This window comes from Podarcis filfolensis, assembly GCF_964270895.1.
Source record: "Podarcis filfolensis genome assembly, chromosome: Z".
Classification (NCBI taxonomy): domain Eukaryota; kingdom Metazoa; phylum Chordata; class Lepidosauria; order Squamata; family Lacertidae; genus Podarcis; species Podarcis filfolensis.
In genome coordinates, this window is record NC_139617.1 from 11,819,736 (window position 1) to 11,963,914 (window position 144,179).

Genomic DNA, 144,179 nt, shown 5'->3' on the forward strand with positions numbered 1-144,179 from the left:
AGCAGCTTTCTGCTGGCTGAAAGACTGGCTGCTTCTTGAGAATACAGACATTTTGGATTTAGAAGGTTTCAACAATGTTTTTGGGTGGCATGCATATCTTTGGTACGACAAGGTTAAAGCTCATAAGGCATTTAAAAACCATATTGTCAGAAAATCTTTGTTTAACGTCTGGATAAGATATAAAGACCTGCTGGAAAGCAAAACCCCAAGGTGGTTGTCACCTATGGAAGCTAAGGCTCAGAAAAAACTCAATATGGAGGCTAAATGGCCAAAATATTGGGAAATTTTGGAACAAGAAGGTGACAGATTGAAACTGCAGAGTTTTGAAAAATTAAAAGACAAAGTGCGAGATTGGCTTCATTATTATCAAATAAGAGAGGCCTATAATTTGGATAGGAAAATTGGCTTCCAGGTGGATAAATCAAAATTGGAAACAGAACTGTTAGAACCAAAAACTAAGATTTTGTCAAAGATGTATAACTTGCTGTTGAAATGGAACACGCAGGATGAAACGGTCAAATCAGCAATGATTAAATGGGCGCAGGATTTAGGTCATAATATTATGTTTGCTGACTGGGAGCAGTTGTGGACCACCGGTATGAAATTCACGGCATGTATTGCCTTAAAGGAGAATATTATGAAAATGATTTATAGGTGGTACATGACCCCAGTCAAGCTTGCAAAAATTTATCACCTGCCTGACAATAAATGTTGGAAATGTAAAGAAGCGGAGGGAACATTCTTTCACCTTTGGTGGACATGCCCAAGAGTTAAGGCTTACTGGGAAATGATATATAATGAACTCAAGAAAGTATTTAAAAGTACCTTTCCTAAGAAACCAGAGGCCTTTCTCTTGGGCATAGTTGGCCAATGGGTGCCAAAGAAAGATAGAACATTCTTTATGTATGCAACAACAGCAGCAAGAATACTCTTAGCCAAATACTGGAAGACACAAGATCTACCCACCGTGGAGGAATGGCAGACGCAAGTGATAGACTACATGGAGATGGCTGAAATGACTGGCAGAATCCGTGACCAGGGAGAAGACCTGATGGAACAGGACTGGAAAAAGTTTAAGGACTATTTACAAAAATACTGTAAAATCTTTGAGTGTTAATAGGATGTGGGAAGTGAAGGTAACAGGGTTTGTGTGACTTTGGTTAATTGTGTATGAAAAGAAGAACGTAAAAAAAAAGGATAGGGGCCTATGAACAGAACATTATTATGTCATATTATATAAGATGAGGTATGGACTAAAATAAATGGAAAATGGGGACATAATAATTAGAATATAAAATTAGGTATGGTTTAAACAAGGTTTTGAACTTGCTGAATTTGATTGGAATAAAGTGGAACACAAAAAAGGGGGATGTGAGGAGGTCAAGACAGAGGGGCATGGAACTTTATAAATCTAAGAAAGTGGGTATTTTTTTTTCTTCTTTTCTATTTTCTTTTTTTTGTCATATATTGTTGTTGGGTTTTTTTGAGCTTTATGTATGGAAATGATATATTTTGAAATGATGAATTCTTTGTTTTGTAAAACCTTAATAAATATTTATATATAAAAAAAGAAATAGGCGCGATGGGATCTCCCGACTTTCTTTCTTTTTAAAAAACTTTGAAGCAGCCACAGGGGAAGCATAGAATCATAGAAGTCCGACTTTGATCATAGAATTGTAGAGTTAAAAGGGATCCCAAGGGTCATCTAGTCCAACCCACCGCAGTGCTAGGGGATTTTATTAGCAGCATTTATGGGGGGGGTTAAGCGCGTGAGTGTGGATTAAATTCTGCTCCCCACATGGTCTATTTCCTTCCTCTTTGCAGCCCCAAATCCTGGCTGCTGTTACCCCACCTGCACTGGGGACTGTTATGTACTGAAGTTCTCACCCTGGGCCAGCAGGGGGATACTGTAGATAGTTATGCAAATGAAGGATCGAAAAGTGACGTTCAGTGATTGGATAGTTTGTATGCAAATGAAGGATCGAAAAGTGACGTTCAGTGATTGGATAGTTTGTATGCAAATGAAGGATCGAAAAGTGACGTTCAGTGATTGGATAGTTTTAGAAAGTTGCAACAGTTACACTGTTCTGGAGCTCTATATAAGCAGGGTGACTGAGCTCCTCAGCCTAGTTCTGTTCTGGCATCTGAATAAAGAAGAGCTATTAAAGAATCGCTGTGTTGTCTGACACGTTCGCCCACAACTTAACACTGGCGACGAAGGTGGGATCAATGGACATCAGAGCACAGCCAGATGCAGCCACCCTCTGAGCAGAGCTGAATCACTGAGCTGAATCACTGAGCGAAATCACTGAACAGAACCAATTCAGAGCTGACTGTTCTGGCTAGAGCACAGTGTTCTATCCATCGCCCTCTATGCCGGCATCGGAATCATGGCTTCACTTGTGCCTCTACCGCCGTTTGTGTAAGCCTCTGAATCATGGGACTCCTACCTCGCTCGGTTCGACTGCTACCTCCAAGCCAACGAGCTGACGCAAGTATCACAGGAGCGGAAGCGGGGCCTATTCCTCAGCCTCTGTGGGCCTGAGGTGTTCGAGACGGCCCGAGCATTGGTTGCGCCTGTAGCAGTCCAGGAAACACCGTGGGACACGATCCAAGAGAAGCTCCGCAACCACTATGCACTAAAGCCGTCCAAGATTGCTGCCCACCATGCGTTCTACCACCGGAACCAGGCAGAGGGGGAGTCAATCAACAACTACACCACCGCCCTCTGACAAGCTGCAATGCACTGCGAGTTCTGAGACTTAGACAATGCCCTGATGGATTGAATCGTCTGTGGGGTCCGGGACATCCATCTGCAACGGCGTCTCCTCGCCAGGCCAGACCTCACGCTGCAGAAAGCCATTGAGGAGGCCGTGGCCTCGGAAGCTGCCGAACGCTCCACCCAGGAGATCCACAAGGCCAGCAGCCCGCGTCTTGCTAGGAAGCCAGCTCCAGTGCAACACAAAGAGGCCAGCAGTGATGAGGCATCCTCCAGTGAAGACGATGACGTGCACCAGACAAAGCGGGAGCGCAGGAAGTTCCAAAAGAAGTCCAAGGGCCAATCGGAATGTGCCGGCTGCGGAGGCAACCATTCCCGTGCCAAGTGTCGATTCAGAGATGCCATCCGTCGGAAGTGTTCCAGAAGGGGCCACATCGCTAAGGTCTGCCGATCGGCTCCGTCTGACACCCCCCCTTCACTGGCTTGCAAGTCCAAGTCTTCATTCCAGTCCGCCAAGGAAAGCTGTTTCGCTCTCACCAACTGCCGCTGCCCGTCTGGAACCACGATTGGCCAAACCGACTCGCCTACGCGATGCAAGCTGAATGTCACAGTGCTCATTGAAGGAGCTCCATGTGTCATGGAGATCGACACCGGGTCTGCCCTGTCCATCGAGTCTTGGAGCACCATCAAAAGTTGTCCAAAAGGCAACTCGACTCTCACCGCGTACCCCTGAGAGACTACCAGGGAAACGACATTCCCGTGGTAGGTGTTGGCCAGTTCCGGATCGCCTTCAAGGATTTTTCGGGCCTGCTCCGACTGGTGGTGGTCGAAGGTCAGCGGCCAAGCCTCCTAGGGCTAGACTGGTTTGATGCCCTCGGCCTGGAAGTCACTGGCATCAACTGCATCTCTAACACAGAGACTGAGGGTCTGGTCAAAGACTTTGCTGAGGTTTTTGACGGCACTTTGGGCCAATATACAGGTACGCCCATCTCCTTTAGCCTTGATCTACAAGTTGCCCCCATCAAGCTAAAGCCACGCCGGGTTCCTTTTGCTCTCAAGGCTAAGGTGGACAAACAACTGGACAAGCTGATCGCTCAAGGAGTTTTGGAGCCGGTTGACCATGCCAAGTGGGAAACCCCCATTGTCACACCTGTCAAGCCGGACGGGTCAGTGAGAATCTGCGCCGACTACAAGTGCACGATCAACAAGGCACTTCAGCAGCACGCTTACCCGGTTCCTGTTGTTCAACACCTGCTGCATTCCTTGGGTGAGGGTAAGGTCTTTGCTAAGCTGGACCTTGCCCAAGCCTATCAACAACTGCCCATCGATGATGCCACTGCTGAAGCCCAGATGATCGTCACCTACCAAGGGGCATTCCGTTGCCACCGTTTGCAGTTCAGGGTGAGTATGGCTCCTGGCATCTTCCAAAGCCTTATGGAGCGTCTCCTGCAAGGGCTTCCAGGCGTGGTACCATATTTTGATGACGTCTTGGTGTCCGCAGACTCACACCAGCAGCTGTTCGAGCGCCTCCGCGCCGTGCTGACCAGGTTCCAGGAGGCCGGGCTCAAGGTAAAGAGGGAGAAGTGCCAGATAGCCGTTCCACAGGTGGGGTTCCTGGGCTATCTTATCGACACCTCCGGCCTTCACTCGACCACATCCAAGATCCGCGCTATCCAGCAGGCCCCCATCCCAAAGAACAAGACGGAGTTGCAGGCGTTCCTGGGACTGCTGAACTTTTATAACATGTTCCTGCCCCACAAAGCCACGGTGGCTGAGCCTCTTCACCGACTCCGCAGCACAAAGACACCTTGGCCCTGGGGTCATCGGGAGACGGCGGCCTTCAACGCGGTCAAGGCTCTCCTTTCATCGGACAGTGTGCTGGTACAGTACAGTGAAGCCAGGCCGCTGGTCCTTGCCTGCGACGCCTCACCTTTTGGCATAGGCGCTGTCCTTAGTAACCGTTTTCCAGACGGAAGAGAAGCACCACTCGCCTACTTTTCCAGGACGCTATCTCCAACGGAACGGGATTACAGCCAGCTCGACAAGGAGGCACTGGCACTTCTGGCTGGAGTGAAGAGGTTCCATGAATACCTCTACGGCAGGACTTTCGACCTCATCACCGACTACAAGCCGCTCCTGGGCCTCCTCGCCGGTGATCAACCAACTCCACCAGTCCTCTCGCCGCGCATGCTGCGATGGACTGTTTTCCTGGCTGCCTACCACTACCAGCTTGTCCATCACCCGGGGAAATCGATGGGCCATGCCGGCGCCCTCAGCCGTTGCCCTCTTCCAGCGTTTGTGGAAGACCCGGCTCCTGCTACATCGCTCCTCCTGATTGAGGATCTTCCGACAGCACCTGTATCGGCTGCCACCGTGGCCTCCGCATCTGCCCAGGATCGCACCATCAGCCGTGTGCTCAACTGGGTGTGGAGGGGGTGGCCACAAGGGCCTTTTGCATCAGAGTTCCAGCCCTTCGCAACCAGACAACATGAACTCTCGGCTCATCGCGGCTGTCTGCTGTGGGGAGACCACGTCATGATTCCCCAAAGACTCCGTCAACACATCCTTGAGGCTCTGCATGTTGGACACCCGGGAATCATCAAAATGAAGGCGTTGGCTCGGTGTTACGTCTGGTGGCCTAACATGGACGATGCCATCACTGCCTGGGTTTCCGCCTGTGAAGCGTGCCAAGAATCGAGGCCTGCGCCACTGGCAGCTAAGGGACACACCTGGGAGACGCCCAAGACACCCTGGTCGAGGGTGCACATCGATCTGGCTGGCCCCTTTCGCGGCCGGACCTTTATGGTAGTGATGGACGCCTATTCCAAATGGCTGGAGGTGGCCCTGATGCCCTCCACCACTACCAAGGCCATCATCCGGGTGCTGCGAGGCCTCTTTGCGACGCATGGGTGTCCTGATGTCCTTGTCTCCAACAACGGACCACAGTTCACGTCAGGCATGTTTGAGCAGTATCTTTTGGGACTGGGCATCCGCCATGCCCTAACGGCACCATTTCATCCATCCAGCAATGGGCAAGCGGAGAGAATGGTGCGCTCGGCAAAAGAGGCACTGGCCCTCCTGGACTGGGGAGACTGGCACGAACGGGTCGCCGAATACTTGTTCGTGCAACACATCACCCCTCATGCGGCCACAGGGCGGAGTCCTGCTGAACTGCTTATGGGCCGCCACCTCAGGTCCCCACTCGACCGGCTGCACCTGGACTTTGCCGTGGCTGAACCCCCAGGCTGTGCCAACGCGCCACGGTCATTTGTTCCAGGAAACCAGGTCTTTGCCTGGAACTTTGTGGGGGACATTCCTTGGGTGCCAGCCACAGTAGTGGGAGTCACTGGACCTCGCTCATACCAGGTGGCACTCGAAGACGGACGCTTGTGGCACCAGCACATAGACCAGCTTAGGCGCAGGGTTGGGGACTTGGACACTACCGTGGTGCCCCCAACTGTGCTCATGGCTCCGGAAGAGACACTTACAGATGATGAGGTTCCACCTACACCTCTCGCAAACTGCCAGCGTGGAGCCGAACCAAGCCACTTCAGAGGGTCTGCCAGACCTACCACAGACTCAGACCACTGCCGTGCCTGACATTCCGCCAACTCCACTTGCAGAGGTTCCATCCACAGCAGCGATCCAGGGGACTTGGTTTCAACGCCACAGGGTCGCACCACAGCCTCAGTAAGAATTGGGTGGCCCCCCCGGACTTGGCTACCAGTCCCCGGCGGTCTGGCAGAGCTTCCAAGCGCCCAACTTATTTAAAGGACTATGTTGTTGGACATGTATCACTGTTGGTCTAAGTATGTGAAATGTAACCGATATGCTTTTGTGCCTAATTGAACCATTACGTGTAGTACTGTATATAAGGGAACCATTACGATTGTAACTAACGCCTTATCTCGGTGGGGAGGGGTGTTATGTACTGAAGTTCTCACCCTGGGCCAGCAGGGGGATACTGTAGATAGTTATGCAAATGAAGGATCGAAAAGTGACGTTCAGTGATTGGATAGTTTGTATGCAAATGAAGGATCAAAAAGTGACGTTCAGTGATTGGATAGTTTTAGAAAGTTGCAACAGTTACACTGTTCTGGAGCTCTATATAAGCAGGCTGACTGAGCTCCTCAGTTCAGTTCAGTTCTGGCCTCAGAATAAAGAAGAGCTGTTTGAAGAATCACTGTGTCATCTGATATGTTCGCCCACAACTTAACAGGGACGGTTTTCACACACAAACACGACTTAAGACGGCAAAAAGATCAGTGCAGACATACATAGTGTCGCTTGCAAAGCAGCGCTTGGTTTTGTCAACCCGATTTGGAAGGAAGATGTTTTTGGGATGGTTGGTCTGGGGCTCCGTCGCTTCAGCCCCCCTAACCCTAGCTTTGTGCTGCAAAATGGATCTCCACATCAATTTTCTTGGTCCCCCCCCCTTAAAACTAGGTGCGCCCTATGGTCCGGTGCACCCTATGGTGCGAAAAATATGGTAATTATACTAAATAATTGCACTGGGCGAGAGCTAGCAGATACAATGGAGGCCGAGAAGTAAGACTTCTTAGCGGCCTTCACTGCCATCTCGTAGGTTTTCATAAAAAACTATAGTTCTCAAAATTGTTTGTGGAAAGTAATGTGCTTAAAATGTGTGACCAGGAGAGACTCAGAAACAAGTTGGTGGTTCTACCTCAGCAGCCTCCGTCAGTTTGGTGACCTATAGATGTTTTGACTGGAGCTCCTGGAACATTCCTGGACACCAGCCATGCTGTCTACGGCTGATGGTACTTGGAGTCCTACAATATCTAGAAGTTGGGGAAGGCTGGCGTTGTAATGTAATGTCACTTTCAGAGTTTGACAGCCCTATAAGAAATTCATTTACAGATCAATCTAGATGAATTGGATTCCTTTCTTTTTAGGTTGGCTTGGAAGAAATCCCACCCCCAAGCTGCTTTAGAAGCCAGAGGTGTTTGTCGTTGGCTTGTGGGAGATCAAGCCAAGGCTTTTTGAATGATTTGCGGGTTCCTTTGCCAATATTGGCTTTGAATTCCAGAGAAGGGCAGCACATGCAAGTTGCCAGGAATCAACAATTGGAAATGAAAGAGCTGCATTTTGATTTCTAGCCAATAAATGAAAAGCGTTTACTGAACGTTCAGAGGCTGTGTTGAATAGCACCACTTGCCACAACCAGTTAAATGATTTCCAAAGTGCCCAGAAGGTAACAGGATCCAAATATAGGCTGAGCAAATTAAGAGATTTTGTCTGATGGGGTCAATCAGTGCCAGAGTAATCCAAGGATGCCAGCAAACTATTTGCCTTGGCTTTTCATCCCCGTCAATTTAAACCAGGCATGGGGACCCTTCAGCTCTTGGGCCAAATGCAGTCTGCCAGGGGTCCTAATTCACCGTGTGGTTGTTTTTCTCAAGCCACAGCCACCTGCCTCACACTCGACATTATATGACATCAGGTGTCAGGCAGGGAAAGCCACTGGTGGAAAGAAACAAGCAGGAGCCTTGAAGTGTAGCTTCCATTTCTCCACCCATGTGTTAGGCTTGTGTCTGCTGCTTTTAAATCTGGCGCCCAACGCAAGTCATGCCAAAGTTGGCTGCGCGCTAGGGAAGCACCCACCCATTTTAAACCATAGTTATGGTTTGCAGACGGACATGCAGCATGCTGGTGCACAGGGTGAAAACTGAGGGTGCTTCACTCCCCAGACAACCATGAGTGGCAAAATAAGAACATTGTTTACAACTTGTGGTTTCTTTGGAGAAAAATAACTCATAAGCCTGAGTTCAGATGCAACACAGGCAGGTGCAGAGGAGAAAAGCACTGTCCACTGGCAGGCTGCGTGTTCAACTTCAAAACTTAAATTTAACTTTGGTTTCAATTAGTGTGTGAACCAGGCCTGTATCTAAGCACATGAGAAATATGCTGATTTATGACCAATCTGCATATTACAAACAAATGTAAGACAATCAGGCTGCAGTCACATGGGTCATCATGCGATGTGAAATCTGGAATACTTTCTGTCCCAAATGAAGTCTATTTAGGCTATGCCAGAGTAAAGTTTGCCCCTGGTCATCTAAAATTTAAAGGTTTCTTTTACTGGCAGTGAATTATTCAGCGTAGCTGTAAATCCCATGAAAAAATTCATTCAGCTGCTTACCAGGCATTACTTTAGAGAAACATATTTTACAGACACTTATTTTTAATGAAATAAGTACCTCCAAAATACAGATTACTATGTTGGTCAGCATGCCCCAATCCAAATAATTTTTTTGAGGACCACATTCTTTGGGCTTTAACGTATCTTCCACATCACTTCAGTTCCTAAATGAAGTGGAACTTGAGGGTAAATACAGTTCAATATGCTTGACTTGCGTGGGATGACGACGATTTCCTTACTACCCTTTCTTTTTGCACCATGTCAGGAAAGTAGGGGAAATGCCTGTTCTGCATTCCCCACCCCCCAGCTTTAAGACAAGGCTATAGACTTCTAGAAATGCAGACTACACAGCCTTTTTATTTCAAGCACCATAAAAGGGAATAGTTTTTCAGATTATTTTTTTAAAAAAACCCACAAGAACAAGCCAACAGAAAGCTTCATGTATGATTTGCTCACACACACCCCAACAAAAAATAGGCCTGGGGCGCTGTGTGCAAAGAGCAAAGGCTGCACACAATTTAGCTATTCAAAGCTCTAAATGGGGGTATCTCTGCTTCCCGGATTTATTAAAACCCCCTACAAAGACAGAAAATTAAACATTTAACCTATTACGTCCCCTCTCTGCTAGAGAAATCATTACAAATTAGCTGGAGAGGAGTCTGATTTCCAGACACTTGTTTTTTTGTAGGCAGTCCATAATTTTATTTTCCAGACTGGGTCAATAAAGAACAATCTCTGTGCGCACAGCTGAATTGATTTTACTGAGTCTCAACGGCCCTTGGTTTAAGGGTGTGTGTTTCTTAAAAACACATCCAATGCACAAGTTATGGGTTGCTCTTTTTAAAAAGCACAGTATGGGCCTCAAACACTCAGGATAACCCAGCCAGAACAATTCAACACCTGTTGTTTCTCTTGATACATCCATGGCAGTCATACACAAAGCGAAACAAGCCGGTTGTATTTTTCCTAACTTCAATTACAAATCCGCTATCTTCATCACTACCCCCTTTTTAGGAGTTCTTGTGAGTGTGCTAGTCATAAAAATGGTGGGATACACTTCTGTGGAAGCTCTTTTGTTGTATGAGAACATCATTTAGATGCAAAACCTACATAAAACTTAACCTTGCAGCCCTTTTATGCTGCTGCAGACGTGACAATTTTCTCTTGGTGCTCTTGACTCTGCTCCCAACCCACTTCTTTCATTATAGACATAGATATTAAAAGTCATGCTAACGAACTGGTGTTTCTATCTGCTCCTCTCCATCTTGTATTGGTCGTAAAGACAAAACTGTTTGGTTTAAATAGGGGATGGATGACACATCAGGTAAAAAGCATCAGGTAAAAAGCTGGTTTCTTTTATCAAAAGGAGAGGCAGAATTTATGTAAACCATGAGCATAACAGAACCCCAGCAAGGGACTCAGCTATACAGCTGCAAATGTGATGTTTTAAGTGCATTATACAAATGTGACACTAGATGGTGAGCTTGTGGCAAATTTGATATATGTCCCAAAACCTTTAAAAAGCAAGCAAACATTTGCACAGCGTTTTTTGTGGCCCTGTTTTTCATTGCTTTAGGTGTAGTCCTAGCTGCACCACTGCTTGGGCTGCAATATTCCCTAAAGCTTATGAAATAAAATTATGAAATAAAACAAAATTAAAAATATATATATTAGGTGTCAAAGTGGACTGAAGAGGACAAAAGCATACGACAGTTAGAATTACAGTACAGAACCACCTGAATAAGCAACACACACAATGATTTACGACCCATTGAGAAAACTATTGTTTATTTAGAAAAAAAGGTTACACTGGTAGAATTTCAGATAAAAAAATTGTTTTACTTTTCTTAGAAATGTCATTGTGAAACGTTTTTTTTTTCCTGACTAAAGTCCAGCGATACAAAGCTCCTGTAGCTGTAATATGAAAACCTAATTCTTAAATTTCTGTTTGGAATGAAGTATTTCCCAATTTCTAGAAACATTATGACAAACATATAAGGTGTAGTGGGGAACAATAAGTGAGGGTTCCTTTTTTTTTCTTTTTCAACTGGTGAAATGCTGTGCACATAATATACAAATAATTCTTAAGCACCGCACAAAAACAATGCTCCCACTTGGTTTTAGTTATTGATATTAGAAACAATAAATAAAAACTGGATTTTAAATGAGGTAAATTCCAAAGGTTCAACAACTGTTTATTTGTTGGGTTTTCAAACACAGCAAATGTTTCAATTCCATCTGAAAAGGATTACTGAAATCAGGCAGTATTTGGGTAACCTAATGTGAAACTCTGTACACGTATAAACCTCATTTGCACGATGGCAACAATTTGCAGCACATTGTGCTAAAATATGGAACATGTAACACTTTCAGCCAGGTACTGAAAATAAATGTTTAAGAAGCTAACCAACAAAAATACAGTAATGTACAACTCAACAATCAAATCTTCAGCAATGGGAGGGAAATAAAGCAGAGAACTGAATAATTTAAGGAGATGCAGATGGGTCCTCTTCATTCGCAATCTTCTGTGCAATGTATATTCCGGAAAATACATATATGGTCACACCTCAGAATCTTCTCATTTTCAAACCTGCCTAAAAAAGAGAGAACATCAGGACAATTAAATCTATTTCACAAAGGATCAGGAGCTGAAACTAACAGAACTAAGATTGTAAACAAGCAGAATGGCGTGAAGTTGCTCTCACTCAGATAAACAAAGCACATGAAAAAGATGCCCAGTTTTTACAGTGGCGTGAAGCCCAAAATGGATTAGCATGACTCATGACATGATGCTCTACTTCCCATAGATGAACAGGAGAGAATTCTTACTAAACCCTCTTTGAAGAGATGAAACACTGCACAAAACTAAGCACCACGTGTCCCCATTGTGCAATTACAGCCCTAGTATCAGCCCAAGAGCAAAAGTAGAAAAAGGAGTCTGTGGTAACTTGGGGGGGGGGATTACTTGATACAAACGGAATTTAATTTAATCTGAGAGCAACGCCATCTGTAACAAAAACCTTATTTTATATATAGTAAGAGTGCAACTTTTATGTTAGAAGTGAAACGTGACAAGTGGTAAGATTGCCAGTGCCCCCCGGAATTCCTAAATTAGATAAATGGATCAAGAATAAAAAAAGTGAGATAGCTCCCCTTCACCTCGTGAATGCCCAAAGTAAGCATTGTTTTGACACTTACAGAATACCTGGGCAGCCACTGATAGCTGAAGCAGCATGTTAAAGCTTGACATCTGAACATGTTGACTTTTAATCAGAAATGGACAAACTTTTACCATTACTATTTCAAGTGTTAGCATTCTATCTTTTGACTGAAATGGAATTCATGATATACAGTTATCTCAGCATTTATCTCAATGACATTTCTTTAAATAAGTCCTATCCCCACAAATACGTATGTGGCAATACAAGGCCATCCCATATATGAGGTAAGGTGAGACAATAACCTCAGGCAGCAGGATCCACAGGGGCAGCAGATCTCTGCTGCTGCTGCTGCAGCCAGAGTGGCAGCTACAGATGTGGAGTGCTCCTGGAAACCAGATCTGTTGCCTCCTCAGCATCCTCTTGGCAAACAGGAGGCACTGCTGGTGTCCTCCCACCCCTAGCAAGACCCCTCTGGGGTCACCTGTCCAGCATGTTTCTTAGTAGGCCCTTTCTTCCAAACAACAGCCTTTGATTCACACTTCAACCATCAGATAAGGTTGCTTTGGGGGGGGGGGGTTACCATTTTGTGGTTCACCTCAGGTGACAAAATATATTGGGCTGGCCCTGCCACAGTATGGTCATCATCATCATCACCATCATCATCATAATTTATTTATACCCCGCCCATCTGGCTGAGTTTCCCCAGCCACTCTGGGTGGCTTCCAATCAAGTGTTAAAAACAATACAGCATTACATATTAAAAACTTCCCTAAACAGGGCTGCCTTCAGATGTCTTTTAAAAATAGGATAGCTGCTTATTTCCTTGACATCTGATGGGAGGGTGTTCCACAGGGTGAGTGCCACTACCAAGAAGGCCCTCCGCCTGGTTCCCTGTAACCTCACTTCTCGCAATGAGGGAACTGCCAGAAGGCCCTTGGTGCTGGATCTCAGTGTCCAGGCTGAACGATGGGGGTGGAGACGCTCCTTCAGGTATACAGGACCAAGGCTGTTTAGGGCTTTAAAGGTCAGTACCAACACTTTGCATTGTGCTCAGAAATGTACTGGGTGCCAATGCAGATCACTCAGGATCGGTATTATGTGGCCCAGGCAGCCACTCCCAGTCATCAGTCTAGCTACCGCATTCTGGATTAATTGCAGTTTCCAGGTCACCTTCAAAGGTAGCCCCACGTACAGCACGTTGCAGTAGTCCAAGCGGGAGATAACTAGAGCATGCACCACTCTGGCGAGACAGTCCACGGGCAGGTAGGGTCTCAGCCTGCTTACCAGGTGGAGCTGGTAGACAGCTGCCCTGGACGCAGAATTGACCTGCGCCTCCATGGACAACTGTGAGTCCAAAATGACTCCCAGGCTGCGCATCTGGTTCTTCAGGGGCACAGTTACCCCATTCAGGACCAGGAAGTCCCCCACATCCACCTGCCTCCTGTCCCCCCAAAACAGTACTTCTGTCTTGTCAGGATTCAACCTCAATCCGTTAGCCACCATCCATCCTCCAACCACCTCCAGGCACGCACACAAGACCTTCACCACTTTCACTGGTTCTGATTTGAAAGAGGTAGAGCTGGGTATCATCCGCATATTGATGAACACCCAGTCCAAACCTCCTCATGATCTCTCCCAGCGGCTTCATGTGGATGTTAAAAAGCATGGGGGAGAGGACGGAACCCTGAGGCACCCCACAAGTGAGAGCCCAGACTCATCCCCCAACACTACTTTCTGGACACGGCCAAGGAGGAAGGAGCGGAACCACTGTATAACAGTGCCCCCAGCTCCCAACCCCTCTAGACGGTCCAGAAGGATGTTATGGTCGATTGTCTCAAAGGTCGCTGAGAGATCCAGCAGAACTAGGAAAAAGCTTTCACCTTTGTGCCTAGCCCGCCGGAGATCATAGACTAGCGCGACCAAGGCAGTTGAAGGGATTACAGGTTAACCTGGCTACCTTGGTAGAATTTTTCTATTAACTGAACAACTTGAGAGTTCTTTTTGAAAAATGACTTATGTTAATGTACCTAAAGCTAGAGTGACAAAAACTTAGTCTGCACAGCAGTTTTTGATGGTATAGAAAGCTTTCCTTTAAAACAAGTGACAGAACAAATCCATGGGTTACTGTATGATTTTAGTCTTGGCTATAGAGCAACCTCTGAGACTACTATTTGGGATTCGGCACTATTTTTTTACACATATAATGTGGTTTGACATTATATTTGTATGCTTTTTTGCAGTCATTCTCTATGAAGGAAGAGAGAGAGAGAGAGAGAGAGAAGGTTTACCTTTTTTAACATCAATATGATGTTAAAAGAGCTGGATTTAGGACTGCTGAGTTTTTTCAGTTGGCATTAACTTGGCTATCAGCAACTACGTCTGCCACAGATCTACAACCCCATACAGTGGTACCTCGGGTTACAGATGCTTCAGGTTACAGACTCCACTAACCCAGAAATATTACCTCAGGTTAAGAACTTTGCTTCAGGATGAGAACAGAAATCGTGCGGCAGCAGCGGGAGGCCCCATTAGCTAAAGTGGTACTTCAGATTAAGAACAGTTTCAGGTTAAGAACAGACCTCCAGAATGAATTAAGTTCTTAACCCGAGGTACCACTGTATTTAACAACTCGCCTAGAAGCTATAAGCAGTCAGGAATTTCATGCAGGTGGGTAAGCAGGCCAGAAGAGGAGGAGCCGATTGCTCCATCCCTCCTCTGCCAGTCCACCTTATTTTTGTGCTAGCTGCAGAGAAAGGAAAGTATCTTCCTCCACAAGAAGCCCAGAAATGTAGCAGACTGGCAAAGGAGGGAACAGATCACTCTGTACCTCTTCCATCAATCCACTTGGCAAGGAAGATTCTTTCCCATCTCCAGGGAAGAGAGAAGATCAAGAAGTTATTCTCACCTTGGTCAGAACATTGTTCATTATCTGTGTTTGTCTGAAGACTTATGAGTAAATCAAAAGATTAAGGGAAATTTGGTTGTTTTAAATTTTTGGGAAACCAACAGACACAAAGACTAATGGCACAGTGAAAGGATATTGTTTCTTTTCTTCTTTTCCTCCAGTACTATCCCGTTTCTCTTTTTTCTCTGTTTTCTCCTTATCATGTCTGGACTCCTACACAAAACAAGTTTAAAACATGAGGAGAAATAATAACTTATACATAACGCATTTGATTCTTCTTTCACAGGAGTGGGAAAGGCCAGGTTAGTGAAAGGAAAAAAAAGAACAAGGTATTTACTCTTCCTAAACAAAATTTCTGTTTGTTGTACTCTACTTCATACATTAAAATGAAAGCTTGCATTCACACATACACACACTCATTAAAAAGCTACTGATCTCAACTCTATATTCAATGCAATTATTATTATTATGAAGGACAAGCTTCATATGCTACCTAAAATCCACTGAACAAGACAATGATTTTACTAACGGGGGGGGGGGGGGGGAGGAGTCTGACTTGCCTTTTTGCTACCAGAGCTTTTCTCCATCTTTTCAACTTTTATTGAGTCTCCTTTCTCTTTGCCGGAAGATTTTGATTTGCTTTTGTCCTTTTCCTTCTCATTGGAGTGGGGAGAATCTGAAGGACTTTCACTCTTACTATGTTTGGAAGAACCAGCTGGAAAGACAAAAGCTACATAAATAGAGCCACTCGTATCAGCACCTAGGCATTGTCAAAGAAAGAAAAAGCAGGAGAGAACGTACTTGTTCCATTTTCCTCTTTGCGACGTTTGGTTGAATCCTGAGGCACTTCCCGATCACTATTTGAATGATCCTAGTCAGATACAACATTAATAAATTTAATACATATAGATCTCCAAAACAATAGTTTAAATATTATGCTTAAAGAGAGCTGATTTGTTAAAAGCTGCTTTTTCCTTTGAAGTGCCTCCTTGCACCACAAATTGTAGTAATTTGCTCCCTGTTTTGTCTTAGTGAAATCAAGAAGCAGTCATTAAAAACTTTGCAGAACCCTATCGTCATATTTTAAGAACCACAGTTTAAAATTGTTATGTATAAGTCACAAACCCTTTTTCGATCTTTCCTTTCCTTTTCCTCTTTCTTCTCTCTCTCTCTGGATCTTTCCCTTGACTTGTCCAAATCTTTCTTGTCCACTTCTCTCTCTTTACTCTTGGACAGTGTTGGAGTTGAGTGGTTAATGTAGTGCTGTTAAATTAAGGCAACATTACCAAGGATTAAAGCTTATCTGTCAAGACGGTGCACTAAAATAATTCTCTTTTGCAGAAATCCAGAAATATTTATTTTTCATCTCTGGCAGTCTCTCTGCTTTTCCTTATGTACCACTCTGAAAAATTCCTTGAATATCTCGAATTCAAGGTAAAGCTGGAGAAAATATTTTCACAATTTTATTTTTTTACTCAGCATTGTAACTTACTACATACTGGAATCCTGAAATTTCAGTAACAGAAGGACAACAGACAAAAGTGGTGTTCAAGCATGCTTGCATTGTAGAACTCCAAACTTAATTGTGAATCCGGTCTATTTAAATAATGAGAAACATTAATGATGTAGACTACACTTGCTTCCTAAAAGATTTGTTATCAAGCTCATTTATAAAAGGTACATAAATGTGTATGCTACCGTTTGCCTTTATTGTTGGTGATTATATGAAATAACTAAGCTTTGGTGGCAAGAAAGAAGACACCGCATGGAAATGTTGCATGATATAATTTTTCATTCAAGTTCGGGGATGGGTTAGCACAGAACTCATAAAATTACTTACAATAATATTGCATAGTAGCTAGTTCCCTATTTTGAAAATAACTGCACAAAGTACTTAGTAGAAAAATAGAGCAAGCCTTGTTCCAAACTTAGTACGATATAGAAGATCTGTAGTTAGGATATATCAAAATTTTCAAAAATAAAATAAAAGCAGCCACACAACAGGGGCAGGTCAATCTGATCACATATTTAAACACATATTTACCGTAAATTTCGCTCCAAAACACGCACTTTTTTGCTCCTAGAAAGTAAGGGAAAATGCCTGTGCGTGTTATGGAGCGAATGCACGGATCGGAGCCATGGCTGCCATCAGTCAAGCAAAGCGGGAGCCGCTTACACACTCTACGAGGCTCTCGCTTTGCTTGCTTTAAAGCGACCTGGAGCCGGGGAGGAGGGAGGGAAGGAGAGTCATGGCAGCAAAGCCGGCAGCAGCCGCTTACACGGGAGGAGGGACGGAGCTAGCAAAAGTCCGTGCGCTCTCTAAACAGAGCAGTGAGGCTGCAGAGGGATGGCAGGAAAGATAAAATTTAAGCAACCAGCAGCAAAATAAAACCAACCTCGAGCTCTGAGCCAGCGCAGTGAAAACCAGGAAGTAAAAAAAAAGGCTGGGGAGGGCATGAGGGAGAGGGGGAAACTTCGCAAATCCCCCCCCCCCCGCGTCTCAGCTGATCCGCGGGACGGAGCAGCTTATTTTCAGGCAGGATAGATTTGAGCATTGTCTGGGTCCTAGTGCCCCTACCACTTTTTTGTGCTCCATTCTATTGCTGCTGGTGGCTGCTTATCATTCAGGCTGCAAGGAGGAGCGCTTTTACACAGCTAATGGCGAATCCCCTGCAATCCAAGTCCTCCTCACTTGCTCAAATCTATTCTGCCTCAAAACAAGGAGCGGAAGGAAAAGGCTGCAAACTGTTAAATGGAAAAAAAAACCCAGGCACAGGGCAAATACCTTAAGTATACCTTTAAAGCAACAGTGCTCTTCCCCCCCCCCCCGCTCAGCTCGCAGAAAAGCTCCTTCTCCACACACCCCACGCGTGCTCCTTGTCCCTTGAGTTCTTTTCCTTCCCTCCCCACTTAAAACGTGGTTACAAAGCATGGATCCACATGGATCCTCAGGATTTTTGCACTGGGTCACCCCAAATTCACCATCAGATCACATAGCATTTCCATGGCTATAGCCTGCACCAAAAAACACACACGCACCCACTGTTTCATGGGGCCGCAATGGCGCAAAAACGTTACAAAGCATGGATCCACATGGATCCTCAGGATTTTTGCATTGGGCTACCCCAAACTCACTGTCAGATCACATGTCTGTGGCCACAGCATGAACCATAAAAATCATACATCCACTGTTTCGTTTAGAATATTTTTTCCTTGTTTTCCTCCTCTAAAAACTACATGCGTGTTATGGTCAGATGCGTGTTATAGAGCGAAAAATACGGTAAATATGCTCAGTTTTTCTCTGTTTAAACTGACTGGCCTGGCATTTTCCCAGTTTATATTCTCCACATACTTATATGGTTTTTTCCCCTGCAGGGCAAATAGCTTCAGGGAATGAGGGAATTTAAATCGTAAAAAATACATGAAGAGAGTTATCAGATTTTCCATACCTGGCACCAGTCTCACTTGCTCACTCACTCTCTCGGTCTCTGTCTCTGTCTCTCTCTCACACACACACACGCACACACACACCCTTCATGGCTGCTTTTAAACAAAAAAAAAATTGTGTGATCTTGTTCAAGGATCTTCCATATCCACCTAGTTTAGTCTTCACATTCTGCATTTCCCCAACTTTTGGGTTTTTCTTGAAATAGCATTCCCCACGGGAGCCATTCAAGAACAGAAATCTTTACCCGGGCCCGCTATTTCTAACCATATGCAATTATTCCCCAGGAGAACCTATTATTTCTGGCTTTTCTGAAGTACAAAAAAACAAAAACCCAAATAAAATATACTGGGAGCAGAGGGTTGCAAGTTTAATCTCGGATATATCCATAAGCAGACCTGTAAGTCTCCTCCCTCACCTGTCAAAGCAACTTTGCCCCTTCCTAATGAAACCATAAATGTTGCATCCATTATCATCTCATACTGACTGCCACACCTAAATCAGCGTACTCCCCATTCTTTCAAGAACCTATGAGCAGCCCTGCTAGATCAGGTTGATGTATCCTGGTTTCCCTAGAGGCCAGTCAGATGCTGCTCAGAAACCTGCAACCAGGACCAAGAGCAACAGACTTCTGCTATTGTTCCCTAGCAACTGGTATTAATTAATACAGCTATCCCCCAAGAACCTGTCTAATGCCTTTTTAAAGGCAACAGCCATCGCATCTTGCAGCAGGGAACTCCATAAATTGTTCTAACATGTTTCTGAAGTGTTGTGTACTATTACTGTTGGGTGTTGGGAAGAGAGAATGGCTTACTGGATAGACTATTTAGATTAAGAGGGAAGGTACAATGTGGGAGGGAGGTCCAAATGAGATTTGTCAGTTAAAAACCAGTTGATGGGACTATCAGGAGGAGATGGAATTGCTGGGTTCAGCATTCAGATTTACAGCTTCTAGGTGATTCTGGGTCAGACAAATCTACCTGCATTTTTAATTTTTTAGGTTACAGCACTGGCCAGGTCTGCTTTTCACCCAACCCCAAAGCAATCCTAGATTTCTGATTCAGGAGATTGCTTCCGAAGCCACTAGCTGCAGTAAACTTGCCCTTTGAAGGGCAATCCTTGAAGACAACACAGAAGTTTCAGCTTGTGCACGTAGATGGAACTGCCGCTTGCACAAAGAATAAATGCTTTTTCCAACTAAAACCCAGTGAAAAATAGAATAATTAAAAAAAAAACCCATTTCATTCAGCATAGCTGGCAGCTGAGGAAAAGCATAGGGGGAAACGCATGTAACTGCAACAATTTGGGACAGAAATGCTAGATGCTGCTTTCCTAACAAGCAAAAACTCTTTAGAAAAATATGGCACAAATACATTATAAAAGCTTAAGTGCAATCAGGGGGATTTAATGAAGTGACAGGAGGGAATAATCGCATCAAAAGTGTTGAATCATTCCAAGCACCTTGGTAAAAGACAAGGCGCCCCCCCCCCGTTGCTCATATGCCACAGTGGTTATCAAACTTTTTTGCCTTCAATATACTTTCGATATTGATCAGACTATTGAAGAATGTCTACCACAGAATAGTTGTAGAGGATTCTAGCGCATGTTCTAGGAGGACTGACCATGTGGGGGCCTGAAGTGCCCCAGGGATGCCCTGCTTTAACTGAAAGTGTGACCTTGAACTAAACAATATGGAAGAAGCCCCAAAAAGCTTTGTAGGGCTTCCTAGAACACAGTCCGAAAACCAGTGGGCATATTGCACTAAAGCAGTGCAGCATGTTGCAGTAGCCAGGTTTGCACAATTCATACAGGGCTTGCAATGCATCTTGCGGTGCTAATGAAGGCAGGATCTACACAGATATTTAAAAATGCTATAAAAAACTCCTATATACCTATATATCCAGTGCTTTTTTCCTAAAAAATAATGTTTAGGGATACTCTCATTTTCCTACTCATATTGAAATACTGCTCCACAATGGGGCCAAACTTAGATTCACAAAATGTTTAGGGGTATGTGTACCCCTGCATACCCCCCTCCCAGAAAAAAGCACTGTCTATATCTAGAGAAAGAGAGAGAGATCCCAATGCAATTTACCATTGACTTTGAATTGCAGCGCTACAGCACCACCTGGTGTCATATTTTTATAATGTACTCCATGTTATAAAATTGTCACAGCTGAACCTGCAAAAACCATTATTTTTTATTTATTTTCTGTGAGTGATTGAAAGATTCAAACCTTTGCTGAAGAGTCCTTGAGTTCGCTGAGGTTGTCCTGTAGAAAATGAATGGATATGACACGTAAGGTCGCACATTTCTCAGAAACTCAGGAACTTGGGGAAGCAGGGCCATACCCTTGAAACAAAAAACAGCTACTCCTTCTGGGAATAAATGAAGTATTAATACTTCTCATATGCACTTAAATAATAAGAACAACCTAGCTACAAAATATTGTGTTTGCCAATTAGTTTTTTTTAAAACACCCAAACCCGCATTATATCTTAATCTTTTTTTATTGAAGTGCTATATTTATAATAGCTATACAACTGGGTTGAGGTGGGGAGAGAAATTCTCTACCTTCCTGACTTAACATCAAACATGTGAATAGCATTCCCCTAAATAGCTATAAATGCAGCTATTTAAATAGACGCATAGAAAACAATACTATTATAAATGAAAACTGCAATCTTTGCCACACGTTTGCCTGGGACCAAATTCCACGGTTACCAATGGGACTTGCTCCCAAGTAAACATCCCGAGGATCAACATCCCAACTATCTTATTATTACTCAAAAACTTTAATGAAATTGTACTACTCCATCCAGCTGCTCTACACCTCATGCCAACGTCTTAAGAAAAAGCTTTTTTTAAATGTTGGCAAGATGGCGACACACCCACATAATCCATCCCAGTTTCTCTGATGACGCATCGGTAACTTACAGTTTTAAAGCTTCAACGTACTGCAAATTCAAAGATTCCATGAGCTTAGTTGGTTTAGAAATAAAATTATAAACATGGAGCAAGGAATTGCTACCCTGAGTCTTCAAGAAGGCTACAGCCATGGTTTTGTGCTGCACTCGACTGCTGGGGGTTTTCTCTTTGCTGGGTGGAAGGTTTTGGCTGCCGCATCTGGCTTAAGCGTAACGCAGAGCTCAACAGGGTGGGAACCCACTGGAATATAAAAAACCTCGCAGGAAAGGTGCAACAGAAGCTGCCTGCTCACTGAATATACACAACTACAGGAGAACTGATCACCAAGGAGACTTTAAAACGGGGCTCCTTTTCAAGGCTCCTCCTTGGAAGGCACACCGTGGTATGAAGCTCATCAAGAAGCCTGGTGAATTCAGAGGTATCGCATATCCCACAATCCTCCAGGAACTCTTCAGTGCTACAGATTCTTCAACATTAGTGCAGGAAAAATAGGCTCCTCTCTCTGCGTGCTGCAAGACACTCGTTTGCTTGTAGCTACCACTGCACTCCAAAAATATATCTGACTGTTTAAAAACAGTGAGGCACTTTTTGGTTTTAAAAAAAAAATTCTTGACACTTCCAAATTCTATTTACAACATTTTTGTGCTAGGTCCTTGAAGCTTTTAATTTCTTTTTCTAATTTTTTTTAAAAAATATTTTAAAAAAATTTTAATATGAAAAAAGAGTCCACCAAACCAAGAAAAATAACGCATTTCGTAATGCAATATAAAACCTCCAATGGCTCCAGTTGGCACAAAACTTGAAGGAAGTCGAACACTGGCATTCCAAACACCGAGAGCCTAAAATGGGCGCTGCCTTCCTCAGGCTATACTAACCTTTACTGTTGAGGAATGTGATGGAGAAGAATGGGTATCAACTTTGCGACGTTTTTGTTCTAGAAAAGAGAGAGAGGAATGAACTAATTTATTAAATCGTTAAAATCAATGTGAGGCAGGTCATCAGTGCTTGGAAATTCACAAGTCTCAGATATTCAAGATGGTTTATCAATTTTATGGAGCTTTCCCACGAAAAACAAGTAATGGCTTAATCTGTTAACTGGCATGCAGCTTCCATTAAAAAAAATCAAAATCAAAACCTTCTACCCTATTATGCGTTACAGTTAAGGAAACGGAAGACTAGAAGAAAGGAGGTGAGCTTACCCCTTTCACACTCTGATGCTTCTGATCGGGGAACAGGTGACTTCAAGGACCCAGCTACTGGAGCCTTCTCTCCTCCTCCTCCTCTAATGTTTTCCTTGGATTTCACATCCTTGGTTACTTCTCTCTCTCTGGACGGCTCCTTCTCTTTCTCCTTTTCTGCAGCTGACTTTGACTCTGCATTGGTCACAATGATCTTGGATTTTTCATCCTTTGACGACTTCTCTTCTCTCTTGTTCTTTTCCTTCTCTTTATCAGACTTAGGTGTCTTTTCCTTGCTATCTCTTGCTTTGTCTTCTTTGTTCACTCTTTCTTCCTTTGGTTTATCTTTCCCATCCTTCCCAGGTGTTTTGGCCTCAGGAGTGGCAGCTGGAGTTTTCTCTTTTTTCTCCTTATCTTTTTCCTTCCCGCATTTCTCTTTCTCTTCTTTTTCTTTTATAACTTTGCTATATGAAATAAAAAGGAAATCAGTACTAATACAAAATGAGATGTTTTAATTTAAAACATCCCTCTCTATAGATTGAAAAAACCCTTTTAAGCTCTGCTTTTCCTAAACATGTTAACAAGAGATACTCTCACTTTTTAAATTTAAGTGGTGAGTGGCATTGAATTTTTTTTCTGGAGCAGTGGTTGCTTCAGTTAGTTAAGTGGGGTACCTCTCTTCCTTGCTAATCCCAAAGGGACTGGTGGTCTTCACTGCGCCAGGGATCAGCATAATTGAATTCTGTCACATCCCTACATTAGAGGCCCATAAAATTGCATTACCCCATCCCTACATGGCCTCACGGTCATGTGCACCAATGGGAAGTCTCCATTTCATCCCAAGCAAAATGGAAACATTTTAACCCCAGAATTCTGTCGTCCTTTGAAGATACAGTCAAGCAGTTCCCAAATGGCTTCGTTTTGGAATGTTCTGGCTCCCAAACACCAAAAACCCAGAAGTAAATGCTCCAGTTCGGAATCTGAACATCCAATGTGGCTTTCTGCTTGAGTGCAGGAAGCTCTTGCATTCAATCAGAAGCCGCGCCTCGGTTGTCGAACATTTTGGAAGCCAAACGGGTTTCCGGAACAGATTACATTTGACAAGCGAGGTTTGACTGTACGGATCTTTTCCCAATATAAATTGAATTCTAAATAGAAAATGGCGGCAGTTACTCACCTGTTGGAAGCATTGCCCCCATTGCTCGTGGTCAGCTTTGGTGTTGCACTGGCAGCTTTATTAATCACTTTAACAGCACCCTGAGATTTCTCCTTTAATAATTTATCTGTTGAAAGGAAAAAACGATACTGACAATGAATAAACCAATAGACTCACTGAAGTATAAAGTCTTCAAAACAAATTATACTGTGCTTAACACCCAAGTAAAATCGTATTTGTTTTACAGAGAAACAGTACGCATCAATAAGTATTTGTCAGTAACAAAAAAGTTACATTGCGGATAATAATAATAATACCACTCAGATTAACCTCAGCAATTCTTATTCATACAGTAGTTATATGCATAAAGAACTATTATGAACATTGACAGTACAATCCTATAAATGTCAAAAGTTAAATCTCAATGAGCTCAACAGGGCTCGCTCTTGGGTAAGTTGGTGCTTAACTTTTTCACCACAAAGGCGGTTTTTTTTAAAAAAAAATCAATTCAGCATTTTTTAATGTATAGCACACATGCATCTTTCCCTTCCTGATAATACTGAGCTAAACAATTAGTGGGGCAGGTTCACACATGTATGTGCATAAAGGACCAGAATTCTATCTATGAAAGAGCTCAGTCATAAAGTGTTTCAATGGAGTAATTTCTCACTCTTGCAGATCACCAGCAGTTTAGCTGATGATACAGGTATGCATGTGTGAACTGGCCCTTATCTGTACTTGTTTTTAAACTAAGAAAACATCAGTGTGAATTCCCACCACCTATACTGCTACTTTTATGGTAACTGACATACCAGTCTCCTCAGCTGTGCTTTCTTCCAGTTTAGCTGCATTTACTGTGAGTGAAGAAGTAAGCCCAGCTCCTCCGGGCCCATTTTGGACTGTTGTAGGTACTGCATTCTTGGTGGGTGGATCCTTGTGGTGGAAATCATTTTCAGGGATCATGCAATGTTTTCTACTTTTCAACTGTCCAGAATAGCTGTAAGTCGCATAAAGTGTTAAATATGCACAACACACACAAAAAAACAAACACAAGAGGTGGATAGCCGCTTGAAAAGATAAAGCAAATGATATAACTGTAGGTTGTTTAACTAAGCCAAGTTAAATACAAACATTTAATTTTGTAGAATCGCACAGCTCTCTTCAAATCAACTGTAACACCTTAATCCTTATTGTGATCCTCAAAACCTCTGCCACCAAAATATTTTCCCCTCGTTCTGAAAAGAATAACCAATCACTGACACTATGAATGAAATGCATTAAAAGTTTTTTCTGGAACATAGAAAGGAGGTTAGCATGTATAAGAATGTGGTACAAAATGCAAAATACATGAGGATTTCATCAAAAAAGTCTGAAAGTTCAATATGTACAGAATAACACTTTCTACCCTATCTTGATATTATACTTTTAATCAACTTGCTCTTATCTGCCAACTTTGTTAAACCCTAGATGTACTATCTAAGTTTATGCAAACGTTTTAAGGACAGAACTTTTGAGTTTAGTGTGCCCAAGAAGGTTCCTGACAAATAAGCCATCTACAACAAAAACCCAAAGTTACTCTGAAACCAACAGATACACAATCTTTCAAGATAAGGCAAAGTCAACCTAAAGTAAAAAGCTGATCTAGAAAAAAACCTCAGGAATGCTTTCCTTGTATTATTTAGTCATGTTTTTAAATGAAGGATTTGTTACCCCATCGCTAATGCATATAGATCAGGTCTCTTCTCTTTCTCCTCTTGGCAGATCTTATGGACTCTTCTCTCCAAAGCCTGGCCCAAGTTCAAAACTTTGGGGTACCATGGAAGGATTTTGATCAGCACTATCAGGATATTTCTGATGTGTGTATATTCGCCGGTTTCCAGGCAGTGTACAGATGCCTAGGAAAGGCAGATAAAGATGTTGCCAAGAGGCTCTCAGCAAAACTACAAAACCAACAAGCTTCACAGTGCCGTCAGGTTACCTTGGTTAACTTATAATGCCACTTGTGTACCACATGCCGAAAATTTTCATAATCTAACTGGTCAGCTTTGTTCCCACCATCAAAACCAGTTGCCCGTAATATGGTGAGGAAGCCAGGATAGTTGCCACACTCCTGCATGTACACAAAGAAGATATTTAAGCTTATTCAAGAAGCATGTTAAGATGAAAGTGGTTTATACAAAGCTATTGAAATATGAGCCTACTTGGGGGAGCAGATATTGGTATGGCTAAGGCTAGACAGGGGAAGTCAAGATCTCATGGATATATTGCTACTTAAAAAACAACGATAAGTTTTCCCCAGGCTAGGATTTAAATGCAGGCCTTCTAGAGAAGCCACTAAACATAGTTTAACACTTTACAAACAGGTATCAGTTTTTAGTTATGATACAGTCCTTCTGAATGACACCAAGCTCCTATTATCTGGGCCGGCAAAAGTTTCTACTTCCTTTAGGGGGAAAAACACCTGCAACACTGATACTTCTCTAAGTATGACAGGTTTTCAAGTGAGCATTTTGAACATTTTACATACCTTTTCATATATGGCTCTATCACTATGCCACCGAGTTACAGTATCAAGCATGCAACAGAGAAACCTCCCATATCGACTAGCTTCATTTTCAGTACAGCTGGCTACAGTATAGATTATATCAGAGAATACCTGCAAGAAATTTTTTTATTGACACATTACAATGCTATGAAACCAAGTTTTTATACTTGAAACACTGGATTTTATTCCAATAATTTGTTGAAGGAAATGAAAATGAAATCCCGAATTATCCTCCCCCCTCCAGTCAGGTTTTGATTCTTGTGTTAGTGTAACCTGATGTCAAAAAGCCTTACTATTACAAAAGTTAGAGAACAATAATTTTTTTAACACTGAAAAATTAACTTTCCTGATTTCATTAGTATCCTATGAAGGCAACAACTTTCTCAGTCTTTTAAAGCTACCAAATCATCGAATAGCTTTCTGATCCAGAAAGATTAGGATTCTTTTTTTCTTGCAACCACTCATTTCAAGTTTCCATAATATGTTTCATCTCTATTAGCGAAGGAATTGACATTATTACCTATACTCTATGAGTTACAATTCAGAGAAATACGTCTTTCAGCTAGTGCATCTTTCCTTCCTTGATGGAAAGGGTTCATCACTACTTCTCAAAGAATCATAATAATAAACAAGAGCTACTTACTCTGTCATAACAAAGAAGTGTTGAAAAGTTTGGTGTTTTCTGTTGATGCACCAGTTCCACAAAGCGAGCGCAGTAAACAGCATCAATAGCAGAAAAGATACACCGAGGAAATATACACAACTGCAGAAATTTTGTTATAGTCTCATTTTTGGTGGACTCTAATAAACAAATAAGAGGTCATCATTACGTCAGTAAAATTAATTTGCCACATGCACCATGCACAAAAAGGCATTTACATTTACTGATAAAGGGAAGAAATAAAGTGGGAGTACTTGGGTGCACAGCATGTCCTTGCCTGATGAAGCCATCAGATTGAGATCGATAGCCCTCAACCAGGTATCTCTATCTTCTCTCCAGAGGAAATCCCCCCTCCCCAATCTTGAAAAACTACTAAGAGATAAATGGGTACCAGTGATAAGACAGTTAAGCCTAAACCAGTAACCTACTTACTAAAGACAGGTTGAAGTTGGGCTGTAAAGGGGGATCCTATACCCAGTTAACACAGGATGAGAGAATATGCTATAGGAAGGGCAAAAGTTGCAAGGCTGGTACTCAATCTCTTGGGCATAATTACAATTGCATCGGCATTAGATCTGCAATTGCCCTAAGATCTGTTTACAAGTAAGGGAAACTGCCACCCAAAGTGCCAAAATTCTGCCAACTTTTGGGTCTGCATTCAAGTAATGAATTTTATATACATTACAAAAAAGTAAGAATGAACAGTCACTCATTTACAAATATTTAACAAATCATTTTACACAGATGCTGCCAAAGTCAGAATGCTGCAATTCTGTGTAAGTGGCTGGTGATGAAAAGGTCTATCCTACTTACTTGCAAGAAGCCAATTATCCTTTTCCAGCTTCAGTCTCTGCAGCACTCTTTGCACGTGCTCTAACTGCTTCTTTTCTTCTTCAAGAAGCTTGTCCTGAAGAGCTGTACAGCGTTCTTTTTCTTTTTTCTTTTTGTTCAGGGGCTACGAAAAAGAAAACACGTGTTCAGATTTGATAGTTGCGTACCATCCTGCGGGTGGAGCTGTGGACGCGGGTGGCGCTGTGGTCTAAACCACTGAGCCTAGGGCTTGCCGATCAGAAGGTTGGCAGTTCAAATCCCTGCGACGGGGTGAGCTCCCATTGCTCGGTCCCTGCTCCTGCCAACCTAGCAGTTCGAAAGCACGTCAAAGTGCAAGTAGATAAATAGGTACCACTCCAGCGAGAAGGTAAACGATGTTTCCGTGCGCTGCTCTGGTTTGCCAGAAGCGGCTTAGTCATGCTGGCCACATGACCCAGAAAAACTGTCTGCGGACAAAACACCAGCTCCCTCAGCCTGTAAAGCAAGATGAGCACCGCAACCTCAGAGTTGTTTGCGACTAGACTTAACTGTCAGGGGTCCTTTACCTTTTAAATCCTGCTAAACTGGTATTTGGGGGGAAAGTGAGCAAGCACTGTATCCTGCGCCCCACTCCTTTTCCTTACAGGTGATCTGCAGAATTTTAACCTTCCTAGATGGGCTCCTTGTGCTCAGTTCTGATTGTTGGATCATCTAAAGGAAGGTGTGTATGGTTGTTGCTTCTGTCTATGATTCCCCATTCAGTTAGGTAAATGGTTATGGAAGCCTACTTCTACCATAGTGCCCCTAGCCCCTAGCTGTCAGGGGTACTTCTCTTTTACCTTATACCATCTGACCACATGGATAGATTCAAAACTGTTCTTTCACAAAGAGCTGGCTTATTCCTTATATTTCTATTCCACAAACCATATCAACACAGATCACGAGGGTTTGATAGTCTCCTATGCAAGGTCCATTTAAATGGCTGGGAGCTGGACAGGACCAACATCTGCTGGGTTATGCCCAACACTGGCACTCCTTGTAAACCTACATACCAAATTCCTCTGCCATTATTCTGCTGCTAACAGAGCCTTGTAAAGCAATTCAATGCCAGTGGAAAGCTAATACAGTCGTGCCTTGGTTGTCGAACGCCTTGGCTTCCAAACGCTACAAACCCGGAAGTGAATGCTCCAGTTTGCAAATGTTTTTTGGAAGCCGAATGTCTAAAGCGGCTTTTGATTGAGTGCAGGAAGCTCCTGCAGCCAATCAGAAGCCGTACCTTGGTTTTTGGATTCCATTTGAGAACCAAGGTATGACAAGTGAAAGTCACTACAACTGAAAATAGTGCTATTCTCTTGTGTCTAGTCACTGTATAGCTCAATGGTGGAGAGGTCTAGAATGGCCCCAGAATTGCAGGAATGCAGTGCTCAGGCAGAATTGTACGGAATATTTTTTTTATTTAGAGAGAAGAGCAAGGTAACTAAAAACCTCAGAGCAGAAAATGTAATTGCTTTAAAAAAAACCCTATTATCTAATGCTGTCAACTGTTCTTGATCAATGGTTTTCATGAATTCATAAGATACTTAAAAACGGCAAGCGAACATACATTTAAAACGATACATACCATTTCCGGATTGTCATCAATAGCTTTCATCTGGACTTTGAGTTTGTTGACCTCCCGTTCGTAGCTACTATGTGGCACAGCAAGGTCATACATTGTCAGTGACCAGAACGTAGCATAGAACTGTGGACTGATATCATCCCAGACCTTTGGGATGTGCAAGGAGATCACCGAGTCATGAACAGGGGCCATCACAAGCTCACACGCTGTAATGTATTTGTGAACTTTCTGCTGCTGTTTGTTCCCTTTCTCAGCCTTTTTCAATTCATCATATTTTGACTAATAAAAAGAAGACACAAGTACTCAATTATCCACTTCTCAAACAGAAAACAAAATCCCTTTTTTTATTAACTCTATTAGATTTAAATACAAAACTTAGTCCAAGAAATTAAGTCAGCTAGATTTTAAACCCAGTCACTGAATGAGGCGTGCTTTCAATCTCAGCGAGGCCCCTTTAAAAGAATAAGTGGAATGACAGGTTTAATTTTCAATACAACTGTGTGTTCCGGATATACAGACTGCAAGCTAACTGAACATCTGTACTTACTGAAATGTGATGTGCATACATAGGCCGTGAAAGGAAAAATGCAGCATCGTGAGGGGTGTGGAAGTCATTACAGAGAACATCAATGGAAGGCACTCGCTTAATATAATCATCTGTGCTTAAATTGGAAGCCAAAAATCCACCAAATTGTACCAGAGTATCATGGCACTGAATAGAAAAATAGAGAAGTATTAGATCAGACTTTTCAATGAGATTTAAATATAATGTTAACCTTCTAAAAATCAAGAAAATAGCTGGAAAATCACTGCCTTTTGTAATAAACATGCAGTAATACTAATGAGAAAATGTTCCTCAGTAACAAACTTTATGTATTTCTTATGAATACTCAAGGCAACTTCAGATATGACAACACCATATAGTCAACTAAATCTGCAGTCACTTCTGAATCTGGTTAGCAGTACAGTACAAGATCACACCTGAAACAGAACTTACAGAAACTATGCAGGCCAGTGGAATCCTGTCAAACAATGTGACAGCATTATGGATGGTAACGGATTGCCATGACTGAAGCTACTTAGTTTTCCTTTTTGTAAATTTCATGAAGAACCCAAAACACAAGTAAAACAAACATCTATACCACAAAATATAAATTCAGTTTTCTGAATGCAGTATACATGGCATTTCCATGGAGGTTTGTTTAAAACAAACACAAATGTGATCATTTTACTTGCCTGATCATAGAGTTTTCCCACCAGCTTCAAATGTTTCTCTCCTCCTTCTTGAAATATCACTCCATTTCTCTGTTGAGCCATGAGAAGGCACAATGGAAGAGCAAGATCGTGGTCCAAAAGTGCATCTTTTAATCTCTGGGAAGATTTCTTAGTGTTTCTGATCTGCCCAAAATATCCACCCTGCCCAAAGAAGTAAGAAATGTAGTTAAGATACCTAAACTGAGAAAAACAGCAGAAGATGTAAATTAAGGTGTACAGTGCCAAACCCTGTCAGTAAATAGCCTTCAGGAAACCTTGAGTTAGAATGTTTCTTCCTCTCCAATTCCCTAGCATGCTTAGAGAAATTTGACATTTCTTGGCTTACAGTAGGATCTGGGGTTGAGAAGCTTTTTCAGGCTGAGGGTGACGAACTTTCTCCAGTATATGCAGGCCCTGCTTTCCAAACACAATGCATTCCAAGCATTTGCATAATGAGCTGATGATTTCAATTATTTCTAATCTGTGATCTCTCTCCCCACTCCCACCATGGTTTCTTCCTAAAACGGCTGCAGCCAACCAGCAAAAGTGAGACAAAGGAAAAACTGCTTTGTTTCATCTCTCTTCACACCTCCCTCTCTTCCATGGTTTCTGACCGAAAATGCACAAACAAGTCAAGTAGTGGGCAAAGTCTGGCTGCTTGGGTATCTCAATCAGCCATGCACTTGAGGCTTGGGCATAATTCTTTATGTTTGGATAACTGAATCTGCAGATGAGCATTCTGATAGCAGCACTTGCGTGTTCTGAAACTGGAAGGCCATGTTAAACATGCACTTTTCCTCCTTTCCTATGCTATGCAATGGTCCAAATACCAATCTTAACCACCACTGAGGCAAACAGGAAAGTTCACTGCTAGCCAGGATTTCACAACACATTTGAAGGCAGGTTTGAAATCCCTGGTTAGCAGCAACCCACTTGTTTATTGCTTTGGTAAGAAGCAAATGTTTAAAAGGTAACTGAACAATGCATTGTTTATTTGTGATTTTGGATAGTTTTCTCTCTCTATGCCATATTTAAACTAGTCCATCGTTATACTGGTGACAGGCTGCGCTTGCTCCAGGGTGGGTGAAGCATTAGACAAGTAGTTGGTGGGGAGAGCAAGGAAGCGGCCAAGCAAGCTAGGATCACAGTTTTGGTTTAAAGTAGGTGAGTGAGCTGGGTTTGTGAACTAAATGACAGGAGCTGTGTGGGCAAGTGGAGCGGGTGAGTGAGCTGGGCTTGCAGCAGTAGCAAGCTGTGGAGGTTTGGTGAGGAGTAAGGGGAAGGGGAGTTTTGTGGAGGTGGGGTGAGCCAAGTGAGCAGGTACTTGAGCCCCAGTAAAATAATAATTTAATTTAAAACAAAGAGTTAACCATATTTAAAGATGGTACCAGTTAAGAATGCTTAAGGCCAGCAGTGAGAAACTTGTGTGTGACAGAAGAGGAATAATCCTGCTAAACATTCCTGTTTAACTGCTGCTAAGAATCTGAAGTGTTACACGTAGATCAGGCACGTGAACACGCTGCTCTAGATTGCTACTAAAATTATTTCCATAGTTGTTATTGTATTAATATACCTTTCAGAGGTGTATCAATTATTCATCTACCTTAAAAAATAAATACAGTCGTACCTTGGTTTTCGAACATCTTAGTTCTTGAACGTTTTGGCTCCCAAGTGCTGCAAACCGGAAGTGACTGTTCCGGTTTGCGAACTATTTTTGGAAGCCGAACGTCAGACGGGGCTTCTGATTGGTGAAGCCGCGCTTTGGTTTCCAAACATTCTGGAAGTTGAACGGGCTTCCAGAATGGATTCCATTCGACTTCCAAGGTACGACTGTACAGCAGGTGAAACATCCTAAGCTACTATGTATGTATTTTTTGGGGATATCTATTTTTCTTTTCTCTCTAGCTTCAAACACACCTCTGCTTTCAGCTGCTCTCCACCAGTCATGGCCTCTAGCTGGTCCATTGTCATCTCTTCAGTGATTTCTATTCCAGCCATTTTTTGTACCACCTCTTTCAAAATAAGCAGGTCAAAGCTATGGAAAAGAATGAGAACAAAAATGGGCGAGGGGGCGGGGGGAAGAGAGAAAGAGTGAAACATAGGCAGGTAAAACCACTGCTCTTGAACTCTATTGAAAGTATTGTGAAAGGTCTAAGAGCCCATTACAATATCTTTCTGAAATTACTTGCACATGAAGCACAAACCACTTTGTCTCCAATCCAAGTGCATCAAGGTCAAGGTGTTGTAACAGCAACATGAACAGCAGACCGTATACATGAGCACTTCAATGCAGCTTCACAATGTAGTAGGCACTCTGTGCAATTTCCCTGGGAGATGTGAATGTAACCTAGCTGCTCGGTGCAAATTACCCAACTGTTTATGTCTTGGTGTATTTTGAATCCTAGGATCTTCATAAATCTTAAAGTTTGCAAAGTTATATTAAACACAACTTATCAAAATATATTAAAACACTCCAATGAGGGCAACAAGAACTACCAAACTGGCATAGTTTTTGAGATCTAAAGTAACCATGCTCTACTTACCTTTTCCCAGCCTTTAGCTGGTTTGCCACATACTGAAGTAGACCAGCTAGTTCTATAGGGTATTTTCGAAAAACAGCACCACAGAAGCTAGCTAAACCTAAAATAAATGGGAGGAAAACGAACTTGAATTGCTGTCATTGAAATATAAGCTTTCCTATGTCATGCACATTCAGTAACGTCATATCAATAGACTATTTCTCATGTGTCAAAAGCAAGTTATCCTTAGAACCTGTTTTTCACGCTTCTTAGTGTGCAAATGACATTCTACCTGGTCCCGCCCTCTCTTCCTGTACTTAAGGAATTGTGTCTGCAACCATACATTTCCTGGCTCCAATTTTTATTCAAGTGCTGTGAATTTACAGGCAAGTGGCTGCCAAGCTGTTGCCAACAACAGAGGTTCTTGGAGGCCCTCTCTTCTACATTCCTGCTCTTTCTGAATTGTACTAGGGGCTACTCAGGCCTATGGAACTCCCATCCTAGAGCCTTGTTGATTTTCAGACAGGTGGCTAAAGCACTCTCCCCCCCACCCCCGTAGCTATTTCAGAATTGTATTCCAGATGGCTCTGGAATACATTTGCTCTGTGTGTGTTTTGAAATGCTTGATTTGTGTGTGCGCGTACACACACACTAACAACCATTAGCCACAACATGGATTTTTTAAAATAGAAAGGCAAGATACAAATGTTTTAATTAATGAAGTAAACACGTTAGCAGGTGCTAAGTAACGAGGGGACTGCATTTCTAATTAAAAATAAATAAAACCCAAGTACTAACTTTGAAGCCAACTGGAGATTGTGGTGTCATCGTGTTTCATCCTCTCCTTCTCAGGATTAGCCAGTGCTTCAATTATGCAATCTTTGCTGAGGCTAAGGAGGAATTCTTCCCCAAACATAATTACATGCAATATTAAACATTTAATTATTTTGCTTTGTAAATTTAACAATATTTTGAGACACCTGGCATACACTACTACCTGTGATATTATAGCAGAAACCTAAAACACTGAACACTTCAGGAATATATCTCTGTGGTTCCGAAGTGTTTTGAGTTCTTGTTCAAATTTCTTTTTCTCACACACCTTTAACCACAACTCTAACAGGATAAAGTAAAGAACAAGGAACACCCTTAGGAGTATTTATTCCTCTTCTGTCAAAAGCTACAACTCCCTAAATCTATGACACATGGCCAAATGAGCAGTCAAATACGGCTTGGCTCTTAATAATTACACTAACAGCAGTTCATGAGTCTGAATATTTAGAAATTTACAATATATGATAAAGGGATTACTACTACTGTGCTACAATGGCAGGACAATTTTTTTTAAAAAAAATGCTTTCAATTATTCAATTTGTGCAAGGAGTAGGCCTGGGCAATATGGTGATAGATCGTTGAAAACCAGCTTTAAATCCACACGTGATAACCCGTTCAAAATATTTGCCCAGATGGTAAACCACTTAAAGCCAGAGGATGCTTTTGTCTCAGCACTCCCCTGCCTCCCGCAGAGGGCAGCAAATCACAGAGCAGGCGCAGGCCAGGAACTTTCATCTGGCTAGAAAGCAGCTTGCTCAGCTGAGCTGTTTAAGAAGCAACCCTGTACAACAAAGGCGCTTGCTCAGCTGAGGTAATGATTCTCATTGCAGCAGTAAAAAAAAAACTTGTGTAAGATATAACCATTGGGTAACTAGCAGTTCTAGGAAGTTAGCAAAAGGATACATGCCAAGACATCATAGTTCAAGGAAGTGAGGTATTTCAATGAGTCGACAACGGGGGTGATTAAATTATCATACTTCTGTATCTGAGACAAAATCTGAAAAAGAGCGAAAATGAGTTTCCCAAGTATAAGAAGAAGAAGCCAGAAGTCCTTAAAAACTCTTAAAAGAAACTACTGTTATGGTTTTCAATCTGAAGAAAAAACAAATAATGAAACTTCATGCACACATCTGTATTACATAGTTAATGTGTGCACTTTTCCTAATGTAATATATGAGAAGAGCCCTGCCGGATTAAGCCAATGGCCCATCTAGTCCAGCTTCCTTTTCTCAAAGTGGGCAACTGGACGCCTATGGGAATCTCACAAGCAGAACCTGAGCACAACAGCAGTCTCCTCACTTGTAATTCCCTGCAGCTGGTATTCAGGGGCATACAGCCTCCAAAAGTGGAAGCAGAGCTAAGCCATCGCGGCTAGTAGGCATTTACAGCCTCATCTGCCATGAATTTATCTCACTCCCTTTTAAATCCATCCAGGGTGACAGCCATTGCTACATATTGTGGGAGTGAATATAGGGTCTTTGAAGAAGCACCTTTTTCCCCCGTCCTGACAACACAGCTTTACTGGATTGCCTCAATATCTAGCATTTTAGAGGAAACTTATCCATTTTCTCCACACCATGCATAATACAATAATACCTCTACCATGTCCCATCACCCCCACCCCCATATAAAACACATTTTAAAATAGTCAACTTGTTTTTCAGAATAAGGTAACTTAAATGGGGCTACTAGTAAAGCAAAGGTAGTCAATACTTATCTTGCCACATACATAATCAAATAAAATGGTTGGGTTGCTGTGGCTCAGTTTTCCTATTTGTCTTCCAGATGGCTTTACGTTTTCCTTGGTTAGACGCCTACAAGAGTACATTCACATTTTAGTTCCTCTCTTTGCAGTCTTATATTCACATTTTCTAGTCACGGCTTTAGATTAATCTATTTTCCTGTAAATGTAGATAGACCTTCCCAATTCCCCCAGGAAAAACTCATGTTACAGGCAACTTTCACATACGATTTCTGTATTCAGCTTGGAACAGAGGATATAAAATACAAATAGGCAAACTGTAATGAATTAACGCTCTGGGGCAGAAAAGATTCAACAAGGTTGTAAAGCTAGTGTATAATCATTTTATTTAAGCTGGCATTATTTAAAATAGCACAGTCCCAACAGCTAAATTTTCTGACACACCCACTACTCCTATGGTAACCACCTGTACCCAGGGCCCTGGCCATCACATTTCCTTATGGGGTGGGATAATTACTCTCTTCATGGAGCAAGCTTCCATTCATGAAAAGGGAGCTGTGTTTGTGAAAGGACCCATTCCATGAATCAAATTCTCCTTCTGTAAATGGAAACTTCTTCGTGTACAGTAATTTATCTAACCATCTAATGAAACTGATTTAATATTAAATTGTAGAAGTCTTGCAGGCTGCCCAGCTTTCTAAGTTAAGGCAGTATTTTTTGTTAAATATAAATTACATTTTAGGAAGTTTCATTTAAACACGGTATTACTTGGTAATAGCAGGTAGCATTTCAATCCAATACTTAGGCTGCAATCCCAAGGATACTAATTGTGGGAGCCAGCTTCATGGAACCCGATGGGACTCACTGCCCTGCTACAATTTGTTCTACAGTCTCATCAACATTCCCCAGGAGAAAACAAGTTTCAACATAACTTACTTCATAATGTATTTGGCTCGGTCAATTGTCTGAGCTTTAACTCTCACCAGTAGTGGGTGACTATTGTATGTTTCATTCTTCCACTGCCCATAGAGGCGATACCTATAGGAGGTTCCAAGAAATCAAAATATGTATTTTATGCATCTCTTAGATAATTTGATGAAGAAATTCTGATGCCATATAGTTTTTACAGGTGATTACTCACCGATACTGGTATGGAAATGTTTTAAACATCCCCCAGAGTTCCTCAGACATGCACGCATTACAATCCATCAAAGAAAGAGAAGGAAGCAAAACCTGGTCGGTAATACTCAGCAAACAGCTGAATAGTAACTCCTGAAGGAAAGGAAAGGAATTATCTTATTTGAAGGCAAAATCAAAGGGCAGACATTCTACAACTTTATGAAGCAAAGTCTATGGCTACTAGTTTTACATTTAAAAAAGGATTACCATATTTTTCGCCCTATAGGATGCACTTTTTCCCCTCCAAAAATGAAGGGGAAATGTGTGTACGTCCCATGGGGCGAATGGAGGCTTTCGCTGAAGCATGGAGAGCGAGAGGGGTCGGTGCGCACCGACCCCTCTCGCTCTCCAGGCTTCAGGAAGCTCTGCGCAACCCTTGGGAGACCGGCGCGACTTCGCGCCGGTCTCCCAAGGGTTGCGCAGAGCTGCCTGCATTCCGAAGCCTGGGGCGCGCTGCAGAGCACGCCCGGGCTTCGCGCAGCTCTCTGCAACCCTAGGGAGACCAGCGCGAAGTCGTGCCAGTCTCCCAAGGGTTGTGCAGAGCTGCCTGCATTCCCGGGCTTCGCGCAGCTCTGCGCAACCCTAGGGAGCCCGGCGCGAAGCTGTGCCGGTCTCCCAAGGGTTGCGCAGAGCTGCCTGCATTCCGAAGCCTGGGGCGCGCTGAAGAGCACGCCCGGGCTTCGCGCAGCTCTCTGCAACCCTAGGGAGACCGGCGCGAAGTCGTGCCAGTCTCCCAAGGGTTGCGCAGAGCTGCCTGCATTCCCGGGCTTCGCGCAGCTCTGCGCAACCCTAGGGAGCCCGGCGCGAAGCTGTGCCGGTCTCCCAAGGGTTGCGCAGAGCTGCCTGCATTCCGAAGCCTGGGGCGCGCTGAAGAGCGCGCCCAAGCTTCGCACAGCTCTCCACAAGCCTGGGGAGACCGGCGTAACTTCCCGCTGGGCTCCCTAGGCTTGCGGATAGCAGGCTGTTCTCGGGCTTCCTCCGCGCCAGCCCCGCGCCTGGGGGGGGGGATAATTTTTTTTCTTTATTTCCCCCCCAAAAAACCTAGGAGCGCCCTATGGGGCGGTGCGCCCTATGGGGCGAAAAATACGGTAAATTCTGTCAGTTTTCTGTTATATATTTTTGAATTTAAAAGACAACATGGCTTTAAAATATGACAATATACAGAAGCTGCTGTTGCAGTACATTTCTATGCCACCTTCCCAATAGACTTGTGAAGAAAACAAAACAGCAAAAATTAATGAAGTCACTGTGGCAACAGTGGGGTCCATCTGGTTTTATTTTTTAAAGACAGGTGTTAAGTGTCTACAGTCCCATTATTCCAAGGGAGAAGGTTCACCACAGTCTTACTAGGCACTACTAAATCAGGACACATTTGTCCTAGTTGACCAATCACCTGTTTTTTCTATTCAGGCAACCGAGGTAGAAAAGCTGTATTTGGCAGCTATGACATGTGATGTACAATAGGAATAGACATTGGGGAAGGTGGGGGGGAGGCAAGAAAGGTTGGTGCATATATAACATCCTCTCACATCCCCTCACCCTGTTGGTGAACTGCTCTAATAGCACAAGCTCTGAAAACTTTCTGCACTGAAATGAATGGACATTGTATGTGAATATCTCAGTGCACATTTGAGGCCAGACAAGTGATTGGGTCTTCAACAGTACACTTGAGCCCTGGAAGCTAGAGAGGCTTTAGAAGAATTGTGCTTCTTGCATACTTTGAAATAGTAGTATGCCACACTTCAGGGTGAAGCCCATCTAAAGTATCTTACAACATTAAAAATGTTAATGCAACAATTAAATTATTATTATTATTATTATTATTATTATTATAGAAACAAAGAAGTAAAACATATTCAAAGCTTTTGAAACCTTCCTTGGCCTTCCAAGACAGCTAGAGGGCAGGCTACAGGATCAACACTAAGTTGCAGCTTTTATTATAGTTGTTCCACCTTTAAGCCACATTACATAGACTATCCAGATATATGGTGGTCATTTCTGCCACACTTATAATCAAGATTGGAAGGGGAGGGAATCAAGAATACATTTTAAAACAGCTCACCATTTTCTCTTTTTCCTCTTGCTTGCCTGCATCTGCTTGGTGCTAAAAACAACAACGAACAATCAAATACTACTAAAATGCAATAGTTTCATATCAAAGACAATCTTGAGCAAGTCAGGTTATTCCCCCTCCCCAAGTGCAGGGATCAGCTGAGCTAGAGCAAGGTCTGCAAAATTGGATTCCTTGGTCCTCTGCTGCTGAAGAGAAAGTGGGGTACTGAATAAGGTGAATACAAAGCTGAGTAGTAAGGAGCAGCTCTCTTTACTGCTGAACACAGGAGGGGAATGGTGTTGCTCCAGCCACAACTGTCTGTAGCAGCTCTCCGGAGTATGAACAACCACAAATGTCTGGGCACTCTTGTAAGTATGCTTCCCTTCCTTTAGAAGCCAATAGCCAAGTTGGGGTTAATACTAAACCAGTTTAGAGTTACATGAATGGGCCTTGGGTTTGTGAATTCCCTCCTTCCCTCTGACAAGACAGCAAGAAAATTAGAAGAATCTCCTTTCTGTTTTCAACTAATCATTATAAATTAACCTATGGTTAATTACTTTAAGTAACGTCTGTTGACACACACTAGGATCAAACTGTAATTTAAGACATGACTTCTTCTTGTTAAAAAAAATATATACCGTTTAAAATAACCAGAGCCTGCAGTTTTTACATAACAAGAAAACTCTGATTAGTTTAATCCAGGAACAGATGCTTCCAATCTCCTTTTTGTGGAAGCGCACCAAAGGAGAGGTTCATCTACTCTTAAATAATGGTTGGGCCAATGTGTGAACTGCAACCTTGTCACTGGGAGCTGTGCTTAACTTGTTTGTTATTGAACACTTCAGACATTTTACCACCACTGGGGGGTGGAATCAAGTCTCAACAGTATGCTTGATGCTTTCTGCAAAAGATATTGTGCCATGCAAGTGATATTTACAGAGACATTTGTCAAAAACTGCCAAGGATTTAGATTTGCAAGTGCTTATCCAAGTAGTTAACAAATGCTTAAAAACTTGCAAGTGTTAGAAGACATATTTTACTGTACTTTCCATGGAAACTATTGTGAATATTAACAAGGAACTACTGTTTAACAAGAAAATTACACAGGGCACTTTTCTGTAAGAAAAGGGTTAACATTTTCTCTCAATGGATTGGCAACAGTACATTATTTGTACAAACAACTTCTTATAACATAATCCCAAAGAAACACTCCAAAATACAAATGGCATAAAAGCTTCATTTTGGTACCTGTTTACGTGTTTTTTGTTTGTTTGTTTTTTTAGTCAGTCGGAAATAGCATTTTAAAACCATGGAAGTGTGCATTACTCACAATTTACAATTGAAAAGAGGAAAATTTATTGTAAATTGTTAATGTGGCACGAATGTATGGAAAATTAATAAAATATATTTATTTTGAAAAAAAAGAAAATAAAAAAAAGAAAAGATGAAAATTAAAAAATGGGGTGGCAGGTTAGGGAAAGAATAAGTGTTACAAGACTTACAGACACCTTGTTAGCAAACTTCCTATATCCCAAACATCTACTAAAGTTCAATTTTTTTTAGAGCAGAGTTGCCAGCATTATACATTAGCATTACTAGAGAAGAGCAGGTGTGGGCCTCTGGTTTGTAAACTCCCTTCTCCAAGCCCTTCTTTGCACACGGCAATTAAAAACTTCCAGTCATTTTCTTTGTAGCAAATCATAATTTGCTATCCAAATCTGGAAGACCTGAACATGTACACATAGCTGCGCTTCAATTACCCAAGCCCTGGTATCCTCTCATTTGGATTACCAGATTTTTCGCCCTATAGGATGCACCTATAGGAGGGGGGAAATAAAGGGGAAAAAATTATTCCCCCCCCCCGAGCCCCAAAGAGCAAGGAAGCCATAACAGCGAGCGGGATGGATCCCGCTCGCTGTCCTGGCTTCGTTTTTAGCCTCGGGGCTGGAGGTCCAGGAGTGAAGGCCAGGTTGTGCAACCTCACCATCACTCCCGGAGCTTGCGGGGCTGGGGGCGGGGGAAGCCCGAGCTTCCCCCATCCCCAGCCCCCAGAACGGGTCCGGGAACGATGGCGAGGTTTTGCAACCTCACCATCGCTCCCGGAGCTTGCTTGTGTCGCTGGGAGCGGGGGAAGCCCGAGCTTCCCCCGTCCCCAGAACAGGCTGTTGCCCGCAAGCCTTGCGAGCCCGGGGGGAACTCCCCCCGGGCGCGCAAGGCTTGCGGACACCTGCGCAAAGCACGGGGCATCCTCCGGAGGGCGCCCCGTGCTTCGGGCTACAGGCGGCCGCCCGCAAGCCTTGCAAGCCCACTGGAACTCCCGCCGGGCTCGCAAGGCTTGTGGATAGCTTCCTGAAGCCTGGAGAGGGAGAGGGGTCGGTTCTCACTGATGCCAACTCGCTCTCCAGGCTTCAGCAAAAGCCTGCATTCGCCCCATAGGACGCACACACATTTCCCGTTCATTTTGAAGGGAAAAAAGTGCGTCCTATAGGGCAAAAAATACGGTACTTCAATATGTTGTATATGAGGCGGTCTTTAAAACAGTATGGAAACTTTAGCTCACAATCCTGCTGCCATACTCTGAACTAACTAGGACTGGGCATTAAAAAATACATTATGCTGAAGTTTAGTCATTTCCAGCAGCTTCCATTCCATATCTGGGCCCAATCTGAAGTGCTTGCCTTTATCTTTCAGGATCTTTGGGGTTTGATGCTACAGTAACCAAGCAATGAAGGGCTCTAAAGGACTTCAGGGCAGTTCAAAATCACCTCTTACCGCATGTGCCAACTCAGATCCTGACATCTTCTCCAGAGAACTTTTTAAAATCCTGTTTTAAGTATTACTGTTTTACTCTACACATCTTGTTTTTTAGGCTGCATCTTCTATGCTACTATCACGTAATCTTTAGCTAGTTGTATTTTATCTTGTAAGTTTGCCAAGGAATCTTTCGTTATAAAATAGCTTATAAAGGCTGTAAGTAATTGTTTCTTATTTGTGTTTAATAAGAAATATATTCTCCTATCGTTATTCAACTTTCAGAACGCTAACACCTTTCACTTTAAATAGGGACAAGATTAGGCCATCAACATTTTCCTTTTAACATCTTTTCAGGAACTCTTTGATCTCCCACATATGCATGCTAATATGTACAAAGCTACAAAATATACTTCTGTAGAAACAGTTTTTGGGGAATTTTGTTCATTAACTATAAGGTTACCAACCTCTTTCATAAATGCTTTTCCAAGACGCACTACTTTTGCAAACAAGATGGGGTCATGAGAGAGATGAGGGCCAAGGTAACAAAGCATGTTGATCACTTCTTTTCTTAAATCTTCAAAACTTTCTACTTGCTTGGGTGCTCTCTTGTTTTGCAAAGGAAGAATTGGTGTCCCTTTGGCACCTTTGGGTACTCCAACCCTGTAAATGAGAGGCAAGTTTTACAGTTAGGAGCAGTGGAAGTTGCTGTTTACCGAGCCAGACCATTGGTCCATCTAGCTCAGTATTGCTTACACTGACTGGTAGCAGCTCTCCAGGGTGTCAGGGAGGGGATATTCAGAGATTCCAGTGGTTGCACCTGGGTCCTTCTGCATGCAAAGTAGCTTCCACAGTTTATACAATGCACTTTAAACATATCAAAGCACTTTCTTCTACAGTTTCTGTGCATTACTTGTAACTGCCACATCCGTGCACTTGTCAGATTTCCTCCATATAATGCACAACCAACCCCCAAATAGAGGACCTGGTGAATATTAGGCAAAGGGATATGCATTCAGTTAACAATTTCTGCAAACGATTTCCATGTAGCACAAGAGGTGCAGGTATAGAACGAATTTTTTAAAAAATACACCAGACCAAGCAAAAATATTACAACAACAAAAAATCATACTGTGAAAAAGCTTTTCTGCCAAGACCTTTTCATCAACACTGCTATTGTTGCCTACTAAGGGACAGTGTGACTGAGCAGGATTTTTCTCTTTCTTTTGGATCTCTTTCCATCCACCTGCCCCTTTTATGGCTTTACACATTAGGAAAATAGAAAGTTTGAAACTAGGCCCTAACACAGACAATGCCTTCCTAGGTATTAGTACATTTGTTTTCATTTTAAGACTTGGCATCCCTAAACAACAAGCAGCCTCATTGGCCTCATAGCTTTGAGCACCATGTGTGAGCTTTTAGAAAGTTCATAAACATTTCCTAACATCTCCGCAGATGAATCAAAGGTTAAGAAGAGCTCATTTCAATCAATCACAGCCAGACGTATGCATGGTTAGCTTGTACAAATATTCTCAGTGCACATATAATTTATTCAATTTCTTTACCTTCGGTAGAGAGGTTCAATCATCACATGAAGAAGCTGACAAAGAGCAACAGCAATAGGCTTGTGTGAAGTTGCATAAAATGGAGGCATCTGATCCATAATGTTTTGTGCATGTTGCCAGTCACCAATTTTTAACATTGCTTCTAATAAGCCCAGTTTCTGGTTATCAGGTGGCTGAAAAGATAAGCAGGCATGCAAGGTTGTTTAGTGCAGAAAAACTTTTTATCCTCCCAAGGTAAGAGGAAGAACTACCATACCCATGCTTTCTACGTACATTTGCATCTCTTACATACATGATAACTGGGAGGAAATATTAGGGCTGTCACTTGTTTAAAGGAAATCATAGTTCATTAATAGCATATGAAAGAGTAATGAGTTTTAATCAATTAAAGCTGCAACCGGACTTCCAGCAAGACAAGATGGCAAGCATCACGGCCACAAGGAACTCCTAAGGACCGCCAGCACCAACTGCGCTGCCTAGCTGGTCCCCACACTGCCCACACCCACTGCAGCCAGCTACACCCTGCCCCCCAATACCTCTCACTACCAAGAAAATGTAATAAACGAATAGAAAGAACCTACCCAGTTGACACTGACACAAAACCCCACAGGCACACTATACAAAAGAATATAAGCCTCCCCACCCCACCCCTCCTTTCCCCTCTCTTCTTCCCCAACCTTCTACTGTACTCAACACCAAGGTCTCATAAGAAATGTAACTGATCTGTAAGAAAGACTGTAGAACCTGAAAAAAGAGGCAAGGCATGTTCTTTTGTAAACCGAGATAATCTTTAATAAAAATGTATTTAAAAAAAAAGCTGCAGCCCTATGGTCACTGGGAGGATGTTTCAGACCTCCCACTCCGAGTGTAGAGAGAAATTTGCCATCAGTGAAATCTGACCTTGTGAAGCTGCTCCCTGCTGCTATGGAAACCTTCACATCCCTTGCTTTACCAACATCAGAGCTTTAACCTCAACAGAAATATAAAGAAGGCTTGGCTGAGGGCAGACTGGAAAAATGACCCCTGATATGGCCACAAAATGGAGGAAACATACCAGCCCTGGAGCTGGCATATTTATTCTTCCCTCCCACTGTTTCCAATGGGAGCAATACTGCTAAAGGAAAAATCAAAACCTTGGAAAGAGGATCAATGCTGCCACTTTGTTCCTGCTTTTGCTCTGCTGCCACAAACCCCGTAGTGTGTTTGGGAAAACTGGATTGTCCACCTTTGGTTCTCCCTGCCCTGTTTGTTGAATTGTTCTGTAATGCTGCGAACACCCGCACACTGGTTTTGAAGACCATACAAAACTCTTTCCCCACCCGCCCATCTACTCAGTATTGTCAACTATGTCTCACTGACAGCAGCTCTGTCTCAAGTCATTCCTTCCTCATTATCTGCTACCTGATCCTTTCAACTAGAAATTTGACTTTTGTCATTCTGCACGCAAAATATATGCCACGCCACACAGTCTCTTTAGAAAGCATCTTTTTTTTAAAAAAAAGATGAATATAGAAAACAGATAAACAGATATAAATACTGAATTTGAACTGTTCATTCTAATCACAGTTTGGGTTTAATGGGAACACAGCTTAACAGATTTGTCCAAGAGCTCTGAATTAGTTACAAGTGCTTTTGTTTTTCAACAGCTGCATATCCTCCCCATCTCTCAGCAAAATAGATTTCTGTAACTGCAAAAAAATGTGCTATTTAACTAAAGTTCTGCTCAACTGAGATGTCTGGATATCTGTGCTAGATTTACAACTCTAAATATCCTTAGAACTTACTTTTTCTGTTTTCTCCTCTTCCTTTTCCTTTTCCTTCTCTTTCTCTTCAGTCTTTTCGGAAGACAATACAACCACTGTGAGCTTCCTCACAATTAGTTTGGCTTCTCCAATTTCTCGTTTATGTTCTTCAATAATAGTGTTGTCTGCTGGAAGGAGCTAAAGAGACAATTTGGAGATTCTTATAAATAAAGGTGTTTTACTTTATTGTGAATAAAGATGCCTACTGTAATCCCCAGTAAAACTCCACAAAACAGATACTTGAAATACCGGAGCTGAAGATTACGAGATTGAGAACAAGTACTGTGTCTCTGGCCTACATCCTTACCCCTCCCCCCACACGTGCCCACTTTCAAGTACATATATGGTTTCTTAGTGTCAGTTCCTCATTATGTCCGAGCCAGAAACCAGTTTAAGCCAGGGTGGATAAAAATCAATGGTGCTTTTTTTTAAAAAAAAAAAATTAATCAGATTTTTTATTTAAATGGAAGTTTTTTTTATTTAGGGTGAGGCGGGGCAGACTGATGCAGAAAAATTCAATCTCATATTTTATGTAACAAAAATGAGTCAAGTAATTTTTTTTTTGTTTTATGCATGGCATAACGAATCAATATTATAATAGCAATCAAAAGAACCATTAAAGTTAGAAGATAATGAGAATATAATAACTTGAGTAAAAAAGGGGGGGGTTGTCTCATTCTGCCCCACCTACGGGGCACTTTGATACACTGGATGGGGCACTTTGATACAAAGCATAAATTATATTAGAATCATAATTTACCAAAAAAAATAATAATAATAATTTTTAGTGTGAGAAATCATAATCAGCTTTACCATTTGTTACTTAAAATCTAAACTATGTAGCAAAACAAAGTGTTTCACACATATCATAGACTTTATGGCAGGTTTTCTTAACAAAACTTCAAAACCTCTCTTAATCTTTCCCCAAGACCTATCCATTAAAAAAAAAAACTTTGGAAAAACTTAAGTATAAGAACTCACATAAGGTAGTAAAAAAATTAGTAATTTAAACAAATTGCTTAGAAAAAATAAGATAATAACATTTAGCTTCTATTGCACATTATATCCACTGAAGTCAATAGAAAAAGTATAGAGAGATGATGTTTGAGATGTGCCCTTAGAGAAATTTGTTTTTGGCAACTACAAAACAACATCCCTGAAATCAATGCTTGCCTTATCTTCTACAATGGGGAAGACAAACATACAAGATCCTAGTTTTCTCCTGAGATTGACACTGAGATAAACTTACCATAACCAACTATATGAACAGTCCAGAATGCAAATGTCCACAGAAATTAGCAATGAGATACTGTTGTTGTTGTTTTTGTAAGCCACAAGTAACAATCTCAATAAAAATAATTCATACGAGTTTTCATTTCAAGAAAAATAACTTACATGGACATAAAGGTCTTCCAAATCTATCAGATTGCTTTGCAAAAGTACTGCAGCAACTCTATACAAAGAAACAGGTGTCTCTCCATTTGGCTCCTAAAAAGAAAAGGCTAGCTTTAGAAAGGCAGTTCAGAGTGTTACAGAACATTAGAGGGTCCTCCATTTTAATACAAAGGTAAAGAGGGTGGAGGTTTAACAGAGAAGGCATCTCCATGCAAGAACTTGCACAGGCGTGCAATAAATCAGTTGTTATATTACCACTGCTTTTAAAAAAAGTCTAAGTGCTTAATCTTCTGGCAGTTCAATTTTCCTTAATTTTCTGTAATAACTTCTATAATATGAAGTTTCTCTCAAATTAGCCTACTGTGACTGCAAAAAAATAGATCCATTGGAGGGGGGATCACAAGAGGGGAAGAACAGAACAAAGAAGATTACGTTCAGCTCTCCGTATACCCACGTTTTTCATCTCCTCCGTAGAGCCAGTTATGGTGACAGCTGCCCCTCTGCTTGAGCCAGAAACTGGCTTCAGAGGCAAAATGGTATTGTGATGGAGATAAGGATCAGCTATCACAGGGACTTGTCAGGCTCAGAAGATAAACAACCTTCACCACGGGAGAAAGATGAGGTCATCTCCCAAGTACAAAGCACTCAAATCCTAGCAATGCCAACACTGGGGAGGGAGGAGTTTGCTTCATCTCCCTTTTGGCACTTCCAAACATATTGTGGGTTGGGGTGGGAATGAGATAAGAGAATGCACGGTATGATGTCCTCTGTGCCAATTTCACATGGTTTGATGCTTAAAACTATTCAGCACTGATTTGCAATCTTAATGCAAAAACACTCCATTAAATACGTATTAAATTTATCTCATTGTACAAATTTTCAAAACATTTTATCCTAAAATAAGCATTTTTAAATGTATTTTTGTACTGTTTAAAGACAAGAACAGTATAAAACAATTTGAAGGAGTGGAAAACACAAAGGGTATTTATAAACTGATCTTCATAGTAGCTCAATAAGAAGCATGAACATTTAAGGCTATGAGGCTCATTAAAACCTTAGGTCCAAGTAAACAAAATGTTAGCCATGTTTACCTTTTCACAGTCAACTCAATGAGGCTTAAGTACAACTAACTGGATCCAACACAAAATTATTTCGACTAATGTTTCATATTAAGAAAATAAGCATCAGGTAACTGAAAAACACACTAATACCAATGAATTTTAGACTACTAACACCTGCATTACCTGATAAAACTTGAATTTGAATCCAAGGATATGGCAGAGTGTTTGAGGTTCACACATGTACATGTAAGATTCTATCAAAGGTACAAAGAATTCATCATACTCTGGCCTGCATTCATAGACTTCTAAAATAATATCCAACACTCTATTGGGATCAAGGTTGAAGCACCCTACAAAAAAAAGGAGATTTAAAAAGTTATCACTGCCTAAGGCAACTAAAACAACCCTTTTAGCTGTATCAGAAAATGTTTTCTATCAATTCTAAACAGAAATCTATTAACTGTATTTCATAATTAGGCACACTAACATCAGTACATTTACAGGAATATGGAATTTGCCCTATGTCTTTACAGGACTAGATATAAGAATTAAGGGTTGTTTCTGACTAACTGAAGTTACAGCGGGTCTATTCGGAGTGTGACTTAGGTCAGATACTACACTTAGAAACTATAGAGACACGGCCAAAATTTCAGTTGGGCTGAAGTTCAAAACCAGGCAACATTCTTTTTTGGGGGGAGCAAGTGTTTATAAATTAAAATTAGCATTGGGTTAAATCCAAAACATATCATAGCTATCCAGGAAAAATGTCAAACATGCCAGTGTATTTGCCTTACCTATTAAAGATTTGATATTTTCTAAGATCAGTTCACTAGTGATATTGCCAGATAAATCTTGGCCCAGTTCAGCAATCAGTTTCGCATAACCTTCATTCTCTTCTCTTAATAAATTGAATTTCTGTTGTTTATAACTACAGAAAGAATAAAGAACAAAAATAACATGTTGACATTTTTAAATTAAAGCCGTCCTTACAGTAATACTGAACTGATCATATCTGCATTTATTTCTCTAGGTTTTCATATTACGGTTCCATAGATGTGAAATTGAATTCAATTTAAGAACTCGTTTATATGGTCTATTTAACCCAGGTATGGAGAACCTTTGGCCCTTCAGATGTTTGCTGAACTACAACTCTCATCATATCTGGCCCTTGGCTATGCTTGCTAGGGCTGATGGGAGTTGTAGTTCAGCAACATCTGGAGGGCATAAGGTTCCCACTCTTGATTTAACTCTACTGCGTACAAGCTACATGCTGATACAAGCTGCTTACAGTGAGGGGGAGGGGAGTATTTGATCCCCTGCTAAATTTGCCCATTTGCTCTCTGACGAAGAAATGACCAGTCCATAACTTTAATGGTAGGTTTACTGTAGATGTGAGAGACAGAACAACAACAGGAAAACCCCCAGAAGACACAAGTCAGAAATTGATGTGCATTAGAATGAGTGAGATAAGAATTTGATCCCCTATCAACCAGCCAGATGTCAGGCTACCTGGTATCTTCACTGTATGTAACGAGCTGAGATTAGAAGCACCTGTTGTAAGGGAGAGGTCTTACCTGTAATCCCAGCTCATTTCAGTATCTGTACAAAAGACACCTGTCGACAGAAGCAATCAATCCAGCAGATTCCAAAGTAGCCACCATGACCAAGACCAAAGAGCTGTCCAAGGGTGTCAGGAACTAGATTGTAGACCTGCACAAGGCTGGACTGGGCTACAAGACTACAGTGGTACCTCGGGTTATATACGCTTCAGGTTATATACGCTTCCGCTAACCCAGAAATAGTACCTCAGGTTAAGAACTTTGCTTCAGGATAAGAACAGAAATCGTGCAGCAGCGGCACAGCAGCAGCGGGAGGCCCCATTAGCTAAAGTGGTGCTTCAGGTTAAGAACAGTTGCAGGTTAAGAACGGACCTCCAGAACGAGTTAAGTTCTTAACCTGGGGTACCACTGTATTGCCAAGCAGCTTGGTGAGAAGGTGACAACAGTTGGTGCAATAATTCGCTAATGGAAGAAACACAAAATAACTGTCAACCTCCCTCGGTCTGGGGCTCCGTGCAAGATCTCATCTCGTGGAGTTGCAATGATCAGGAGAACGGTGATAAAGCAGCCCAGAACTACACGAGGGGAACTTGTCAATGATCTCAGGGCAGCTGGGACCATAGTCACCATGAAAACAGTTGGTAACACACTACGCCGTGAAGGAATGAGATCTTGCAGAGCCTACAAGGTCCCCTTGCTCAAGATAGCACATGTACATGCCCGTCTGCAGTTTGCCAATGCACATTTGAATGACCCAGAGGAGAACATTGGTCAGATGAGACCAAAATCGAGCTCTTTGGCATCAACTCAACTCGCCGTGTTTGGAGGAGGAGGAATGCTGCCTACGGCCCCAAGAACACCATCCCCACCATCAGACATGGAGGGGGACATATTATGCTTTGGGGGTGTTTTTCTGCTAAGGGGACAGGACACCTTCACTGCATCAAAGGAACAATGGACGGGAATGTATCATCAAATCTTGGGTGAGCACCTCCTTCCCTCAGTCAGGGCACTGAAAATGGGTCGAGGATGGGTATTCCAGCATGACAATGACCCAAAACACAGGGCCAAGGCAACAAAGGAGTGGCTCAAGAAGCACATTAAGGTCCTGGAGTGGCCTAGCCAGTCTCCAGACCTTAATCCCATCGAAAATCTGTGGAGGGAGCTGAAGGTTCGAGTAGCTACACATCAGCCTCGAAATCCTACTGACTTGGAGAGGATCTGCAAAGAGGAGTGGGACAAAATACCTCCTGAGATGTGTGCAAACCTGGTGGCCACCTACAAGAAACGTCTGGCCTCTGAAATTGCCAACAGGGTTTTGCCACCAAGTACTAAGTCATCTTTTGCAAAGGGATCAAATACTTATTTCACTCATTATACTGCACATCAATCTCTAACTTTTGTCTTCTGGCTTTCGGGGGGTTTTCTTGTTGTTAATTCTGTCTCTCACAGCTACAATAAACCTACCATTAAAATTATGGACTGGTCATTTCTTCGTCAGAGGGCAAACGGACAAATTTAGCAGGGGATCAAATACTTTCCCCCCTCACTGTACATACCTGGAGCTCATTGAAAATACTGTATGCAGATAGAAGTTGCAAACTGCTTCTTCCAGCTGCATTATTTTGCATCTATTAAATGCTTATACTGTATAGAGAGGTTCACCAGTCTTCAAGTAGTGGCTTTCTGTGTGGTGTCTGTGGGAGAGTGCAAAGCATTAGGGTGTGGGTGTGCGCGTGGGTGTGTAACATCATACACAAAACTTTGGATCAAAATCTTTTGTCATCTTTGACATGGATGTATCTCATGACTGTAGGAATACCTTGCCCTGTTTCAAAAATAAGTTTCACTTTTTATTTTGTAATTAATGTTAAATGGTTCTCTGTTTGTAATATTGTACATGGGCACCAGGGTTTTGCACTGCGAGATCAGGAAATTAAGTTCTTCAAATATCTGAAAATTTCAGATATTTCATCTTGAGCATGATATACTACTGTATGTGTCTCTCTGGCTGCATTTTAGCCAAATACTTGAAGCATTTAGGCTAATAGCCTTTCTCAGCAGCCACATTCAGCATGCTGGGCTAAAGCTACAAGTTGATGCATGCAGCTTAACATTGTATTTCATTGTTGTTGTTATATTATTGTTACATTATTATTATATGCAGTGAAACAAAACATGGAGGAGCAGCAGACTTCATGTCTGAACCAGGGTTTGTTTCTCTCCAACAAACTACATTCAGGAACAAACCACAAATACAATTTTGGATTGCTGCTGAGACATACACTCCACTGGAACTTAGTTTTGTACTTACAAAAGTTTTGTCTTGATTTTCACAGATTTCTGATTAAACTGCTGAGACTGCTTGATGAGCCCTAATGATTCTAATGTTTCTGGGTCCAGACGTTCTTTTAGTATAGTATCTGAAACCAAGTACTGAGTGGAAAAAGAGCACAATAGACATTATCTACTGCAGCATCTGACCTTTGGTTATCATACAATGAAAACAAAAATAATTCAAATTAAAGACATGAATATTCAGGCCTGGTGAAAAACCTGTACATGCAGCTGTACTGCTTCAGGCTGTGCTCATGCGACTGAACGTTTCTTGGTACAAAAAAGCCTTCCTAGCAAGAAAATGGGAGGTGTTTTCTAATCTAGATTTCTCTCTATAACATGGTACTTCTGAGAGAGAGAGACGACAGAGAGAAACATTCAGTCACTTGGAACCCCACTTACAACCTAAAGAGGCACAGCTCAGACACAGGTTTAGCAGTGAACTGAGAACTAAGCCTAATCTCAAGGGGGGAAATTCTATATTTCACGTGTGCAGAACTGTATATATCCCACAAGAGGGCAGCAAAATAAACTGGAGACTAACTCATCTTTTCACAAATGGCCTGTCTCATATAAATGCATCAAATCTGGATAACGAAAATGTAGCTAAAATGTAGGGGTCAGCAATCTAATTATACCTTGCATAGAAATTTTAACATCGCCACCTAAAACTCAACATTTTCCTTTTTTTAAAGCAAAAAATATACAGAAGCATAACTTACCAAACATGCTGACACCAACTGCATGAACTGATCCCTCTTGCTTTTTTCTTCTAAGCAACTAGTTTCAATGTCTTAAAAAACAACACAGGAGAGGAATTGGCATAGCGTATCAACAGTATTTGCCTGATTTCTGAGTCTTCTGTTCTGTGATTTTTCATTTCAGAAAATATCCTGAAAATACACCTATCAAACAACTACCCCAGAATTCAGTGTTTCCGGAGTAGTTGTTTGATAGGTATAGTTGGCTCATAGGAATAGTTGACTATTCCAGTAATAAGGATTGATATTAGAGGTTTATTATTAAATATAAAATTATCTCATTCCCCAAACTTAAATTAGAATGCTATTTCCTGTAGTTTTATTTTAAATAAAGCCCAGAATTACTTAATACAGTCATACCTCGGGTTGCGAATGCAATCCGTGAGGGAGGCATGTTCGCAACCCGCAGCACCTCGCCTGCGCACACAACGCAATTTGGCGCTTATGCGCAAAGCATGATTTAGTGCTTTTGTGCATGCGCGAGAGCCGAAACCCAGAAGTAACCTGTTTCGGTACTTCCAGGTTCGGCGCAGCCCGTAACCCAAAAATGCGCAACCCACAGCGTTCACAACCCGAGGTATGACTGTAGTGCAATCTTGTGCATGCTTCTTGAGAAGAAAACATCACTGCATTCAATAAGGCTGTCCTATGTAAGTGTGCACAGGTTTGCCAACTGCAGTCTAATGATACTAACACTCTTGTCTATTCACAGATCTAATCACAATTGTGACCAAATCACAAATCTAATCATTATTTAGCTCAGGCCTTGATAAGAGAGAAATAATTTCAGACATGATTTACAATCCGCCTACATCTAGATTTGTATCATATTTTCTCTCTCCTGCAATGTTTTAACACAACTAGCAAACATCTATGCCTATAAAGAGAATCTATCAGCAGTTAAAAACTGCCAAGGTTGCAAAAGTCTAGGACTATTTTCTCATACACATGCCTTCCTTTTAATAATTTTTTTAGTTTTTTCTCCTTTTTCATATTTCTAATCGGAATCATTTTTCGTAAGCAACAGTTAATACATTAATTAGATTAAATTTGAAAATAGGAATAGGAAACTATTTCCCATGAACTTGCTTTGAAAACCTTTAAGGCATCAAAACTGTAAATAATAATGGCACCAAACTTAGAATATAACTAATTTCATTTATTTAAAGCATGATTACTCAGATATAGAATACAATGTGCTCATTGCTGAATAATAACCAAGCTTTAGAAATCACTAAGATAGAATGGTCCAAGATAGTCACATTAAACCTCAACAATTGTTTGGTCAGTGGATCATCATCCTCTAATTTTATAGTAGGTAGGAATTTATGCTTTTGGATAGGCAATTTATTCTATTAGCATAAGTATATACAGTACTCAGATGTTGCTACAGAAACTTGCTTTACATGTACAATGGTACCTCTGGTTACAAATGCTTCAGGTTACAAACTCTGCTAACCCAGAAGTAGCTGCTCCTGGTTGCAAACTTTGCCCCAGGACATGAATGGAAATAACACGCCGGAGGCGCGCACACAGCGGGAGGCCCCATTAGAAAAACCGCGCCTCGGGATAAGAATGGTTTCAGCTTAAGAACGGACCTCCGGAACGAAGTAAGTTGGTAACCAGAGGTACCACTGTACAAGCAACAATGTAACATATATGATTTTTGGACTGCTTTTCTGTGCAAAATACTTATCTAAGCATAATGCATGGGTAGCAAATTTCTTTTCAATATCTGCTAAACCAAATTAAAGTAGCGTGTTTTAAGAAACTGGTTAAAAAACAGTTTGAACAACAAAAAACTTGCCACAAACACAACAGTGTAAAGTTGTCCTGTTCAAATTTCCAGCCAGACCTGTTCTTTTTTAGGACACTTTGATTTTGCATCTCTCCCCTACTGCCCTCTCACTCATCAATAGATATGCAGCGTTCCATAATCACTGATCATACTCGGTCCTTATTGGACTTGTGTGGGTGAGTTCTCCCCACCCCACCCCGTTTACTATACTCCCGCAAACCTTGAGGTTTCTCCAAGCATAATGATAGTCCCTCTTGCATCTGAATACTCCTGTTTTGGCTACACAGTCATCAGCACTAAGCACCTGAGCTTGCTATTAGAAGAAGTGATTATTTCAAGAGAAGTTAACCTCATCCCTTCATGGTGACCTGGGTGCTACATACTAAATGTGACAGTGCTTCTGAAGGTAAAGGAGGGGTGGACTTACCTAAAATACAAAATACATCTGCCAGAATGGAAGGCATGTCATCACGAAATTCCTATTAAGAGAAAAGAGTTTGATGAGTACAGTAAATATGTTTTAACTGTATACATCACAGTGTCTCCCCAACAGCTAAAGAAAACAGATACAACTGTTAAGTCTCACATGTTTTTGGTTTTTATCCAAAAAGCAATGGCAAACTGCCTCTGCAGTATAATCCAGAGGTCATCAGCTATAAGCTATTATAAAACACAGACTATTTAAGAACAGTGACTACAGCAGTCCCAAGAAACACCATTTAAAGCACAAGGTGAAATCCCCTTCACCCTCAAACTCAAATGTAGGGCATGAAACTGGTTAAATTATATTTTCTGAAATCCCACTGATTTCAGTGGAGAAGTTAGGTATGAACAACTGTTCACCCGTAGACATCAATAGCATTTAAACATGGGCTGAATTAGCTTGGCTTAACTGTGCCCTTAGTCGTTTTAGACCAGGGTCAGCAAACTTTGTTCTGGTTCACCATCCCCCAGACCTTGTGGCGGACCGGACCATGCACATGCGGCAGAGGGGGCCTCTCTCTCTTCCCCTCTCTCGCCCAGCCCCTCCCCTCCCCCTGCCTACCTATGCTACTGCCGTCGGCACTACGCTATCCCAACTGCAACTCCTGTGCCTGCACTTGCGAGAGGTGGGCGGCAGCGGGACCAGCAGCAAGAAAGGGCTCCTTTCGGGCGACTCGTCCCTCCGCTGCCCGCCTCACTCGAGTATAAGCCGAGGGGGGCTTTTTCAGCATAAAAATATACTTATACTCGAGTGTATACGGTAAATAGTATAATTACATCAAAATGAATCAGAAACAGATTTTGTTATTAGTAGACAGCCTGACATTCAAACCTCCTACTTAGAACATTCTGGCACAAGAAAAAGAATTGTGGCAGAAAACCATTCTCCAACTTGTTCAGTTTCATTTGGAAATTTAAAACAGCGTTGAACTAAGAAGGCTAAGCAAGAAGTTTTGGTAACAGGTACCACAAAAATATACTTACTATTACATCATTAAAAACACTGGAAGCTTGATCGTGCTTTAGGTTTCCCTTGACAACATGGTATGCAAGCTCATATAAAGCCTGCTGGATACCTGCAAGACATTGGGGGGGGGAGTTGCACTGAATTATGTAATTTTAATCTCTGATGAGGGTATTTCATAGCATTCCTATACAATAATTTCACATAATTCATTTTGTTATTTCCAATTATGTTCTAATTATGGCTGAACATTACCAAGATAGATTTCAATCCAATTCTTTTTTTGCCAAAACCTGTTTTTGCCAAAAATGATTTCAAGACAGGTTTTTGATAAAAGGTGAAAAAAGTCTAATATATAGATATCAGAGCAGTGTGCTGTTGCACAGTTCCTATTAGTTTCAAGAAGGCTTGCAAAAGGGAATGTTCCAAATGACTGTGCAAGAGCTCTGATCCAAAAGTAAACAAATTTTATCTATTACACACTCAATTATCTCTTTTCAAGTTTATCACAGTTACTATTGCAACAAGAAAACATTGCTTAAACCAAAAAGTGCAAAGAACTGTGATCTGCTCACAGTACTAATGGATAAGTTTAATTTAACTCATTTTGAACCTTTTGCACCGTTACTTTATCCTCAAGACACTTCTGGAGGAGTGAAGGAAGCTCCTCACACTTATTAGCTGTATCCTACTTCCTTCTACCATAGGAAGAAGCAAATTAAGTAGGCATACCTCAGGTTTATTTGAATATAAAGTCTCTTCTCCAGGATAGAACCCACAGCACTACTGAGTACCTCCTGAGTAAAGTATAGGGACAAAGTATTGCCCCAACATCCCCTCTTTTATTCATGATAAAGTTTGTCCTTTTAACAGTAGTCTGGGATGAGTGATTACTATCTCAGACAGTCCAAGGGCTGGCATGCAACTATTTGGACTGTATATACCGTATTTTTCGCCCTATAGGACGCACCGTCCCATAAGGCGCACCTAGTTTTTTGGGGGGAAATAAAGGGGGGGGATTATTTTTCCCCCAGGCGCGGGGCTGGGGCGGGGGAGGCCCGAGCTTCCCCTGACCCCAGCCCCCAAACAGGCAGCTCTCTGCAAACCGTGGGAGCCCAGCGCTGGCTCCCGCTGCTTGCTGAGAGGTCCGCGAAGCCTGGGCGCGCTGAGCTCAGCGCGTGCAGGCTTCGGCATGCTGGCAACTCTCCGCAAGCAGCGGGAGCGCTCCCGCTGCATGCGGAGAGGTCCGTGAAGCCTGGAGAGCGAGAGGGGTCGGTGCCCACCGACCCCTCTTGCTCTCCAGGCTTCAGCGAAAGCCTGCATTCGCCCCATAGGACGCACACACATTTCCCCTTCATTTTTGGAGGGGAAAAAGTGCGTCCTATAGGGCGAAAAATACGGTACTTTCTTCTTTGAATAAACTTTCCCATGCATATGTTAAAATGTTTTTAAGATGTTCATTTGAAAAGTTGTTAGCTATGTGGTGTGGAATGGCTGCTATAAAAAAATCATGTTTAAAACTAGTTTGAAGGCACACAACTGGTTTTGAAAGTTTCTAGATCCTGACCTCTATAAATAGGTATCCTAGTTAATGTGTAAGATTAATTTCATTATTTTTTAATAAAAAAAGCCTTAAATGTATTTACTTACCTCTGAAAGTTACATTTTCAGACAGATTACGGCAAAGCTGCAGACTAAAACAAATGAAATGGATTTTTTAAGCATCTTAGTTCCCAGAAAGTTCACCTGATTTTGTGGTAGAATATTCAAAATTTTGTAACTCAGTAATACATTATACTGAAAATTGATGCTAAAGACAGGATAACGGATAAACAAATACAGTAATACCTTGGTCCTATAACTCACCCACCGAGGCAGGAACTCCAATCAGTGGTGGAGGGGAGTTTTCAACCTGGCCCTCCTCCACACCCGCTTGAATTCTTGCTCTTGAGGAAGCCAGCCTTTTCCCACTTTTGGCTGGCAGAGATAGAAGTTGCCCTGCTTCTCCCACTGCTGACTTATTGACAGCCCACCTGGGCTCAACCTACCAGGGGAGTGGGGACTATATAAAGCCCAGGGCTGATGCGGGAATTGGCACCCCAGAAGGGGCTGAAACCAAATGGGAGTCATCCCCTTGGGGAGAGCAACTTCATGGGGAGAGCAAGGGCTACCTGCTTAACATCATCCTAATTGTTTTTACTGTTTCTTAATGTGTTTTGCCTTTGGAGAGAAGAAATGATGTGTGTGGGAGGAGAGGAGCTGGGGAGAGTAGGAGGGGAAGCTTGGTGTGTGTGGTGGGGCAGACACGGCACAGGCAGTTAGTGGCTGTGCTATGTGCCAGCACCCACACCCTACAACCTGGGGAACTGTGCTTGCCCTATCAGCCAGCCCTTAAGTCTGAAGCTGCTACTGTTGAATGCCAGGTAGACTCTAAATAACATCTCCCTCAACCATGATGTGATTGTGGACAATGAGACTGATCAGGTCTGTATTACGGAGACCTAGGTGGGTGAGAAAAGTGGAGTTGGTTTCACCCAGATATGCCCACTTAGGTACTCAGGGCAGCATCAGTGCAGACTTGAGGGTCAGGGAGTGTGAATTGTGGTGGTTCGAGTCCTACTTGGATTGGATGCTTGGGGAGTGTTGTTCAGGATCATGGAGCCTTCAAGGCAGGGGTGGTGGGCCTTAAGGTTCAATTTTATATTCTATGCTATTTAACATCTACATGAAACTAGTCAGTAGGGTCATCCCAGGTTTGGGACTACAGTGGTGCCTCGCAAGACGAAATTAATCCGTTCTGCGAGTCTCTTCGTCTTGCGAAGCGCGGCTATTAGCGGCTATTAACGGCTTAGCGGCTTTAAGAAAAAGGAAACAAATTCGCAAGAAATCGCAAGACGTTTCGTCTTGCGAAGCAAGCCCATAGGGAAATTCGTCTTGCGGAACGACTCAAAAAACGGAAAACTCTTTCGTCTTGCGTGTTTTTCATCTTGCGAGGCATTCGTCTTGCGAGGTACCACTGTACATGGTAACACAGCTATGCTTCTCCTTTACATTTGCAGGTGTGACAGTGGATATGCAGGGCCCCTGTCTTGCCTCAGTAATGGACTGGATGAGAGCCAATAAGCTGAAACTCAATCCAGCACAGTTAGGGGGTGGTTCCCTAGACCAGAAGGTGGCCTGCTCTAGATGGGGTTAAACTGCCTCTGAAGGAGCAGTTATGTAGCTTAGGGCATTTCTGGATCTTTTTCCTGTCACTTGAGGCTCAGGTAGCCTCAGTGGCATGGAGTGCATTCCATCAACCTTGGTTGCTGACTCAGCTGTGCCCCTACCTGGAAAGTGAAAGCCTAACTTCTATGCTCTGCTTCAGTTCAGGAACTTAAGCTGGTACAGAATGTGGTGGCCATATAACACCAATCCTGGTTTGACTACACCAGGCGCAATTCAAAGTGCTGGTTTTGACTTATAAAGTCTTAAATGGCTCAGGACTGCAATAACTACAAGTACCACCCTCTCCCCATATGAACTGACCCAGACCCTACAATCATCTGAGCCCTTATTTGTGTCCCCCCTCCCCCGAGCACTTCAGAGGGTAGCAACACAAGAACAGGCCTCTTTTTTTTTGTCCCCGTTTGTGGAATGCTCTTTCCAGGAATGTTTGCCTGGTGTCTTCATTGCACAGTTGGTTGCCAGGTGAAAACATCTTCAATGAGGACTTTGACTGCTAAAGAATCTATGGCCTTTTAAATGTGTCAGGGGTATTTATTATTATGTTTTGTGTTTTTATGTTGTAAACCATTCTGTGATCTTAGGATGGTGGTATATATATTTAGTGAACAATAATGCTTATAGGACAGAAATAAAGGTTTCTCTATGTTCACAGGGTTTTGTTTTTTAAAAAGATATTATTCTCCAGCCTCTTGAATAAATGCCTGTTTATGAAGCATCCAGTACTTTCTACATTACTTTGACCACAGGGAGGTTGTCACTGGGCACAAAGGTCTACCAAGAAAATCACAACAAATATGCCTTCAAGAAGTAGCTCAAAACACAGCCACCAAATTTTTATGAGTCAGAAAAAGGGTTCTGGAGCAGGCTTTGTACACTGATTTTGCTCAAGCAGCAAACTGAGTGAAAAATAAAATCAGTATCTGTTTACACTCATATCTACTGCTGTGATAAACACTACAGTTTAATTCTACAGAGAAATACTAAAACTGATTGATGGTAAATCTTCCATAACAATTTCACATAACAATCATCCAGCCACGTCTACACAGCTGCCATTCAGCTGTTTCACCAACTGACGATAACTTAGCAAAGAGAATCGTTCAAAACATTCTAGAATATGAACCTTCAAATACAAATGTAACCGATTCTATCAATAGGAAGACCAATGGACCTTGACCAGTTTTTGTTTTTTAAAGAGCCTGTAATTTCTTTTTTACTGCTAACCATCTAAACAGTAAATGAGTACATGCAATTACAAAGAAAAGAAACAGCAAATGGGATCTGTAAATCATGGTCTCTCACATCTCACTTCAATAATGTATTTTCTTCTTTACATTCTTAAATATGGTAATATGTTCCCTCTCTCTTTTGTTCTCTCTCTTTCAATATGTATTTTAAAATCTGTTATTTCGGCTGTTACGAGCGGAATGTATATGAAAGTATAATTTTTAAACAGCGTTCATTTATGTCTATTAATTAAGTGTATATGTAATGTAATAGCCCTTACTTATGCAATTCAGAAAAACCTTCAGCATCTAGGTCATGACATAGTAGTGACATAAATGAGCTTAGGTCATGCACTCCCCTCACCTTCCACGCAGTTGGGGGAACGGTTTGGAAGTTTTGGCTTCTGCTTAACTGTTTTATCATTCTGTTTGAACTGATAAACCAAGATAAATATTAACATGACCTAAAACCTTGTTTCAGATAAGAGTAACCAGTTTATCAATGCACATGAAGTAACAAATCATGTTTAAGCAAAAAGAGAAACAAACGCTTCCAACTTCCTACTTCTGTACACTTCGGAGAAAATGTGAGCTTGAAGATCTCTGAGCTTAACTATGGCTTAGTGTAACAGCCAGATGCAGCCTTATCCAAAGGCAATGTTAGCAAGGAAAACATTTTCATGAGTCAACAGTCCTAGTTTTTCTCAGATCTTGAAGAAGTGAAGTTTCAACCAAAACAGGTTTTTCAATACTGCAAGAACGACTACAAAACATGTATTTAGCGTTCTAAGGGGGAAATGGCACTGTAACTGATAATATTATTACTGTTAAAAAGCAACTGACTCACAAATATATTTCAGTCGTAAGCCTCAAGTGGTAATTCTACTTACATAAATGTGGCTTATTCTCAAATCACTGTACTTATGACTGGGGAGTAAACAACCACTGTCTGGCATTCTCAATAAAAAGAAATTAAGAGTGAGGAAAATAAAAGGAATCCAAAAGTCACCACCAGAAAAACCAAAAGAAAACTACAAGGTATGAAGAGTAAACAAAATAATGTCTTAAAGTTCATTTAATAGTCATTCATTTATTTTACTGTTTCCAGTGTACATAGGATGCAACAAAGGATACAGACCTCCAGTTAAAGCAGGAAAGAGGTCTGTTAGTTTAAAACAATTGCTGAAGCAAAGTAAATATGATTTACATTACCAGTCTGCAGGCAGGCATTTGTCTAGGCATTTAAGATTAGAAGCATCTAGTCTCCGAGAGACGCCTGATAGATATGAAATAATTACTGGCAATGAGAGTGATTTTATTTTGCTCTTTGTTCCTTTTGAAAATTCTGTGCTTGATCTTTTCAACTCTTCATTCAAAGAGGAAATACTTGTGGTATCAGAATCAAAGGATTCACCCAATAAATTCTGGCAACAATCCTTTAACAGTAATTATTGAAAAATCCAACTAACAAGTTAAAGGCAACTCCCTCATACGAATCTTCATTGGCAATATCACCATCACCAGGAGATGATGCCAAATAAAATACCATTGGGCAACTCAGAATTTGAATACCACCACAAAACAACATAAGCAACCAAACCAGCCTAATGCTATTATCTGCCCATTTTCACTCCTGGAGTTTAGATTAAAAAGGTAAAAGTAAAGGTAAAGGATCCCTGGACAGTTAGGTCTAGTCGTGAATGACTCTGGGGTTGCGGCGCTCATCTCGCTTTATAGGCCGAGGGAGCTGGCGTTTGTCTGCAGACAGTTTTTCTGGGTCATGTGGCCAGCATGACTAAACCGCTTCTGGTGAAACCAGAGCAGCACACTGAAACACTGTTTACCTTCCCGCTGGAGCGGTACCTATTTATCTACTTGCACTTTTTGGCGTGCTTTCGAACTGCTAGGTGGGCAGGAGCTGGGACAGAGCAACGGGAGCTCACTCCGTCGCGGGGATTCGAACTGCCGACCTTCTGATCAGCAAGCCCAAGAGGCTCAGTGGTTTAGACCATGGCACCATCCGCATCTGAGTTTAGATTAAGAAAACACAATTTTGTATAAACCTGCTCTGTTATTATATTTTTGTCAATGTTAACTAATCTGTTATGTTAAATATGCATTTTATGAAACAACATTTCCTATTGTATGCACTAAATCTACTGCCAATCAATTTCATTGGTTGACCAAAAGTTTTAGTGCTATGAAAACTAATTCTGTCTCACCATGGGCATGCCCCATGGCTTACTGTACAAGTCTGATCCCGTCCTTTTTTGTGCTTGGGAAATAAAACATGATCTGTTGCCAAAGTATGTTGTTAACATACTAATCATGGTTTATTGGAAACTAAACAAACCATGATCTTTGGATTAACATAACATGAAGCCAGGAATTGTGGTTTGCTTCGTCAAAGCATGAACCAAGAGCAGCAAAACAAACTTGCTCATACACACTAAGTCCCAGTTCAAGTAAGCCATAAACCACCATGGCTTAAGTCACATTCAAATGTGGTCCCTGGCTATTTTATAAACTTCAAAACATTTTCCCCATGTCATCTTTTTTTTAAAGGACACATAGACAGGCTTCGTTACATGGTTGTTGTTTTTTCGGCGATTCAATTATATGTTTACCAAATTACTTGCATCTATACCAGACTTTCCCAACTAATGCCTTCTGCATATTTCGCACTACAACTCTCATCAGCCCCGAACAGCATGCAGATGTTTGTTGAGACTAATGAGAGATGTAATTCAAACATCTGTAGGATACCAATGAAGGTAGCACTGCACTTTGGGGCTACCTTCAGAAAATACTTTAAAAATGGTGAGAAAAGCCTTTTCTTTGCAGAGACTATTATTCTTCCTCTTCAACCTTATTATTCTGTATATTTGATAATTGCAGCTCATAGCTCAGGGAAGAACCAAAGCTCAGTGATGGAGTACTTGCCTTGTGTACAGAAGGTCCCAGATTCAATCCAGGTGGTGCTGGAAATAACCCCTATCTGAAATTCTGGAGAGCTGCTGCTGGTCAGAGCAGATCATACTGAGCTAGATGGATCAATGTTCTGACTTCATATAAGGCAACTTCCTAGGTTCCTATGTAATGCTTTTCACTCATTTACCTGGGAGAGACTTTAGGCTAATGAGCCTGTAATTTCTTGTCTTCTCTGACCCCTTGCACGTTTTAGAAATTGTTATAATATTAACACATGACTGACTGAACTTTAAGCTGGTCCTAACAACTAGTTTAGAATGTGATTTTTTTTTCTAGAAGATATTTAAAGGCACAATAATACAGCAAGCAGCAGAGCAGATAATGAGGGACCTTTGGGGAATAGCAGCAGTCATGTTTATGAACAGAGACAGTACAAAAACAAAGTATTTTTTAAACCAATTTAAAATTACTTAGGAACTTCTATCATACACGAAACACACATCTAAACAGGTTTTGAACTCTATGAAGACAAGGGTTTCAGCTAATATTCATGCCTGACAGCAGGTATTTCTGGGAAGAGGTGAACATAGTCTAACCCAGAGGTTAGCAATCTTTTTCAGCTGTGGGCCAGTCCACCTTCCCTCAGACCATGTGGTGGGCAGGACAATATTTTGAAAAAAACACGAACGAATTCCTATGCCCCACAAATAACCCAGAGATGCATTTTAAATAAAAGGACACATTCTACTCATGTAAAAACACGCTGATTTCCAGACCATCCGTGGGCCGGATTGAGAAGGCGATTGGCTGCATCCAGCCCCCGGACCTTAGGTTGCCTACCCCTGGTCTAACCTATGCTGGTACACTTTGAAAATGGAAATCTTCTGTGACCCAAAAAAATTAAGATGTTTTGCTCACAGGTATATACTTGTATCAAACCCACATAGTGGGCTACTGAAGCCTAAAACTATGTGGATAATTGAACCAGCACATAAAGATGTTGTGGCTAAGATCTTATGGACCTGGAAATTTCAGGAAGAAGGAGAAGAATTTATTTATACCCAGCTCATCTGGCTGGGTTTCCCCAGTCACTCTGGGTGGCTCCCAATCGAATGAGAACAGCTCTTGCCCCTGGATCTCATTTCTTTGTTAGAAAGTGTATCTCAACTAGATTGTTTGCAGTTTGAGGTGCCCAATAGTTTCAGCAAATAAATTGGACTGACTGTACCTAACTGGATCTAAAAATTATTTTGTAGTAATATCCTAACTACACTGTCAAAAGAAATCAGAACTGGGATGGCCACTGTCATACTTAGGTACATTAACACAGAAGGATTACTTAGAATTTGTTCATTCCAAAAACAAGACTTGTACTATGTGGCATTTGCAAACCCATCTGCACATGAAGAACACTTGCAGGATTGATAATATGATGGGACCACATCATGCATATTCCAAGAAATAGCCTTTCTGAGTCTCAGTTTGGTATGTTTAGTAAGATGTCCCACCAAGATCAACGAGACTTTGTTCCAAGCAATCATATACAAAGAGTGGGATCCTTACAGTCTTCATCCCTCAACAGTAAATTACCTGTATTGAATGCAAGTTACCTTCAAGAGAGTACTGCTCACACTAGGGTGGTCCAACATGTGGCCCTTAAGCCTTTTTTGGCGGCCCTTCCTACGACCCCCTCCCTGTTAATGACCACCAGCAGTAGCAGCAGCAGCAACTAAGTGTGGCACTCCATTGTCATCAGAAAGTCTTGCCTCCTACATTCCCAGCTGCAGGCACACCAGGTGGTTGGATGGAACTGCTCGGGAAGACAAGAACCTGTGGTTGCACTGCTGGCTCCCTTGATCCTCCCCTGCCCCAACCCTCCTCCTCTATTAATGCACTACAATGCTAATAATTATTGGCACATTGATCAAAGCTTAAATAGCATTCAGGTGAGGGTTGCTCTGCTTGCACCTGAGCTTGTCTGCAGCCCCATCATAGACAACTGATTCTCATTAGAGAATGGGCAAATAATCAGCTGTGGCATTCTAAGGGGCACTTCACGTATCACATGATATGTGTGTGGTTTTATTGCTGTGTTGTAGAGTGGGGGAGGCGGTGCAAGAAGGGGGTGCCAAGAGGGAAAATACTTATATAAGAGGAGTGACAGGAAAACAGCCAAATTCGCATTCAGCTTCCCTATTTTAGTTTGCTGCTTCCTGTGTCCTCCTGGATAGGTTTTGATCCTGGCTGCACATAGCGCAATGAAGGTGCAGTTATTTTCCAGGCTAGTTGGCCACCCCCTCCCCACCTCCTTTCTTTCCTTCTTAAGCAAAAAGTTGGTAATAGCACAATCCTATGCATGTCTACATGCTCAACTGCACTAAATCATCCTAGAATTGTAAACGTCCCTGCAAAGAGGAAGCTCGTTCTCATTTTGCTGCTTAAAAAAATACAAATAAATCCAGATTCCTTCATTGCACTAAAAAAAAAAAGTGATGCAGCAATTACTGTATTTTCTGGTCCTCTCCATTCCTTTGGCCAATTTAAAACTACACTCCAGGATTTTTGGGGAAGGGTTGGGGAGAGGAAATAAGAGTTCCACCCTCCCACAATATTACATTTAAGTTCAGGGATTTATTCTTCAAGCTTTTCAAGCTTCTTCACAGGCTGCATTTATTTCCTGGCTTCACAAGAGCTTTGAATTGTTTTTTATTAGAAGCCTTCTAAAATGATTTTATTTTTATACCCTGCCTGCTTATGCTGACAGGAATTCAATGTCTTCATTGTTAAAGAAAGAGACAACTGTTTGTGTATTAAATTTTATTAAATAAATGTATTATTTTTATTTAATTGTGTATTCATTTATATATCCATTTGAATATATTGTGTATATTAAATATAATTAACTATATTGCAAGCACTTTAATTTACAATTTGGAAATTAAATTCAGTGTGTGGCCGCATGTTCTGCATTGAAGTACTCTTGTGTCCCACTAAGTCTGAGAGGTTGGACCACACTAGCTCAGGCTATAGGCTGCAATCCTAAGTAAATCTGGAATTAAATTTAATTGATGTCAGTATGATTTAGATATGAATAAACATACTTGGGACTGGGCTATAAATCGTGGTCTGAGATACTGCAAAGCTGCTTGATTTCATTTCATTTCAATTCAGTTCATTTAAGGAATTTATATTCTGCTTAGTTGTTAGCATTTCTAAGTTGATAACTGAAGTACAGTGGTACCTCGGTTTACATACGCTTCAGGTTACAGACTCCGCTAACCCAGAAATAGTACCTCAGGTTAAGAACTTTGCTTCAGGATAAGAACAGAAATCGTGCTCTGGCGGCACGGTGGCAGCAGGAGGCCCAATTAGCTAAAGTGGTCTTCAGGTTAAGAACAGTTTCAGGTTAAGAACGGACCTCCGGAACAAATTAAGTACTTAACCCGAGGTACCACTGTATCTGCTTTCTGCATAATGACAGCTCTCGATCCACAAAGTCTTCAAATCCCACTGCAGCTAGACTACAAAAGGCAACTTTTATAGTATGATCCTACTAAGCACGTTTATTCAGAAGCAAGCCTGACTGACTTCAATGGAACCCACTCTCTAGTGAGAGGGATTAGGGTTGCTGTCCAACCCCATTACACCTTCAGCAAGCGGTCCGATTTTATTAGCAGAAACCCCACACTAAGATGTACAAAACTGGAGCCAGAAAGACCATAAACCTCACTGGGGAAGGTACCAAAAGGCAGCCCCTAAGCAAACTAAGATGGTGGGGGAAAGGCTTACACTTACAGCATCCAAGCTTCACGCTTCTCTAAAGATAGCTTTCTATTCAGATGGTTGGAAGAATAAATTGTTGAACAAACGAACAACAATGCAACTGCAGGAAGGTCGGTCCAGCTATGGTGGGGAGTGGGGAACGTTACCAAAAGGCGAGGGCTGGTTAACGTAACAATAATGACAATAATAACGGGGGAGAGAAAGAAAGGAAAGAAAGGGCCCAAGACACCTAATACAGCACAGCTTTTGACGAACGTCTGCCTCGCGATGGAAACGGGAAAGGCGGCGATCGCAGGGGAGTGGGATGGTGGGGGGGGGTCCCACCGAGAGACAACCGCCCCCCCCCGGCGAGCGCGCCTGTCCCGTTTCCATCGCGAGGCAGGGAAAGGATCTCAAAGGGATCTGATCTCCAAGCAGAGCGAGAGGAAGAAGAACCGAGATCTAAAGGTCTGGGCCGGGGGGAGGATTAGCGCAAGAAGAGATGGGGGCGGGCGCGGCGCTGAAAGGAGTGAGGGAAGCCTGGAGTCACCTCAGGGCCTAGCGCTGGGAAGGGGCGGCGGAGATCGGGGGAGGGGGATCGGGGGATCGCGCGCGGGAAAGAAGGGGGGTTCTCGCCCCACAGCAGGAGCCGCCGATCTGAGGGCTTGGGGGAGTGGGATCAGGCCCTCCATTGCCCACCCTCGCCGATCTTCTACCCAGCGCACCTTGCCTGCTCCCCCTCCCTCCATGTCTTTTCTCCCCTTAGCACCCCCCACACCGCTGCGCCTCCCCCCAGACCCCCACGCCCCCCCGGACTCACAATTCGATCTTGCCCGATTTGTCCCAGTTCTTGATCCACTCGGCAGGGAGCGCCGCCGCCGTGGATGCCCCTGATGTCGATGCCACCGCTGAGGCCGCCGCTCCCGCCGCCATCTTCCTGGTGTAGTGCCGAAAGCCCGGATGCGAGAACGGCGGGCCCGAGGTCAGAGGGGACGGTGGGGGCGGCCATGACGAGCATGACGGGAAAGTGGGCGGCGATGGAGGAGGAGGACGAGGACGACGACGGGGAGGAGGAGGGAGAGGAGGCTTTTGAGGGCGGGAGAACCTGGGCTTCCTTGGAGGCATGGCGCGGACTAGGCGCAGGGGCAGCGCGGGGCTCCGCCGGGAGGAACGGAGAGGGCCGGCAGGCGCAGAGCACTAGACCATGCCTTCCCTTCAGTACAACTGCAGACTTCTTGGGCCGAGGCCTGCTGTTTAAATAGTTCCCGTGCGCCGGGTCATGTGATGGACTTTGCGCGGGGGAGGGGGCCTTACGTGGACGGCGCCCCGCCCCGCTTTTAATTCAGTTTTGCACACCTGCACTGCTGCTCTGGGGTTAAAGTGACCCACAACAAGTTTCCGCACGCTAAGCACAAAGTCTATCTCCCCTCACCCTTTGCCCCACTCATTCCAGGCAAAGGATTGCGCTTTAACATTCCATGCCCTAGTTACAGACAGGTAGCCGTGTTGGTCTGCCATAGTCAAAACAAAAAAAAATTTTTTTCCTTCCAGTAGCACCTTAAAGACCAACTAAGTTAGTTCTTGGTATGAGCTTTCGTGTGCACACTGTGTATCTGAAGAAGTGTGCATGCACACGAAAGCTCATACCAAGAACTAACTTAGTTGGTCTTTAAGGTGCTACTGGAAGGAAAAAAAATTTTTTTTATTCCATGCCCTAGTATTTTTTATTATTATTATTATTATTATTATTATTATTATTATTGTTATTATTATTATCCCAAACTTTCCCACGAAGACCTGCTCTTTAAAACTGAATTGGAGCAAAGGTCAATTCAGATTTTCCACGGCTTTCTTTCCATTTGCTCTGATTTAGTGTTAAAAAGAGGGTTTTCACATGGAAAGCTTTGGAGCAAAAAACAACACAGGGCTCTGACACAGAGCTTTAAGAGCACAGGAGAAGTAAGTACTGTATGGATAAGCCCCCAGCAGTAAACAGCCTGTTTTCCCCAGGGAAACAATGGGTTAAACAAGAAACCTCTCAGACTTGTGCTTAGGAAACATGGGTCAAGCAGAAGTGTGACCCCTACACCCTACTAGTCAGTCATGACCAGTTACCAAAGATTATGGGAGTTGTAGTCACAAGAATTTCATATGTGACTAGATTCCACCCATGTTGGCTATCCCAAGGCTCAGGAAATGTGTTTTAGGCACATAGCCTTAATTTTATCTTATAACAACAGAGCCATGTGGCACCTTGACTTGACTCACTTAGTACACTTAACACCAGATACAAACAGACTATAGATGTGCAATTGTTTGCTTGAAAGAGTGTAAACTAGTTGATTTGTGAAGCTGAATGGTTGCGTACACAGGTATAAAGACTGCTCACTCATAGAATGTAACATGTGAATGCCCCTTTTTCTTTATAGCATTTAACAACTTTGATGCGCCTCTGCCAGCAGGGAAAGGCTACAATATTAATTCTACTGAATTTAATTCAACTTCTGGGTATGTAGATTGCATGTAACCCACCCACCATGGCATCCCAAGGTAAAATGTGATCTAAGAATACTGTTACAGAACTGGGGGACTCCCCTTAAACACTAACATTACCGTATTTTTCCATGTATAAGACTAGGTTCTTTCCCCTAAAAAAATATGTCCAAAATTTGGAGGCATCTTATACATGGGGGCCATCTCCCCCCGTTTTCTTAAATCAGAGTCTTAAATGGGGGTGTCTTATAGAAAAAAAATACGGAAATCAACGCTAGGATTTGGTGTTATTTGTGATAGGAAGGGATAATATAAGCCACAAAGGAATTCCTGGGTAGCTTAATAAAGCAATAGAACTTCTTTCACCAGGTGTGACCAGTGACTTGGAAGGTTGCCAGTGAACTGCTCTGGGGAAGGGGAAGGGGCTTCTGGGAAGAAGAAAGAGGAAGAAAGGCTGAGATCCATCTTGGTGAGGGAGAAGGAACAGCTGCCTGCAATGCTTTGGGTCATGCTATAAAATTTGAACCCTGTTCATGCAGACTGAGAGTGTAAATAGACAAATAAACCTTATTTCTTAAAACACTAGAGTCCCCCAATGTCTTCTATTCTCCACACAGACCCTGGGATGTTTGTGACCCCATGCGCTCTGGCCACTGCTTGGCAGAGAGAGGGAGCAGACACCTGGCTTTTGTAACAATATAAACAAACATACTCCAGAATGTAATCATTTGTTGATTACAAACCAGTTTATCATTTGGAACATTAATGAGCCTTTGAAGATGTTTGCCAGAAGCAGAGAACAACCCAACTGTCTTAAGCATGGTAGCCAGTACAGACACAGGTCACATCCACATCATACATTTAAAGCACATTTTCTCTGGCTAAATGTGATCTGGCAGGTGGTTGTTACAGGGCCTTTTCAGTCAATTATGGCAGAGGTTTTCAACCCTTCTGGGTCCAAGGCTCCCTTGACCAACTACATTTGCTTCGCAGCACTCCTGTGGGGAGCCCAGCTATGTCACCCCTTGCCTGCAGAGCTGGCATCCTCTCACCCCTTTTTGAACACCCTCCCTTGAAGTGTTCCCTCAGCTTCCTCTCTCCTTGGGAGTCCTCTGGGCAGCTGCTGCTGCTGCTGCCCCTAGTCTCTGAGCAGCCCCCCCCCCTTCCAAAGGAGAGGTGTCTCTTCACACTGCCCCACAGCAGTGTTGCATAGCTGTCAACTTTTCCCTTTTCTTGCGAGGAATCCTATTCAGAATAAGAGAATTTCCCTTAAAGGGGGGAAAACGTTGGAAGGTTTTTTGGCAAATATATGAATGTTGAAAGTAAAAAAATGTACATTCATTCATTTACCACTTAACATGGGCAAAGCCAGGGAGGCTGGGGGCAGGTGTGTCCTCTAAATCAAGTAAATAATAAAAATACTTAACTAACCAAGGGCATAACACTGCGGGGGCTCAAGGTCCCTCCACACAAATCCACTAAGTGACCTTGAGTGATGGAAAACACGATACGTGGGAGGGAAGAGTTCTGCCTGAGCATACATTTACTAATGTAGGGTTGTCATATTTCAGAAACCAGGACACCCCGAAAGTTGTTGAGATTTTCGTAGGTAATATATATTTTTAGATCGCAGCCATAATTCTTTTATTGCCGTTTCTTATGGCGACGTGCCTCCTTCATTTCCCCTTTTTCTCCTTTTTCATGGAAGTGCAGTCCGCAAACACACCAATAAACCAACATAGGCAAGCTGATCCTATATGACATCCTGCTCGATTTTGAGTCGCTGTCTGTTACAAAAGAGCGCAGCGCACCGCCAACCGAGGCAGGGGATAGGGACCTGACTACAATTCCCATCACCGCTGATCACTGGCGACGCAGCGCTTGGGGACTGGCGGGAATTGTAGTCCGCCCGTGGCCTCCACCGCATTTCCCCGCGGCTAACGTTTCCCGCCCTGGCAACTGAGTCCCGCCAGGTGCCGCTCTTCCGCGAGGCGCTTCGCCCGGCATCGCGGCTCCTCGCCGAGGCCGCTGGGTGGCGCATCCGCCCGTGCCCGGCCGCTCTTTTGAGGAGACGAAGGGGAGCAGCCGCCATTTTCCCCGCCCCTCTCTGAGGCAGCTGACGGTTTCTCGAGTCACAGGAGCCGCTTGGCCTCGCGAGTCCAAAGGTAAGGCCTGCGTTGCGGGGCCAGGCATGGCCTTCCTCGGCGAAACGGGCGGGGTGAAGCGCCCGAGGCTAGGGTCAGTGGCTAAGCGAGGAAAGGTGGCGAACCCCTAATTTCTGGAGCGGGGCCGCCAAAGCCGCACCTCTTGCTATAATAAGCAAATGCAGAGGAGGTGGCCTTGGGAAGACTCAAGAGAGAGTAATTTGGCCCACCCTCTCACGATTTCAGCCCCCTTTCAATAGGATTGGCGTGGGTAGGGCCGGCCCACCCCATGAAGCAAGGTGAGTCGGTTGCCTCAGGCAGCGGGATGCACAGGGGCGGCAGATGCCTATGTGGATCTTTCTTCCCACCTTCCCACCCCCCACCCCCCATGCAGATCACTGCTTGCCTGGCAGGAAGGAGGGACATTTTGTGGTTCGCCTCATGTGCCAAAATGCCATGTACTGGCCCTGCGCACGGGTGTCCCACACACAACCCCCAATTTGGACAGTTCCCTCCTTGCTTCTCCACCTTACCCCACAGATCTGTGGGACTGTGAGTGTGTAACTTCACTTTTGCACTCCTGCAGCCTTTATCCTGTGAGACTTGAGTGTGTGCATATGTGGAGGGAGGAGAGTGTGCTATCTCGAGTACATCCCTCTCCCCCATCCTGCTACTTTCCTGGAAAAGGCTGTTATGAGAGCAGAGTAGCTGCAGTAATCTTGGGGTTTTTTATTATTATTATTATTCCACAATTGCTTCCCTTATGCTGAAGAAGACAGGTAGCTGGGTGGTGGCACTGCCACATGCATGTCGTGTTTTCTTTGGCTTCTGCTTCTTAGGTTGCTTGCTCAGTTTTGACACGTGGAATAAAAGCTGTGCAGGATAAAAGCAAGATGCTTCCTTGTAGTATGCAAAGAAATGGTGCCCCCTGGGAACCAAGATGGTTGGGTGTGGCTGCTGGACACACCTGTACACATGACAAACTCCTGAAGCTGAATTCTCATTTGATAATGCAACCCAAATCCTTTTCTTCCTATAGTACAACAGGAATGTCGATTACTTGGAATGTAATTGCTCAGGTTTTTAAATAAGTTGTTTGGAAAATGCAGCTTAGCTATTTTTTCTTCACCACTCAAATCTGTCAAAGCATGGGAAAAAATAACTTCCTTTCCTTTGAAGAGGGGTGGGGAACCTGTGACCAGCCATATGTTTTGTCGTCCCCAATCAGCATGGCCAGTGATCAGGAATGATAATGCTGGAGCATGACATGCTCCCACCGCTCATCAGCTGATAGCTAGTGGGAGCATGCCTAGCTTCAGGTAGGAACAGGTTTACAACATTTGGGGCTTTTTAGCTTAGGAGAAAAGGCAACTAAGAGGGCACACAATGGAAGTTATAGAATTATGCATGGTGCAAAAAAAGATTTTTCTCCTTGTCTCATAATACGAGGACCTGGGTCATCTGATGAAGCTTAATCATAGAAGATTCAGGACAGACAGAAACACAGAATTGTAGAGGGACCAAAAGGGTCATCTAGTCCAACTCCCTGCAATGCTGGAATCTTTTGCCCAACATGAACCTGTCATTAAGAGTCTCATGCTCTAGTGACTGAGGTACAGTGGTACCTCGCAAGACGAATGCCTCATAAGACGAAAAACTCGCAAGACGAAAGAGTTTTTCGTTTTTAGCGTTGCTTCGCAAGACGAATTTCCCTATGGGTTTGCTTCGCAAGACGAAAACGTCTTGAGAGTTTGTTTCCTTTTTCTTAAAACTGTTAATACCCAGGGTGCATTGCTTGAAGAGGTGCAGTTCCGTGCTTCGCAAGACGAAAAATTCGCAAGACGAAAAAACTCGCAGAACGAATTAATTTCATCTTGCGAGGCACCACTGTATCTCTGTACTTCTTCACACAGCTCTTAACCAGGAGTGGGGAACTCCTGACCTATGGGCCAGACTGGGCCTACAATACTGTTTTCTCCAAGGCACACCCATCTATGATGTCTGGTCTGCTGTGGGGTGGATAAATATAATATTTAAAAGGAACAATCCAGTGCTTAAAGTGAGCTGATAATTGTTTCTTTGCTTGGAGCAAGATGCAGTTCCATGGTGAGAGTGCACCTTGCTCCAGCAGCATTTTGTTAAGAGGAACTCCTACATGATGCTTCTCTACCCGCACCCCCATGGGTGAGAGAAAGAAGCACTTTGCCAGCCCTATGCCATGTGCTTCCGAAAAGTGGCTGTCAGGTCAAGTGTTGGAAACTCCTCACAAGGGATTTTGACAGATGAGCTAGACAACCCACCTGTCAATAAGGTGATGCCACATTGATGTCATGTGATTGAGAGGTGGGTTGCGATTTTGAATCGAGGCCTAAGATACTAGACTCTTGTGGCAACCAGCAACTGATGGGCATCTTGTCAACCATGTGAAAGAGTGAATAAAGCAGCTGAAGTAATTGAGGTTGCTGTTGGTACATGCGATGTTAAATTTGATATATTGAGTGAAGGAAATAACTGGATGTCTCTGGTAATGCCCATCAACAACTTCTTTAATATTTGAATACTGTTTAAAATCTCTCTGTTTAGAATACTGTTTAAAATCTCTCCACCATGACCAAAGCTTTTAATTTGCCGAGAAATTATGCACACACAGGTGCAGAAAAGTAAAATGCATCAGTAAACAATTTTTGAACATTTTTTCCTGTGGATGGCACATTACTGCAATATTTGAAAGATGCAAATGAAAAAGTATGTGTGGTATGCTTTTTAAAAAAAATTAAAACAGAGGTCAGGTGTGTATTTGTCTTTGCTCCTCTTTCTTCCAGAAATTTTGTGGACATAATGATTTCAGAAAAATCTTGTGCCATATTTGTGTTACTTGTGTAAACCAAATTATTTATTTATGTGTAAAGTTTATCATTTGCTTTTCAGCTGCAAGTTGCCCAAGGCAGTGTCCAACTTATAAAACTAGAAGAGCTGGAACAATAAAGCCATTAAGCTGGCACCATTGACAGGGCTATCCTATGCATGTATACCCTGAAGGAAGTCCAATTGTGTTTAATAGGACTTACTCACTGGTTAACCCAGTGTTTCCGAAACTTGGGTCTCCAGGTACTTTTGGAATACAGTTCCCATCATCCCTGACCACTGGTCTTGCTAACTAGGGATGATGGGAGTGATAGTCCAAAAAACAGCTGGAGACCCAGATTTAGGAAACACTGGGTTAAACTATTTAGGATCCCACATGTTTAATTAGCTAATTAATGTTTTAATTAGAAAAGTGCCCACAGATTAAGTCAGCACCTGTACTATCTAATTTCAATGCATATGCTAGCAAAAGCTACAGCTGCCGATGGCATTTTAGAAGAATTAGAAATATTTTTATTAGAAATTTGCAGGCTAGACCTATTTATGTTGATAACAAATATTGAGGTAAGCTACCTGAAGGCTAGAAGGAGCAATTATTAAGTCCTCTCAAAAATTAGTCCCATTAAAGTTGTTGGGATTCATTCCCACTAAGGGTGCAGGCTGAATATTTGGAAAGTATTTGGAAACCATCTTGGCTTTTTCCACCTGGCCTGAGAGTGAAGGGCCCTGATTAACTCCAGCTACAAAAGCTGAGACTGCTGAAGAGGCCAAAGGCCATCTTGGTAGTCTCTTAAGTGCAGAACCAGGCCATCAAGCCTGAGCTTCCACAGCCACCAGTCGCCATGAGCCACCATTGGCAGCATTAGCAGCAACAGCTGCAAATATGTTCTATACATATGACAATACTTTGTTATCTTGTTAATTATGCTGTTTTAAATACACATTTCATATTTGACTTCCTGTAGTAATGCTTTCTTTTGAAAAGTTTAAGGTAATCCCCTCTCATTAGGTTTGCAGGTAAAGAAGCTGTGATAGACTCAGTGTTTATATTCAAATTTCATTATGCTGGTCCAGATTTAACATTCAAATAAATCATTTTAACAAATGTATTTAACAGCTGTTTAAAGATAATACAGTGAATGGTGTGTCAGAGCCTACATTGAATTTATAGTATCTGAATTAAGGCTTAACCAGAAGTGTCACATAAACCTAAGAAACTGTTAAGTTCTTGAAGAAGATCAGCCCTACACTGTAACAGCAAGTGATTACTTGCTGGTGTTTTCTATTTCTTCAAGAGTGGGACAACATATATTTCTACTTCTGAGAAAGGCTTTTAGCAGTCAAGGAATCTCATCAGTTACTTGAGTACAGGTAACCCCCAATTTACGTGGGGGTTACATTTCAGTGAAATCACATATACAGTGGTACCTCGGTTTACGAACTTAATCCGTTACGGAAGTCCATTCTTAAACCAAAGCCGTTCTTAAACTGAGGCGCGCTTTCCCTAATGAGGCCTCCCACCGCCGGTGCCCTTCCACCATTCGGCTTCCGTTCATAGACCGAGGTAAAGCTAACCAGAACACCTACTTCCGGTTCTGTGGGGTTCGTAAAACGAATAGTTCATTAACAGGGCTGCTCATAGACCACTGTATTTGAAACACTATTGAAAAAGCCTGCATAGACCCAATTCTGCCCCTTTTTGTGACATTTTCAGTTCAGTTCTGGCATGATGCACGCAGTCACACACATACCAGACACACCTAAAACAGTCACTGCCTGTAGTCTCAACTACTCACTGAACGTTAAGGGTTCATTCACCACCTTACATTATGTTGGTATATGCCAGGCTTCCTCAGCTTTGGCCCTCCAGATGTTTTGAGACTACAGTTCCCATCATCCCTGACCACTGGTCCTGCTAGCTAGGGATCATGGGAGTTGTAGGCCAAAAACATGTGGAGGGCCAAGGTTGAGGGAGCCTGGTATATGCTGTTATCTACAAGACATACCTTTCTACATTCTGCATAAAACAAACAGGTTAGTCCTTAGGGAAGTGAATCAACTCACACAAATCGGGCACATAGCTGTCAACTTTCAGATTTGAAAATAAGGGATCAGCAGCCTCAAAAATAAGGGATCAGCTGCCTCACCTGTCCCAGGGACAGTCTATGGGATATCTAACAATCCGGGATAGCAGCGGGAAATGACCCTGGAATAAGGGAATTTCCCACCAAAAAAGGGAAGGTTGACAGCTATGATCGGGCATCAGGAGTGATACTTAGCTGCAAGCCCACCCCTTTACAATCTCTAAAATAGAAGGTAATACTGGAGATGTTTATAGGTTTGTTTTAAGGACTACAGCTGGATCTGAGGTAGCCAGTGTGATACCCTCCAGAAGTTATTGAACTACAACTCTCATGATCCCTGGCTATTGACCATGATGGTGGCTGGTGTCAATGGGAGTTTGAGTCCAACATCTGGAGGTCATCATGTCTACTCTGAATATGAAGCACTTTGAACTCTCAAAAACCCATATAAAAGTTAAGTATTAAATTTCATACCTTTAGAATTCTAAACTTAAATGTGTTCTTATTTAGGAAAACGCTTGAAAACCCTTTTCTTGAAGGAGGGATGACATGTAATGGACCAGATAACTGTGAAGCTCGTGCCACTCCAGAGGATGATCCTGACCAAGATCTTGCTAAAGAATGCTCCAGACTACAAACATTTACCAATTTTCCAAGTCACTGTCCTATCTCCTCCTCAACTCTAGCCCAAGCTGGTTTCTTCTACACTGGAGAGGGAGACAAAGTAAAGTGTTTTAGTTGTCATGCAACCATTGAAGGATGGCAAAATGGGGACTCGGCAGTTGGAAGACATAGAACTGTTTCTCCAAACTGCAAGTTTATTAATGCCATTAAGATTCTGAAGAATGATACGCATTCTGTTTTCCCAAACTGTTCACACAGAGCTGAAATCAGCCTTGCAGCTGACTCTCCCCAGACCCCTCTTGATCCATCCTCTGATCTCTATGCAGATTATCTTTTGAGAAGTGGGCAAGTGGTAGATCTCTCTGGTTCTCTGTACCCCAGAAATCCTGCCATGTGTAGTGAAGAAGCCAGGCTGAGATCTTTTCACAACTGGCCCTCCCATACTCTTATCACTCCGAAAGAGCTGGCCCATGCTGGACTCTATTACACTGGCACCGGTGATGAAGTTGAATGTTTCTGCTGTGGAGGAAAACTGAAAAACTGGGAACCTTCTGATCGTGCTTGGTCAGAGCACAGACGCCACTTCCCTAGGTGTTTTTTTGTCCTCGGCCACGATGTGGGAAATGTTGGAAGTGTTTCAAATCAATCTGGTGATACCAGCCTGGATAGAAGTGACATACATAATGCTGACCTTCCCCAAACTCCATCTATGGCAGATTACGAGAACCGAATCAAGACATTTGCAACATGGAGGTATTTGGTTAGCAAGGAGCAACTTGCCCAAGCAGGCTTTTATAGCCTAGGTAAGCTGAATACAGAGCTTCAAAGTTTGTATTGCTATCCCTCAAGGGGGAAAACGACATTATATGATTAGTAGTGCCTAACATGGTTTCAATGAGCTCTTAATAAAATTAGCAAAATGATGGAATTAAAAGCAGTGGCCTTTTTCAGTTCTCTTACTGTTTTTTAGAGCACCAAGTTTGACTAACTCTTGTTAACATGTTAACACTAGTGTGTAATTCTAAATTTGGTGCTTTTTAAATAATTCAAACAACTGAGTCACTGTTTTTGTTTTTTGTGCTAAATAATCTTCAAATGAAATATTTGTTCAAATGCATAATTATTATTATGTCCTTTGCATTGGAGAGGATATACTTTTCATGTACTGTATTTGATTTAGTGCAGATTCTTTTTCTTCCAACTTACTTAAAATTCACCCCATCCCAAGAACTTGGGATAGTTAAAAATATGTTAATGACAGAAATTTACAGTTGGCCTGTTCTTAGAAACCAAAAGTCAATTTGAATGTAAAAGTCTTACGCTGCATAGGAGAGTTTAATAGGCTACCTTAAATGATGTGGTAGGACATAAATATGGACATGCTGGTTTTCGATGATGCACAGTTCATTTGTGCTGAACTTTGGTTCCACCCCAGAAAAATGTGAATATCTGTATGTTAATTTGTATAAATTCAGCCTTGTGTAGAGGAGAAAAGTGTTTCCTAGCCACTTGAAAATAAAATAGGGGGTTCTAAGAGAAAAGATAAAGAATGATAGATAAGTTTCATTTTAAAATACAGCTTGTCTACCTCAACTTACCTGCTGCAATGGGTGCATATGTGTCTTGGGACACACACTTGTTCATCTGAGGCAGTTGAGAGGCATGATCAGCAGCACCCCATGTAAACTGAATGTGCACCCCAGACACTCCAGAGTCTGCAGCGCAAGCATGCTAGACAGATTAATGTGGAAGGTGAAGGTGAAAAGGCCTCAAAACAGTTGATTTAATTAGGGCAAAACTTGCCCCCATTTTGGATCATTTTCTCCAGGACTGCTCACCTGGCACATGGCATAATAAGTTTTCATTCCATTCAAAGAAATATTTGCAGAGGCAGATTTTATTAAGAGCTTATACATGAATATATTCCTACTTCTCCACAGGTAATGGTGATAACGTTGCATGCTTTCACTGTGGTGGTGGATTACAGGAGTGGAAGACAGATGAAGATCCTTGGGAGCAGCATGCAAAATGGTTTCCTGGGTGAGGCACTTCATTTCTCCCTATGTGTATTATCTGTTATCTGTGCTAGTGTCTATATATACATACTGTACATTGTATACTTATGTTAATAAGTACTCTTCACGTGGTTCCATTCCATTTTCAGGAGACTGCAAATGTAGATTACCTATTTGTAAAGTGGTCTGTGATGTTGGAATTTAAACCAGCTGCTCTGTGACCTCCTTTGCAAGCTTCTCACTAATCTATTCTTTAATATTTCCCTTAACATTTTATTTTTGGGAGGGGTGTGGAGACATTCCAGACAGCAGCCTGGTAGGAAAGCGCGGCCATCTCAGAAAGAGTTGTTCTGTCTGTCAGCTCGGAGGCAAAGTTATGTGGGAGATGCAGTTGGAAGAAATTGGATCTCTAGGGCTTCTGAATCCTGGGCAAGTTTTGGTGATAGCTCTCTGCACTGTCCCTCTCCCTATGATGGAATGGAAACAGACCAACAGAGACCTCACTGCTTATGTTGGTAAATAGGATCTGTGATTGATTCGCCCAAAGCCTCTTCTTTCTGAGGAAAGGGTGAGAAGAGAGCTGTACTGTTAGCAAGCAAATTAATAGATGGACTATAACATGGCAGGGCGGGAGCTTGTTTGTTTGTTGTTTCCAAATCAGTCACTCACTGCACCTGTCAATGATTTAAAGCAGTAATTTGGTTTTTAACTTCCAGGTAATCTGATCAGTGTACATTTTAAGGAATTATGTCAACTTCCACTTCCATAACATATTAAGAACCTTTTTTCATAGGCTACTGTGTTCTTCCAGATTCACTATAAGTGCATTCTTCCATGTGACTGTTTTAGGTGATATCAATTTTATTTAGTTCAAATATTTTCCATCTAGGTGCAAATACCTGATAGAAGAAAAGGGGCAAGACTTTGTGAATAACATTCATTTAACACCACAACAGGATTCTACAGTAAGTGTGTGTCTTCTCCACTCTCCCCACCCTCCTGCCCCCAGGAACCATGCTTTCTGGATACCTCCATTGAAAATCTGTTTTAAGATAAATGTAATTTTGAACTATAAATTCACTGAACCAGTCAAATGAATAAAAGGGCTTTGGTTACTATCTTGCCATCTTTCTCCAGCTGCCTATGTTTGAACAGATGGTGCTTCCATATGTTGTTGTAAAGGTTAATTACTATATGCTGAGTTCAAGTTACTTAATTTATTATTAGTATTGTTAGTATTATTAGTATTATTTATTTGTTGGTTTCCTTTGCCAAAAACAACTGAAAGTGATTTGCCACCAGAAAAACAAATAAACAAAAATCCACATAGATAAATGAAATGAAAAGAAAAAACCATCCCTATAAAAATGTAAAAATTAAAAATACTGTTTCAGTGTGAGATTCCAGGGGTTCCAGGTGCTTACCCAGGGTTTGTGCTTCATTTGGGAATGAGGCAAAGTGGAGACTGGAGTCTTTAGGAACTGACAACACCTCCAACTTCCACCTCCATGTCCTTAGTCTTGCTCAGCTGCTGCTTCTGTTGCTGCTGTTGTTGCTGCTTCTGGTGGTGGTTCCTGTCAGGCAGTGGCAGTGGAAGCAAGATGATGATGATGGGGAAAACATGGATATTAAATGAGCATAAGACTCCATTTAGAACTATTGGTCCAGAATACATGCTGTTCTCAGCAGAGTAATTTACTTGCTCAAATAAAAAAAAGGGGCTTGTATAAATTGCAATACTACTTTAAAATTATTGTTTTTAGGGCTTCAATGTAATATTGCTAGACTATGATTATCCATGAATGTACAAAATTATTAAAAATAGCACTGGTCATTCCTTCAGCCTGAAGATTACAATTTACAGATTGACAAATGGGGCTGTATCCAATATAGTCAGACTTTGAGTAGACCCACTGAAATTAATGGACATGACTAGCATAGGTCCATTAATTTCAGTAGGTATTCCCTGAGTAGAACACAACCAATAATCTATTTCATGTACCTCTACCCCCTTGGGTTGAATACAAGTGCGCCCTTCTACATGCAGAAATTATCTCCTGATCACACCTTGCTTTGGATCACATCCACGCCATACATTTAAAGTACATCACTTCTCCCAAAGGTGTCCTGGGAACTGCAATTTCCAGCACTCTTAACAAACTACACTTTCCAGCATTCTTTGGGGGAAGCCATCCCAATTAAGTGTGCTTTAAATGTATTGTGTTGATGTGAGCTTAGAATGTTCCACAGGCAAAATATATTTTGCCTGTGCAACCAGTGGCAGACTTGGGTACTATGGTGCCCTGTGGAAGTCCAATATTTGGTGTCCTTCCCAACCCTCACACTGCCTTACCAAAGGTAAGAAAGAGAAACCCCCAGGTTTCTCTGTCCTCCATCAATCGCGGACTGTGGGTCGGGGGGAGGAGTAGCGTTGTTAATCCGGGAGTATTGCTCTTTCAGAGCTCTGCCAGCACCGGCGATCTCCGGCATTGAATGTGTTGGTCTCGTATGGGGCACCAAGGACAGCTTGGCTGTCTGGCTGGTGTACCGACCACCCAGCACACTGGCAGTCACCCTGTCACACCTGCTGGAGGTGGTGGCAGGTTGGGCCTTGGAGTTCCCAAGCTTACTGGTTTTGGGAGACTTCAACGTTCCATGCCGATGCCGCCCCATCCTCACAGGCTCTGGACCTAGTGACTTCCTTGGCAACACTAGGGCTCTCCCAGTTAGTTTTAGGCCCCACTCACCAAGCAGGCCACACGTTGGATCTGATCTTTGGTCCTGGCATAGATGTGATCATGCTCCCCCTGTGGAAGTGCCATGGTCTGATCACTACGCTCTGAAAGCCAAGATTGACTTCCTGCTCCTCCTCTGCTCGGGTGGTGAGCCTATTTGGGCTCACCCGCGAAGGCTGATGGATCCTGATAGATTCCATCAGGCCTTGCGGGACCCTGCTCCTCCTGGCAACTCATTAGATGACCTTGTCGAGGACTGGAATAACTGGCTCTTGGCGGCCATTGATGAGATCGCGCCTAAGCACCCTCTGCGATCCCGCCGAAACCGGGCCCCTTGGTTTACTAAGGAGCTTTGGAAAATGAAGCAGGATCTCAGACAGCTAGAGCGAGTATGGCGACGGACTCGTGACGGAGCTTCAAGAACATCTTATAGGATGCTTAGGAAAGCCTATGAGATGGCTATGAAAGCTGCTAAGAAATCTTACTTCGCAGCTTCCATTGCATCCGCTAGCTCTCGCCCGGGACAACTTTTTAGAATAATTAGGTCGATAATGTCCTTAGGAGGACAGCCAAATTTAAGCACAAATTCGACCCACAGCTGTGAGGCATTCACGAGCTTTTTTGCGGAGAAAGTCCTGCTGTTCCTCCGTGACCTCCCTGCCAATTTAGATACAGTGACAGAACTGGAGGTCCCTCGATTGTCTTCGGGTCCAGTGTTGGACCATTTCGATCGGATACTCCCTGCAGATGTGGATAGATTCCTCCAAGTTGGTAGGCCCACCACCTGCCTCCTTGATCCGTGCCCGTCTTGGCTGATTAGGGCATGCCCAGATGTCGCGTGGACCCCCCTGGTTGAAATTATCAATTTGTTCCTTGGCACGGGGACATTCCCAGGGGAGCTGAAGGAAGCAGTGGTGTGTCCACTCTTATGGAAACTTCACTAGATCCTTTAGACCTATCCAATTACCGCCCAGTTTCAAATCTTCCATATCTGGGTAAGGTAATAGAGAGAGCGGTTGCTGAACAGCTTGGTAGGTTTCTGGAGGAAACATCGGCTTTAGATCCATTTCAGTCCGGGTTCCGTCCTGGTTTCGGGACCAAGACGGCTCTGGTTGCCCTAACAGATTATCTCCGTAGACAACTGGATCGAGGCGGGTTGGGACTGCTGATCCTTTTAGATTTATCAGCAGCCTTTGACATGGTCGATCATGATCTTCTGGACCACCACCTCGCAGACGTGGGGATACAGGGCATAGCCCGTAAATGGCTGTGCTCTTTTATTTCTGGACAGGGACAGAGGGTGGCGCTAGGGAGGGAGATGTCGTCGCACCACTCCTTGGTGTGTGGAGTGCCACAGGGCGCAATCCTCTCCCCAATGCTTTTTAACATCTTTATGCGCCCCCTTGCCCAGATTTGGGCTGGGTTGTCACCAATATACTGATGACACTCAGCTTTATCTGCTGATGGATGGCCACACTGACTCAGCCCCGAACACACTGACCAGATGCTTGGAAGCTGTGGCTGGATGGTTTCGTGGGAGCCGATTGAAACTAAATCCTTTGAAGGCAGAGGTCCTCTGGTTGGGTCAGGATGGTATGGGGATGAGGGACCAACTCCCTTCTCTTGTGGGAAGTGCCATTGCCTTCCGTTAAGAGTTTGGGTGTAATCCTTGACACCACCCTTTCCATGGAGGCGCAGGTTACAGCAACAGCCAAGGCGACATTTTTCCACCTTCGCCGCATCAAGCAGTTGGTCCCTTACCTTTCCCGCCCCGACCTGGCCATTGTGATCCATGCAACGGTCACCTCCAGACTTGACTACTGTAATTTCCTCTATGCGGGGCTGCCCTTGAAGCTGTCCCAGAAACTACAGCGGGTGCAGAATGCTGCAGCGAGGCTCCTCACGGGGTCTCTGCCATGGGAGCATATTCACCCAGTGCTTTTCCAGCTGCACTGGCTCCTGGTGGAGTACAGAGTCAGATTTAAGGTGCTGGTTTTGACCTTTAAAGCCCTTCACGGCCTAGGACCCTCGTACCTACGGGACCGCCTCTCCCGACATGCCCCACGGAGGACCTTAAGGTCCATAAATAGCAACACTCTAGAGGTCCCGGGCCCTAAGGAAGTTAGATTAGCCTCATCCAGAGCCAGGGCTTTTTCAACTCTGGCCTGGTGGAACGCTCTGCCTCATGAGACCAGGGCCCTGCAGGATCTGATTTCTTTCCACAGGGCCTGTAAGACAGAGTTGTTCCACCTTTGCTTGGAGTCAATTTGATTCCCCCCCCCCTCTTTCTTTTTCCTTTTTCCTCCTGTGATGAGGCTGCATTTTAATTGTTTTAATGTTTTAATGTTGTATTTTAATTTTGTTTTTAAGTTGTATTCATTCAACTCGTTTTTATTATTGATTGTTAGCCGCCCTGAGCCCGGTCTTGGCTGGGGAGGGCAGGGTATAAATAAATATTATTATTATTATTATTATTATTATTATTATTATTATTATTATTATTATTTAAATCCACCAATGGTGCAATCTACCCTTCTCCACTGTGTTTTTTTTATAAAAAAAACTAACTACCATTTGGCCCCTCCCTGAACCATTCCCAAACACAGTAACTTCTCAGAGGGAAGAGGTGATTTCACTCTCAGTACTGAGTCCTGTAATAGCCATTCCTCCTGATCACTGTGTGACTTCCTTGCCTAACAATAGATGTAGTTGGTACTTGAATTTGCGTATTTCTCTTTCTTTCGTACCACATCTCTTAGATTGTAAGCCATTATTTTAAAATGTTGAGTGCTTTGGCGGTAAGGTTGATTTAAATGTAGCAAGTAAATGTGGGGGGGCGGTATTGTGTTTGTAACTGTGGTTTGTATTTTTGTGTTTTTGAATTGTAAACCAACATGTGATCTTTGGATGAAGGGTGGTACAGAAATTTAATAAATAATAATAATAGTAATAAACTGCTCTAGCACAAGATTTTACAGAACAACACCAGCAGTTGTTTTCTATTCTGCTCACAGTTCATTACATCCATTCTAATATCAGTGTTTCTGTTTAGATAGAGGAAGCAGAGAAGTTTTCACATTTTACAGGTATGGATACAATTGTTTGTAACTGTCCTGCTCAGTTTGCAACTCAGTAAGCCTAACAACGGTCACCAGGTCTTCAGTAAACTAAACTTCCTGTATTTGTTTGTTCTCTTCCTCTCCTTGGATTTGTAAGGGAGATGGCAAAACCACAATCAACATTACCATAAAAATCTGGTTGGAGCATAGAAAGATTCTCCTCCTCAAAGAGAGACTTTACATTCCTGCAGTGGAGTCTTTTCTAGTCCCAAAGGAAATCTGAAATACAGTTTGCAGCAAGGAGCACTTGGGGAAGAGGGAGGGCAGGTAAAGGCAATGAATGAGTCTTGCTAAAGTTTAAGCAGAAGATAATAGAGAGGAGCCAGCTCCTGTGTGAGTTCCTGGGAATAATGCATCTGGGAAAAATGGCATAGAGCAGCCTCAGAATTTGAGTCTGAAAAGATGAACGAAATTGGGATGTGATGTGCACCTAGCAGAAGGAAAATTTAGCAGATAGCCTCACCTGAACTTGAAAAGTCTTTCCAACAAATGATTTGGACCTGAGTGTCCTCACATAACAAAAAGCATAGATCGTGTAGTTCTTGGGCCAGCCTGACTCATGTCAACTAAGTGTCATGCCACAGGACTAGAGCTCAGCCATTAGGGCACTCTAGGAGCTCTACCTGCACTTCAGGAAACTTTATCATTCCGGTTTTAATCTTACATGTATCTGAACAATGATAAGTTGTATTGTAAACTATGTTTTCCATTAAGTATTTTAAAAGTAATTCAGTATATCAGGACACCTGCTGTATTTTTATCTCAGTTAATTTCCTTGCTTTGATTATATTTTCATCTCCTGGTTTTGCAGATGAGGAACTTTTACAGAACCAGCTGGTACAGAATGCAATGCACATGGGTTTCAGCCTGGATGAAATTAGGAGCACTGTGGAAAGGAAATGCCATCTGTCTGCAGAGGGCTACAGATCTATTGAGACATTGGTCACTGACTTAATCAGTGCCCAAAGAGATAATAACCCTAGTGCATCCTGGGAAAGCACCTTGCAAAAAGGTGAGCTCAGTATATGTCCAAAGCATATATGGGAGTTGAGAACAAGAAAAGTTGCTCTGGATGGGATATATTTTTGCTTGAGGGCAGAGTGTTTGCTCATGGATACATGTAGTGGGGTTTCGGTGACCAGAATTTTGGGCAGCAGCACCCTTCCAACATTTTATTACACATTACTCCATTGACTGACTGCTTTGACAGCTGTTTCCTATCTCTTTTTTGGTATGCTCTTGGTGTTCACTGATTTATCATTTTTAAAATACTTGTCCTGCTATTCCATTTAACATTCCTTCTGATGTTGGTCTAGGAAGACCCAGATGCTCAGTATGTTGTTTAGAAGTTTGTTGGGGGGGTCAAGATTTAATTTTAGAGATGCATTAATTTTGCTGCTATTATGCATTTGGATTTTTTATTGTTAGACCTTGTGTATTACTTGAGGATTGCTTGGTTTTATTGTATATTTATCAAGATGTTTTCGTCAGTTCATTGTTGTTTGATGTATGTATAATATGTAACTGTTAGAGGATTATACATTTCTGTTGTTTATTTTTTGCTGTTGTAAGCCACGTTAGTATGGTTTGACTATGGAAAGATGGCATACAAATTGGTGATCGGTTAAATAATTCCCCTTTTTGGTAATCTTTGGATAATTTTCCTTTGTTTCTACAAACATGATGATAAGCAAATATTGTTACCGCTTTTGCTTTATAGTTTAAAACAAAATTTATTTATTTTAAAAAAAACATAAATTGGCAGGTGTACAAAACATTTTGTATGCCAAATTACTTTGCATAGTCTCCAAAGAGTTAGGCTGGTAGTTTTATCCTCATAATGTGGGGGTAAATTAGTTGTTGCTTTGTTTATTTAATGTACCTTTCACCCAGTCTTCCAGATAATTTTCAAGTTGATTTCTAAACATAGAATCAAACAATAGCTAAGGCTGCAATCCTAATCCCATTTACCTGGGAGTAAGCCCCACTGAGGGACGTGGGTGGTGCTATGGGTTAAACCACAGAGCCTAGGACTTGCCGATCAGAATGTCGGCGGTTCGAATCCCTGCAACGGGGTGAGCTCCCGTTGCTCAGTCCCTGCTCCTGCCAACCTAGCAGTTCGAAAGCACGTCAAAGTGCAAGTAGATAAATAGGTACCGCTCCGGCGGGAAGGTAAACGGCGTTTCCGTGCGCTGCTCTGGTTTGCCAGAAGCAGCTTAGTCATGCTGGCCACATGACCCGGAAGCTGTACGCTGGCTCCCTCGGCCAATAAAGCGAGATGAGCGCCGCAACCCCAGAGTCGGCCACGATTGGACCTAATGGTCAGGGGTCACCTTTACCTTTACCTTTTAAGCTCCACTGAATTCAATTGGAGTTCCTTCTGAATAGACATGATAAGATTGTGCTGTAAATTAGCTATCTCAGTGAAAAGAACAAGGAAATAGGCAAGGAAAAAAGCTCTCAAATGGACTGTAGCTACAAAACACAAAATTATTGTTTGCTGAAAGGTTGGTCAAAAAACAGTTGACCTGGTGCTATGTTATTTTCCCTTTGATACAGGAGTCTGTCCTCCACTGATCTAAAGACTAACTGGCTCTCTGTTCTTTTTGTTAAAGAAGTGAGAAAAAGTGATTTAGGGACAGTTTATTGTCAGCAGTTCGAAACTTAAACTGAGGATGACTACTCTAGTAAAATTCCAATGGAATTTTAAAAGGCATCCCAATAAACAAAAATATGAAAGGCAGTATACTAGGGACAGAGGCTAGAAAACCTGGTAAATGAGGACAGTTGCAGCTATTTAAAGGTTCACAACTTGCACTCTTGGCCAATATGCCACATCAGCTTAATTTAAGTTGTCAGCTGTCTCTTTTTTTATCAATAGTTGTCATATTTGTTTAAGGAGGGAAAACATTTCAAGAAATTTTTGTAACTTTCTGTTTCCTTCTTAGATCTCAGTGCTGAAGAGAAATTAAGAAGTTTGCAGGAAGAAAAGCTTTGCAAAATCTGTATGGATAAAACTATCTCAGTAGTCCTCATTCCTTGTGGACATCTTGTTGCTTGTAAGGACTGTGCTGATGCGGTTGACAAATGTCCTTTGTGTTGCACAGTTATTACAAAAAGGCAGAAGGTATATATGTATTAATAAAACCATCATACTATGCAACTGGAAAACTCCTACCATTACAGATATAGATTGACTGCATATGCAGTGTTAATATGTAAATGGTTTTAAAGAAAATTAAGCTTAAATTGAATGCACTGATTTACTCTATGAATTATGTAGCTGCTAAATTGTGTGTACTTTGACTCACTTTAGTCCTGATGTCCTGACCCCGAGAGCCACAATGTATGTAGAGGCATCAGAAAGCTGTCCTGAGATGGTATATAGGGCAATATTTAGTTATGTCACCCACCACCACCTGCAGTCTGAAGGGATACAGCTCAAGCAGAAGCTTACTTCCTCAGTAAGAACTAGGTTAGAGTTGCCCTGAGGTCTAGCCAAAGTTTTGTCCCATGAATGGCAAAGTGTTTGAAGAATGTTTCACACCAGGGCAGAGAGAATCAGTAGATCGACATTATTTTATAACGATTAGGATGCAGTGGCAAGTTGATTGCACTTCATGTGTCTTTGTCATAGAAATGGAAAGCACATTATATCTCTACAACATTCAGTTTTCATAATGCATGTACATAAATAATTTATGTTGTTGCTTTATGTCTAGACCTTCTAGGATGTTTGGGGAGTTTCAGAACAATAGCTTTTTGTTGGTGTTTTTAACTCTAATGACTCTTTAGTCTCCAGTTGAGAGTTGAATTGCTGATGGGGAACCTCACCTATATGTCAGAAGGCTTATTCCAGTGATTTGAAGGAAATAGTAGAAAATTAATCCTATTTTGTACAATTTGTATTTCAAAATATTTACATCTACTAGTGTTAAATGTCAGGTGGTTATGTTTCCCCTTCCACCAGCTCACTTATTATATTTGTTACTAGTGTCTCATTCTTGTTAACTTTGCAAATGGATTTGTTGAATTTTGCCATTCTGTAGATCTATATTTATGTGTGACACCTTACATGCGTAAATCTATATGATTTGGGCTTTTTACATTAAACTGCAACATTACAGCTGCAGTTCTACCTAAGTTCTATATTTGGAAATGCTGTTGACTTTATTGGGAGTTACAAAAGAGCATAGGATTGCAATATTTGGGCTTGATTTAAAACACTGTTAGGACCATTCCCTTAAGTTGCTAGAAGGAGCAGCATGGTGGCACAGATAAGTCTCTGAGCCCCAGGGCTGGCAGCAAGTTTTTGTAGTAGCTGTAGGGCACCATGCCCTGCTGCTCTGTGGAACTGCATTGTGGAACAGGCTTTAAATGTATTTGCTAGTTGATCTGAAAACAATCCAAAGGATAAATACCTCCAAGATGTGCAGTAATCAAATAGGCTTTTGTATAACATTTGATTTCCCACTTACTTTAGAGTTATCTACAAGTCACATGTTTTGAATATGATTCACATTGGTTAAGCTCAGTCAACCTAATGCTGTTGTTCATTGTAGTTTGTGTAAGAGCACACAGCCTATCAACATTAATTAATACTGTGCAGCGGCACTGCTAGTTAAATTATACCCTTCATTGGTAATTTATCCATCCTGATGGTTATATCTTTGTAGCTTTCATTCTTATCCATTTGTGTTTGCATCATAATGAGAATATGATCTGTATCCAAAAGGGATATCCACAGCATTTATTCACCCTCTCCACTTCTTTCACTTTATTTTAAAATATATTTTTTTAATTTTATTACAATTGATAGCAGGTTTAAACTATGTATATTTTGTGGACAATATTGAAACACACTTATGCAAACAAATAGGTTTGGAATCTAACTGTATAATGAGTTTTGATTGTAAATATTGTTGATCTATAACTATAAAATAATGGTTCACCACCATCTGGATTGAGTGGAGCAAATATATGCCAATGTCTTGACAGGTGATATATTTTTTTTAAAGTAGTATAATCATGTAATATAATCTTAGTACTATTTTGCAGTTCAACTCTGACGATTTTTAATAAAGTGATTTTATATTATATATTGAAATTTATTTCTCACATTCATAAGGGACACCACAAATAAGTCGGACTCCTGTCTTTTCTCTTCCCCTTCTTATTCTTTGGATACAGTAGAGTTGAGAATATTAGTGCCTCAGTTAGAGTTACCATCTCACTTCCCATCAAAGAATTCATACAGGGGAGAACCACATCAATGCTTGGAATGTGGAAGGAGCTTCAGCTTAAAGCAAAGTCTCACTAGGCGTGAAATAATTCATGATGGAATGAAACTATAAAAGCAGTGATTGCTGGCAGTCACTGAATCAGAGACGGCTGTGCTACAAGGTGTGAATCTACACCCATACGTGTTTCCAGCACTCTTGTATATCCCTAGGCACACTCCTAACAGGTTTAGAATCTTACTGGAGTTAAAACATGCATCCACTATAAATATGTGTTTCTGTTCTTATCCTTATGCCCCATAAAGATGTTGCACACACCAGAGCAGGTATCTTCAGCCTTGTCAGACCCAGGACCCACTGTTAACCCAAACATGCATTTGGGGACCCATTTATTAATCTTCTACCATATATTTGTATACTGGTAGTGGTCCTCTTGCACCACACCTTGATTATACCCTTTAATCAGATTGTGACCCACTGGTCGCAACTGGTCCCAACCCACCAGTTGAAGACCACTGCCCCAGAGGAATAAAGAAAGATTGGTTTATTATAATAAATGGAAGTGATAGCATATACAGCTGCTGTTTTCAGGCAGCAAGCTTACAATAAAAGTCGGTAGCAAATTGGGCAGCATGCACACCTTGACCATGAGGTTAAAAATAATCCCTGTACTATCCTAAAGAAAGGTGTGGAATGGGTATATCTGTCCTAAAGAAAGTAGAACCTGTTAGGGATCATAGGTCTGTAGCTTTGGTCTGGAGTTCTGCTCTTCTCAATAGCCTCAGCCTGCAAGACTACAGCATCCCTCTCAGCCCTTTGGTCCATGTCCAGCAAGGCATGAAGCAGGGAATTCCACTGGAGCTTTGAACTACCCAACTATTGAGAATCAGGGATTAAAGTATTATTTGGAGCCAACGTATCCTTATGGGAAAGGGATGAGTGAGGGTTATAACAGCTTTATTTTTTAGTACCATTGTTTGTTTCCTACAAGTTCCTGTATGTTTACTATTTTGAAGTTGAAAGGAGAAGATGCTGGTTATATTATATTTCTCCTGTTTCATGAGTTTACCATTGGAGGAAGATTCTGTAGTCTGTGGAGAATGCCATTCTTTCCCACAGGAGGTGATAATTAAATTTTGCTGGTAACACAGGATTAGTGTACTGAGGTTTACATTAAGCTTTAGGAGGTCAGGATATTTACCCATATATTCCAGAACACATCACAAGTTACAATTTCTAGTGTTGGTTCATGCCACGATAGCCATACATTACTCAGAAATACGCCCCACTGAATTCAGTAGAGATTGCTTACTTACTAGTATGACTAGGGTTGCAGCTTGAATAGGCTAGTCCTACCAGTGTCGCACAGAACTTTTAACAAGTTACCCCATCTGTTTCTAGAGCAATGGGAAATTATTTCCCCAAGGATCCAGTTTATTCATTCCTTCGACATCTTTCCAGCCATGGCAGGCACTGTAACTTTCCCAGTGGTTTGACTTTACCCTCAAAGGTGCACTCCTCCATTGTCTCCTGAGAAAGACTGATGCCAACCAGTGACAGTAAAAACAACACAGCCCCAGCCCTTTCATTAAAAGCATTCAGGTTCCCAAAAGGCTGTTGGAACAAGAAAGTCTGCTGGCAGAAGGACAACAAGGAGGAAGTAAGTCTAGCTTCTCCAGGGAGGGCATTCCAGAGTCTGGGATCAACCACCGAGAAGGTCCTCTTCCACATCCCTACCAAGGGTGGCTGTGAAGGTGGCAGGACCAGGAGAAGGTCCTTCCCCAAAGATCCCCAAACCCAAGTAGGTTCATATGAGGGAATATGGGCATTCAGATAGCTTGGACCCAAGCCAAATAGGGCTTCATAGCTCATAACCAGCATTTTGAATTCTGCCTGGAAACAGACTGGAAACAGGATGACTCAGCTGGTTAGAGTGTGGTGCTGATAATGCCAAGGTTGCAGGTTCGATCCCTGTATGGGACATCTGCGTATTCCTGCATTGCAGGGGGTTGGACTAGATGATCCTCAGGGTCCCTTCCAATTCTATGATTCTAAGACTGGTAGCCAGTAGAGCGATTATAAGAAAGTTGAATGCTCCCTATAACCACCCCCTTTCAAAAATCTGGCTGCAGCTCTTTGAGCAAGCTGGAATTTCTGTGCACTTTTCCACATAGAGCAAATTACAGGAATCAAGAGAGGATGTAGCCAAAGTGTGTGTGTCCCTGCCCATCTGCATAAGTCTTTAAAGGGCTGCTTGGCTATTGTTTGTTTCTGCTATAAATCATTCTGTGTTCACTACCTTTTGATCTTTAGGCGCTAAGCAGAAACATCCTTCTTCTCATAGGCCTGTTATTTTATATTGTAAACTGCCCTGTGATCCTCACATGAAGGGTGGTATAGTAGTAGTAGTAGTAGTAAGAAGAAGAAGAATAAGAATAAGAATGGGAGCCTAGTAAGTTTGAAATAAGCATAGATATCACCCTTGTATTTGATGCTCTGCTGAGAGCAGAGGAGAGATACAGCACTCCTCCACCAGCCTGCTCTCTATTATCTGCATGCAATTCTTCATCACCTGTGGCTATCAGATTAGTGCTTAAATACAAGGCTTGTTTATTTGTTCGTGGGTTGCTATATCCTTTGACTGCACCTTCAGTCTGCCAGCCTTGATAATCAGCCAAGAAAAGTTCATATAAACTTTTGACTCCCCACCCCGCCTGTTCCTATGCATGAATATTAAAATGCCCTTGTTATAAATTTTAAAGAACATTCCATATGAACTTGACTTCCTTCCCCCCCCCCTCAGTGGACTGAAATGTGAAGTCAATATTAATATTTAGATTTTATGTACAGTCGGCTCTGCTTTGTAGCTCTGCTGTCATCAGCTCTTGCAATAGATTCTTATAATCTTCAAAGGCTAGGATTTCAGCTTTCATAGAAGCGGGCCTATTATTTTGCAGGCACAGTTATATGGATTCAAAATCTCAGTGTTGCAGAAATGCTTTTGATGGGTTTGAAGCTTGTATGTTATGTAAAGTTAGCTGTCTTATTCACAGCTTGAAATTGCAGGGGACAGAAAAAGGACAAATTTCTCCTAATGAAGCTCTAATGCAGCATTCCAGTAACTTTTTTAAAAAAATCCTCTTTCTTTTTACCCGATTTATATTTATGAAATAAAATATATCCTTCCTACAAAAATGCATTGCTGTTGTTTTTCTAAGTACTTTCCAAACATCTGTACCAGCACGACAACATTTACAGCACAAGCCAATGCATGTCTACTCAGAAGTAAATCCCACAATGTTCAGTGCAGTTTAAGGCTGAACAGTCAGAAGACCTCAGATCAGGTTAGATGCATTCATATCCAACCTTCCTCTAAGGAGTTCAGACAGTACCTAGTGACTGGTCCATAGCTGTCAACTTTTCCCTTTTCTTGCAAGGAATCCTATTTGGAATAAGGGAATTTCCCTTAAAAGAAGGGAAACGTTGACAGCTATGGACTGATCCAAGGTCTCATTGTGAACTTCTTGTCTGGGGGCGGGGGCTGAATCTGGGTTTTCCTAGTCCATGGGAACCTGTTCCAACTCCAGCTTACATCAGCCTGGCCAATGGTCATGGTTGATAGGAGTTGCAGTTCAACACCACCTAGAGGACCACAGGCTCCTGACTGCCTCTGCAGCAATCTGCATGGTGATGAAGAGGCAGCCTTGTGTATGGAGTCAGTATCTTGAATGACCTCTGCAAAAGGCATTGGGTCCCTTTCCTCATTCAGTGGCACTCAGTGGTGAAAGTTCTCAGCTCGGTGCTGAAGCGCCTCTAGATGTAGGGCTACTTCCAGTCAGAAGGATGATGATAACCATAACTCTTCAGTTTGCTGACACCAGCTTGCCACATAAATTAAACCACGCCAGCCCATTCCTTTCTAGTGTTACTAGCAAGGATTAGAGCCCAAATGGGGATGGCTATTGAATCGCTCGCTAAAGGGGCAAGGAGAACCATTTTGGATTCAGAACACAGTGAACACACAAACTGGGTGAAAGCTAAATATTTCATTAAATACCCCACAGAAAGCTACAAAGTACCAGCATCAATGGGTGTGATGCCTGAGCTTGCTGGTACATAATGCTTTCTAGATAGCCCAGCCCGTGCAGAGCTTGTCTGAGACCCGGGGTGGCCATCTTGTTAGAATAAAGTTATAAACTCAAACAAAAAAACAGCCAGCAAACATAAGATGGCAAGGGAGTTCAGATAAACCAGTTTATTGCAACATCTCCAACACAGTATATCTTACATGCTTTAGAAACTCAAAAGTTAGTAGAGTGGTACCTCAGGTTACATACGCTTCAGGTTACACACTCCGCTAACCCTGAAATAGTGCTGCAGGTTAAGAACTTTGCTTCAGGATAAGAACAGAAATCGGGCTGTGGCAGCGCGGTGGCAGCAGGAGGCCCCATTAGCTAAAGTGGTGCTTCAGGTTAAGAACAGTTTCAGGTTAAGAACGGACCTCCGGAACGAATTAAGTACTTAACCCGAGGTACCACTGTAATCACTAATCAATCATACCCAAGTACTGTGCAGCCTTTGGTCACACCGTTCATCGTCTCATCAACTAGTGATCCAGATAAAAGATTGAATAGTTCAGTACTAGAAATAGAAGCACAAAGGGAACATTGGGAAGTTTGCTGTATGTTAATGCACATATAAGCATAAATATAAACTCAAGATACCTGCTTTCTAGATTTCTGTTCAGCAAAACACTCTATAATGGTATTTTGGTCGATAAGATCTGGGATAGAATGTTCGATGCTGAGAACGAGAAGATCATTAAGGCGTTCATCACCCATGGTTGACTGAAGTGAGTTCCAACTCAAGATAACTCCAGCACCAGACATGTGGTTTTAACAGACTCTCAAGTCCATGAGATGCACCACCACCTAATCTGATCTGATGCTGCATGCACAGGCCCTCCAAGTGTCCCTGTTTTCCAGGGACAGTCCCAGATTTACAGAAGCTGCCCCGGTTTCTGATTTGATCCTGGAATGTCCCACTTTTCCTTAGCACATCCCTATTTTCATCAGAGAAATGTTGGAGGGTATGGAGTTATGCAAACCCCGAGCCAAGGAGATAAATAACTATACAACCTTTAGAAGACATCTGAAGGCAGCCCTGTATGGGAAAGTTTTTAAATGTTTAATGTTTTATTATGTTTTTCTATATGTTGGAAGCTGCCCAGAGTGGCTTAGGAAACCCAGTTGGATGGGCGGTGTATTATTATTATTAAATAGGGCATCCTTATTTCCAGCAAAGAAATGTTGGAGGATATGCATGCTAGTATGCAGTAACAGAGGTCCAGATTTTACTATTGAAGCCTTGCAGCGCATACGGACAAGTATGAGCGTCTTGCTCATTAAGCCGCTGGTCAGCTGCGAGGCATGGGGAGTTCTTGGCAAGAGAGCGTAAGCCTCCAAGGCCAGTGTACTTGGCTGCCCTTCTTTTGCACAGGCTTGCTAAGTTCATGGACTGTTTAGTCCATGGGAAATGAAAGTGTTTTAATCTACTTTGTTAAGTTTGCTCTGATAAGGATAATATTTTCTGACAAGGATGATATCTGATGTGGTTTCTTCCTGTTTTAACACCCTGATGCTTGGAAGCCCCAACCTTGAGACACTTCAGGAGCTGCTGGAAATAGAAGGTTTTTTAGGCTAACTGATAAAGGGGAAAGCCTCATAGAATAATTTCCTCCCTTTATATGGTGGCAGCGGAACATTGTGTTAGCTGGGGATTCCCTTCCTTCAGAAGGGATGGCTGGAAGTTGGTCATAACAATCTGCTTCCCATTTTGGACTGGTGCAAGCTGCAATTCTCCCTCCTGGCAAACTGGAACAATGGTAGTGTTGCTGTAGTTGTAATATTGCTTTATAATGGATATAGGCTTAAAGGTGATATAAAATGATTTAAAAACAACCAAAGCGGCTTTGTGTCTTGAAATTAAAAGACCATAGAGGGTATCCTGGGCCCAATTTGTTAATTCATGAAAGAACCTTAAACCTGGTCTGGTAGTGTATGGGCAGTCAGCACAGTCTTAAGATAACTTGAACTTATTTCAGCTCAGATCCACCTTCGATATTAAACCAAAATAAATTTTTAAATCAAGCTATGCTACACTCATTATTTTCACAATGAAAAAAGGGGGGGGGAGAAATGACATAATCAAAGTAACACAAATATTGTGGAATTAAAAATGCAACTAGCCTTGCTCTCTGCCTTTTATCTTATTATAATTATTATCTTGTAAGTAGTGACTGACCCAAAGTGAGCTTCAGGGCTGGGTGGGAGATTTGAACCCAGGTCTCCCTGGTCCTAGTGCAACACTTAGGTAGCCTAGTCACAGTCATTATGAAAGTTCATCAATACACACAGCTGCCAGTCAATGTCAACAACACTAAGCAAGATGGACTAAGAATATGCTAGTGTCCTATGTTGCTATGCTGTGTGTAGCAAGCATCAGTTACTGTGTTATTAAGGGTGTAAGGTGATTTATCTGTCCAGAATGTTGGCGCTTCCTCGCTATTTAAATATCAAGTAAGTGCAACAAGTGATCAAATTATCTGGTATTACCAGCTTAAAGCACTCAAAACACACAGTAGCTTTAATCACCCATGAATCATGTCAGGTCACAGTGTAATGACAGAGTAAGAGAGTTTCAAGGTGGAGTTGCTATATTCACATGCAACTTCCTTTCAACGGTGCGGAGTTTGGAAGCAATTGTTTTCAGCTGTTAGAGAAAGCTTCCTAAAGATAGCACAATTCAGCAGTAACAGAATCAGATTCCACACGATAAAGAGAAAGCATCCTTTTATTAACTAATTTTCTTATGGGGGAAAAAAAATAAACCCTTTAAATTTCTGGTCTTCAGCTTGTGGGTCAGAACCCACTAGTGGGTTGGGGCCCAATCCAATGTGGGTCACAACAGGAGCACTCCCTCCTGTGCAAATATATGGCGAAATATTAAGAATTTGGTCCCCAAATGCATGCTTGGGTTTAAAGTTGGTCTTGGATCTGAAAAGGTTGAAGATATCTGCTTTAAATGAAGTGATGTGATTTACCAGAGAGACAGAGTGACATAATGTTTAGTGAGCGCTGCAACCCCAGAGTCGTCCGCGACTGGACCTAACGGTCAGGGGTCCCTTTACCTTTAGGATTGGGAAGGAGACCCAAGTGCAAATCCTCCACTTTGCCATGAAATGAACCGAGTTACCCTTAGGCCAACAAGCAGCCTAACACACATCTAGGGGTGTTGTGAGGATAAGAGGAAGCATGTGTATGTAACCTAGAGCTCAAAGGAGGAAATCTGCAGATGCGAGGGAAAGAAGGAAGTAGTATAGCATAGCATAGCAGCAGCTGTGCAACCTGATCTTATTGGACTTCCTTCCATGTAAAGGTGTACGGAATTTGTACAGCCAGATCTACTCAGGAAGCAAACTATACAGTTTAATGGGACTTATTAGTAAGTATTTAAAAGCATTTATAAACCGCTTAATATTTGATAAATCTCTTAAGCAGTGTTCACTACAAAACCAAATTATTATAAAATAGATAAAAGCATATAAAAACAAGTAGAGCAGGAATTCAGGACACTCAGTTGCCCCAGCGAAATGCGTATGGAATCACTGCAAACTAATTTCCCCCAAGCATATTTTACTCTAAAACAAGCCTTTCTGCGTTCAGTGGGACTTTCTTCCACAAAGCACTGTAGCAGATGTACACAGTGAAGTATCTAAGTGTTAGCCATGTATCTGCTCAGGATAGTAGTACCGCTGTATTCTGCCTATTCAGACCACACCTGCAATCCTGTGTTCAGTTCTGGGCGCAGTAATTTAAGAAGGATATTATTGACAAGATGAAACATGTGCAGAGGAGGGCAACTGAGATGATCAAGGGTCTGGAAACCAAGCCTTATGAGCAATGGTTGAGGGATCTGGGTATTTTTAGCCTGGTCAAGAGAAGACTGAGAGGAGGTATTAAAGCCATCTTCAAATATCTCAAGGGCTGTCCCATGGAGGATGGGGCAAGCTTGTTTTCTGCTGCTCTGGAGGCTAGGATCTGAACCAATGGGTTCAAGTTACAAGGAAGGAGATTCCGACTAAACAACAGGAAGAACTTTCTGATGGAAAGTGCTGCTGGACAGCGGACCGGCCTCCAACAGAAAGTGGACTCTGCTTTATTGGAGGTTTCTAGCACTGCAGAGGGTCCCTCGAGGTCCCTTCCAACGCCACAATTTTATGATTCTGTAAGTCCAGGGGAGCCCAACAGAGCTTTTCCCAGCCTAATTTCGGGGGCACGTGCACTCAGAAGCAAGCCCCAGGTTATTTGCACCATGGGATTGTCGCGGAGCGGGGGTGGGTGGGGGCAACCTTCCTTTTCTTTCCCCTTCCCTCCGGATTGTTTTGCCCAGGGTGGGGTGGGGAGGGCGGGGTATTGCACGGGATCCCTGGGCGCTGCGCGCGCCCCGCCTTGCTCATTATCACCATCCCTCCGCCTCTTCTGGGCGATACGTGCGGACTCGAGCCTCCCCCGCGCTCGCAGGGGAACAGCCAGGGGCGTGGTCGATGGCAGTGATGACGTAGCGAAGCGGAGGCGGAGAGAACTGGAAAGCGAGAGGAGCGGGGTGCGTGGGGAGGGGGGGCGGAGAAAGAGGGCTGCACGAGTCGCGCAGGCGCAGCACCTTGTTTACCCCGTTCTTATCCAGAATGTGTCTTATATGCTGTCCTTTACCCCCCTCCCCCTCCCTTGCATTCCCGAGTCCTCCCGGCAGATGCCGCTCTAGGCCCAGCAGCGGAGAGCGTGCTCGGTGGCCGCCAGGTGGCGCCTGCGCTCTCCATTCGCTCTCCTGCCGCCGAGCTGCGAACACCCCAAACAATCCCCAGCGCCGCCGCCACCGCCAAATTAAATAATCCGCCCGTTTCGCTCCCTTCAAACCCCCCCTCCCACAACGCCCCGCTCGAGGGCCCCCCCTTCTCGGCCTTCCTACTAGGCCCCACTTTCCACCCCCCTCCCCCGCTGCGGGGGCCTTTGAAGGTAAGGGGTCGACCTGACCCGAGTTGTTTGGCCTTGGAAGTGAGAGCGAGGGAGGGAAAGCAGAGAGGAGAGAAGCGAACTGCAATAATTACTTGGAAGAGGAGAGCAAGCGAGAGAGAGGACAGGGGGGGGAAAGGCGCGCAGGGCCCGAGGAGCCCCGTCACCGCCAGTCCAGCCAGGCCTGCCGGGTGAGGTAAGTTCGACCGTGGCGTAGAAGCTTCTGGAAGTTTATTTTTCTGAGGAGGGAAAATTCCGAGGGGGGAAGTTGTTTGTTTGAAATCAAATCGCCGCGAGGGGAGGGGCGCGCGCGTGTGTTTGCGGGGTTTTGTTTTTTTAAAAAATAAAAAAATTATTATTTATTTTTTGAGCGGCGGCGGAGGGGGGGGTGTACGGAGAAGGAGGCAGCGGGCGGTGGTGGGGGGGGGGAGGAAGGAAAGAAAGGGAAGCGGCCAGGGGCAACAACAACAACGGCGGTGACGGCGATGTTGTGTAATATATATAGATAGATATCTGGAAATATCGGTGTCCCTATCCATCTTTCTTTGAATATGGAATGTAGGGCAGGCCTCGGAACAGCTCGAGTCTGAGGGGAAACTCGCAAGCGCAGGCAAGATGGAGGACGCGGGGCCGAGCGAGCGAGGAGGGAGGAGGAGATGGTGGGGGAAGAAGGCGAAGGAGCCCCACAGACGCTGCCTGCCCTCCCGCCTCCCCTCATTCGCTCGCCCCTTTTCCCGGCGCTCCCTTGGACGCGGCGGCGGGAGGGAGCGAGCCTCAAGACGGAAATAACCCCCCCCCCCATTTTTTAAAAAAAAATTACAAATCGCACCAGTCTTAAAATTGCTGTTTTTCTTCTCTTTCTCTGACTCCATTCCCCCCTTCGCCAACCAACCTCCTTTCAACCGGAGAGGAAAAAGGCCTAGCCCGCCTCCTTCGGGCGCAAAAAAATGGAGACTCGCCCCTATCCGTTCCTCTGTGCCCCCCTCTCCCCCGAAAAAAACACGATCCAGGGGTTATTGTGTGGGATGGGGAGGCTGCCAGGGTAGGTAAGAAGGAGAGGATGCGAGCCTGTGTTGTCTACTATTAAGAGCTACGGCTGGCAAGATGGAGGATTTCCAGCAGATTATTTTTGGAGGGGATGGAAAGGGGTGTGTAGTGTGTTAGAAAAGGGCACTTCGTTGGATATGTTGGGTTTTTTAAAAAAACACCACCACCACCACCACCACAACAGCACAAATGCCTAACCTCTTAACGTTGTGAACCGCCCTAAGATCTGCGCATGAAGGGCGGTATACACATCGTAACAAATAATAATGATGATGATTTTCTCAGCTCCCCAAGCCGGGAGAAGACGAGTCGGACTTCTCGGTTCTCCGTGGGAGGAAGCTACGGGGGCGCTTGTAAGACACGCTTGGTGGCAGAGAAATCAGGAAGGGTGTTTTAAAAACGATTAGTGGTGTTTCTGCCTTCCGATCCTTCTCTACCCCCCCAGCACCCCGGTTCCCCTCCCACACCCTCCTCCACTTCAAAGCGATGAGAATGAAAATGACATACGTTTTATTATTTTTAAAATTGCTTTGCATATTGGGGAATTAAAAACTTGCGAGCGGGCGTGTGCCTCGAGCTGGACGGAAAACCCTCAACTTTTCTTGTCCTCCTGTGACTTTGGCAGAGGGACAGTATATCATGGGAAAGGGAGGAGTGAACACTCCTGTCTTTCTCTCTGTTCGGGCAGGAACTTTTGCGCGAGTTGTTTCTCCACACCGATAATGATTTTTTAAGTGAGCTGTTGGGAAATCGTGGGATTTGCTTCTTGCCCATTTCCATCTCGACGCATTTTGAAAGTGTGAGGAATGTACAGCCCGGTGTCCTGAACATGTTTACGTAGAAGGAATTTGCACTGTGTTCAGACAGCCTTTACTCACCAGTAAAAACCCCAAGGATTGTAACCTTAGACATGTCGTTTCCCACCCCCACCCCCGGCCTTTTATGTTTTATGGTGGCCGCTTTGAACTGTTAGTGGTGATGGTGGGGGAACCAAACCCCTGTTCAAAGTGACTTTTTGGTGTGCTTGTGCTGCTGGAAACCCCGCTGGGTCGCTGCCGGGTGGGAGGGGAGGAAGAGGCGGAAGGAGGCTGTTTAATAGCTTTGGGTTTTTTTTTTTATTTTGGCGCCACTTTTGTTTTAGATACAGTACTCGCTTGTCGCTCTTTTCCTGTTCTCTCCACACTCTTAGAAATTGAGCTGATTACTCTCCAGGTATGAACTGGTCCCACTTTCTTAGACGTAAACCTCTCCTTCCGTCGGCGGATCTGGTATTTTTGTATCTTGGGTGTTTGTGTTTGTGTGTGTGTGTTTGTGTGCGTGTCCGTCCGTCCCTGAAAATAGGGCGGCGGCGAAACGACCCAAAGTGGGTGAAACCTTGTGAGATTCTTCCCACTCCCGATTTTTGGTGGTGTGCGGTGTCTAGCGTGAACTTGCTGCCCTTGGATTTTGAAATGTGTTAGTTTTACCGCCTGCTTTTTCCATTTTCTGTTGACTTGTTAAGCTCCGTTTTGAACCTCTTTGTGTCCACTTTCAGCACATGTATGTATATATGGGGCAGGGTATTGATCAACTTGCCAGTCGACAAAAGCAACTGGGGGTCTCCCCGGGCGCTGCTGCCCTCGAGGCTTCCACACCGCGTCTTGTAGCCCTTATTCGGTAGTTCCCTTCCTGCGGTGAGGGAGGAGGTGCTTTTGGCTGCCACACCCCATGTTTGTTTCATTCTAGCCGAGGCTCGGCTCGTCCCCTTTCCCCATGGAGATGCCGGCTTAGCTCCGTTCTCTCGACGCCGACGGGTTAAGAGGAGGAAACCTGCCGAACAAAATTATCTGTTGTTGTCGTCGTCCTCCTCTTAGGGAAGGAGGGTAGTTTTCTTTTTTTCTCAGCATCATGGGGGGAGGGCGGGGAGTCGGGTTACCGAAGTGCGTCACACACAGTCCTTGTTGATGGGGCCTACTCCGCAGCCGACTTGTGCTTCGCTGTTCGCAGAAATCACCCCCGCCCACCCTCTCCCTGCATTCTCGCTTTCGTCAGCCTCGCTAGAAGACACCGAATCTTCTATTCTTGGCAAGTGGGTTTAAGTGCACTTGAGGAAAGGCTGGATTTGTAAACATCTGAACACGCGTGTGTTTCTGAATGCAAATCATTTGAGTTTGTGGACAAAGTAGTGCATGATTTAAGACCTACTCCCTGAAAGTGCTAAGGCCTACTCCCTGAAAGTGCGCTGTAGAAAGAGAGGTATTTCAATCCACACCTTGGGGCTGCCATCAGAAACATCGTCTGGAGTCTTGCAGATACAGCATCTGCCCTGAATTTCAACCAAAGCTTGCGTCTCTGCTTAAGGACACAACAGAAGCTTTGTAAGTTAAGACTGTTCTCAGTAGTGTACGGTGCTTATAGATTTGGGGTGTTTTGCAGTGGAGATATAATACTTTCCACGTGGTGTCTCTTCAACATGGGGTATGATATTTTGGAATAAAAGGACACTGCGCTCTGCAGTGCATTGTTTACAAACAGCCTAAAGTTTCTCAGCAAGCTAGGAGGTGATGGTCAGTATTTTTACTACCATAGATTAATAATGTTTCATGGTTTCATAACCTAGAGCCTGTCTTAGCCCAACCTCAAAAGGTGACCCACTTTTAAGATTATACTGTATTCTTTTCATTTTCTCCTCTTTGGCTCTCTCTTCCAACTCAACTCCTTGCCATTCCTTTCTTATTTCTTTGTCTTAATCCTGCCCTTCAATCTAGGGTCTCAAAGTGGGCTACAGCAATTGAAACACAATATTAAAAATAGTTCAAAACAACTTAAAATCATAAATTGCTGCTGCTCTTGCAATTCACATTCAGTTGGATATGATCTACATGTGTCACTAGCCTGTTTTATGACTGCTCCCTTACCACCTCAAACTAGGGACATTTTTGACATTATGTAACACTTTGGCCGAACTGTGGTGTCAGATATGTTTGTACAAAGTGCTGAAAAGTTATTAACAGCTCTGTAATCATGGAGTGCTTAGTATTTAGTTGCTATTTTCTGAGTAAAAACAACTAAGAGTCTGGTTGGTACCTTATTGTGGAATTGTGGAATTAGCTTAGCTTTTCTGAACCAGAGCTTGCCTTTACTGTATAAGAGATCTGGCAAAGTGAGATTTAGTCCGCAAAAGCTTGTTGTTGTTGTTTAGTTGTTTAGTCGTGTCCGACTCTTTGTGACCCCATGGACCAGAGCACGCCAGGCACTTCTGTCTTCCCCCAAAAGCTTAGCCCCAATAAATGGGTTAGTCTGTAGAGTGCCACTATATTCTTAGTTGCTCCTAGTGGAACAGACTAACGTGGCTACCCTTTCGAATTTTGTGAGACAAAACTGTAGGGTGCCCATAGGTTGATCAAACCAATGGCATTTTTCTGAGTTTGGGGGTTGTGGAAGAACAGTTTCTTGCTAGTTTTTCTAGTTTCCATGGCTCTTGCTTTAGAACTTGGATAGGCAAATATATACATTCCTGAGACAGAGATTTTCTCTGGTGCACCCCAGGAGCAGAATTCACAGTGCAATTCAAAACAGTGCTATGCTGAGTAGGAAAGGTTAGGGTGCATTGTATATTCCAATGCACTGAACTGGCCTTGAATTAGTATAAATAACTTATAGCAGCCAAAGCTCTCTTGGCATAAATTAAGGTGATAGAAGTTACACTGGTGTAGAGGGCAAAAAGGGTGTGTGTCAAGAATGGGAAATGGGTTTGCTGGAGTGGAGAGAGGAATAAACAAAGTAATGCTGATCCTAGCTGATTTCACTAGCAGAACTCTGCGTAAGATACACCACTAAAACTGCAGGTAAAACTAAAATCATCCCATAAGAGTCAACTAAAGGGCAGAAAATAACACTTTATGCTTCCCACCCCACACAGCCTGGCACCACATACCCTGCCTGAAGCAGCTAGAATGTAGCTTACATTGCCATATGAGCATCTTGGTTGCGAGTCTGGAAGACCTGCTCCCTGTCTTTGTAACCCTTTCCTACTTTGCCTGGGTGGGCAGTGCCCTGACGGACTCTAGCTACAAAAGCTGAGGTGGCTGAGTAGACTCTTGTGTTGGGGGATTGCTTGTGGGATTTTGTTACTGTTGTTGATATAATTTTTTGGTATCATTTTAAAATCTCATTATTTATGTGGAACTTTCTCAATTTGGTTATATACTTCTTGATATGCTTTATTTATTTCTGAGTATTGTTATGTCTGTAATTTTGAAATTCTTTTTCTATTGTCAGGCACTTTCAGCATAGTTTTATCTATGGAAAGGGAACATTCAAATAAAATGATGATCTGCTTGCTTAGGATTACTTTGCTCAAGACCACCACTTCCCTGATACCACATTCTTCTGCCAGTCCCCCCCCCCCTTTCCATACACACAAGATCACCCTCCCCGGACCTGGAGGCTGATGATTTCAAATTTATGCTCAAATTTGTCAAATGCTTCTGACTATGAACTTTATAACAGTTGGTGCTCACTCAGTAAATTACTGTCCTTTTGTTTCTCATAATACAGTGGTACCTTGGGTTACAGATGCTTCAGGTTACAGACGCTTCAGGTTGCAGGTTAAGAACTTTGCTTCAGGATGAGAACAGAAATCGTGCAGTGGCAGCGGGAGGCCCCATTAGCTAAAGTGGTACCTCAGCCTAAGAACAGTTTCAGGTTAAGAACGGACCTCCAGAACGAATAAAGTTCTTAACCCAAGGTACCATATATAGTTGTCCTGATGGAAGATAATGTCTGATAGCCTCAATTCCTGTGCAGTTCTGCTGAATTTTCAGGAAAATACACCCTATACATTTGTTGCCAGATCACATATTTACCATGTGCTGAATGTGTGTGAAGGGAAATGTATTTTTCATGTGTGAGAAGTAAAGTATGGCGTTTGATGGTTTACTTGGCAATGTGAGTTTTTGAGACGTTAGTGAATAGCTCAAAGTCATGTGGATAGGTGTTTGAACCAGGTCTCCCTGGTCTAAGACCAGCACTCTAATTACTATCCAATACTGTACAGGACTGGCTTTTCATATTAGTTGTGTTTGCAAGCGGGGTGGGGAGTTGCTGATTCAGCCAGTGGTCATTCCCGATAGAGTAGAATGGTTGAAGGTTGGTAATGTTGTAGAGTGCCATTCCAGGTTATGAAAAGTTGAAATGATTACTCACATGGTTGTGAGTCTGTTCTGATTTGAACACATGGGCAGTTGCATTCATCTATAAAAAATAAAGTCAGTTTTTTGCTCAAGCAGTTTTTGGTGGTGGGCACCATCTTAGGGCACACACAGATTGTATAGAAATGCCTTTCTCAGATAATATGCTTAGCTTGAAGCTATGTTTCTGGAACTGTGATATTCTGTGTCTCAAAACAATGCTATTATATATAGCAATATAAATTGTTGATTTTGTGTACCCTTTATCTTGCACCACTCAAGTTGTCATGTGAAAAAGAACTCATTTGACTAAAATAATAATCTGAATTTGTTTTAAACAAACAGCTATGGCAAAACTAGCCACATGTTTCTGTCTGTCTTGATCCTCCCAAGGTAGTGGTTTATTACTGATCCCAGCAGCTGTTTGAGTCCAGGGAAGGATTTCAAAAAATACATATTTCAAAGTCAGTTTATTAGCCATCGTGCAGTTAACCACTACATTCAGGCACTAATCCAGGGATTGCACAGCCGCTCCTGATTTCAGGTGCTATGAAGAAATAATCTGTATATCGTTGGTGTACTTATGACAACTCTCATCAGCCAAGGCAGACTTATCACAACCACTTTTACACCACTTATGGACCAATATTACCATGAGAAAGGATTGTTTTAAAATTATTTCAAGCTATGTGGTAGTGTTCTAATTCCTTACTGATTTGCTTATTGAGTGCTTGTTACTCTATAGCCCCTATTAAGCTCTGCAACTATCAAAGAGGAGGCTTATTTCTGCCCATCTTTCCCCAAGAACCAGTAATTCTGCACTGACTATTTGCACTATCCCAAATAGTCTGTTAATACAACCAAGCACAATATACACAGAGGAGACATAAAAAAGGGGGAAAGAAGGAGCATAACAGCAATATGCTGTTAGAGAAATTATGTGTTATCTCTCAGGGCACAGCAATGATAGGAAGAAATAATGGGAAGAAAAAAGGGGGGAATAAATGAGCAGTTCTGTATTTGAGTTAGTTTGGGTGGATGGTGAGATTGTATATGTGAAGTGTATTCTCCCCCCACCCCATTTTTAGAGGTGTTTTCAATACTTTTAGCTGTTTGGGTTATATAATTGTGTTCCTCTTTCTACGAAAATGTTACCCATCCCAGTTTAAGGTAAACTTGCATAGTAAAGCAAAACACAGCAAATGCATTAAGCCATTTTCAGGTAGTTTTCTTAAATTGTATGTGTGCTTTAGGGCAAGAGTAGACAAGCTTTTGCCCTCCAGTTCATGCACTTCAGCCTGGTTCACACATCACATTAAGCCATAGCTTATTATACATATCACTTACTGTGAACAAACAAAGGGGGAAGGGGCAAACTTTGGAAGTTGCCCTGAGCTCCTTAGAGGAAAGGCATGATGCACATTGGAGGCAACTACCATATTTTTCGCCCTATAAGACGCACTTTTCCCCCTCCAAAAATGAAGGGAAAATGTGTTTGCGTCTTATGGGGCGAATGCAGGCTCCTTGGCTTCAGCGATAGCAACGCGAAGCCTCCGAAGCCTGCGCTCTGGAGGCTTTGCGTTGCTTCCGCTGAAGCCAGGAGAGTCTGCTCTTTGAGGCTGGCAGTGGGGGAAAGCAGCGCCTCCTCCATCGCCAGCCCCAGAGGATGGGGGGCAGTGGGAAGGCGCGCGACGCCTTCCCGCTACTCTCCAACCCGGGTTGGAGGCTGGCGTTGGGGAAAGCAGTGCTTCCCCCATCGCCAGCCCCAGAAATTGGGGGGTAGTGGGAAGGCGAGCGATGCCTTCCCGCTACTCTCCAACCCGGGTTGGAGGCTGGCGGTGGGGAAAGCAGCGCTTCCCCCATCGCCAGCCCCAGAGATTGGGGGGCAGCGGGAAGGCGAGCAACGCCTTCCTGCTACTCTCCAACCCGGGTTGGAGGCTGGCGGTGGGGAAAGCAGCGCTTCCCCCATCGCCAGCCCCAGAGATTGGGGGGCAGCGGGAAGGCGAGCAACGCCTTCCCGCTACTCTCCAACCCGGGTTTGAGGCTGGCGGTGGGGAAAGCAGCGCTTCCCCCATCGCCAGCCCCAGAGATTGGGGGGCAGTGGGAAGACGTGCGACGCCTTCCCGCTACTCCCCAACCCTCCTGTGGGCTTTTGCGGGAGATGGGGGAATTCCCCCACCTCCCGCAGAAGCCGCACACTCTTTAAAGGGGCTCCGCGGCTTCTGCTGGCTTTTCTAGGAGGTGGGGGAATTCCTCCACCTTGTAGAAAAGCCCGCAGGAGCCGCGCACCCTTTGAAGAGCGCACTGCTCTTCGGGGCTTTTCCCCGAGGAGGGAGAAGGGACTGACTGGCCGTTTCAGTCCCTTCTCCCTCCTGGTCGAAAAGCCCGTAGGAGTCGCACACGGCTCCTGTGGGCTTTTGCGGGAGGTGGGGGAATTCCTGTCCGCTGCTCCCAGAGCTGCGGGGGGGAAATCATATTTTTTTCCTTGATTCCCCCCCCCCCCGAAAACTAGGTGCGTCCTATGGGCCAGTGCGTCCAATAGGGCGAAAAATACGGTAAATTAAATTCACTAAAATATTGACATAAATCTAGCTAAACATTTCTATAATCAGCATACTTTGGTGCTCTCTCTTCCTTCCAAAACCTCCCCCCAACAACATCATCACCTCAGCCTTCTCAACCAAGCTAGGGGCACCATGGTAGAAGTAGGTTTCCATAACCATTTACCTAACTGAATGGGGAATCATAGACAGAAACAACAACTATACACACCTTCCTTTAGATGATCCAACAATCAGAAATGAGCACAAATGGGCACCTAGGAATGTTAAAATTCTGCAGATCACCTGTAAGGAAAAGGAGTGGGCTGCAAGATAAAGTGCTTGCTCACTTCCCCCCAAATAGCAGTTTAGCAGGATTTTAAAAGGTAAAGGACCCCTGACAGTTAAGTCCAGTCGCGAATGACTCTTAAGTCTAGTCGCACTCGTCTCACTTTACTGGCCGAGGGAGCCGATGTTTGTCCGCAGGCAGTTTTTCCGGGTCATGTGGCCAGCATGATTAAGCTGCTTCTGGCGAAACCAGAGTAGTGCACGGAAACACCGTTTACCTTCCTGCCGGAGCAGTACCTATTTATCTATTTGCACTTTGATGTGCTTTCGAACTGCTAGGTTGGCAGGAGCTGGGACTGAGCAACGGGAGCTCACCCCATCCCGGGGATTCGAACCGATCGGCAAGCCCTAGGTTCAGTGGTTTAGACCACAGCGCCATCTGTGTCCCACAGCACAGGATTTTAGCTGCTTTCAAATAGTTCTGTACGTTCAGCCCTGGCTGCTCCACTCCGTTGGATCGGTATTTCTATCTTTTGCCTCTCAGTGTCTTAAGTTCTAGTGCAACAGGAAGACATGTGTTCTGCACACCTTTTTTATCAGTTGAGATCATAAATTTGCTTTCTGTCCATTAGTTGTAAGGACGAGATGGCAAGGGGAAGCTGTGCAAATTGGCTGCAACAAATTGGCTATAGAAATCATGATAATAAGTATCAGCTTAATTTTCTTCAAGTTAAATAAGATCTTCTATCAGCATACGCATATTTCTTGAGAGCCACAAGCATGGATTTTCAAGGCAAGTCTCTGCTATGCATACAATTAAATCGGACGTATATTCCATAGTAGCAATTCCTGTTTGGATGTTTCTAACTCTCAAATAGCATAGATAGTGGCTACCAGATGCCAGCCTAAACAGAACCATTTTATGTTTTTGAAAGTCAATATCTGTTTCGACAAACGTTATAGAAAATAAGTTACAAAATTGTAGGGTAGCTATCAGGAAAACCTGTTTGTTGAACTTAAATATAGTACAGAGACAGCATTGATGTGAGAAACTGTTGCTTAAATTCATGTCACAGGTACAGTTTTTCTGATTAATGATGATATAGCTTTACCAAGGACAGTTTCCCATATATCTCCAATCAGGTCACAGTGTGAAATGGAAGTGGAATACATGAGTCATGAGCCAGAAAAATGACTCAACAAGTGGAAGGTAGAAATAAAGAAAAGCTAGTAACAACGGACAGTGAAGTACTGTACATGGGTAGCCAGCGTACTTCCCATCAACCCCTGCCAGCATGGCCATTGGTCAAGGATGGTGACAGTTTTAGTCAAATGGCTACAGATAGTTCAACATTTAACCTTCATAAAAGCCCCAATAACTGTTCCAAAATATTTATGCTTGAACGTTAAGGAAGGTCCTATAGGGGCAGAGCTATCCTGTTACTCTAGATTTTGGATAGTGCTACATGCAAGATGAGGATTAGTGTTCCTAGGTGGCAAAAAAGAGAGAAGCACTGGATAGCATAATCCAAGATCTTGGTTCATTCCTACCACTAATTAAGTCCACAGTGGATCCTGAACCACAGAGGTCTGGTAAAGGGAAGATCTGCAGGATGGGCTATTAAACTAGTATGAGAACATCAGTAGCTCAGAACAAGTAATGTGAGAGGCACAACTTGTATATATAGAATAAATATTTCTTGATCAGACAGTGTGTAATCAGAGGAACAAGGAGGCTTAACATAGGTATACAAAAAACTGCCTATATCATTTCAGTGCATTAGTTCACTAGCTCAGGATAGGATTCTTTCCCAACCCCATCTGGAAATGCCAGGCATTGAACCTGGGACCTGCATACAAAGCATGTGTTCTGCCATTAAATTGTGATCCTTCCTCATCTTACGCTTTACTGTTGCATGCTGCAGACTTGTCTTTGCCTCAGCCAGTCATCCCCTGATCCTTGATTGAACAACATGACATGAAAATGGAGCTATCAATGTCTATTAGTTATGGTGCGTATATGACGCTCCCAGGTTCAGAGTTCATATGTTCCTATATAACAGTACTGCCTGTAAAAGAATAACAGTGGGAGATGTTTATTACCCTCGTGTTGTGCTTGAAGGCATCTGGTTGGCCATTGTGGAAAATAGGATATTGGATTAAATAGGCCTATGGCCTAATCCAGCAGAGCTCTTAAGTTTTTATGGCTGAAACCATGGCCCTTGACAGTGAAATGGAGTGGTAGCATTCTCAGAGGAATGCAGAAACCAAGCAATTTAAGCTCCCTCCAAACAGAAAGAATATAGATATATTATGGTGAACAAAATCCAAAATTTCCGTATTAAGCTAACCAACGTAAGACAAAATAGCATTCTAAGTTGTTGAATAGCACTTCTGGCCAGATGATAAACAAAGGGGCTGGGGGTGGAATAAATTATTACACCCAACATCATGAGTATGTTCCCTCTTAAGAGCTGTAAGACCAGATGTGTGAGAAAATAGACTTTTAAATAAAGCTCTTTTCGATGCAATGCAGGTATGAGGCTGTACCAGCTCCATATTCCTCAACTCCAGATATATAAAAATTTTCTTTTATTCAGATCTGCCTCAATCCTTAAGCAAAGCACTCACTTCCCTTGATAGATAGATAATATAAATTAAGAGAATCTAGGCTGTCATAATGGTAACAGAATTCAGAATTAATTTTAGGAGGTATTCTAAGCAAAAAAGCCAATAGAGGCCAGATTCAGTAATTTTACCTAGCAGTTGAAAGAACATGTTTATTCAGAGAATAACACCCCCCCACACACAAATCTTAGATGATATAAATATTCCTTCTGTTTAGGTTTTCACTGTTGAACAGCTAAATTTGATCTTTTCCAAGTTTACCATCAAGATGATAAAAGTTCAAAATAAGTCAAAAGCTTAAGGTTTTGATTAGCTAGAACATGTACAGCTCTAATTTGGATTTTTCATTATGGCCAACAATGCCATCTTCACTTACTTGTGAGTGGCAGACATTTAAGTCCCATTTACTGTGATGCCAACAAATAAAGGTTGAAATCTTTTCCCCTTGCTATGCTTTTAAATAAGGTGAGAGGAAGTTTAGTATAAAATAGAACATTTTCTAGCACTCTTCACTAAAGAACTGAATAAAAATCTATATCAATATAAAATTTAACATTTGTTTGAGACAAACAGAGTTTGTGCAGAGTTATTCCCATTTCTTCGTCATTTGTCTAGAACTTCTTTATACAGTAACTGAGGAAGAAAGATCAGTCACAGCATGTTATCAGTGCAGCTCTGCCAGTGTACTGCTGCACCAAATAACTAAAGTGACACAAGTAATTCACAAAGCTGTACATGATGCTACCTCTTGGGTGTAATTAATGCATCTCTGTGTTAACTGGAGCATAGAGATAGAGGTTTCCTTTCTTCCAAGTTCTGTGAAGATGTGCTGTCCTTTGTGCAGTACAGTCTTTCCCAAAACCTTGGCTGTACTGTGTACTCCTAGAATTACAGGAAAATACTACAGAAGCTCAAAGGGATTTACATTTCTACACTTTCTCTTTCTGACCATCTCCAATTGGAGACCACTTCTTTCCTGAAGCCCCAACTGTGCTGGATGTGATAACTTCTGGTCCTCTAAGACCCCATAGCTCTTTGGCAATTTTAAGTAAAAGCTACCCATTAGGTTAAAAGAAATACATACAGTGCTGACTGAGGTTGATGTACATACAATGCTGACTGAGGTTTGCGAGTCCAGCACCTTCAGGATACTTGACTGCCACTGACTTAGACGAACCCTTACTTACATAAAGTTGAATTTAAGATTTGCATTTTAATGCATTTCCAGCCTTGCTCAGTAGGTCCACAAAAGTTTTTAGTTAACAGTGACGACAGTGGCAGCAGCAGCAGCAGCAGCAACAACAACAACAATAACAAATACTAGCTGGAGACTGGCAGAGGAGGGAAGAAGAGGTTATTATCTTCTCCAGCAGTCTGCTGAAACCAAGGGGGCAGCCCCCTTGGTTTCTGGGGTGGGTGCAGAGGACAGATGGAGTAGTCCATCCCTCTTCCAGCAGACCTCTCAAAGTCACCAGCATGTTGCTCTTTGTCACCTATGATTACAAGGTTATGCATGATCATGCATAACCTTGTAATTCAAAACGTAATAAATGCTACTGTTTTGTGCTTCAACACATTACATTTTCAGTTAGCAATATTAATGCCTTCTTATGTAGAAAATGCAAAATGTCATGTAATGAGGTGTGTGCAAAAACATCTTCCAGAGTTTATCATCTGAAGAAGAAAAAATTGTAATTCTTAGCTTCACAATACCAGCATACATCTAGGAACTCTTTAAGTTGTATGTCATAAGAATACTTGCAGTATAGAGTAATAATCTTCAGTTATTTAACTATCAGTTATTTGGATGTAGTATATCATCCAAAAAGGTGAACCTTTGCATACTGTGCCAAGTTCACAAAATCAGGGTATTAGCTGCACACCTTAGACAAGCTTTCGTTTTATGAATTTACTAAATATGCAAGCACAATTGGTAAAGACTTTATATATATTTTTGTTGGAATTATTCTAACTATAATAAGAAACCAAGAGGAAAATACCTTTATCAAAGACTGGGACTATCTGCATTTGTGGACACATATAAGTTCTCTATCAGGATTAGTTTAAAGTCAAGCAATTAAAATTAATGTGAAAGGAAAACTAGGGATTAATTAATAATTAGAATAAAAGGATAACAAAGCAGTGTTATGAACTATATAAATATATGAAACGGCAAAAGGGGTGAGGGGAAGTCAAAATATACCTGTTTATTGGGAAAATATTGGATTTGTATTTCTAGAAAATGTTTCAAAAACTGAAAAATAAAATTTGTATAATTTTACAGAAAGAATAGCAAAAATAGAAAGAAGTTCCTTTCAAATTAAAGTATTACTGTATAGTTAAAATTTGACAAAAGACTAACAGTAAAATAGCAAAAATCAAAGGAGTTCATGCTTATGGTACCATTTGTACTGAAGGTTATGTTTGGAAAAAGAAAAACCAATAACCACCACTGTGAATTCCTTCTTCACTCCCAAGCAGTCCACAAAATTCAGACTTGTGCAGGTATCCACAATGCATTCATTAGCCCAACAAAAGCAATTACTCCTGGCAATCTGTCACATAGCACACAGATTTCCTCTCCAGAGCTCCCTTTTGTTCTGCAACTTGGAGGTCTTGAGAAACAACAGAAACTCTTCCAAACAGTAGGATATATTTCTGCTGGTTCTTACCTTCTCCATACATCAGTACAGTGGAAATACTCTTGCTGCCCCTCTGCATGTATCATATAACTATGGGAAGGAAGACGGCCATAAATAATGGCTGACTAGTAAGCCAAGCAAAAATATGTAGTCTACAGGGACTGAACACATGGTTTTCCTCCCATAAGTTTTCCTTTAGATACCCATATTCATGCAAACTCTGGGTGAAGACTGACTTTGTATAGCAAAAGAAAAACTGAAATGCCTACTGAGCATCATTTGCTCCTCCTTTAATATATGTAACATCCAAGTACTGTAGTTAACAAGGTTCTCCAGATCTGGTTGCCAGCAACTTAATGCTCAGTCAGTATCTCCACAAAAACATCAATATTAAGATTTATCTAGCACAGCTTTGTCTTCCAATATCAGCCAACCAGAAAGCCCAGAGAAGTTGACAAGAACATGATAATAAAGTTAACTTACCACCACCATCCTGTATAATCATTTATTGTGATGGAGGATGTGCTTACATTGGTCATTATATTATTCTGCCATCTCCCATCAGCCCTAGCCAGCGTGACCAGTTGACACACACAGACCACCAACATATGGAGGGCACCACATTAGCTATTCATACACTAGTGGAAGAGAACTGCAAGCAGACAACCCATATGTGAAAGGGTCAGGGGAATTACGAGGTATAGAGATTGGACCAGGAGTCACATTGTTTAGCTGCCGTACTTGCTACTGTATCAAGCAATAAAATTTGTTGGTAAGATGTAGCTGTGTGAATATGTCTGTAAGATAGCGTAACCTTATGATACGGAGCTACCATCTGCAAGCTCCAAATTGCAGCTCTCACTTTCACCCCCACCTGGCATTTGATTTGTACCTATGATGGAAATATTTAAGAAAAATGAATACATTTTTATTTGGGCATTTGGATCCCAAAGGATTTTTTTCTATGTGTATGGTTCTAGAATACGTTATAAACACTGCTGAATATTGAATGTTATTGTACTTGTTGGTTTTAAAATGACATTTTACTTATCTTCTAAGTCGCTCTGTGCACTATATTGGAGAAAGGGTCTAATGGAAACATTTAAAAATTATATAAAAAATAATATCATACTGGATAAGTCAGATAAGGTACACTAATGAATCGTTCATGCTAGCCCCATGTACTAGATTGTTCCCGTTTCCAGCTGGCAAACTGTTAGAGAGGCTTAAGCACATAGCTGTCAACTTTTCCCTTTTCTTGCAAGGAATCCTATTCGAAATGAGGGAATTTCCCTTTAAAAAAGGGAAACGTTGAAAGCTATGCTTAAGCACTGGCGGTACTTCAGAAGGAATAATGACATGACACTGTAGCAGTTCAGGGTGAACAGGTGCAAGACCAAGAAGTCATTTTCAGCTTGACAGTCAGCCCAGAGAAGCCTAAGATCTTTGTGGGCTGGAATATAAAAATCCATCTGTGACAACTGAGGGAACTTACAGTCAGGGAAGAAGCAATAAACAGCATCCAAGCACAGTCATAAAAAAGTGCTGAGTAAATAGGAAGTCTCTGAGTGGATTTAGCACAACCATTAGACAGATTGCCACTCCAGTTCCATGTAACAATGCTGCTGAAGATTTGAAACAAGAAACTACACCCCCAGCCTATGTATTAGGCATACATTGTTGGTTTAAGGACCATGAGAAGGGAGGGAATATTTGAGTGCAGCTTGTCTTTCCCTTCACTATCAGAGAACCCAACACCAGGTCCTTCCCTTCAGTTAGGTTAAACCCATTAATTTTGACCAGGCCAATCATTGTCTATAAACTTTGGGGACCTTGGGTCTTGGGAAAGGGCAAGGCCAGAATAAAGCTGATCACCCCAAATGATGCTAAATGAATAGAATGCTGTTGTTGTTTAGTCGTTTAGTCATGTCCGACTCTTCGTGACCCCATGGACCAGAGCATGCCAGGCACTCCTGTCTTCCACTGCCTCCTGCAGTTTGGTCAAATTCTTGCTGGTAGCTTCAAGAACACTGTCCAGCCATCTCGTCCTCTGTCGTTCCCTTCTCCTTGTGCCCTCAATCTTTCCCAACATTAGGGTCTTTTCCAGGGAGTTTTCTCTTCTCATGAGGTGGCCAAAGTATTGGAGCCTCAGCTTCACGATCTGTCCTTCCAGTGAGCACTCAGGGCTCAGTAAATAACAGAAGAATTGCACAATATTACCTGAGCATACTCAGTTGCCTTCAGGAGCCACAAAAATATTGAGATCCAATTGGAGAAGAGAGGTAAAAATGTGTCCCTTGCAGCTTACAGAATCCTAGAGGGCATGGCTGACTTGTTGGAAGAGGAGCATACCTGTTAGAATAAGGATACATTACAAAATTTAGTTACAGGTCCCACTTGCCAGTGCCTTAAGTCTACTTCTTTATTTTGAAGAGCCCATTCATCTCATCCAGTTGATGCAAATCACAAACTTTAACTACTGACTGTAACAGTCAGTAACTCTTTCTAGTGTAGTGGTAAAAATGCAGTCAAGTTTGGTTGCTGTCAATTTTCGTAGACTGAATATTTGGGGACTTTTGTCTCAGTAGAGAACGCTTGAGTTAATAAATTGATTCTTTTAACTGCCCACCAGCTTGCTATATCTTCACTTACTATAATGCCAGTTTTTGCCTTCTAGGCTAGTGTTGATTAGAATATTTCCCATGTCTGATCTGTTTTAAGGTGACACAGTCAGAATGACCTGCATTTTAAATGAGAAGGCAGTGCAGTTCTAAGACCTGGGAAACCAGGCTTTAAATTCCCACTCAGCTGTGAAGCTCACCAAGTGACCCTGGGCCACTTACAGCGTCACAGCATAACCTATCTTACAGGGGTGTAGTTGAAATTAAATGAGATGGGGATGGGAACCATGTATGCAACCTTGGGTTGCTTGGAGAAAAGGTGTGATATAAATGCAAAAACAAACAAACAACACATCTAACCAAGATAAAACTCTTCTGGTCAGATAATTAATTTGCTCATACCTAACTTCCCCCCTCCCCCTCCCCTTCATTCAAAGGGTGAATTTCCTACATGGCAACTTGAGAGAGAAGTTACCTTACAGCAAAATGAAATAATTTCTTTCTTGTATCAATCAGTCAGTAAAGCTCTACTGCTGCGGAATTGTTCTTTAAAGCTTTGTATTTGGTAAAGAAAGTTGCAGAGAAATTGTGCAAATCATTGGGGTTAAGTCCGGGGGGGGGGGCACAGAAAGGGTTGGCAGTGTAGTAAAAGCAAGGCACAATCTATAGTGCATGTGTACAACATCTGGAGGTTCTTGTGTTTGCATACAGTACACATGCCTGGATTGCTGAGTACACATTTAATTGAGTAAACAAGTGGCCTTGCTTGCACATGAATGGATGTCTGGATTTATCCCTTGTACTCTGTACTGCACTTAAGCTAGTATAAGTTAAAAAGGTAAAGGGACCCCTGACAATTAAGTCGAGTCGTGAATGACTTGGGTTGCGGCGCTCATCTCATTTTACAGGCCGAGGGAGCAGGCGTTTGTCTGCTTCCGCAGACAGTTTTTCCAGGTCATGTGGCCAGCATGACTAAGCTGCTTCTGGTGAAACCAGAGAAGCGCACGGAAACGCCGTTTTCCTTCCCACCTACCCCTATTCAAAACTTTTTGGGACAAAACTTGATAGCCTACCCTTGTATTTAAGAAGTAGCCAAGTAGCCACATGTGATCAAGAATTCCACACAGGTGTGTAAGCAAGCTAGCAGAAGACAAATGAAGTGAACAATCTCTGTAACAAGCATAGAAATGCAATTCTAAATCCCTCCTTGTCAGCACTAAGCCAGGCTAGTAACTTCTCACAGCTTATTTACAAGGCTGTGTTAGATCTACAATTCATCTCAAAACTAAATCAATGCCTGCTGCTAAAGACATATAAAAGAGGCTTTGCTATGCAAATGAAAAACCAGTCTGAACATTTCCTAAATAGGAATATTTACATGCCACCTACAAAACATAGGCATTTCATGTTTTACCTGATGAAAGTAAATTCCTGCAGTATGTCCAATAACAACGATCCCTGATTTGAACTATTGGTCATGGGCACTTCATTTTGGTTTGCTACTATTTTTGTGAGAGTGGGACTGTATTAAATGAAGCAGAAGGAAATACTTGAAGGAAGAATGGAAGATAGAATTTTGCAGTGCACATGTTCCTGTATTCCCATACTTAGGCTTCAGACCTGTATATAGATGCTGGTTTTAAGTCCTATGGGATTTATTAGATGGGCTCTAGTGTGATAGTGACTGGGTGGGTTCTGTACCCTTCACTAACATTGTTCTTAATTAGGTCAGCTACTTTGTGGAATAATCGGTGGTGGCAGATTTTTTTTGGTGGGCTGTTGTTGTTTGCATAAAGTGTTTGGGAAAAGAGGGATGTAGGTGATGCCACCACAATTTCACTGATCATGGGTAGAATGAGATACATCCATGGGGAGGTGACAGGTTACCATGCAAATTGAAGATGGGGCTATTTACTCTTTCTTTCTCACCCCATCCCTTCCAGTGTTTGGGTTGCTGGTTACTCATCATCTGTGCCTGCTGTTTAATGCTAGATCAGTACAGAATAAAACCACATTTATCCATGATTTGATCATGGATGAGGTGGGTAGTTGAGCTGGGAAGAGTTGATCTTGTCCAGCTGTGCCCACCTGGATACTTGGTGCAGCATCAGCACAGGCTGCAGTATGGGAATGAGGAGTTGCTGTTTTCCATATAATGTCCATTTCCAGGAAAACCCTCAGTTTCAGAGCTGGTGGTGTCGGACCAAGGAGACAGTAGACTAGAGCTGCTGTTGGTGTATCATCCACCCTGCTGCCCAGTATCTTTTCTGACCGAGCTGGCAAAGATAGTCTTGCGTGCGATGTTAGAATAACCCAGAATTACAGTGCTGAGGCAGCCCCATGCCAACTACGGGTCTGTCTCAAGTTGGTCCAGCACATAGGGCAGAAGACACCCTAGTTTGCATTTTTGCTCCAGATGGAGGAAGGGATGGTCTGGGGATGGTGGATGCCACCCTGCTATCATAGTTAGATCACTTCATGGTAAACTTTGGACTTATAGCTCCAATCTTCCCACTCAGGATGGTGGACAGATTGAGATGATCTGTCTTGGGAGACTAATGGAGTCCACTGGATTCCTGAATGCTCTGGGGGAATTTCTCATAGATAGAGCAGGTGATCCTGTTGCAGCCCTTGTCATGCTGTGGAACACCAAGACTTGTTGGGCTCTTGACACAGTTGTCCCTAAGTATGCTCTCAGGCATTGTTGAACCCACCATGCACCTTAGTGAAACAGGTTGAATGAGGGCTAGAGCACAAGTGGAGAAAGATGTGTTGTGAAGTCAGCCTAGCACAAGTGAAACAATGGGACCATGCCTACTGTGTGACTGTGAGAGTGACAAAGGTTTCCTATGAATAATTAGATACTGTGCTAATATAAGTGCTGCTAACTGTTGCCATTTGTGTACAGGTGTACACATTTTCCACTTTAAGGGGGAGGGAGAAAAATTATATGTACAACTGGTTCAATCCCTCATAGTGTAAAAAATGCTGTCCAGCTTCTGCTTTGTGTAGGTTGCAGGCTTATACACATCAACCTCTGAAACCTTTCCTTCTCCCATATGAATTGTCATGGTTTCCTTGTCATAACCATAACACAGCAATAACCCTGAATTGGATTTTTAACCATAATTGTTTGCAAACCTCCATTAAGGTTAATCCCAGCTAGTAATGCTGTACCAGGAAGGTCAGTATCTTGAGTGCAGGTAGCTTAAAGCTTGGTAAGAACCTGACAGAACCCAGGTGGGACTGCACCATTGTGCCTTCCATGTGATGTTATTTCTCTGCCACCATTGTGGCAGCAAGTAGCTGTCTGGTAGAGCTTTTCTGAGTGTTGAATGGGCCTTTGTCATCTGGCCAAGAGATCATTGTTCTTGCACCCTTGAGGTCTACAGTGACAACTTTGTGAGGCACTTTGTTTCCTATGCTATTTAACATCTATATGAAGCCACTGGAAGCTGTTGCCAGGAGATTTGGAACAAGGTGTCATCAGTACAAAGGTGACACTCAGCCGTGTCTCTCTGTTCCATATGAATTAGGAGAAGCAGTTGAGGCACTTGGAGCTGATGATGAGGTGGATGTGGGTCAATAAATTGAAGCTGAATAGACAAGATATGTAATGCATTTAGGAGGTGGGGAGATGGCCTGTCCTGGATGGGGTTGCCCTCCCCTGGAAGGAGCAGACTCATAGTTTGGGGGTTCTGCTGGCCTGCAATAGGACATTCTCTGTGGCAGCCCCTAACATATGGAACTCCCTGTCTATGGAAGTGTGTCCAGCAACTTTAGTATATCGTTTTCAGTGACCTCTTTATTCTGCCTTTTGACACCAGAGATGCATATTTTTATGACACCCTAGTTTTGTGATTATATGTAGTTTCAACTGTTTATAATGTTGTGTTTATTATTGTTGTAACCCACCCTGGGACCTTAGGGTGAAGGGCAGGTGGTGGTGATGGTTGTGACCTTAGGGTGAAGGGCAGGTGGTGGTGGTTGTTGTTGTTGTTGTTATTGAAAATTGCATTTGGTTAAAAGATTAGCAGTGCTTGGCAATGCTATACAGTATCTGCATCAGACCATAATTTTTTTTTTTAACCTTGGACCTTCAGGAGTGTACTTTTCTTGAACAGTAATATTTGCTCCATATGTAGGCTTCATTATCAAGCCCTCGTGGGAAATATGCAATAATAATAGTTTTAAATCCAGATGGGCCTGGTTCACATAGGCTGTAGTCATATCATGTGATGAATTGCATGTGTGACTGAGCCCATCTTGGATTATTCACTGCAGCGTTTTCATCTTGCTCAGTGTCAGTTCACAGTCATTCTACTTTTCAATGGGAACATTACAAACATTTGGCTGAGAGCCACATTTTGTGTGAGGTGATATAGATATTTTTGTCCCTGAGGTTTGATCAGTTTTGGCTCATTCTATTTGCAATTCTCATTTTCAGTGGACATTTAGCTGCATAATTCTTAATGGAGCAACGCTCTAAAATCAGATTGTTCATTTGTGGCAGAATCTTTAGCTTACAACTGAAAACACGCTGTCACCTAGAAAATTAACTAATATAACAAATATTCAAATATATTAATGTGATGAGTTTAATCACAATGCAAAACTCTGTAAAATCACTACCTTCCTCATTGTTGCAGCAGGTTTGGGGTTTGTTTGTGTTGTTATAGTTGTTGGAGTTTTTTAAGCTCTGCATGATTAAAGTGAGGGAGTACCTTATGTACGTAATTTTATTTAGCATGCTGTAAAATATAAATTCTAACTCATTATAATATTGTTCTGCCTTAGCTGTTACACTTTAAACTTCCTGTCAAGAAATAGCTAGGTCAACCTCTGGGTGACCTGTCTTATTTAGCTTTGGGCTAGAGCTCCACCAAGTGATCTTCCAGCATGATACATTTTTTTTTAAAGTAAGCTGATTGTGTTTTAGCATCACTTAGTGGCAGTATGAATTTTAACCTTTTATTCCTGCCAGGAAATTACATTTCAAGACTTTGGTGTAAAATTAAAAGAATATAGTGTTCAGTTGCATTTGATAATATTTAATTGGATTTAAAGCTTAGACAACTGAAATGTTTGTATATGGTCTTCAGTTTTGTCATTTGTTTTCAACTTGAAACCTCGCAAGAGGCACTTGAACCATCTGGTAATTAGCTATTGCTTACAGTATTTTAAACATGTTAAAAACCACAGTCAGGAATTGGACAAGCGTGTCACCACTGATAGCAGGTTGGCTACCATAGTTGCAGTTAATGAAAATGCATTGCTGTGTCTTCGGTGAACAAGCATTTTGCTTAATACAGTGGCAATGTGTACTGTGCAACTGCAAAGTAATTCCCAGTGTGTAGCATACAGCCCCAGTCCATTCCACATGCTACTTTGAATTGCTGTGAGAGACTGACCCTATCGGTAAATTGAAAGATTCTCAATGGCTTAAGATCTGGTCCACTTGCCACCTTTAGGTCTCTGTCTACCAACATTAAGGATAATTCTTTTTTAAAATCTGGGAATGCTTTTGAGGTAAGAAATGCAGAGTAGAAATTTTCTGAAATAATAGGGATTGTTAGGAATGCGATGGAACATAAAATGGCCAGTATTGTATTTCTATTATATAAATCTATGGTATAGCCCAGTGGTGGCGAACCTATGGCACATGTGCCAGAGCGGGCACTCAGAGCCCTCTCTGCGGGCACGCGCACCATCGCCCCAGCACAGAGCCGGCAGAAGGCGAGGGCAGTGCGTTGAGTTGTCAAGTGAGTAGAAGCACCTCGGATGGGGTGCCAGGGTATGTGTGCGCAAAACGGAGCCATAACCTCCAGGGCACGCGGTTTCCCTTGGGGAGCCTCTGCTGGGGGGTGGGACGCAGCTCTGTGCACGCGCTCAGAAGTGCGCTGACGTGTTGGTGGGCTGCAGAGAGTTCCGAGCAGCCGCCTTTCTCCTGCTGCTGTGAGGTTGAGGCTTTACACACCCTCTGGCCAGGGCCAATAGGAGCGGAGTCAGAAGTGGAGTGGATGCTTCGTGCTCCCCAGCTGAGCTGCCTGCTCCCACTCCTACTTGTGTGCAAGCAGGAGCAGGGTGGAGATCTCTCATCTGGGAAGCACGAAGCCTCCACTTCTGAGAGATCCCCTAGGAGCGGGAGCGGGCAGCTCAGCTGAGGAGCACCTGGCTGCCTGCAGGGGCTGCCTGCAGGCCAACCTCATCAACTATTCAGGTTGGCTGCCTTCACAGGGTTGCAGGGGATCTGATGCATAGGTGGGGGCTCCTTTAAACTTCTCCCTTGAGGGGAGTGCAGCCGCGAATGTGATGTAGCCTGCACCTCCCCAGCTGAGCAGCCCCGATCCAGCTCAGAGCAGCCCAATCCCACTCCTACCTGCCTGCTCAGTTGCTGCCCCAGCCCAGCCTTCCCTCACTCAGCGCCTCCGGAGCTGGAAGAGGGGGTGGTTGCTGTTGTGGCTGTGATGGCGGAGGGACAAAGTGCTGGAGGGCAGCAGGTGCCTGCTCGCTTGCCGCCCAGCCCGCCTTTCCTCATTCTGAAAACGGAAGTGTGGCACTCAAAATGGAAGTTATACTCAGAACAGAGCACGTTCTACTTCTGAAAAAGTTCGAAAACCAGAACACTCATTTCTGGGTTTGAAGTGTTCGGGTTCCAAGTAGTTCGAGAACTAAGCCGTTCAAAAACTGAGATACCACTTTATTACTCCACATGGATGTGCCAACTTCCCCTTCTAAACTAAAACCTCAGTATTCAGGTTAAATTGCATTGTTGGCGCTTTGCGATAAATAAGTGGGTTTTGGGTTGCAGTTTGGGCACTCGGTGTCTGAAAGGTTCTCCATCACTGATATAGCCACATTTGGAATTCTCTGTATAGTTCTGATCATCTGCCTATAATAAGGTATTACAGAGCTGGAAAAGTCTGGGAAAAGGTAAACCAAAATGTTCAAGGGATTCAATGTTCAAGTAGAAATTTTCTCAAATAATAGGGATTGTTAGGAATGTGATTGAACATAAAATGGCCAGTATCGCATTGCCATTATATAAATCTATAGTATAGCCACATTTGAAATTCTCTGTATGGTTCTGATCATTCTGCCTGTAACAAGGTATTACAGAGCTGGAAAAGACTGGGAAAAGGTAAACCAAAATGTTCTAGGGATTGGAGTACCTTCATAGGAGTGAAATGATTGATACATATAAAGTATGAATGGTGTTGAGAAACTGGATGAGTGAGATAATTTTCTCTCTCATAATACAGAATTCAGGGCTACTTGTTGAAATGCATAAACATTAATAAACTTGGGGGAAACAGAAGAAAGTTCTTATCTAAGGGCACAGTTAATCTGAAATTTGCTACTACAAGATGTAATAACTTACATGGACTTCTTACATGATCTTAAAGGGAGACTAGACAAATTTGTACGTCTCTCACTGACTGTTAACTATGAGAGAACTAAATGGAACTTTCATGTTGGAATATGATTTTCTCCTTAAAAGCTATTGTTTGCGGGGAAAACAGTAGGGAAGATTGCAGTTAGCCTTCTCTGTTTCTTGAAGTATCTCGTTGATTTTTTATGAAAACAGGATGCTAGATCCAGTGAACCTTTGATCTGTTCTGTTCTCGAAGGCATTTATATTCCCAGGAGCACAGTGAGACAATTCTGAGATTGATATTTCATGTGCATATATACTAATCCCAAGTATATCTTGCTTCTTGAAAAAAAGTTAAAACTTTTATTTATTTTATCTTTGGGGGCTATTTTTAAAGAAGCAACAATATATATTTGATGAGAGCAACTAAAACCACAAGCTGCTATGTAAATTGAGTTAACCTTTTGTTTGTTTTTTAACAGGTATAGGCTACTGCAACAAGAGAATAAAGTGATAAACAATTACTTTTGCAAACTACAGCTGCTTTTTGAATGCATTTTTAATACAGTAGTGCTCCAGAAGATGATAAAGAAATGATAGCAGCTCAAGAAGCAACAACTAATTTTGCTCTGCTTCAGTAAGTACCTTAAAATAGAAATGTTAAATGATAAACCCACAAAGCATCTTCCTCCCCCCCTCAACAGCAATGATATATACTATTATATATATGCCTTAAAATTATGGCTTATATTAAGTCAGTAGTCCTAGCATCATTTCATCATCAAAGAATTATGTGATGTTACTTAAAAAGATTGCTTGAACAATTTAGCCAATATCAAAGGGTACCTGCCATAAATATTTGTCTTGTGACTTCTTCAGATGTAATGGCTTTTTAAACCATATAAGTTCAATGATGAAGGAGGTGTTGGAGGTGTTTCTTGCAGATTTGGGGTAGTGTATGTCAGGTGTCTTCCACCTTTTCAGACCCAAGACCCACTTTCTTAATCTTTTAGCATATATTCACATGAAGGTAGAGCTGTTGTTGCAACTCACCTTGGATCAAGCTGCAACCCACTAGTGATTCCAGACCCACTAGTGGAAGACCAGTGGTGTAGGTAATGAACTACTTCACAACTGGCTCAAACAGGGTTGCTGAGTGTGCTCTTTTTAAGATACTACAAAAGTATTACTTTCTGAGGATGAGCAAAGAAATGAGTGTTACTCTGACTGCATTGTTTTTCCCCTTTAAATCGTGTGCTGTCTAAATTTTATTTGTTCACCTGATGTTAATTGCGCACAGTCTGTTGGTTTGCTGCTTCCTGCAAATCATGCTGGTAGTTTATTCAAAGTTATGCCCATTGAGCTTAGTAGGGTTTACACTCTAGTAAGTTTATTTTGAGTTGCAGCTTAAGTGAAGTATCTGCTTGCATCAGGAAGATAAACTGATATGGATGCATGCAAATTTCATTGTTATGTATGCAGTATTCTTGTCACCATTTAAATTTTTCAGATGATGGGTAGGAAATATTCTTTATCCACATATTAACTCAAGGTTTCCTAGCTTCTGCTCTCATCCTTCCACCTCTCTGAATTGGCATGGTGTGTATCATATGCTGAGACCACTCCTGTACTGTCATGGACTGGCTCGCTTCTGACATGTACCTTCTTGTTCGTATTGAAACCTGTTCATATTGAAACCCTGTTCAGCCAGGGCAAACTATTTTGCATCCAGGTAATAGACATGGTAAATAAAATACTTTCAAAATAAAGGCATACTTACCAAGAATATAAAATATGTCTTTTTAGGGAATCTGAAACACATTTTTCTTCAGATACTGACTTTGAAGATATTGAAGGAAAAAATCAGAAACCAGGAAAAGGAAAGGTATGTGTATTTGGCATTCTCAGTCATATAGACTGGTGGCAATGTAATAAAGCTGGTTTATATTTTATATAATTTTTGAATGAAATTTTATCCATGCAGTAATGGTGACTTAAGTGCTTGTTTGAATCTGAATAATGTTGGTGTAATAGTGTGTGGGGAGGTTGCAGATTTCTCTTCAAGTTGAAGCTGTTCTTCTCATGGAATGTGTTCCAGAGTGTTCACACATCTTTGGGGGCAGGTTTACCAGGGATAGGTTGCTACTAGAATGGGCAGGCCAGAAAGTCACTGTGTACATGCAACCCTTTATATCCTGGTCTTTGTGTTGAAAACTTTTGTTTCAGCAAATATAAACTGGCAGAACACAACGGGTGCTAATAGTGGTTTATAGTAAATAAAGATTCCAAAATCTAAACCTCTGGTAACACATAATAATACCTGAAATAGTTCAATTACACTTTTACTAATAAATAGATTTGCTTTTGATATTTATACAGACCTGTAAAAAGGGGAAAAAAGGTACAGGAGAGAAGGGGAAAGTTGGAAACGGAGCAGGGAAGCCTGGTGGTCCAAATCGAATGAATGGGCATCACCAGCAGAATGGTGTGGAAAACATGATGCTGTTTGAAGTTGTTAAAATGGGCAAGAGTGCTATGCAGGTAAGTCTTTTTAGGGGGTCTTAAAGTGAATATTCAAGTAGTGTAAATAAAGCACTCTATAAAATTGAAACTGTCTAAAGAGTTGGGCTCTTATGCACATCCTTGATGTTATATTTTAAAACATAAATTTTTTAACAGCGAGACAACTATGGGGAGGGGGAGAGATACTAGCATTATTCTCTTTGTTTTTGTTTGTTTGTTTGTCTAACCGTTGGAATGAACCCCTGGAAAGTTGTCCAAACTCAAATCTGTCCCTCAGTTCCCCACTCTGGCTATAAACTGAGCATGACCTCATGAAGAAATTAATAAAAGAACATATAATCATATTGGCTATGTTTGAACATAAACTAAATAATGTTTTAGCATTTTAAGTTCCAGTAAAGCCCTGGGCTCATAAAATCCTTTCTCCTTCTCCTCTGGTGCAGCTATGAGGAGGAAGGCAGAAATTTCTATTGAACAATATTAACAGCAGTTTAACACATGTGCGATTTTTGACTGTGAAGGCAACTTGATAAAACTTGCTTGTTGCAGCAAACCATAGTTAAGGCTGACCACAGTTTGCCCAAATATTGATAACAAGACATGCTGTTATTAAGTGAAACTTCCAAAGTTCTCCTTCAGAGGGGGAGAACATAATCCCAAGACTCTGTGCGCCAGTAGTGGTTTAGTCATACTGGCCACATGACCCTGAAAGCTGTCTGTGGACAAATGCCAGCTCCCTTGGCCTGAAAGTGAGATGAGCACCACACCCCATAGTTGCCTTTGACTGGACTTCATTGTCCAGGGGTCCTTTAACTTTACCTATTCAGAAATTAATTTATGAAGCTAATTCTACCAGTATTGGCAGAATGACGTACTTTCTAAATTCCAAATCTTAAGAGTTAGTGTGCATTATTAGTGCAGGTTTATTTAATACTTCTAAATTATTTTGGTTAATGGAATCATTTGTTTGTATCTAGATACAAACATAAAAATAGGTTGATCCAAAGGTACCCTTCTGCTCATAGGGGGCAGCATCTGAGTTGAAAGGCACCTTTGGATTAAAATCAGTGCACCTAACTCTTTTGTCTCATTGTCATCAATCTGCAAGCTATAGTTTTAACTGAGAACTGTCTTGCTTGATTAAAACATTTTACCTCTTTCACCAGTAGAAGCTGCTTACAAGCAAAATACTTTGTTCACAACAATTTAGACTTCTCTGTTTCACGTAACTGAAGCAGGGCTGGCAGAGGGGAAGGAGAAGGGAAAGTTGTTTTGTGTGAGCAGAAGAACATTCTGCTAGTGAATGCATATAGCCTAATACTTTGAGAAATGAAAGAAAGTAAAGAAATAAGCAACTTAGTTTGCTGTTTAGAAGAACTGGTTCAGGGAACTTTATGAGCTTATTATAATTTTTTGATTGGTGGCTTTTTGGGGTGGGTGGGAGCTGCATCTTGAAAAGGTAGTTACAGTGTATTTAATGGTGGCTTTATTTATTTTTCCCTAGTCTGTGGTAGATGACTGGATAGAATCCTACAAACATGACAGGGATATAGCACTTCTTGATCTCATCAACTTCTTTATTCAATGTTCAGGCTGTAAAGGTAAGAAGTGTATTTGGAAGTAGCGTTTACTTCCTTACAGACTTAAAAAAAAATTCGAATCCCACCCTTTTTTCAATTAACTATTCAACTTAAATGTGGGGGCTTGGCTTGCAAATGCCTGCCACCACTCTCTCTCTTAAGCACAGCTGGCTAGACATGTTTCCATTAGACTTGCCTGTCACAGAGTAGCTCAGTTCAGACATGATGCTCAAGTATGGCTAAGGAAGCACAACTATGGTTTGTCATGGCACCTGAATTTATAACCCGAGTTTTGTTACCAGCCAGCAAATCAGAACTGGAAATCACTGTTTGAAGTAGGCTTGCAAACGATGGCTTGAGTTGCTAGGATGTCTAAATTTCACAACTCAATGGTCACGTAGAAAGGAAACAATGTATTCACTCGAATGGGTTAGCTGCCTCTTCTTTAAAGATTTGAGAAATCTTCTTCAATAAACACTTTAAAAAACAAACATTGCAGTGAGTGAGGAGGTAGAAGAAATAGCATAGTTTGCAGTATTTTCAGTTCTTGTTGTTGGAGAGCAAGACTCGGTTCAGATGTCACTTTCTCAGTCTAATAAACTATGTTTTATTAGCTTGAGAACAAGCCCTGTACCATAAGGAAATAAAGGACTACATAACTTTTAAAAGGCATCTGTAGGCAGCCCTATATCGGGAAGTTTTTAATGTTTGATATTTTACTATGTTTTATATGTGCTGCAAGCTGCCCCGGGTGGCTGGGGAATAAATAAAATTATTATTATTGTTATTATTATTATTATCTCTCTCCTCCTCCTCGGTTCTCTTGCTTGTAAAAATTGAAGACATTGTGGATTGATCTTAGGCTGCCAACTAGGATTTCATGTGTTTGTGAATCATAATATTTCAGGATTAATTTATTAACAATATTTCTGTAGTGGCTTGCCAGAGATTGAGGTGGCATACAATATAGCATATAACATGTTTTAGAAAATTCTAACAGCCAACTGTATAAAAACTTGCATGTTAGCAGCTTATAAAGCAGGCCTTGCCTGAATTTGTAATTGTTTGTATACACAAACAGTGCTTATTGTCCAAACATTAAATGACATTTCAGTTTAGTATGTTCCTGCATAACGTTTTTCCCCCCCACAGAAGTTAAGGTCTGTGATACTGTATGATGTGATTTTAAATCACTATTTGTTACTTGTAGGGGTTGTAACAGCAGAGATGTTTCGACATATGCAAAACTCAGAAATTATTCGGAAAATGACTGAAGAATTTGATGAGGTAAATTTTAGACATATTTCTAGAAAATTTGTCATGCATTTATGAAATGAACTATCATGTCGCAGGATATAAATGTTTGATGTAATACATTGCATTACAAAGGATAGTGGTAGGGTGGAAAGTTAATAAGTAAAAGCAGTGGAAATGAACTTACAGTTAAAACATGCAGGTAATAATGATGGCATCTCTTTTGAAGGGATGTTTTAAGCAGTGCTAGAAACTCAGATATGTAAGCTAGCCACCAAATGGCACTTTAAACCTAAGTTACGATCACCATAGTGGAATGTTTGAGTCTCCATTGGAATAAAAATCACCTCAAAAAATAAACAGCCTCACTGATTTTTAAAGGATTGGAATTCAGCATCACACTAAGGCAATCATTCTTGTCAGGGCAAGCTTTTTGACTTGCCGGATGGAACAGTCCCCTCTCTTTTGCCCCTGTGCGCTGTGGTGGTGGCTACTTCAATCCCCCCAAGCCAGTTTGGGGGGTGGCTTGTGGAGGAAGGGAATAAAGCCCCATTACAGAAGCAGAAATCCTTTATTTCACTTATTGTATTTATATCCCACATTTATCTTCCAAGGAGCTCAAAGTAGTGTACATGGTTCTCCTCATCTCTATTTCATCCTCACAACAACCCTGTGAGGTAGGGTATGCTAAGAGATGGTGACTGGTCGAAAGTCACCCAGTGAGCTTCATGGATGAGTGAGGATTCAAACTCTGGTCTCCCAGGTCATAGTCCAACACACTGACTGCAGGGCTTCCATTGACAGGGCTCTTTAATGGATTCCCACCCAAAGTTGGCACTGAGTGATAAATAAACTAAGGTCTTAACCCCACTTCTCTGGGGTGTAAGGCTGAAAATTCTATATGTACACCTATCTGGAAGTAAGTCCCATTGAATTCACTGGAGATTACTTCTGAATAAACTTTCATATGATTGCATTACAAAACTATAACACTAAGCAAAAGTGGTGGGAACCAGGTTTACTGAGTATTATTGGAACTGGAATGATAAAAATGAATGTGAGTACTTAGAGGAGACCTTGAGCATTGGTATATGCATTTTGTGAAAAAGAAATGTAGGTCCTGTGCCATGAAGGCACAAAATGTCATGATATGGTTTAAGTCCACAAATAACTATATATTAACTATCATTTTTATAACCATTTTCCTTTTCAAAAATTTCCTGTGCTTCTAAATGGCTGATTAGCACAACCATTTTTTAATGTTGCTCAAGACTTTCCAGAAAGTAGCAAGCCACACCATGTGAGTTAAGAGGCGTTCATAAGGCTGATGGCCTTGTCTGAATTCCACCCACCCCACTTCAGTGTGAAGTACAGTTGTGTCAATTGGTCCTAAAAGAAAGGATAGCAGTGATAACAGTAGAAGAGAGTCAAAGGGGACACACACACACACGGAAGTAAAAGAGAGTCCAGAGAACCACTAGGGACCAAAGAGTTGTCTTAAGAGAAAAATACCTGGCCAGACAGTGGGTTGTAGCCAAATAAGTTCTGCTTAGAGTAGACCCATTGATTGTAATGACCCTGTTAGCTATGCCTTGTAACTTAAATGGATTTACTTTGAGTAGGATTAGCTTTGACTAGAACCCACAATTCTGAAATCCTATCCACTAAACGTTAGAAATCCTTCTGAGCTTCATTCTGGAGTATGAAAGTTCACTTGTTTTGCAAACATCCCTTTGCAGCCCTGAGGTTCTGTAGCTCATTAAAAAATAAACCTTGGAAACTTAGTTTATTGAGATGTTAGGTTGCATGTTTATGGAATAAAAAGATGAGCACCATGCAGCTTTGGCCTCCAAGTGTCCTTGGCGGTGATATTCAGAAAGCAGCTTCTGTTCTCCTCCTGGCTCCATTGTCTTAATTTCTCCCCCTCTCCACCCAGAGTTGCCAGCAACAAAAATCTCCACAGATGGGTTGTTTGGAGCATAGTGGCGTCTTTTGCTGCCATTCTACTACACGAGTTAGCTGACTTTTGTGGTAGTGTGACAGTAAAAGACGCTGCCGACTTGTGGAGATGTCAAGAGTTGCTGGTGATTCTGACATCTCTCCAGCTTGGCTGGCTGGTATGCAGCAAGAAATGCTACTGTGTGCCAGCCAGCCAGATGGTGATGTCAGTCACCAAGTAGATGGTTGTGAGTTGCGAAATGTGACTGGCGACCAGTGAATTTTGAACACTGGTTTTCAGGATAGGGTGGGGGACCTCTGGCCCAGAGGCCGAATATGACCCTCCAGGCCTCTTTTGGGCCCTCAAGATTTTCTCTGTGCCACACCTGTCTCTGCTCTATGTCCTCCTTGAGTGCATAATGCCTGTTCTGTGTGGAAGTGTTTGTGTATGTAATCCTCTGCCTGGCTTTTGCATGTCTGGAATGTAGCCTACTGTACAAAAGTAAGAATCATGTGTGGCTCCGCCCACATGTCCCTGGCCCCACTCACCACGGGCATGTAATCCACAGAGGGCTGCCCATGTGGGCCTACAGCTTTTCAGCTAAAGAAGCTTCTCCATCCCTGTTTTAAGGGGAGCGATGAAATACCAAGCATGGATAGAGATAGGTGTCCCAAAGAAGTTATTGGAAGCAAGACATTTAAAAAGAATATACATTTCCAATGTTAAATAATGGCTTGTGACAGTAATGAAGAAAACAATGGACAGTGGAGTTTTGAGAATTTTTGCGTGGGATAAATTAAAAGATATTAACCCAGGGCACTGTTAAACAGCCATATTCATATTATTGGCATTGTTAGATTTAATATTGTATTTAAGTTTAGAAACAATATGATATGTCATAAAGACGTGGAATATTTGATAAGTATTACATATGTATGTACATGCCCCTACACAAATATCATTCTACTGTTTAAACCTTGAAATACTGTTTCAATATGTTTTTTTCAAGACTGCTTCCAACTATTCATCTAAAAGGGTTTAGCTGTATTTCTTAGCACAATGGTAATAAACTGCACAAGAGCCATACATATTCTGCTCTGAAGAGGTTATCAGTTTATGCCTTAATAAGGGAGCTCCTCTCCAGAAGTGTGTATTTTCAAGAGCTAAAAAGGACAGTTGACTTCAACAGTAAACTGGATGTCTTACAGATTGCTTATCATTGGTTTCTTTTGAAATCCCTGCGTTGTTTTGAAAACTGCTTGTTGGCATCTCAGTTTATGTAGTTTTCTTAAAATAACTTCTTTCCCCAAGGCTATTCCAGAGTGATTATTATTATTCTTGCATGTTCAAATGCACCTGCTGCCTTGAGAGTTTTGGTTCTGCAAAAAATTGTTGTTTTTGTGGTGAGCAGAAATCTTGGTTCCACTTTGGAAAGCAAAACAAAACTTAGAATATCTTATGTACTAAAGAAAACAAGGATAATCATTTTTGTGAGGAGCATTTCTTGGGTCTTGAAGAATGCCGATATTTACTGCATTTACTTCTGCTGTTTTAGTTCCTCAAGTCGTCTTATATTTTAACAAATAATAATATGAAATATCATTAACATATATTTGTTTCCTGTTGTAGGATAGTGGAGATTATCCACTTACCATGGCTGGTCCTCAATGGAAGAAATTTAAGTCAAGCTTTTGTGAGTTTATTGGAGTATTGGTCCGGCAGTGTCAGTATAGTATCATATATGATGAATATATGATGGACACAGTCATTTCACTACTTACAGGACTATCAGACTCTCAAGTCAGGGCATTTCGACATACTAGCACACTGGCAGGTAAGCAGTCTTTATTAGGATGATTTTGTGTATTCTCTTTTTAAGTCTTAAAAGGCATCCTGAATAATGATTTCTCCCATATTTTATTGAATTTGCGATGACTGGTTCAGAAATCTGCAGTAAGCCAAAGAGAAAAACATAGTTTGATAAAATAGATATCTATTTGCCTTCCTTAAAGTGGGAATAATCACAGTAAAATAAAATATATATTGGGCTATATCCAAAAACTGAGATCATCCTCACTGGACTCCCTCCTGTATTACTGAATGTTAGCATGTGGATGCTTTGTTGTCTCTGCCTTCTGAAATAAAGCAGCTGCAACTGGAAAAATGTCCTTGAGAATATGGCTATGGTTGAGAATATCTGCCCTGGGTTCTGCCCCTGGGAAAGCTTTTTGGTACCAGGCAAAGACATGGGATTTGATTGCCACCCATCCACAAAAAATAGAGTCTCTGAATAAAACATATGTAATGAAAAGCATTTTTGAAAAGTTTTGGGTTATTTCAAATGGTTATGGAATAAGATACTATACTGTTGTAGAAAATATATTCCTGTTGTTATATAAATGAATACATTTCTTATTTATGCTAGTTTTTGTTTTATAAACTTACATACAAATGCACACATACATTTCTATGTGTGCATGTGTTGATTGTAATTTAATTTAGAAAAATAAAATAAATTATTCATATGTTTGTACTGTAGTCATTCTAATGGGCCTGTTTTGATAGCTCCTCCAATAAGAAAATAAAGATATAGAGGCAAATCAAGATAGTGGTTCATTAAGATCAATATTATCTAGGTTGCATGTAACCATCCTTTCAATTTCTGAATGAATCATTCAAATGGTGCATCCCTGTACAAGTTCACTAAGAAGTAAGTCCCCTTGAGTTCAGTGGGACTTATTGCCAAGTAAGTTTGTATAAGATTGCAGCCTTGTTTACATTGAGCAGTCTAATTTAAATGTACTATAGTGGTTTTGTCTCTATGTCTCATTTGGCAGTCTTGATAATGTCTTTATTTATTTTTTAAAACACATGCACGTTAAGTGATTTTATCTTTCATACTTTTTAGCTATGAAACTGATGACTGCATTAGTGAATGTGGCATTAAATCTGAGCATTAACATGGACAATACACAACGACAGTATGAAGCAGAACGAAATAAAATAATTGTAAAACGAGCTAATGATAGACTGGAGCTCTTGCTACAAAAAAGGAAAGAGGTTAGAGCCTTTGTCAATTATTTTAATTTCTAAAGATTTTGATGCAAAATGAGGTGTGCTGTCAGTTGATTGTGAAATTTATCTTGCCATTGCTTAGTTATTGGAACATAAGAATAGCCTGCTAGATCAGGCCAGTGAGCCTTCTAGTCCAGCATCCATGCCTGTGGGAAACCTGGGAGCAGAACATGAGTGCATGAGCACTCTCTTCTCCCACAGTTTCCAGCAACTGGTATTTGGAAGCATTGTTGCCTCCAACTTTAGAGGTAGAGCATAGAAATCATGGCTAGTAGCCATTGACACCCTCTTCTCCATGAATTTGTTTAATCTTTTAAAGTTTTAACACATCCAACACAACGACCAAGTGTGCAAAAGATTCAAATAGAGTGGCATGCCCAAGGTCACCCAGTGACCACATGGGAGAGGTGGGCTCTCCATGCATTTGTCTAATCCTCTGTTAAAGCTATCCAAGTCGGTGGCCATCACTGCCTCCTGAGAGAGTGAGTTCCATTGTTTGCCTATGTACTGTATGAAGAACAAGACAAGGACCCTAAATCACCCCAATCATATAGTAAACCAGTATGCCAAGATAGGGTCTTCCATAACTGCTAAGTGTTTGAATAATATTATAAATAAATAAATATGTAAATTCAGATCAAACCTGATTGTATCAAATTAATTAAGAAGCAATTGCGGAAAAAGCCTTTGTTAGGCCTGAATGACCCTTTCTAGCAAGAACCCTTCAATAAGTGAATCTCAGTAGCATATTTAAAGAGTGGGTTGACCTAATGTTAGAAGTTTTTGTTAATAATCACTTGTCAAAGCTACTAAGATTGCAGTGTGCCACACGTCAAAGGTGTTCATGATCTCTTCCTGGCTTGCAAGAGTTCATAATGTCTCTACGCGAAAGATAATAACACATCAATACAAAATACATGGAACTTACTGTACACTTTTGGAGAAGCATCTGGTTACTAGATTAATACTACTAAATCATTTATTTTCGGAATACTGTAAATCTGAAAGCTCAAGTGACAAACACCTTTTATAAATACTTTGGATTTCATTTAAAAATCAGCCCAATAAAATATTGAAGAGTTTGGTTGCACAGATCACAACTATAACAAAATAAGCACAGAAATAGATGAAGATCTTGAAAGGTGACAGACTCTTTCTCTGTATAGGCAAAATATCAGCTATTTCTATGATTATTCTATCCATGGGTGTAGGCTTGTTTCAAGGAAAGCTAACCAAGACAGCCCTTTAAAAGACTATGTTGACTCCCACCAGCTGGATTTGTGCTGTGTGGAACATTATATACAATGGAGTTTCCTTTTTACCCCTTCTCCAAAAATTGAGTTTTTAGTTTAGTTTACTGTGGGTCCTCAAACTTTTCTGCTAGGTGGCACTGAGCATTAGTTTTTCTATGAAATTCTTACCTCCAGAATTTAGCTACTGTGTCATGAGTCTTCACAGGATTTGGATCCTAGCTGACAATGATCTTACTGTGCCTAAGGCACAATATAAATATAATAATAGCCTATCCGGCTGGGTTTCCCCAGCCACTCTGGGAGGCTTCCAATAAAATATTAAAATACAATAGTGCATCAAACATTAAAAGCTTCCCTAAACAGGGCTGCCTTCAGATGTCTTCTAGTATTGAAGTATTGAAATATTGAAGTACAATGGCTGTAGTTTTAGTTTCAAAGTTCCTGTAGCATGAATAGAGTAAATAGTCAACATGCATGTCATCTGGGTACAAAGGATGGATGTAGAGGATATATTTCTTTTCCTATGCATTCTATCTTCTCCTTTTCCGTGGATAATCTCACTTTGGCTAAAGAACTATTGGGCAGAGTCAAAGTGACTCTTCTTCCAACATGTGCACCATACCTGAGAACAAGTGGAGGCCAAGGAAGCATTTCTTTCCAAACTGGGGAGCTGGGCTCAGAGAGCCTCTTAACTGAACTTAGTGCCATTTAATCTCCCTACATTGCTCTTAAGAGAGCTTCTGCTTTCTTTTATGGGATGGTGTCCAACATTGAATCACTTCCTTCCACTCTCTGGTCTTAGATGTCTCTAGATGATTAGGTTCTCTGCAAAAGGTAAAAGTGAGTTGACTGAAAGCATGGTGGGGCAACAGTTCATCAATGCTCATAAATTGCTTTCTCTAAAAGAAACACTCCACCTCACCCCCTAATTGTGTGCACTCTTGTAAGCATATCTTCAAGCTTCATTGTTTCATTAGTATAATTTTAAACTTTTACGGATATTTTATTCATGTTGCTATCCTACTGTACGGCATGTGGGGAACATTTGACCCTCCAGCTTTTGTTGCAGCTACAACTCTCATCAGCCCCAGGAAGCCTGGCGAATGGCAATTGTAATACAGCAACATCTAGAGGGCCAAAAGTTTCCCACACCAGTATGGCATGCAGTAGTGTTCACACACTGAAAATGATTTGTTAATATGCAATTATTTAAACAAATTCACCTGTCCCGTAATCTTTTTTGAGAATTATTTCAGTTTTATAGACATGTATTGTGTCCGTATATCTCTTAAAACTACAGTTTCTTCATTTGGCACTTAATGTATTTTTCAGCTCCAAGAAAATCAGGATGAAATAGAGAATATGATGAATGCAATTTTTAAAGGTGTATTTGTTCATAGATACAGGTGAGTTCAGTTGCTCTGTGCTATAGAACGGGCTAAGCTTTGCTTGTGATTATTTTATTTATCATATTTTACTTACTTTTCAATTCTCTTCCAGGGATGCAATAGCTGAAATAAGAGCAATCTGTATTGAAGAAATTGGGATTTGGATGAAAATGTATAGTGATGCCTTTCTCAATGACAGCTATTTAAAATATGTGGGATGGACAATGCATGACAAGGTAAGATGCTGTGTACCATTTGTCCATTTTCAAGGTTTTCAGAATTATTGAGAATAAAGCAGCAAAACTAAACAAAGTTAGTTTCAGTACAGGTACAACATTTTAAATATATATTATCTGTTGGTTTTACGCAAAATGGAGAAGTACAAAAGTTAAGTTATATGAATTACATTCCAAGAGGTCTTTGAGTCAAAAGCGTTTCACAAGTTGTTGGGCATTGCTTGGGACCTAAGTGCCTGCATGCACGGGTTCATCAGGCTCTTTACAGTGTGCCTTGTCAGTAGTGGTGCCATAACCCTGGAATGCTTTTTAGGAAGTCTGTTGGTGTGTGGTAAGCCATAAACTATGGTTTATTGTGAATGAGCAGTATGCTAGCACACACTGTCAAATCGCTCCTGCTGCACTTCTCTCCTAGTGTGAGCAGGAGCAATCAACCAGGAACCTTAGTTTCTATCAATGTCTGAACCAGCACATGGTTTTCTTTCTCTACAAACTACAATCTGTGAAACTAAGGCTCTTTCCCAATTTGTGGTTTGTTTGGGAAACACAAACTACAAGCTCTGGTTTGGATTATAGCTTGTTGCCCTCACTCGGGAACGAGAGCAGCTGGAGCAATTTGCCAGCATGCAGTAGCGTGCTGTTCATTCACAGTAAGCCGTGTTTATGGATTACCATGTTAGAATGCAGCCAGTAGTTGTTTGGATCCCAGTCACAATCATAGTGAGGAAGATTATATTGTTTTTGGGAATATTGCCTGTTTGATCAGGAGAGTGCTTGGTTATTAATATGACAGCAACAAACCAAGAACAGTAAAGACCTGCAGCATTTAACTTTGATTTAGAATAGATGTAGAGCTGTTCAATCAATGAATGCAGCATGTCATGTTGAAAAATGATATTTAAAGCCTCCATGTGTTTGATTTTTTTCTTAGCAAGGGGAGGTAAGACTCAAATGTCTTACAGCTTTGCAAGGGCTTTATTATAATAAAGAACTGAATTCCAAATTGGAGCTCTTCACCAGTCGATTCAAGGTTCGTATTTTTACTCTTTCATTTAAGCTAGCATTTTCTCTCTCTTTCATTTAAGCTAGCATTCCAGACTTTCCATTTTTAACACTTGTCATTTTAAAACTTTGTTTCCCCCCCATCAGGATAGAATTGTGTCTATGACTCTAGACAAAGAATATGATGTGGCAGTGCAAGCAATAAAACTACTTACTCTTGTTTTACAGTAAGTATCTCAGGCCAGTGTGTAATATAAACATGTGGAGTTAATTTGTACATTTTGTTTACGTGCACTTTGACAAAGCTTTGAACATAGAATATCTGTTTTGCAGTGTCACTTTTATTATGTTGCTTATGGGGCTGAAAGATCTTTTTTTTGGGGGGGGGGATTCAGTTTTTATCATGCTGGGATACTCTGAGCAGGTTTTTAAGTAGTTCTCAACAGCCATTTGTGCCAGAAAATGTCATGATTCCTTGATATATTTGTTTAAGGGCCCAAATTCGTTGGTGGGTTTTTTGTTCATGCCCACAGTGAGCAGCAGGGCAGCCTAAACTGACTTAGTGAGGTCACCTGTTCTGCTGTGGTAATTTTAAAAGTCCACTGATTTCATGGAAGTTATTTGTAGGTGGTGTAAGAATTCCTACAGCATCTTCACCCAGTTTCCAAGCAGCTGCAGCTATCAACTACTTAGCAATCAACCGGATTCACCCTGTCTCCATTATATCATTTTATTGCCAATTACATTTCATTATACTTGAATAAAAATGTCTGAGAGAATTTGGCCCATTTCCCACAGTGCAAATAATATTACATATAAAACTGCTGTAGTACTTGACCAGCCCTCCATTCATAACCAATTCTGGTAGCTATGGGACATGTCAACTGTTGGCGGCAAAGATAACTTAGCTGTCAGCATTTACCTCAGATCACTTACCGTTTTTTTTATACAGCTGTTCACAAATTTAACAAGCAGCTAATGAAACTCAGTAAAATGAAACTAGTTATGCAACCCCTGAGCGGTTGGTGTACATGGCTTTGGACTGCAATACCTCATGGACCACCTCCCCCCATATGAACCAGTCGACCTTGCAGTCATCATCTGGGGCCTTCTTTGTGTGCCTTCTCTGTGAGAGGTCTGGAGGCCAGCAAAACCATAATGGATTTTCTGGGTTGGCTCCCTGCTTGTGGAATGCTCTCCCCTGAAATGCTCACCTGACACCTTTGTTCCATAACTTTAGGCATCAAGGAAAAACATTCCTCTTCTACCAGTCCTTTGGCTAATTAAACTATCTATGGCCTTTTAAACTGTGGGGTGCATGCATAGTGTTTTCATTTGTTACTGTGATATGTATTTTTGTGCTTTTATATTGTAAACCTAGCTCTGTTGGCTTTGTGATTATTGTTTCTGTACTTTTATTTTTGTCTACATCGAAATATTAGTCACTTTGCTCCTTTTTTTGATTTTAATGTTAACATCAACTTTGAATCTCTTCGTTCTTCCTTAAGATTTTGGGATATATATTTTTTATTTTCATTTCTAGGAGTAGTGAAGAAGTCCTGACTGCAGAAGACTGTGAAAATGTCTACCACCTGGTTTACTCTGCCCATCGTCCAGTAGCTGTAGCAGCAGGAGAATTTCTTTATAAAAAGTAAGGCAGGATAATGTTTTTGTATAAGTACCATTTATGAAATGGTTAATGTTTTCTGTAATTAGCATACTATGGATATGTTTTAAACAAAGTCTCTCCTCATGAGGGAAGCAATAATTGAATGCAGTATAGTTGCTTCAGACTGTAGGAAGTTACACACACAAGTATCACAACTAAGTTTTATTTCTCTAGTTCCACCTGAGCAGGAAATCTCAGTACTGTGCTATATACAGGCCTATGTCAGAGTCAGTTCCAACCAAATGGGGCTTGATAATGTTAAAGGGGCTAAAGTTTGTTTCTGGACCCCATTTGAAGTGCTCGTTTTGACCTTTAAAAGTCTCATACAGTTTAGGGCAAGTATGCCTGCTCACACTCTGTGGACATCTTGTGCCTTTCACTGCATGCCACAGCTCTAGTAAATGGACAGCCTGAAAATCCTGGTGGTTTTTGTATTTATGGTTCAGTTCAGTTAATGACTTAAGGTTTTTTGGTGTGATATCTGACTTGACAAATAACAATTTATGGTTGATTAGCAAATTGGATGATCATAAACGAGGATTTGCAAACTAGTTTCCACTAACTATGGTTAGTGGAGTGCAGGAGGTATTATGCAGACTTAAGATGAGTATAGTTTTATGGAATTCAAAGCATAATACAATAAAATACAATGTGTAATAAACAAAAGAAGCAATTTGGGCATCATTTGGGGGAAAGGGTTGTTTCCATTTCTGATCTGGAGGCAGTGTTCTACTTGGAAGTAAATTCCAGCAGTTCAGTGGGGTTTCCTCCCAAGTAAAACATGCATGGATTGGGGACCTTAATGACTAAAGCCATTTGTGTGTGTGTTGCCCTGAGACGTTCCAAAGCAACTGCATAGGCCAGTGGTGTGCAAACTTTTTTTTAAAGAGGGCCGGAAATGAAGGGTTTTTTTAGGGTTGAAGTTGTTGAGCTTTTTTTTTAGGATTTTACCCCAGGAAGGAAACTGCCACAGGAGCCAGATAAAATCCGACAGGCCGGATTAGGTCATGAAATGAACTTTGGACTTAGGCAGTACTGAGGTAGACAGAGCATTGAGTCAGACTTGGTATAAGGCTCCTTCCTGTGTTTCTGTTTCAGCGGGACTATGGCTCAGTGCCAAGAACATCTTTGCACCCAGAAGGACCTTGGTTCAACTCCCTGCTTTGGTTAGAGCATGGTGATGATAATGCCAAGGTTGCATGTTCAGTCCCCATATGGGACAGCTGCACATTCCTGCATTGCAGGGTTGGACTAGGTGATCCTCAGGGTTCCTTCTATCTCCACAATTCTATGATTCTAAGTATGCAAGTATTTGCATTCCTGCTATCCTAACCCAACACACACACATTTAAACTAGGCCACTGAGTGTTCAGTCACCAGAGGTGAATATACAAGAAAGTGCCTCAGCGTTTGCCTAACAGAACAGAAAGTAGAAGTTGGAAAATGTGCCCCCTTTTTTGTTCTTCAAAATGTGGCAACCCTATTATAGGTAACCCTTCCATAGTGATAGAGGATGAGATCCCACATAGTGCCAGTGTACACAGTGGGAATTCCCCTTCCTCTTCTGCCCCCTACATCTCCCCCCCCCCGCCCCATCTATCTCAGAGGGTCCCTCAACCCACTGGAGCAGATTTTGGGGTGCATGGGTGACAGCAAGGAAAATGAGAAATAAAATGTATCACGTGTGCAAGTGGAAGTTCACTGCATCAGTAGGGTGCAACAATTGGATATTGTCTATAAAAGAGCAAACTTTTACCTGTTAATAATAGTTAACTGTTGCTCTTGAAAACATCATCTGTCTAGTAAATGCATATACAGCAATTTTTGATACAGCAATAAATGTCTGGTGCTTGTTTTTTTGTTCCCTTGCTTTGAAAGGCTTTTTAGTCGTAGAGACCCTGAAGAGGATGGAATTCTTAAAAGACGGGGGAGACAAGGTCCAAATGCTAACCTTGTCAAGACTTTAGTATTTTTCTTTTTGGAAAGTGAGGTATGTTTATGAGTAACTTGTTCATTTTATAGAACTATAGTTAAGATAAATGCTTGATTTTTATGGTGATTTCTTCCAGAAGAGCATACCAGGCATTCAAGACTTTCTGAATAGTAAGAAGTGTCTCACCCAAGTATAGCAATTTGTTTAAAAGAGCAGTAAAATAGTTTTGCCCCAGTTCATTTTATATACAGTGGTACCTTGGGTTACAAACGCTTCGGGTTACAAACTCTGCTAACCCAGAAGTAGTTGCTCCAGGTTGCGAACTTTGCCCCAGGATGAGAACAGAAATTGCAGTGCGGTGGTGGCAGCTGGAGGCCCCATTAGTGAAAGCGTGCCTCAGGTTAAGAACGGTTTCGGGTTAAGAATGGACCTCCGGAACGAATTAAGTTTGTAGCCCGAGGTACCACTGTATCTGTTGAACATTTTTTTTAACTAGGATGTCTTTACAAATCTGTTATTAAAGGGATTATTTATTTTACTGTAGAGGTAGTTTTTGATGATTAAACAGCTGCCTAGAGTGAGGCCGAGGCCTATATTTTTTTGGCTACACTAATTAGTGGAAAATGAGTTCATGAAAAGTTTTGGCTACTCTGTTAAGAGTATGAATATAAACAATATGGCCAGGAAGATTGAACTCATAGGCCACATTTCCTTTGCTCTTCTGTGCACCTCCAAATCTCTCCCTTTATGATTATTGCTGACACTGTTTAGCATTGACAGTTTTGATAATAGAAGCATGAGGGGAGAAGAAGAGTTGTCTGATTTGAGGTTCTTTGAGTGTTTTGCTGTGATTAGATCTTTCAAATAACCATGACTGTCACTGTCAATTAAAATGCAGCACACATTTCTGAATAAGTAAACCAGTTCAGGATGCTTAAATACACTTGTTTCAAGGGGTCATCATAGTAACTGCAAACAAGTAACAAAACATTTTCCTGGTTAATTGCCCATAATTCTGTTCAATATTAACACTTCCCTTTGAAATTATAAATAACAGGAATTAGCATTGGCTCTTTCACAGCTTCAACAACAGTAGGGCTTTTCCTAACCTTTGGGGTATACATATTAACTAGTTTTCCTGAGACAAAATGTTAAATACAGTTGAATCTTTTTTAGTTACATGAACATGCTGCTTACTTGGTGGACAGCATGTGGGATTGTGCCACTGACCTCTTGAAGGACTGGGAATGTATGAATAGTCTTCTGTTGGAGGAGCCACTCAATGGAGAAGAACGTAAGATTTCACTGTATTCTTCAGCATCAAACTTTTTCATAAGAAGACTTTATAGTCTGGTTGGGAAGGGGTTTTGAGTTTGGAGAGGTTTCCTTTCTCATGGAAGAGAAAGGGAAGCTCTTTTGTGTACAGAAATCTGGGTTGCAACCATTGGTTAGCAAATAGTCCACATGTCTTGCAGTCCATAGGTCAGTTTGGTTCTATGCATATTTCCTTGGAATGTACTCTTGGATTGGACATACTCTTTATGAAGCATAGTTTGTAGCCTAAATCTGTTGAATTTTTGTTGTTGTCTTCAACTTGGGGATCAAATGAAATATGTATATGTTTGATAAACAAGTTCTCCAGAGAACTATAGAGTGGATCTTGCAGTGATGAGGAGCGAAATCCACTTTCCCTTGGTCTCTCACCATGATTTTTTAGTATACAAAGTTAACCCCCTCCCCTATTTCATAGTCAAACCAGCAAATGTGTTTTAATAAACAAACAGATGTCTGGTTGCTCCTCAGTTTTTCTGTATAGGTGTTGTGGTTGTAGGAATAATGCTGTCTTGCAGATTTATATTGAAACATCATCCCTGATAATTTTATTAAACATTTGAAATCATTTTAATACTAAATCAGTACCTTGAGTTAATTCTGCAGATCAGTACCCTTGCTCCTGCTTTGTTCTTACCATGTGAATCTCCCATTTACTTTATTCTGTAAAAATAATACTGCTGTCTTCTTAAAGAAAGCATTAAAATGCAAATACAGCCTTGAATGTAGTACAAAAACTGTAAAACATTACTATTACTTCCAAACCTGAATTCAAACTCATAATTGTACACATTTGTTGTTTTCTACTTAATCTTGATGCCCCAGTTGCAAGTTTAAGCTATTAACATAATTCCAGTGGAAAACCTTTATTACTTATATCTAAGGCTTCATAAGCAGGTATGTTCTTAGGAAAAATGAGTTGAAATATTTTGATCTTTTTTATAATTTCAGCTTTAACAGACAAACAGGAAAGTGCACTAATTGAAATAATGCTGTGTACAATTAGACAAGCAGCTGAATGTCATCCGCCTGTAGGAAGAGGCTCAGGAAAGCGGGTATGGTTTTGTTTTTGTAAACTTATAGTATGGCAGTAGTGCTGAATTCATTCTCATATTTGATTTTAATAATAAGGCTTTCTAACAAATGAAAAACTGTGTTGGTAATTCTTCACATATGTTGTGACAGATGGATGCAGTACAATGTCAGTAATGTTGCATTGTTAAAATACGTATCAAAAGACCCTATAGTTGTGTCCCAAAAGCCTTTTAACTTTCATTGGATTATTACATTAAATCAGAAGTAAGATGTGCTGATTGGAAGATGAACTCATGCCTAGTGTACATATTAGTGAAAGTTTCTTAACTTTAACTAAATTATCTTTTGTCTCAAAGACCAGAGTAAAGCAATCCAAGTTCCAATACTGAAATTTGGTCATAGAATTGTGGCACATTTTTGTAGCATTAGCACTTATTAATTCTACGATGCAATAACTTTATGTAGTGTAAATTGTGTGGCTGTTGAAAACATGATTCTATACCCATTGCTTAACTTTGGTTGTACATTGGTTAGAGGATTCAGTTAATAAGCAACTAATAAATGTAAACAATAAATTTTAGTTTGCTCCTTTATATGAATCTGTTCATACATGTGGCATCTGTACCAAATTCCCTACTCATAATTGTCACTGGGCATGCATGAGCACATGGATGGGTGGGGATTCTGGCGCAGCTGCTGCACATCTGAGCCACGCCTGTTCTTTATTTTATATATTAACTCCAGAAAGCAGTACAGCATAGCATGTCTTTGAATAACAATTGCTGGAGAACAACAGTGGGATAGAGC

General features: G+C 42.0%; 3 protein-coding genes across 19 annotated transcripts in view; 2 read left to right on the forward strand and 1 right to left on the reverse strand.

Moving 5' to 3' along the window:
- Window positions 1–10,639: 10,639 nt before the first annotated feature.
- Window positions 10,640–67,674, reverse strand: LOC310754189 (THO complex subunit 2-like). Of its 4 annotated transcripts, none has more exons than XR_014543672.1 (39): window positions 67,272–67,674; window positions 56,955–56,998; window positions 55,325–55,416; window positions 54,285–54,336; window positions 52,021–52,091; window positions 51,276–51,397; window positions 48,197–48,330; window positions 47,586–47,752; window positions 46,342–46,434; window positions 44,929–45,084; window positions 43,145–43,317; window positions 42,047–42,242; window positions 38,838–38,879; window positions 36,738–36,868; window positions 36,533–36,634; window positions 35,624–35,708; window positions 34,798–34,891; window positions 33,859–33,939; window positions 33,085–33,181; window positions 32,459–32,576; window positions 30,524–30,703; window positions 29,835–29,999; window positions 29,291–29,566; window positions 27,673–27,814; window positions 26,842–26,999; window positions 26,181–26,309; window positions 25,632–25,763; window positions 25,364–25,548; window positions 24,466–24,650; window positions 23,675–23,780; window positions 22,519–22,961; window positions 21,329–22,253; window positions 20,628–20,663; window positions 16,071–16,208; window positions 15,747–15,816; window positions 15,506–15,660; window positions 15,082–15,158; window positions 14,946–14,993; window positions 10,640–11,473 (listed from the first exon to the last, which is right to left on the reverse strand). XR_014543672.1 is itself a non-coding variant. In XM_083595769.1 (39 exons), the coding sequence occupies exons 1-38, from the start codon at window positions 67,574–67,576 to the stop codon at window positions 14,966–14,968; spliced, it is 5,019 nt and encodes a 1,672-aa protein (XP_083451895.1). In that variant the 5' UTR covers window positions 67,577–67,674; the 3' UTR covers window positions 10,640–11,469; window positions 14,946–14,965. The 4 variants fall into 4 exon arrangements, 3 of the variants coding, with proteins under 3 accessions (XP_083451895.1, XP_083451894.1, XP_083451893.1); XM_083595769.1 differs by having other exon boundaries at window positions 10,640–11,469; window positions 22,195–22,253; XM_083595768.1 differs by having other exon boundaries at window positions 22,195–22,253.
- A 3,231-nt stretch (window positions 67,675–70,905) lies between these two features.
- On the forward strand, window positions 70,906–89,627 carry XIAP (X-linked inhibitor of apoptosis). Of its 2 annotated transcripts, none has more exons than XM_083595771.1 (7): window positions 70,906–71,109; window positions 76,548–77,464; window positions 78,602–78,701; window positions 79,566–79,641; window positions 84,464–84,497; window positions 85,342–85,542; window positions 87,479–89,627. In XM_083595771.1, the coding sequence occupies exons 2-7, from the start codon at window positions 76,582–76,584 to the stop codon at window positions 87,670–87,672; spliced, it is 1,488 nt and encodes a 495-aa protein (XP_083451897.1). In that variant the 5' UTR covers window positions 70,906–71,109; window positions 76,548–76,581; the 3' UTR covers window positions 87,673–89,627. The 2 variants fall into 2 exon arrangements, with proteins under 2 accessions (XP_083451897.1, XP_083451898.1); XM_083595772.1 differs by having other exon boundaries at window positions 71,100–71,387.
- A 9,010-nt stretch (window positions 89,628–98,637) lies between these two features.
- STAG2 (STAG2 cohesin complex component) overlaps window positions 98,638–144,179 on the forward strand; it is a 61,996-nt gene continuing 16,454 nt past the window's right edge. For 2 of the 13 annotated variants that reach the window (XM_083596793.1, XM_083596785.1), the window contains exons 1-16: window positions 98,638–99,037; window positions 123,636–123,790; window positions 124,960–125,038; window positions 125,533–125,694; window positions 127,181–127,277; window positions 128,467–128,543; window positions 132,079–132,283; window positions 133,358–133,509; window positions 136,110–136,183; window positions 136,278–136,401; window positions 137,333–137,431; window positions 137,551–137,630; window positions 138,947–139,054; window positions 140,951–141,062; window positions 142,182–142,299; window positions 143,289–143,392. In XM_083596793.1, the coding sequence (XP_083452919.1) occupies window positions 123,747–123,790; window positions 124,960–125,038; window positions 125,533–125,694; window positions 127,181–127,277; window positions 128,467–128,543; window positions 132,079–132,283; window positions 133,358–133,509; window positions 136,110–136,183; window positions 136,278–136,401; window positions 137,333–137,431; window positions 137,551–137,630; window positions 138,947–139,054; window positions 140,951–141,062; window positions 142,182–142,299; window positions 143,289–143,392 (1,635 nt within the window). In that variant the 5' untranslated portion in view covers window positions 98,638–99,037; window positions 123,636–123,746. Of the gene's footprint in view, window positions 99,038–100,794; window positions 101,101–101,686; window positions 102,246–123,635; window positions 123,791–124,959; window positions 125,039–125,532; window positions 125,695–127,180; window positions 127,278–128,466; window positions 128,544–132,078; window positions 132,284–133,357; window positions 133,510–136,109; window positions 136,184–136,277; window positions 136,402–137,332; window positions 137,432–137,550; window positions 137,631–138,946; window positions 139,055–140,950; window positions 141,063–142,181; window positions 142,300–143,288; window positions 143,393–144,179 lie in introns of those variants that run through there. The other 11 variants (XM_083596794.1, XM_083596791.1, XM_083596795.1 and 8 more) reach the window with 8 other exon arrangements.

Bases quoted from the DNA above. Each gene is read 5' to 3' on its own strand.
- XIAP (XM_083595771.1), top strand. From the start codon at position 76,582: ATGACATGTAATGGACCAGATAACTGTGAAGCTCGTGCCACTCCAGAG. The intron at 77,465-78,601 runs GTAAGCTGAATA...ACTTCTCCACAG, and splicing joins AGCAGGCTTTTATAGCCTAG to GTAATGGTGATAACGTTGCA. The intron at 78,702-79,565 runs GTGAGGCACTTC...TTTTCCATCTAG, and splicing joins CATGCAAAATGGTTTCCTGG to GTGCAAATACCTGATAGAAG.
- LOC310754189 (XM_083595767.1), bottom strand. From the start codon at position 67,576: ATGCCTCCAAGGAAGCCCAGGTTCTCCCGCCCTCAAAAGCCTCCTCTC. The intron at 32,577-33,084 runs GTAAGTAGAGCA...TCTTTTCCATAG, and splicing joins CAGCTAAAGGCTGGGAAAAG to CTTTGACCTGCTTATTTTGA. The intron at 27,000-27,672 runs GTAAGTAGGATA...TTTGTTTATTAG, and splicing joins GGATAATTGGCTTCTTGCAA to AGTCCACCAAAAATGAGACT.